Here is a 144,179-nt window from a genome sequence, read left to right as displayed (position 1 = left end):
GTTCAGCTTTTCTCCTTGATTTTTGAAAGCAAAGACTTCGATACCAAATACCATCCACTCCAATTGGATTCTGACACTTTCCTATGTTAGGTTTAAAAGAAAAGGGAGAGAAAGGAGAGAGATGAAGTGAAAAGATAGGGGATTGAAAGGGATGATGATACAAGGACCATCACATCATTCAACATCTGGAAGAATACACTAATGGGGTACGGGATTCCAGTCTAACAGTTGACAAACATGAATCGTCGTTACATATGAATTACTACAAGAACCGAAAAATTAAATAATTAAATAAACTACTAGATACGACGGTCACATCATTCGGCTGCAAGTCTAAATGAAGGATTCCACTGAGACGGCCAAATTGTTGAATCGTTTCTGTTATAAACGTTGAGTTGGATTTGTTTCTGGGTAGAAGTAACCATAAAGTGCCAAAAATGCAACTTACTTCTGGGTAGAAGTAACCATAATTTTTTTCCCTTCACCAACTTTCCCATATTTTTTTACATTAAGCAATAAGTCTTATAGTATAAGTAATTTTTTCAATTGGAATAAATTTTTAAAAAAATATGATGAACTATTTTATCTATCTGTGGGTAGAAATGTCATCTTATCATCTACTTGGGAATCCTAAAAATCAAAAGAACTTAGATAAGTGCCCAAGTAGGATGCAATGTTACAAACAAACACTGCCTCAGGGAGTGAGAGAAATAACAATACTCTGTGTGTTTGCAATGCAAATCTGAATCGGTTCAGTTTTAATCTATTTGTTTATGATTATAGGTTTTATTCCTTTTTTTATTATTATTATTATAAGTTATTATCAGATGCAAATTTTGTATATATAAAAAATTGATACAAATTTTTCACTATTTCCCTTTTTAAGACAATTTACACCATTTCCTCCTTAATTTCTCTCTCATTCGTACAAAGTGAGAACCACATCAATTTGCTTACTCTCCTATCCTATTCTCCCCTCATTTCGTTTTCATATAAATTAGGAATCTGCATCATTTTACTTTCCATTCTATGTCTTACAAACAAACAAAATAAGGTCAAATCTGAAGCAGAACTGAACCAAGATTTAGATTCAATTTGCACTCCTATGCATTTACACCGTGCAAAATGAACAACCAAAGAACTTAAGAGTGTGTTTGTTTTCGGTATAAATGTGAATCAACATAAAATTCCACCACCAATTTACATTTATCCATGTTTATTTTCAGTGTAAATACGGACCGGTGTAAAATTTCACTTCCGGTCTGTATTATCATGCGTTTGTTTTTAGTGTAAATCAAATCGATTTTCACATTTAAAAGAATTCCAATAGTTCACTAAATTTTAAATTCATCAGCGTTGAACACTTTAAATATACTTTTTACATCGATATGGTTTATACCGAAAACAAACACAGCCTAAAGCAACAAAAAAAAACAATAATAACAAAAGGGCAAATATTAATTGAGTTCATCTCATTATCCGGATATGTAAACTTTACTCAGCTCTATCTTCCACTAAGCTAGAACCAGAAATGTCACATCGTTAGCTAGAACAAATTAAGGGAATAAAATATTGTAGAAAGAAAGACGTTTGAAAGAGGGAAATAGTCAATGTGACGGGAATAGATGTGATATATATTTAATATTAATTAATAGCCCATTAGCCGGTAATGAACATCAAGTCAAAGATCAAAACGGCCGTGAAGTGATGCCGGCGGGGACCGGACGTCTCTAGTCGGAATTGGGGGACCTACGTACCATGGTGTCTACTTTCTAAGGAGATCTTGTGGGCGGAAAGAGCCAAATGACTGTTCCCCTTTATTTACAACTGAAAACCAAGCATTCCATCACAGATTCCTACATGCAACAGTGGCTTCCAAAAAAAAAATTTGGTGCCGTTATTTTGATAGCGATGCTTAATTGAATGATTTATTGTTTTTGTATTTTAGTGGATAAAATATTTAATGGTATAGTGATTTTATCTAATTAATTCATCTTTAGCCTTAAATAAGTTTATAAATACCTTAAAACTTATTCATTGAAAGATACAACAATAAGGTTTTCAGTTCAGCCATTTTTTGTTTTTTTCTAGATAAAGTAACTATATTATAATTCTAAAATATTCACAAAATTTTGAACATTAAGCTGTATTTGGATGCGATGTAAATCAAGAACCAATGTTACATCAGTTCAGTTTTGTTTGCATTTGAAAAGAGGGTGTAATTATTATTGACCTAAAATTACACTTTGATTCAGTTTTGCGTACGTTTGGATGGAGTATAGTTTTATGTCAATAATCGATGTAAAATCTCATCAACTCTAAAGTTTTACATCGATAATCGATGTAAAAACTACATCGATTTTATTGATGTAAAATTTTACACTCTTCCACCTGTTACTATTTTCAAAAAAGCAACGGTCACTTTCTGGTTCAATATAAAACGTCATCAATAGATTTTATACTGATGACATTTTACACTGATTCCAAACACAGCCTTAGGGATCTACTCGGGGTAATCTAAAAAGTATCAGCATTTCCTAGCTATTTAAATGAGTACAAGAAACAAAATAAAACAACGGCAAAGCTCTTGGTCTTAGCCAAAAGCCATGAATTCAGCCACTTCTGCTGTTATCAAATGGCTCCTTTGTATTAATATTCATTCAAAAGAAACGATCAAAATAGTGATATGATATGTAGGGCCGTCAACGGGCCAGGTCTGTGCTGGAATCAGTTAGAACCGGAACTAATCAACATCAACCCGATAGGGTCTGTAATTTTTTGAATCGGAATTGAATCAATTGGTTTTTAGGATAATTGGGTTTGATCTAACAGACCCAATTATAATAAATAAAAAAAATAAATAGTTATGTTTAATAATATTAAATATTTTATATATATCATGTTGGGTCTGAATCAGTTCGGGATTAAGTGGAATCGGCTCCAAACCGATAGTAATCGGGACCCAGAACCGACCCGTCGGTTCCAACTTCTGGAACCAACCGGCCCAATCATTTTATACACAAGGTTGGGGGGATTTTGAAAGTTTGCGATGATAGAAGTCATCCCTCCCAGGCTCCTAGACTGATAAAATAAAAAATAAAGAGTATCAATTTTATCCATACACACTAAGGCTCAATTTGGAAGGAGTACAAATACAAATATGTAAAGCGCAAAATCTTATATTTTGTATGCATTTACACAATACATATTTGTATTTATACTCTTCCAAATGTAGCCTAATATGCAATTTTTGGTATCAAACATATTGATATTTTGATCCTTTCTCATAGAGTGCCCAAAATTCGTAGGTAGGATCCCAATGCACTTCCTAGGATATTCATAGATTCTAGGATACCCTTTCAATCATTCTCAAGATCTTTCAATCCTTGAGATAGAAGTTTTGGTTTAAGGGATACAATTTCAATTTGAAAAGAGTGCAAATACATACAAAATAATACAAAATACAAGGTTTTGCACTTTACATATTTGTATTTATAATCTTACCAAACTGAGCATTTGGAAGGAGTATAAATACAAATATGTAGTGTAAAACCTTGCATTTTGTATGTATTTATAGTTTCAGTTTGGAAAAAGTACAAGTACAAATATGCACAATACAAATATAGGTTTAGAAATACAAAATATAAGACTTTATACTGTATATATTTGCATTTGCACTCTTTCTAAGTTTGAAAGGGGTAAACTTGTATTTTATATTATTTTGTATGTATTTGCAATGTAAATGTTTGTATTTGTATTCTTTCCAAGCTGAGCCTTAAGAACATTGTTTATTTCACCCACCCTGTGTCATCAGTTCAGCCCACCTAACCCAAGCCTCGAGCTCAATAGAATTAGAAATTTTGGTTTCATGAATAACTAGTGTAGATTCTAATACATCTTATCAGCCCTGGGGGTTGGAAGTCTCAATCCAACAGTTTCAGCCTTTAAGGATGACTGAATTGTCTTCCTAGTAAAGATGCCACCAAAATTCTATTGGCTTGCTTTTATTGGATTCTGATTCATAATCTGATTATAAGGTTAATTATCACATGATAGGGGACCATTCATAACAGATAGTGCCAACTTTCATCTCACACCCATGCTTTAAAACATGACCCGAAATACAACTGTTTTTCTCTATAGGTGGTGGGTTAATGATTCAACTTTCCTTGTTAAACAGGTTTAAACAGGTGATTGAAGGCGACATTTAATCCCGAGTCCCTATAGCAATCAGCCAAGACCTTATAGGCTTATATCAACAAGTTAGTTATTACTATCAACCAAAAGCATAAAAAAAATGCAAATTGTAAAAGTGAATCTATGACTTCAAGCAAACATCAAGAAGTTGGAATATCATATTTGAAGGCGAATAGCCGAATAATTTGGCTTTGATTAAAGCCAAGAAAAGTCTTACATTTAGAGGAAGAACAATGAAATTGAAAAGGCAAAAGGTATTTTTTATTTTCTATATTAATAACATTTTACTCATTGGGAATGATATAAGAATATTGTATATGATGCAACCCTACCTTGTTAATACTTTAACTGTATATAAATGACCTTGAATAAACACCCCACATTATTTTTATCAAGCTTTATTCAGTTGGATAATTGAATTCAATAAAACTAAAATATAGACCAAATATACTTAGGATCAAGCTTTGTAGTTGTGAAAAGTCTCATGGAACTGCAAGCTTTTACTTTAGGCTCAGTTTGAAAAGAGTACAAATACAAATATATACAATGCAAATACATATGAAACAATACAAAATTCAGGATTTTACATTCTACATATTTGTATTTGTACTCCTTTCAAACTGAGTCTTGAAAAAAAGGTATTCAAATCCTTGATGGGTATTTATTAATCTCCATCAGGGATCAACAATGGGGATGGGAAATTACTTAAGTGGTGTTTGGTATGTCTTTTCAGCATATTTTTAGGTTTTTGGGAAGCTCAAAAGACCAAAAAATGGTCTTTTTCCATTTGGTATCGCATAGATCTAAAGACACGAAGACGAGTTGCATGGAAAGACCGAAAAAATCTGAAAATCAGGAAGCTTCAAATGGAGTTCTTAGTCTTTCCACGCTGAAAATAGCCTTTCCAGCTGCTTTTAACAGCCCGGTAGATCATGACATGAACCAAACTAAGGACAAGACCCCAAAAACCTAGTACATCTTGAAAGATCTACCTAAAAAGACTTGACAAACAGCCCTTTAAAAATCAGGGATGCGGATGGGAGTATAGTCCCCGCCCCAAACTTTACCCCGTTGCCATTCTTTCTTATTTAGTCCCCATGGAGGGCAAATCAAAATTATAAGTTTTTTATTTTTTTATTTTTGTTATGCCTATTATTAAAATTAAAATATATGGTGAAAAAATTTCTAGTTCTGACAGCCTACTTCTAGAAGTGAAACTAGAATATATATAATATGCTTAATCTTTTCAAAGCAAAGTTTATCAAGAAACATAAGCTTATCCAAATAATGGAGTTAGAAAAATTGACATCAATCATAAATTTAGAATAGATAAAATAACTTGGGTTTATATTTTCTTTCCTACTTTCCTTTTCGCCCTTTTCACCGATATACGGCCTGTTCATAATGCCGGCCACATTTGGCTAATGCATTAGAAACAGAACCACACAAATAAATAAATAAGTAGGTTCAAAAACTGCGGTTTCTCCGGTATTTGTCAAACCGTCTACAACTCTTTTCCTCAAGTATTTTAAATCTCCTTTCATATTTTTCCCCAAACATGGAATTCATTCAGGATTCTAGGGCGCACTATTCTAAGCATGAATATCAAACTAGATTTTCTCTATTAATTGTTTAGTAACGTTGGAAACAAGCAGCTTACAAAAGACAAAAGGCAGAAATAAAAAAAAAAAAAGGTTGAAAATAAGCAAGCCATTCTTTGTATAAGAGAGGGAAATGCTCCTGGGGTCACCATGATCAGGGGTGGCAATTTTCCCCGTCCCCGATGGGTACCCGGGTTCCCCGACCCGATGAGGACGGGGATAGGGGTACTTTGGTGGGTCAGGGTCAGGGATGGGAATACAATCCCTGCCCCAACCCATTCCCGATTAATAAATATATAATTATATATATAATATTATTTATTATTTATTATTCATTTATTTTTAAAGATTAAAACTTAAAAAACACAAACACTCAACAGACAGAGAACTCTGAAGTAAACTGTAAACCCTAATCTTCTTCTTTTTTCGTCTTCATTGCTGATTTGCTGACTGCCGTCACTGTCACCACTCGCCCGTCAAACATCAGACGTCATTGGATGTCTATTGTCGCCGACTACCAGGCTACCACTCAAGTCTCAACAGAGAACAAAGATTGAGAGATACTAAAAGAAAAAAGAACTGAAAGTCAGTTCTTCAAAGAAGAAAGTACATATGTTTTGTTTTATCTAATTTTTTCTTTCTTTCCTTCTTTTGTAAGACTTTTCTATTATGCTTTGTTGGGTAGGCTCGTGGCGTTCACGTTCACTCTCACCCCATAATGAAAAATAGATGTTATAAGGGGTTTTGTTTTGATTAGATTACTGTTAAAGAATTGAAGCTTATTTATTTGTATTTGTTAATTCATGGTGGAGAAAACACCAGTTTCAGCTTTTAGTTAAGGACTTCTCTGAAACCTAATTTAGTTCTTCTAGCTTTTTCTTTATGCCCCTTTCATTTAAAACACCAGTTTCGGTTAAAATTGATTTCTAAAGGGGGTTTTTAACCTTGGATTCTGGGGAAGAAGAGGTTCTGGTAATGGAATTGAAGAACAAAGTTGTTTTGTTTTAGAAGAAATCCAGTTCGAATTTAAGCAATTTTAGCAATTTACTATTAAATTTAGCAATGGTGGGATTGTGTGAAATCTTTCTCTAGTCCTATAATTCTTTTCCACTGTAGTTCTTCTTTTGGGTATGACAGCATGGAGTTGAAGAAGGAAATATCAGCTTTCTTAGGGATTCGGGTCTCCGATGGAGAAGAATTCTCCGCCGGGGTCAGAGATGGAGGGGGATTTCTTTCCCTAATGGGGATCGAGGACAGGGATGGGGTGATTTGGGGTCGAAATCGGGGGTGGAGATAGGAAATGTAATCCCCACCCCGAACCTGCCCCATTGTCATTCCTAACCATGATCTTAAGGACAGACTCAGACTCAGGTTGAGAAGAACTTGTTAAAAAATTAAATAAAATATCAACGAATCCAAACCCTAATCCAAGCCTGATGTAGTTGAAAATCTTTAGATCATACAACCCAATAATATAGATGAATATATAATATCTTGATCGTTTTAATTTTAATTTCTCAATGAAATTCAATATTGGATTATAAATTGAAATTCGTTTTGAATCTATATATAAACAAATAAAATTCGGTTTTATTAGCTATATCCGACTCGATCCGATCCATTTGCACCCCAATTAATAGTGTCATGTGGATGGTTGAATTTCTACTTTTAAGACAGTTGGATTTTGAAAGAATGTTGTCCATAGAAATACATGTTATGGTCTCCACTAGCTCATCTTTGCTGACCTTTTCAAAGGTCGTGCTATGCTATCCCACATTCATTATAGCTTGTTCTTTTCTTTAAAAATAATAAAATAAAATAAAAGAGTGTTGAACTATTATATTGTCCCCATGACTCTTCAGAACTTTAGTCTTAGATTTGGTATGGTGAGGTGACTGTCTGACTGAACTGAAGGACTTATTGCCCAAGTTTTTTAATCGCTGAAGCTGAATTTTGGTTGATTATTTCTATCCACTAAAAGACAAGATAATAAGTCATTTAATTCAGCCACTTCAGCTGTTATCACACAGCCCCTTCAGCATGTCTATCTTTAAATCTACCATATATGATTAAACCAACAAATACAAGTTTTGTGATGCTCTAAAGTCTAAACGTGGTCGAAAAAGAAACGATTTTAGATAGAATCACCTTCTCTAGGGTTGTGTTTGGTGGGTGGTGAAGTCTAATTTATATTGATCAACCAAAAATTTCAGATAGAAACAACAATCACACCAAATACCAAACACAACTTATACATGTGGCTAGACAGCACACACGAATCAACTTCAAGCAGCCTTAATTAATCCCAATAACAGCACCCCTAACATAGCACAAACATGAAGCAAGCAACCACCACTCACCCTGTTGCCCAAGAGGAAGTGGTTGGGTATCCAAATTGTCAAACGCATACTTACCAAAACCTACGCTCTAGTTTGTGTATCACTAAAACAACCCCTATAGTTTGCAACTGTTTAATTGATCTTCCGTCAAGAACGATAATGTGATTTCTTAAAACGAGTGGAAAATGTGAAAGGGCATGAGTCTCTAGGGTTTGTTATTCCAAAAATAAACCCTAATTAATATCTCTCATATCACACGCACTCCATGCCTTCTATAAATCAAGTTATAATATGGGGAGAGGATTTTGTTTTTAAAGATTTGATATGAGAAATACTAGGGTTATTTTGAAATAAAAAACCCTGGATCATGCCCTTTCAGATGTTTTACTCATTTTAAAATGTCGAATGATCGTTCGTAGCAGAAAATACAAATAGTTCTTGACAGAAGATTGATCAAGTAAAACAAATGCAAAATATAGGGGTGTTTTAGTTAATGTTTTAAAAATGACCTGGAATCAGAACTATTTTGGCCACTGATTTCCATGTTGATGGTTCAATCGTTCAGTTTGAACTGATGGTCTGTTTTGACAAAAATAATTAAAATAAAAAATGCCAAAACCATTAAACGGATCAATAGTTCAACCATTCAATTATCCGGATCAATAGATTATTAACCAATTTAACGATTTTTTGCCAAAAATCAATTTGGGGGTAATAGCCGTAAAATTTGAACACACTGCACATCTCTAAGTCTTAACGTCACTCTCTCTCTTTCATGGTTGAAAGATGAATTGAGCACGTCACGGTCTAAAATCAACGTCAATCTAACTACCATTTTTCGTCAAACAAATGCACAACCACACATAAAAGCTTCATGTGGAGTTTTCTTTATCATCAAATAACTTGACTACAAGAAAAGATAAAATGATTAAATTAAATGTTGCCGGTCGAATTTCTAGAAAGTAATATAAAAGCTTCTGCTATTGCGATTGTACCCTATTGAATCATACATCAGTTTTTTTTTTTGTTTTTTGGCATTCAACTATGATATCGGAAAGGCATTATATATCTAAAAAAGCTTATGATCAATCAGATTGGTATTTATCAAAATTCATGGGTGGATTTTAATTGATCAAAACTTTTGCGGTAATTGATCAAAATACTTCTTATATTATATCTTTCTAGCATTATAATTTTATCAATTTTTGTCACGGATAGAATTTGTTTCTATTTTGAAACATGTGACACTTAAACTTTTTTTCTTTTTGGGGTGGTTGTTGTTCTAACTTCTAACTTGGGACGAAGGGAAAAGCGAGATTGGTAGGCATGCAGCACTACCGATGGCTAACGAAGGGCTGTAAATGGTTCAGATTTTTTCTGAGGTTCCATTTGGAAGTAGAACAAATATAAATATGTAGAGTGTAAAACCTTGTATTTTGTATTATTTTGTATGTATTTGTATTCCTTTCAAACAGAATCTGATGAGTCAAATTCAAATTTAAGTCGTTTAGTCAATAATCAGATGGGAATTAGTTTTTTTGTTTATAATAGGATCAAATTTGAATATTGTTTCAATACTAAAATTCTTTTGAATTATAAGTAGGATTTGGGATTTACATAAAAATAATATTTATTTATGATACACAACTTCTGTTTTATGCTTAATTTTGCAAATCTCTGACAATTTTAATCCATACAAATCCGTTGATATTCTAATTGAATTGGATTCAAATCAGATGCTTGATGCATAAAGGAAGGGAACTCAAATCTTTGTTTTATATGTCTATCAAATGTTAGATATTGAATTCAGATATCTATGCTTGCTTTGGACCTTAACTAGTCATCGGTAATTAGTAATTATGTATTTGCACTGTACATATTTACATTCGAACTCCTTCCAAACTGAGCCAGCACCAGCAGCATAGTTAATTTCTTTATCTTTATTGTCGTTTGTTTTTAAAAGCAATTCTTACCAAACGCTCAAAATATATATAATTTGGCTCAATTTTGTTTTCCACACTCTAAAGCTCCAAAGTAAAACCTTATCCAAATGGAGCCTCTAAATTTCCTGTGGTATACAGTATTTCTAAACATTTTATTTGCACTCTTCTCAAATTGAGGCAACAACACACTCTCGATGCAAAAACAAAAACATATTTTCTTGACCATATGAGTGTGTGAAATGTGAGCGTGTATGTGGAACTCCTAGATGACATACTTGATAATGCCATATGGAAGAATCCCATGGAGGAGCTAAACACTCCATTGGATGAATTCTGATCTGCCACAAGGCATTACAGCTACACATCAGGAATTTTTTCCCATGAATGACAACATACAAGTGGAGAGATATGTTCCTGATGTATGGTTGCATTGTCTTGTTGGTAGGGTGTGGGCAGTATCTTGTGGATTGTAGATCCAAGCTACCATTGGATAGGAACCTTCAAGGTTGATCAAAGATGTTTATTGCATCAATCTAAATCAACTATATGATGCATGGACCAAACCATATATTAGAAATTTTTGAGGTTTTGGAGTTCTTTAATGATTCGATATTTTAATTTAGGCTCCATTCATTTTTCATTTAGTCATTTATCTGGGTAATTGCACTTATCCATGTTATTTTGTTTACTGACCAAATAAAATAAACATCATTTTAGTCATATTTTGTTTCACGACTAAATAAAATAAACACCATTTTAGTCATAAAAAGCCATTATGAAAGGAGCAACTTTGTCTCATCATGTGTTCAACTTTACCTAGGTGTAGGGATGCAAACAGATCGGATCAGATTCAAAATAGGGTATATCCAAATCTGATCTAATAATATAAATCTTATATCCGATCCAACCTGATCCAATATGATGATCCGATTGGATCTCACAAAGATCAGTTCAAATTCACTTATCAAAAACAATTCAAATTCTAATCTGTTAAGGTTGTTAGGAAAAAAACACAACGGTCTATATAAAGAAAAATAAAATTGTACAAGCATTTTTTCAACTATTTTTTCATATATATTATACATATCTTCTTATATATATATATATATATATATATTATAGGATCATATCATATTCTTTTGGATCAAATAGCGAGTGACCTAAACTAGATCCGATTTTTTATTGGGTCCTATTATCCAATCCAATTTCATATGAAAATCCCAGATAGGGGGTATCCAAATCCAGCAAAAGTAGGATCAGATCCAAATTCAAATCAGATCATGATCATGATCCAGTTCATTTGCACCCCTACCCAGGTGGGTTACTTACCCACTTAAGAGGTGGGTGATGCCTAGGAAAAATAATTTTGACATGGGCCCTACATGAATCCGAAAAATGAAAATGAATATCTATGAGAACCAAAATCTCATAGATCAACTTTTCCCCTTCAAAATCCCAAAAACAAACAAGAAAAATAGGATATTATTTATATTAATATGGGCACTTCTATATTTTCACTTACAATAAAGGAATGTGAAATGAAATCTTTATAGAGAATTTCCTCTAACGAAAACGTTTTGTATCCACTAGGTTAATGTGCAAAATATCAACATGATAGTCCCGATAATAGGTGTTTTGAGGTTTGACCAGTTTCAGGGGTAGGCATGCCTAAGACCGACCCCCTCTCAAATTTTGAAGAAAAAAAACTAGAAAAGGGGGGAGTGTGCCCTTTTAATACTTTGAACCTTTAGTTCCTCTCCATATGTAATTTCTACCTAAATACTCAAATGGCCTTTCAGACATCAAGTAGCATTCTATTGATTTTCATTATTGTTTAAGAAAAGTACACCACAAAAGTTAATTTACTTTTATTTTTAATTTTTTTCTTTTTTTAACCTTTTTTATAAGGCTAAAAATGTAATTTTACGTTTTATATTTATCTAATTATTCATTTATTTATTTAGGTTTTGAACAACATGTAATTCTAAAAGACTAAATTGCATTCATCATAATAGGAAGTAAGAATATAAATAAGAATTTTGTTTTCTTCTTGTTCATAACTAATAAAATATTGAACAAAAAATTATTTGAACTAGATTTTGAACTTCAATTAGTGCAAAGAGATTTCTGCACCATCTTTAGTTGGAATAGGAAATTGAAATCACACCTTTTTTGTTGATTTTAATATAATATTTTATTGCTAAGACCCTTTTGTCTAGGGAAACAAAATTAGCTATAACTGAGTTTCAATTTTAATTGAGAAAATCTGTGTGCTTCTGAAAAGACATCATACCGAAAGGCCTTTGACCAATCAAAACCCCCCATGAACTTTGGTTACCACTTTTATAATACCATACCAGTTAATTGGTTACAAGTCTTTCCAATATCATGTCTTTCTGATATCATTAGTCAAACCCATTTTAATTAATCATCAATATTTGGATTGTTAAAATGATTAAAATATTAAAATTTATAAATAAAAAATCTAAAATTAACTGATTATTCTGAAAACTAACAATTTTAAAACCATTGATCATATTACAGACTTGGTCTCTAGTCATTCGGTTATTCATTCACAATGGATTAATTAGTATTGTGTTTGGTTTGAAAGAAAAAAGCTAGGAAAAGGCAGTGCTTAAGGTTATGTTTGGTTTGAAGGAAAAGGTAGGGAAAGGTAAGGAAACTTATACAAAGTTTGTATAGGTTTTCTTATCTTTCCCTTCCTTTCTCCACCTTTTCCTTCAAACCAAACACAGCCTAAAGGTTAACACAAACACACTATTTACTCCATTAATAGGACATAGGAGAGCTAAGATGTGGCATGTAGTAGGGCTAAGCTAGCTTACTTACTCATCACTGATCTGCTTGCTTCCATTGACACTAAATGATGGCATTTTCAAACACTCCAAGTGATATACATACCAGCGAGTGATGTTTGGTGTTATCATGTATGTGTATGTGTATGTATGTGGTACACAACAAAAGTAGTGGGTATGGAATATAGTTAGAATTAAATAGCTTCAAACCAATCAATTCATCACATTGAAACATATAGCATCCAATTGTGCATTGGGAATATTGAACTTGTAGAAAATGTGTGCAGTGTTTTTACTTGTAGGGAATATTAGAGTTCACATCTAGTGTGACCTTGGCTTCAAAATTGGAGCAACCCCATTGAAGATAAAATATCACGTCAATTGACTTGTTTATCAAAAACTGGATATTTCCGCTTACGTCACACTAGTTTAATTTAGAACTAGGGAAGGGGCCCATGCGAAAATTGTAACATTGCTATTTGTTACATTAAAAAATACAATGGTTTCTTAATAAGAAACTTGCAATTATAAATATCAACTCTTGAAATTCATATAAAGACTTAAAAGAGATCATCATGTGCTCGTTTTTTAAATAGTGCTTCAGCAAAGCATCTCATATAAAAGAACACGATCATACAGTGATAGTTCTGAATTCTACTTCATAGTTGTCATTTGTTTTACATCGAGAACTCCCAGTTGACCTGGACGGTAGGACTGTACGGCCTGGGAACCATCTAGGCAACCGGTTTCGTTTTATCCCAAACCCGGTCCCTGGCCAAAAATCATTGAATCAATCAATGACCCATTGACCTAAGCAATCGAACCATTGACCTGTTAACCCGTTCAACGGTTTTTTGCCATTTTTTATTTTTAATTATTTTTTATTTTTTGTTGTCAGAGCGGGTCACTCATTCGAATCTTCGACCTGGAAACCGATGGCTAGAACGGTTCCGTTTTTAGGTCATTTTTTTCTAGGTGTCAATGATTAGACGAAATAAATTTGAAGTCATAGTCATGGGAAGGGTGGACATTGTAGGGGATTCCAAAACATTGAAAGATAAATCCAAAGTGACCTTAAACACAGAAAAAAATGGGGATAAATCCACCAAATTGGAAAAACTAAGGAAAAAAATTAGAAAATCGAGTACAAAGTTCCGCTTTGAGATGAAGCTAAACATACATGCAACCAAAGAAAGAGACAAAGCAGATCGTCTTATAGGAAAATAAAAAATAAAAAAAAAAATATTGCACAAGAAAACCCAAAGAAAAAACAAAAAGGAAGAAATAAAATGGTGGTAAACCCTAGACCGTTTTGGAGGATCTTGAAGAAGAAGACCAAACGCAAAAAAACAAAAGCAGAAAATGAAAAAAAAAGTAGCATGCCGCACACGCTCGAATAAAGCACACAGTAAAAGAAACTTTTGAATAGTGAAAATCCGAAAGCATAAAATACCATGGTTTTCAAACCGCCATTGACTCGGACGGTCAAACATTTTGGCCTGGGAACCATCTAGGCAACCGGTTCCGTTTTACCCCAATCCCGGTCCCTGGCCAAAAACCATTGGATCGGTCAATGACCCATTGACCTAGGTGATCGACTCATTGACCCGTTCAATGGTTTTTAGCCTTTTTTTATTTTTTTTATTTTTGTTGTCAGAACAGTTCTGCTTTGAGATAGAGCTAAACATACATGCAATCAAAAAAAGAGACAAAGCAAATCATCTTGTAAGAAAATTAAAAAAAAAAACATTACACAAGAAAACCCAAAGAAAAAACAAAAAGGAAGAAATAAAATGATAGTAAACCCTAGACTATTTTGGAGGATCTTGAAGAAGAAAATCAAACACAAAAAAAAAGCAAAAAATAAAAAAAAAAAGAACATACCGCGCACGCTCGAATAAAGCCCACAGTAGAATAAACCTTTGAATAGTGAAAATCCAAAAGCATAAAAAAACATGATTTTTGAACCGTCGTTAACCTGGACGGTCCAACATTTGGCCCAAGAACCATCCAGGCAACCGGTTCCATTTTACCCCAATCTTGGTCCCTGTCCAAAAACCGTTAAATCAGTCAATGACCCATTGACTCGGGTAGTCGAACTATTGACCTGTTGACCCATTCAATGGTTTTTGGCCGCATTTTTATTTTTAAAATTTTTATTATTAGAACGGGCCGCCTATTTGAACTGGATGATTGCACCATCAACCCAAAAACCGATGACTAAAATGATTCCGTTTTTGAATTATATGAATCATACTCAAATGACATAATACGTATAGATCATACTTAATTTTTGCCTGCTTATGTACGTGTAAATACCATTTAGTCAACGCAAAGCGTGCACGAAGCATCGTTTTGTATAAATGATACGTTACGGTAAAAGACGGAACCATCTTTATCCACAAAACCCATGAAATCAATTAATACCAGTCTTTTCTAACAATGTGGGTGCACCTAAATTTTGATGGATCGTGGTCTTAATAAGGTTTGACCAGATTGGATGATTATATCTAGCATAATCAAAGCAATTCTGTGAAGACAAGAAAGAATAACAAAGAGATCAAAGTGAACACACATATTTAGGTGATTCAACATATTGATTTGAGCCTACACCAACACATACAGAAAGATCTCTATGGAATTCCACTGTTTTCAATCCATCCTTCCAGTCTTAGACAATACAATCCTAAACAATATTGTCCACTAGCCAATGTTGATTCCATCTATCTGGGGTCTTGGGAGGAGTGGACCTTTGACATTTCTTTTTTACAAAGTATCCACTTTCAAATTCAAATTAATCTATATTTTCACACTTGACAGTTCGAAATTTTACCATTACACCAATCAATGACCCCTCATCATAAACAACACTGTAATAAAAGTGTTATTTACAATGATCAATTTTCGTTTAGTCACTTTCATCAAACTGGGTTTGGGGTTTCAAATCTATGTTCTAATAATTCATCATGCCTCGAGTGCTATCTAGGAGGCAAAGTATCTTGAATTTCCTATAAACCAGAGCATCATAATTTATGATTGTTGGAGACATCTTTATTTCCCACAGTCCTCATGGACCATGATTTGACCCTTCACATCAGTGCACTACTTCCCCCCACTTGTTCAACAAGTGGAAAAGGCATTTCAGCCACTTTCTCCAAAAAGTATCATAAGCAATACATGGTCAGGAGAGATGAAGGGTAGTGAGTAGTAACCACCACGATTAATGCTGGGGATAATATAATCTTGTCCATCTTGCCCATCCAATGATGGAGCACTAAGTACAAACAGACCTCTGAGGACTGAAATTGTAAATCAATCAAATAAAGAAAGTAATCCACCATTTGTATATATATGCCTTCCAATTGTGCAACCTCATTCCCATCCAAGCTAGGTGGTAGGGACACATCATTTTCTCCCCCCCCCCTCCCTCCAAAAAAAAATAAAGTTTTATTTATTTATTTATTATTATTATTTTTTTTTTGTGAATGGGATGTGAAGCAAAGTATGGGGAAAAGCTTAGGTGGCCACATCCCATGCAATTGAGGGCTTAGAAAAGCTTGGATCGAATGTGACACTGACATCATCAATTTTGTAAATGGAAAGTGGGGTTACAAATTAAGGGTCTACGTGGAGAAATTGAATTGTTCTATTGACTTTGTATCACTTCTAGTGAAAATGGGGATTCAAATTTGATGATTTCTAGCTTTTGAGGGTGAAGGTGAAGTGATCCCTTGATTATTATTATTACTTTTTTTTTTGTAATAAAACATTGCAAATCACAGCTTAAGCTTCTTTTAGACATAATCACATAATTAAGAAATCCAACTGGGACCTTTTCAATCGTGGTTGCCATTGAGAGAGGAGATTTATGAAGATAGATGAGTATGGAGAATATAATTAATATACACAAAGCACATAGTTGGAAGATTTGTAATCAAAGTTCTTGATTGAGAGAAATGCCTTTTCCTCCAACTTACTTATTTTTTTATCTCTTGTTCTAGTGTGTGGAAAATCTTAGGAGGAAGTAAGTGGTTGAGAGGAAATCAACCTAACTGAAAGGAATCGCAAAAGAAAATGCCTAAAGTAGTTCCACCCACTAGAGGCATAAACTAAATATATGCCTTTAGATTCAATGGAGACCATGATTTGTCTGGTTTTGAGTCCTTTTCTTTTCTTTTTTTTGAGTGGAACCCAATTTTATTCTCTTTTTCTATTATTATTTATCTTTACACACGAACATAGAAAGAGAGATTTAGGGTCCAGCTCAACAAGCAAAAGGATGGCTAAGAATCGTTTTAGGTTGTTGATTAAAATATATTAATTGGTATATATCTCATCTTACTGTTAAGATATTTTTTGCATATTCCAGTCTCCTGTTTGGTTTCAAGAGAGTGCTGCAACCTTGGCTGCAGCTGATGTGCTCCATGATTGAATGGGGGCAATTAAGTTTATATGGAATCTTATTTAGAAAAATCAGCCATTTTTTAACCCCAAATTTCATTCTAATTGAAGGGTGGCCACTTTAAAATTTTATTAACCATTATCAAAAGGAAAATCATGAATAACAGGGGAAAGCTTAACCCGCCTTGCGACATCCCGAGACCACCTCAAGCCCACTCAAATACAACAAAAACAAAGAAAAACCTACAAGAAGATGGACTAGAAAACAAGAAAGCACAATGGAAAAAACATAAATCAGTCTATCCTCAGAGAGACTATGCCCATGTAATCCTCTCTTAGTAAACTAGAGAGGTTTCTATGGAGTTCTATCATCCACTCCCAGCAGATTGGCTAGGCAATCAGCACATTTGTTTCCTTCCAGGAGAAAATTCAGCCCTTTGATCAAATCATTTTTCTCTAGTTATGAACCACTCTCTTCATAATATATATGAAGGTGTTGTAGTTGAATTTTCTTTTTACTTGGGGGGTGGGGATTGTTTAGCAGCTCATATTAAAGCCAAATGGTACCCAGCTATGCCACGTGCCCATGTCTTTGGATACCAATACATACATTCTGTATCAGACACTTATGATATCGATACATTAAACCTTGGTTCGACCAATGATAATGCCATCTAGGTGGTCAGTTGACAATTTCAGCCTCCCGATCGATGGGAGCGAGCTGGGGTTATAAAATGTGCCCCACATGCACCTCACAATCCATCTGTCGTGCATTAAGAACATCCTCTATACTTGTCATGGGGAATCATCCATCTTCACAATTCATGAGACATGTATGTGCATGGGAAACTCATCCCATCTCACAGTTCATTTCATATCATATAAAATAAATGGAAAAGAAGATAATTTAAAAATCTAAGTAACCCTATTGAGCTCCTTGTGTAGTTGTGTTTACATTAGAACTCTGACTTCTGAATCAATTAAGAAGGGGTTTTTGTGTGCAGCATCCATGACATTATTTCTGAATAGAATACTATGAGCAAACTTATCTACTACCCCATAGTTCCCTTGGTAGACCATGTGAACAAATTGATCGCTTAATAGGGGGGTTAATGGATGCCGACTATATATCAACAATAGATATAAGAAATCAAATAAACCATATTATATTTACACCAATATGCCTGTACAACCACAGGCATATATAGGAAAAGGTCCTACTGGAATTGATGGGGATATCATTGATCAGACAGAAAATTCCAAGATGAAATGAAGATGACCCATTATGAGACAGGAGCAAGTTTATGTGTTAAGCCCAGTGTTTAATTGCGCAATAATGCTCTTGTGTGTCAAAGATCACAATTGAGCCCCTTCAGGAATTCTGTCTGCATTGTTTGACAAACATTAAGTCATTGTTTGATAATATACTATTTACTCATTTATGACAGAAACCTTGCATTCCCGGCCAGCCAATCAAACCCTTGTCAAGCGGGCAAATTAAATAAACAAAGAAAAAAAAATTGGCAAGCTTTTGACTGACATCACCCGGAATAAGTGCCCATTTGGGAGGGGACTGAAATGCAGCAGCTTCTAGCTTTCCGAGGTGGGCCTCACATAGACAGCCTATTAAGTTTTGTCCGGTGAAGAATCGGGAGAGCCCGAATCGGCTCTCCATCGGTCACTTGAAAGGCTCTGCCTGTCCACATGCATCAGCCTCTTTAAATAGTTTGTTTGGAGCGTTTCAAAGCAGTTGAACCAGTTTAATTGAATCTTAAGTTCAGTCCTCTCAAAATGGGTTCTAAGGTTCAGTTTGGAAGGAGTATAAATACAAATATATACAGTGCAAATACATATAAAATAATACAACTATAAGAATTTGCACACTATATATTTGTATTTGTACTCCATCCAAACTGAGCCTAAGTTCTACACTTCTAGTTAGTGAGAAGTGGCCACATATTAAATAGGATGGTTTTGATTGCCCAATTCATTAATCTATGTTTATTTAAAAAAGAAGCCTAAATATGATTATGGACATGTTTGGATCAAGGAGTGGATTCAGAATTGATACCCACTTTGCCCTTGTGAGTCCAAAGTCGAAAGCTAATTCACATATTTATCAAATTTTCTCCACTGCCTGATCCAACCATCTAGTTTTGTGTTTGGATCAGGTAGATTTGATTTCCACATTTTGGGTCCATTTTTTTCTAAGGAGCAAATCCTAAGCAAAGGGAAACTTTAACTGAGTTTTTGTGGAAATAGGAATTTCTCGAGATATTCCCCCTTTTTTGTGAAAGTAGGAATAATTATTGGATGGACTAACCAGTGGTTCAAAATTATCACTACTGAGTACTGACGCAAACGCAACCTTTGAAAATTGAAACATTTCTGATCTCCCACCGAACGACGGTGACATTTAAATCCTCAACAAATGTCAGCAATTTTACACTTAGATGTAAAATCCATGGGCTTGAGCCCATTTTCTCTCTCTCTCTCCATTAAAAAAGAGGTGGTTGGCATCCAAGTTATAAAAGGGATATCCTCCATTGGAATGAGGACGTTGATGTTCTTTTAGGGTTTCCAAAACGAGTTGAGGACGTGTTGATAGTTGACTTTTTTCCCCTTAGACAAATTTTCACCAATTAATTTTGTGGGGTTGGAGGGGGGACTGTTGTGTTGTAGCTGACAAAGAAAAAATAGTTTGTTTATTCATGGATGAATGGCTTCAAATGGTGTTCAGTGTGAATGCTGGAAGCTTCAATTCAAACCTTAATTAGCAGATGCTCTGAATCTAATGAACAATTATATATTGATTGCATCACAGTACTTATCGGCTGGAATGGAGTTTTTTTAATTAACCAAACCAATATATTTTTTAATTTCCATGATTGGGATTTTGGGCCTGACAGAAAATCAGAGAGAAAGAGAAGATTGAGGGGAAATTGTTTATAAAATTTGTGTTAGGAACCAAACATAGCCTTAGGGGTTTAATATAGAAATCTTCTCCATGAATACTGCTAATTGAGGTATTAAAGAAATCAACTCCCACCTAAAGAGGGTAGACTAAACCCACAAAAATAGATGCATGAAAGTGAAGATTCATTTTTTGTAAAACTAAAGTCAAAGCTCTGTTGGTTGGCTTGTTCAAGTAGTTGAGGTCAATTTAGGTGAAGGGAATAGTTGGCTTCCATTTAATCATTGAAGACTTCGCATCTTGTTTAGTTCTTTGCTAAGGAAGATGCATTGTTCATGTATTGCTTATGTGAGTAAATAAAATAGAACAATTGTAATTAAAATTTTTTGCTCACATCACTTACTTGTTTCTCTCTCTCTCTCTCTCACACAAAACTCTGTTAATAACTGTCCACAGAAATACAAGGTCGGATGAGCTGCAACTGAATTCAAATCAGCCCCCCACAAGATAGTTTTCCACAGCACATCTCTGCCGTGTATTGGGAATATCTTCTGATGATAGTATCAGAAATGATGAAACATCATAAGGAGATGTTCTCAATACACGGTAGAGATGTTCTGTGGGACGTTGTGGTAAACTATGGGAGCTGATTTTAACTCACTGCAACTTGGGTGGGCTCAAGTTAGGATTTTGTCAAATTTTGAATGGACTGGGCCTGGGCCCAGGCCCAATGCGGTGTAAAATATACACCTGATCTGTACCCAGTGTGTTGGGGGTTCCACATCAATCATCAAGTGTACATGCCCCATGATCACTCACTTCGCATGTATGACTAGCGTGGGACATTATTATTGGTTAAATAACCCCCAAGGAGACTGGATCTCCTGCCAATAAAACGCGTTCTAACACCTTACCAACATGATTGGACACCACACATGTCATAAATGATGGGTCCTAGTCTCATGGTGAGATGTGCAGTGTCAGATTACATCGATAGGGTGTTGGAATGTATTTTGTTGGCAGGAGATCCCTATTGGCCCCCCAAGGCTCAGTTCAGGAAAGTGTAAATACAAATATTTGCAATGTAAAACCTTATATATAGCATTTTTAATCCTTGTCTTTGCACTCTTCCCAAACGAAGCCCAATACAGTCATCGACTGCAGCTAATCCAAGCTCTACAAAGACACCTTTATTGGATGGATGGCTAGAATTTGCCATGTCATCCTTTTTTGCATGAGTTCAAAATTAACCACAGTACACTCATATCAGGCTGATGTGGCATATATCATGATTCACACAGCATCCTTCAGTTCCCGAAGAGAATATCAGAGTCCTTTGACATAATGAAAAAGCTTGTAACCATTGCTTGTTTGTGGGCTGGACTAATCCAAAGGCTGCTAGGCTGAGATGGTTTCCATGTAAAGGGGGGCTCAAAACAAAAATTTGGCTGAAAAGTAGGCATAAGTGGGCCTTTCCTTCTTCGAGTTTGGGCCCACAATGACACCCTTAATAACATATTGAACTCAAACTCTTTTGAAATATGAGCATGGCGTCGATTTAGGGATTAGCAGCTAAGACTAGACCAGAATTTAGGATGGGCTATCAATGATCCGGTCCAACCACCAACCTGACCCTATTATTTCAGGTTTACTGGTTTGACTTTAACCATATTATACCTCAACATTTTATATATGTCTCAATTGTGTAGCTACACTACTAGCTTCATCCTCATATAATGCCTGAACATCAATTTATATGCAATAATGGGAATATATAATATATTTTGAGATGAGAGAACAAGATATACTGCATGTTCGTTGTCAAATTACAAATCTAAAACCTTGTCAAGTAAAATTGGGCCTTTTTTGGGTCATACCCAATAAGCCCGAGTGATAATAGTTTCAGTTCTGGGTCCATTGCTTCAGACCCCAATAGTATTTGGGTTGGGCCTGGGTATGCATATTTTCTTATCAAGTCGAGACCTTTGGTTCAATCTGATTCAGTTCAATGTGAGTCCATTACAAATGAACAAGGTCTAATCCAATCCAATGAATAATTTGGACCATTTTAGGAAGGTCCAATTCAATGTCTGGACCATCCAATCTGTTCAAATTTGTTTTAATTTAGATTGGTTCCAACCCAAACCTGATCTATTGACACCTATATTCTTTTTTTCTATGAATGGACCAGATATTGGCTCAATCCAATATAAATTCATTACGAAAGGAGCAGGTCCAATCCGATCCAATAAATACTTTAGACCATTAAGTCTAGACTGGTCCAATTCAATATGTCTTGTTGGTCCGTTCAATCCATCCAAATTGATTTTGGTTTGGACAGGATCTAACCCAAAATCGGTCCATTGACAACCCTACCCTGGAGGCTTGGACCGGTCCACACTCGACACACTGGCAGTCTTAATTTAGGGAATAGTAAGGGACTTCTTCGCTAAGGTGTGGGCAACACAGTTAGCAACCCTCTTAACTTGGCACAAAGAGAAAGACTCAAAACTTTGAAGAGTTTCCTGCATGGGATGGGATCTGCTCACAACAAAATATTTTTCTAACATGTTAGAACATGATCTGTGTTCACACATCTCACTATGATGGGTCTAGTTCTATGGTGGGTCTCAGTTTCATGGTAAGATGTGCGAACACCAATTATTTTGGAATGTATATTTTATTGTAAGCAGATCCAGCCCCTCCCTACATTGGCTACTTTCCTATTGGAGACTTGTATATATCTACAATGTTGAGTGATGGGATCTGCTCACAACAAAATACTTTTCTAATATGTCAGAACATGATCTGTGTCCACACATCTCACTATGATGGGTCTAGTTCTATGGTGGATCTCAGTTTCATGGTAAGATGTGCGGGCACCAATTATTTTGGAATGTATATTTTATTGTAAGCAGATCCAGCCCCTCCCTACATTGGCTACTTTCCTATTGGAGACTTGTATATATCTACAATTTTGAGTGCTGGAGTAATTTTTTAATCCTTTCAGGGATAAGGAACACCCTGCCCCACCCACCCCAATAGGCCCATCCAGGTCCACGAATGAGAACTGGGTTGGGCCTAGGGTGTTCCCTTAGCTGTTAATGTTTTATTTATTATTACTCATCTCTTGGCAAAGGTTTTACTGTGGGGAAAAAAATCAGTGAAAATTGAACTGGAAAAGACTAACCAGAACCTAGGTACAAATGGAAAACAAGAGAAAACATCAACAGCTAAGGCTGGGGCCATGAAATACCTAGGCCCAACCCAGTCCTCACTCGTGGGAGCTCAGATCTTTACCCCGCAAGGGAGCACCCCACAACGTCCCACAGCACATCTCCGTCGTGTATTTGGAACATCTCCCAATAATATATCAGAACCGATGATGTCATCATTAAAAGATGTTCCCAACACACAACGGGGATGTGGACGTTGTGGGGCACATATGTGAACTCCACTCGTGGACCTGGATGGACCTACCGGGCTGGGTGTGGTAGGACCTAAAAGGATTAAGAAATTATACCAAAACTTAAAATTGTGGATGTATGTAAGTTTCCAATAGGCCTTTCCAAAGAAGTTTCCATGTGGCTCAGTTGGTAAGGTCTGTTCCTGGAGTTTAAGTTGCGTTCCTTAAATTAAGGATGCAAGCATCCTTCTAGGATCTTCTGCCAATAAAACATGTTCCAACCCTCTACTAACTTGATTTAACACTGCACATCTCACCATGAGACCAGGACCCATCATGTATGAGATATGTGATGTGAGATCATGTTTGGTATGAATTTTGTTGGCAGGTGATCCAGACTCGCCTTCATAACACTCAATATTAATCAGTTACCTATGTTGAAACCCTTGCTACTTGCTAGATCCCCAATAAAACTGAGACACCTACCCTGTGTCCATGTGAAATAAATTAAGGCTTAGTTTGAAAAGAATACAAATACAAATATATACAGTGCAATTATATAGAAAATAATACAAAATATAAGGTTTTACACTCTACATGTTTGTATTTATACTTCTTCCAAACTAAGCATAAGCATGTGCATCGCAATGCACTCTCTTAAACCACCTTTCTTCTTTCTCATAAACCTAAAACCAGTGTTTTAGGACTCAAACTGGAGTAAAAGTCATAATGCTCTCCGGGTCTTTGTTTTGCTAGTTAACTAGGCAGCTTTCCTGTCCAACCCACCAAAACCATCATTATTTAACCAGGATGTGGGGAGGCCACCGGTTTCGAATTTTCGTGATCCGATCGTTCGGTTTAGGCCGAGTCCTAAACATTGCCCAAACCAGCTTCTCGTTCCTTGTTCTTCCCTCTCTTTGTAATTCCTTATCTAAATGAGACCGTCATTGTTCTCTCTACTCTTATTTGAGTTTTGTTCCATTGGCCATCAAAATATTGTATCGAGTTTAGGTAACCTCTAGACTTATAACAACTTTTAGCATTCCTTAAGTATATGTTTCATGATATCAAAATATCAAGACTTCAGGTACAATGAGACAAAGCTCTTCATGTGCATTAATCATCATCATCCCTCAATTTACAACCATCACACAGATCAAGTGGGAATAATTTTGGGCCCCTCCATTTTTCTATTTTTTTTTAAGGCAAAACATCATATTTCATTCAACTATGAAACTCGTATGAATAATGAGTAGTGGTCAAATACCAAACAAGAAAATACAAAAAATATTGTATGAAAACAGATAAGTGGTAAAAGTACCAACCAAGAATTCAAGTCTCTAGAAAGAACAAAATATTCACATTGAATAAAGGATAAAATGAAGAAACTTCATCAACATACAAAAGGTGAAGCAAAATCACCAACAGAAGAGATAAATGAGCGCATCTCCAACCACCGAAAGAGAGGGATAAATACATTTGCGATTCGTCATAACATTAACCATTCGGAACCATAATTGTCAGAACTTTAACGAAGTGGAACTAACTAGAAATTTAAAAGTCTAGAACCATAATTGTTGGAACTATTATCGTCAAAACTAAAACAATTAGAAGTTTAACCACTTGAAAAAAGTAACCATCTGAACTGTTCTCGTCAAAAGTGAAACCAACTGGAACTTGAATCACTCGAAACTGTTATCGCCGGAAGTGGAATCAACCGGAATTTTAACCACTAGGAATTGAAACTGCTAGAACTGTTGTCACTAGAATTGGAGCATTAGCCACCCGGAATTGTAATAATTGGATTGTTAACATCGGAACTAGATCCACGTAGAACAATAAAAGTTGGTGAAGTAAAATAAGTAAATAGTCACCAACAGTGAAATTCAAAGTAGCGATTAAGATCACCACCCAAACACTCCGACTCCTGTACTAAAATCCCTGCAAAAAGAACAAAAAAAATTATGCAAAGAAAAAAAAAAGGAGAAGAAACAAAAGAGAGTTGAGGATTGGCTGAGTTAATCAAGAAAAAGATAGACGAGTGAGGGAATGGGGGAAGGGAAGAAGAATGGGAGAGAGTAGGAAGAAAATGAACAACTGAAATTGACAGAAGAGAAAAACCCGAGGACAACCTCGAGACGGAGACTCTCTTAGAGAAGAGAGAGAGGGAACCTTAAAAAAAACCTAGAGACGAAGATTCTCTTGGAGTCTCTCTCAAAGAAGTGACTCATTCCATGGAATGGAATGTGCCATTATTATTTGTGCATGCGTGCACTATGCCCCATTCTCCAATGATACACCATTCCATGGTAAACAAGCAAGTGCAGGCCAATAGGCTAGCCTTCAATGAAGAATTGATGCTATTGGCATTTTATTCAACAACAAAGACGGACAGCTCTCAATACCATGTTTTTGCTCCGTCTTTTTAATTAGAAAATGCATCAAAACTCCCTAACTTTGCAACAAAACTAATGTTTGATAAAAAAAAAAGCTCAAAAACTACATCTCACATCCCAAATTGTTAATCAAACCACTTAAACCACCTTAGAGCCCCTAAAAACTCTAAGAGAATGCAAATTAACTTTAAATCCCTCAAGTCCACCATTAGAATCAATATTTGTGAGATTTGATCAGATCGGATCGAACTTACAATTTATCGGATTGGATTTGGACTTACCTTGATTCGAATCCGAATGATCCATTTGCATCCCTTTCGAAACCTTTCTGATGAAGGGAAATTTGGCCCGACCTCGCGATCGCCCGACACGTGGCAAAGACAAGCAGCTCGGGACAGTAGAGCGCCCGAAGCAAACATCGGAAGCAAGTCCAAGCTCACTACCGAGCCCGAACTCCAGACCGCTGTACTGAGTCCGAGCTCCCTGTTAAGGGTCCGAGCTCCCTAAGTAAGAACCCGAGCTCCCTACTAGGAGCCCGAGCTCCCTGTTAAGAGCGAGCTCCCTGTTAAGGGTCCGAGCTCCCTAAAGTCCGAGCTCCCTATTAAGAGCAAGCTCCCTACTGGGAGTCCGACATCCCCATTAAGAGCAAGCTCCCTACTGGGAGTCCGAGCTCCCTATTAAGAGCGAGCTCCCTACTGAGAACCCGAGCTCCCTGCAAGGAGCACGAGCTATACTGGGCCCCAAGCCTCACAAAGCTGACCCGAGCTGGCCCATGGCAGCTCAGAACACTCCAAACCGAACTCAAGACACCTCGCTCGCCACTCCCACACTTCACATCCGAAACACCAGGCCGACCAAACGTACCCGACACCAAGGACGTCCGTATCCAAGGGCGACGAGCCTGACTGATTTGGGATATGACGCCTGACAGCCGCATTTCAAACGGCTTCCTGCTACCGCCACCTGCAACCGTCGTCACTAGCCGCAGAGACGGCTCCGACAAAAGGAACAGTGGCGGTTCTGTCCGGCCAGAGGAAATGACATCCGAACTGGCAGGAGTTCAGAAGTAATCATGCCCGACCTGACGGAAGCCTGGAAGTGAGTGCGCGAGGTGGTTATAAAAGGCTTCTACCCCCCAGGAACGAGGTATGCTAACTTTCGCACTATCTAGTTTATCTTGCCTTTGAAGGATTCTAACTTGAGCTTCGGAGCCCTTACGCCGGGTTCTCCCCGGAGCTTCTCTTCTCCTTCCGTTTCAGGTCCCTGTTACTCAGTTCAGAGGCAAGATCATCGACAGCTAAGACCGGCTAGATTGTGCACCAACAATTGGCGCCGTCTGTGGGAACGCTTCAAAAGGCCTCCCTCCAAAACTTTCATACCCTTTTCTTCTTCTCTGAGAAACTCAATACTCATGGCCTCATCCAGCAACGCCGGACGCGGCACAGAGACAAACACCACCGGGGAACAGCCCCAAGTTACCGTGGTGTGTGTTGGGCAATTCACCATCCCCCTCTTGGTGGATGGAATCCCCAATCTGACTACGCCACAAGCAGTGGCGCCTGTAAGCCTACCTTCCGCAAGCATCCCCTTCCCTCTTCCCATCGAGACTACCTTCACTGAACCAACCACCGTCCCCCTGGCAGCTAGCCAAAATCGGTTGGACGACTTAATGCAGTGCATGCGAGCAATGCAAGCCCAGATGCAGCAGTTCCAGCAACACCAGCTTCACCAGCACCAAGTGTTGCACAACCTCTCCCAATACCACTATCAACAGCAGTTCCCCCAACTAACACCGAACCAACCACTACTTCCACCTCGCCACCCTGCCCCGAAGCCAGTCAAGGCCTCTCCGCAGGATGGGCGCCTCCACCAAGGAAAGGCCTCTAGGCTCCAGAATCCCCCAAACAACCAGGCCTCGTCCCTAGGCCGGAGAGAAAGAAAAGTCATCCCCGCCTCGCGGCTCGCAGGCGGATCGGGAACCTCGCCCGCGAGGTCGGCACCTCGGGTCTCCAAACCGGAGTCCCCACTGGTGGAAAACCGATTCGGCGCACAGGCAGCAGCGGACTACCAGCACTCCGGGCCCATCGAGCTCAGCAACACGGAGGCCAGCAGCGCCAGTACAAGGCCCACTCAGCAGCGAAGGCGCCGTCGAAGTCGACGAACCGCCACCCGCGTCTTATCCGAGCTCAGAGGCAAAGGCGAGACGAGCTTGAACGAGGTAGGAGTCGCCCCAATTCTCTCAGTTCCTTCCCCCCTCGCCTCAGAACTCCTGGCAGTCCCCTTGCCCAGAGATTTCAAGCTCCCGCCCCTAGATAAGTATGACGGGTCTTTCGACCCCAACGACCACGTGGACGCTTTCCAGTCCCAAATGCACCTCGCCAGAGCCAGCGAATCATGCATGTGCGTGGCCTTCACCACCACCCTCAAGGGGGTAGCCCGCACTTGGTACAGGAACCTGGCCCCCGGATCAATAAAGTGTTGGGCTCAGTTCGTGCAGGTCTTCACTGCACACTTTGTCACCAGCAAACGGTGCCCCAGAGCAGAGGAAAGCATCTTCGGGGTAGTCCAGAGGGAAGGAGAACCCATACAGGGCTACATCAAGCGATTCAATGAGGCATGCTTACAGATACCGCGGTTAGACCCCACGGTGCAGCTCGCCGCAGCAAAAAGAGGGGTGACGCACAAGGAGTTCAAATGGCACATGGTAGCCAACCAGCCCGCGACCGTGGCCGAGTTCCTCAAGCTCGCGGACAAGTTCATGAGAACGGAGGAGGAAATCAACCAGCAAACCGAGAGCGGAAACGAGAAAAGAAAGAGGGACGGCGAGCCCTCTAGCTCGGCCGACCGAAGAAACCCGACCCGGGACCCAAAACTGAACCAGTCGTTTCGAGCTCCCCTGCCAGTTCGGACAGATTACACGCCCCTGAACACGAGGCAGACCGAGATCCTAATGACGATCAAGGACGCCCCATACGTGAAATGGCCACCTCGCCTTTAGGGAAATCCAAACGAAAGAAACAAGAATTTGTATTGTAGTTTCCATAGGGACCACGGTCACAGTACCGAGCAGTGCAATAACCTCTAAGACGAGATAGAGGGGCTCATCCGTCGCGGATACTTAAGAAACTTTGTACAGCACAACAATAATAGCAATAAAGCGGATCAGCCGGGCGAACACTTAAAGGACGCCCCCGAGACTAGCAGCAGGCCTGCCGAACCGATGCACCGACAGCCTCCGGCAGAAAGGCCAGTTCGGGGAACCATCCATGTAATTGTGGGAGGTTCGGTGGTGGTGGGATGCACATCAGCGGCAGCCCGGACCTCAGTTCGCGAAGCGGAACCCCCCGAAAAGGCCGAAGACCAAGGAGCCGATCCTCTTCACAGAAGACGACGCGCGGGGATTTCGCTACCCTCACGACGACGCACTTGTCATTAAACTCAGGATCAGCGACTTCGAGGTTAGGCGCGTGCTCGTAGATTCAGGCAGCTCGGCGGAAATCCTCTTCAAGTCAGCGTTTGATCGGCTACAGCTGCCAAGGAGCGAACTAAAACCTGCAAGCACTCCCCTGGTGGGCTTCAGCGGGGAGGAAGTCAGGCCCCTTGGAAAAATAACGGTGCCCGTGGAAGTCGGCACGTGGTCTTGTGCGGTCAGACTCAACCACGATTTCTTGCTGGTCGCGACCCCCTCCCCATACAATGCCATAATAGGACGGCCAATCACGCGTATCCTGCGGGCGGTGGTCTCCACCTACTATTTGGCCATGAAGTTCCCTACGAACTTCGGTGTGGGGGTAGTGCTGGGTGACCAGCTCGAGTCCCGCAAGTGCTACGTTGCCGCCCTAAAGGGCAAGTCCAAGCCGGCCGGCGACCTCGATCTGGAGCGGCCTACGGAGCAAGGCGAAGAACGAGCCTCGCCAACAGAAGAAACAGTCGCGATCCCGACCTCACCTACGGACCCAGCTCGCGCACTCCAGATTGGTGCTTCTGTCAAGGAACCCCTACGGACCGAACTGGTAAGTTTTTTACTCCAAAATTTAGATATTTTTGCATGGTCTGCGACCGATATGCCCGGTATTGACCCTAGTCTTATAACTCACAAACTTAACACTGACCCTTTAGTCAGATTCGTTAGACAGAAGAAACGGAACTTAGCCCCGGAGCGCTGGAAAGCGGTCGACGAGGAAGTCGAAAAGCTCCTCGCGGCAGACTTCATAAGGGAACTCCATTACCCGAGCTGGGTGGCCAACCCTGTGCTGGTGAAAAAGGCGAACGGCAAGTGGCGCATGTGCGTCGACTACATCGACCTGAACCGAGCTTGCCCGAAAGACTGCTTCCCCCTTCCTAGGATCGACCGCCTAGGTGACGCGACCTCAGGACATGAATTGCTAAGCTTCCTGGATGCCTACTCAGGCTACAACCAAATCCGGATGGACCAATCCGACGAGGAAAAAACCAGCTTCATAACCGAATTCGGTCTATACTGTTACAAGGTCATGCCCTTCGGGTTAAAAAACGTCGGGGCGACCTTCCAAAGACTTGTAAATAGGCTGTTTCGGCCCCTGATCGGCACAAAGATAGAGTGCTATGTAAACGACATGGTCGTCAAAACACAGTTTTCACAAGAATTAATACAAGACTTGGATTCTGTCTTCCAAATCCTGCGTCAGTATAACATGAAATTGAACCCCAACAAATGTGTCTTTGGCGTCACCTCGGGCAAGTTTCTGGGCTACGTTGTCAATCGACGCGGCATCGAGGCCAACCCAGACAAAATAAAAGCCATCCTAGATATGAGACCACCTCGGAAAATAAAAGAAGTCCAAAGGCTAAACGGCCGCATGGCCGCTCTAAGCCGCTTCATGTCCAAGTCGGCAGATCGCTGCCTACCCTTCTTCAAAGCAATCAAAGGCAAAGGGTTCGAATGGACCCAAGGCTGTCAGCTCGCGTTTGACGAGCTAAAAGGCTACCTTGCCAGTGTGCTAACCTTAGCTCGGCCCGAGGAAGGCGAAGTCTTAGAACTGTACCTCTCGGCTAGCGACGAGGTGGTCAGTTCGGTACTAGTAAAGGAGGTAGACCGGGTCCAACGACCCATATATTATGTTAGTAAAATCTTGCAGGGAGCAGAGACAAGGTACCCGCAGATAGAAAAGCTAGCGTATGCCCTGGTGGTAGCAGCATGGAAACTCCGCCCGTACTTCCAGGCTTACACCGTCATCGTCCTGACCGACAAACCTCTGAGACAAGTTTTACTCAAACCCGAGGTTTCCGGCCGGCTGACGAAGTGGGCCATCAAACTCAATGAGTACGATCTCCAGTACAAGCCAAGAACCGCCATCAAGGCCCAAGCCTTGGCAGATTTTATCGCATAATGCACGTTTAGCCTCGAAGCCCCTGAGCCGGTCGAGCCCGAGATCCCCAGTTCGGGCGAACTCGGAGCTCCCAAGCCAAATGAGTCCGAACCCCGTGAAGTAGTAGCCAGTGTGGCATCCCTCCTGGTTAGACCAAGCGCGAACTGGGATGAGGAGCCCTGGATCCTTCACGTAGATGGCTCCTCGAACCAACAAGGCAGCGGGGCTGGAATAGTGCTACGTGGCCCGAGCGGAACAAAACTGGAATACGCACCACGCTTTGAGTTCGCGGCATCCAACAACGAGGCGGAGTACGAGGCACTGATTGCCGGGCTAAACCTAGCGCACGAGGTCGGAGCAAAGCACATGGTTATCTGCAGTGATTCCCAGCTCGTGGTCAACCAAGTTACAGGCGAGTACGAAGCACGCGAGCTCACTATGATTGCGTACTTGGCAAAAGTAAAGGAAGCTCTGCTCAACTTCCAGTCACACTTCATCAAGCAAATCCCGAGGTCAGAGAACGCTGAGGCCGGCGCCCTGTCCCGACTGGCTAGCACGAGCCACAACGCCAGGAGAACCGTGTACGTAGAGGACTTACCTCGGCCCAGCATTCTCGGTGGGGCAGAAGAGGTCGCTCCCGTCACCGAGCAGAGCCAAGCTGGATCGACCCATTCGCGAGCTTCCTGTTAGACGGAACCCTCCCCGCGGACCGCAATGCAGCCAAGAGGGTGCAGCGCCAGGCAGCCAAATACGTCATGATAGACGAACGGTTGTACCAACGATCCTACACGCTCCCCTATCTGCGATGCTTGCGCCCAGCCGAAGCCAAGCTGGTACTCCGCGACATCCATGAAGGCTTGTGCGGTGGACACCTGGGGGGCAGAGCCCTCGCCCAAAAGGCACTTCGACAAGGATACTACTGGCCAACGATGAAGACAGAGGCAATCGAGCTCGTCAGAAAATGCGACAAGTGTCAGAAGCACGCCAGCATCCACCATCAGCCCGCCGCCGACCTCAAATACCTCACCATTCCATGGCCCTTCGCCCAATGGGGGATCGACCTCCTGGGGCCATTCTCACCAGCGACAGGCGGAAGAAAATTCCTAGTGGTGGCAGTAGATTATTTCACAAAGTGGATAGAAGCTGAACCCATGGCAATAGTTACAGCCCGAAACATACAAAACTTCTTTTGGAAGAACATTGTATGTCGCTTCGGGCTACCTCGGGTACTGATCTCCGACAATGGCAAACAGTTCGAAGATATCAAGTTCCAAGAATGGTGCCGAAGTATGGGAATTAGTCAGAACTTCACATCGGTCGCACACCCACAGGCAAATGGCCAAACATAAGTAATGAATAGAGCCATTCTCCGCGGACTGAAAGCGCGGTTGGACCGAGCCAAAGGTTTGTGGGCAGACGAACTACCAAGTGTTCTATGGGCACATCGAACCACAGAAAAAACCGCCACAGGTGAGACCCCCTTTAACCTCACATACGGCACCGAGGCAGTAATCCCGGTGGAAATCGAAGTACCTATGTTGCGACTAGAAACGTACGACGAACAAACAAACGAGGGCGAGTTACGCACCAACCTCGACCTACTGGACGAAGTGAGAGACCTCGCACACATCCGAACTGCGGCCTACCAACAAAAGGTAGCTCGGTATTATAACGCACGAGTAAAAAAGAGGAACTTCCGCGTCGGCGACCTGGTTCTCCGTAAGGTCATGGTGCCCGAACCCGGTGTAGGGAAACTTGGACCGAACTGGGAAGGTCCCTACGGAGTAAAGAAAGCACTCAGTGGGGGAGCATACGAGCTCGGAACCCTAGAAGGAAAACAAGTACCCCGAGCATGGAACGTTGTCAACTTGAAAAGGTACTACCTATAGGCCACCAAGTACCCCGAAGCCATTTCATGTCAGAAAACGAACTGAAGGACCGAAATGGTCAGTTCGGCAAAAAATATAACTCGATGACAGGACAACCAGTACATGAACAAAAAGCCATTTCATTTCAAAATAGATGTGTACATACAAAAAAAAATGTGTACATTTCATTTCACAAGCCAGGGGCCACTTCATCATTATCAGAAGCCACTTCGACAACGCCCGAAGGACCTGCCACCCCCTCGGAGTCCGGTTCGGCATCCGCAGCATTAGCCATCTCTTGAGTGATGCGCGAAGTGGATATGGCACTGGTATCGAGGTCGGGGTACATATTCCGGATCATCCACCGACTTAGCTTGAAACCCCTCCTGTAGGAGTCTACCATCAGATCATCGAAATCCGGCGAAGCAATGTAATCGCTGACAGCCTTCTTCTTCGCGTCTTCGATGCCTTGAGAGAAGATCTGAGTCCTCTCCCTGATATCCTCCTAAAGATACTCGACCTGGTGCTCCAGGTCCAGCTTTATTTCCGCCATACGCTTCTCCACCACTCCCATGGCCTCGGCATCCCTCTGAGACCTCGCCTGCCTAGACCGCGCAAGGCGAGCAGCAACCTCAGCAGCACGAGCATTCTCCTCGGCAGTCCGAGCAGCCTCCTCGGCAGCTCGCGCCTGCCTCGAGCATTTCTCCACCTGGTTCGCCAAGGCGTGAATGGAAGAGTTCACCAATCAAAGGAAAACGGGATCAAAGAAACGGATAAAAGAATAAAAGCCGAACTCTAAAGAAGGGAGCACTTACCACCATAGCATGAGTAACAGCACGGCAGGCCACTTGGTGCAGAGGGAGCTCGGTCCACGCCGCAGCTTCCTCGGGAAACATCGCCTCCTTACTCCGTTGAAGAGCAGGAACAGGCGACAGCACTCTCCTGAAGTCCCCCGGGGCCTCCGAGCCCGACGGCCCAGCTTGCATATGGGCAGACTCGGAATAGGCGGGAGCCCCCATGTGTGTGGTTTCGGCATAAGGAGCCCCCGCCGGCTCCTGCATAGGAGGAACCATCTCGGGCTCCTCTGCCGGATAATCCGGCACCTCGGGCTCCGTACCCCGGGATGGCTTGGCGCGAGCTCGCTTAGCCACCCGCTTTCTCCTCTTCATGCCCTCGAACAAATGCCCACCTCGGGTCCCTCGAGAGTCCATCGTACCTGCGAAAAGGAGTTCGGCATCAGTAAGACATGTAAAAGAAGAACAAGACAGGATCACTCAGGAAAGAACCTACCCGAACTCAGGCCCGCAGCAATAAGCTTGGCCTCCGTCAGATACCATTGACAATCCAGCCCAAGCCGTGCCCATTGCCGGAGGCCCTTCGCCGTCTCCTTATCAAGTGTGATGCCGGAATCAAGAGCGGCCATCCCCCAGCCGGTCTGAAACGGCCACCCCAGCGCACTTCGCACCCCGAAATAGTCCCGCTTCCACGCTGGGACCTTATTGGGGAGTCCGTGTAAGAGCTTGAAGCCCGGGCGAGGGGACAGGTAGTATGCCCGCCTACGCCCAGGAAGGGGACCCGCTTGCTTTTTTAGCATTAAAATAGAAGAAAAAATCTCCAGATCCAGAGGAAAGTTCTCGTCGCAAAATAAAGAGATCGTTCCCACTAAGTTCCTAATAGAGTTCGGGTGAAGCTGGTCGACCGTCACACCGAAGTGGTTTAGGACCTCGACAAGAAGAGGGTGGAAGGGCAGTCGCAGCCCCGCGGCGAGCTGTTCCCGGAAAATCACGATCTCATCGGGACTGTGTTCCCAAGGGAAGCTGCCCGTAGGGATAAAGTAACCGTACTCACTGGGCAAGTCGTAGTAGTCTACGAGGGTTTGGAGTTCCTCAGGCGTCATAGTCGAAGGGTCGAACTGATCTACAACCCGGCCACGACGGGAGGTGGACGTCGACCTACCCGAAGCACCTCGGGCTGTAGGCCCGACCCCTTCCTCAGGACCTACATCGGGCTCACTTGAACTACCGGGGGACGCAAACTGGTTCGTAGAACCTACATCAGACCCGCTTGAACAGTCTGAACTCTCCAAACCAAACATCGGGAAACGGAACGGGATTCCAAAAGCACTCACCCGGGAAGAAGACTGAAGCAGACCACAAAAGCTCGAACAAGCAAGGAAACCTGGGACGCGAGCTGAAAAGCTTGGACGCGAGCTGAAACTTAGGCGCGAGCTCAAGATGTACAACAGTAGCAAGGACGGTCCCCCCCGCGCGCGCGCGCTATTTATATCCACAGCGGCCGGAATGCGACGGCCCAGATCGAAGCCAATCCAACGGCCCACAGCCGCACTAAGCCGCACGTCTTCCAAGACCAATCAGCTCACGTCTTTCCGAAACTGACGGAGTGTCGCGCACGTCTTGTCAGAGGACAGGTGTCGGCACGCGTCTTCCCGAAACTGACGGGGTGTCGGCGCACGTCTCCTCGCAATAAAAGCGTCTGCAGCGCAACTCCCGAACAACTGCCGTCACGACTCCCAAACGCGCGCCCTTTTTTGAAAATCAAATTAGAGCAAGCGCGCTCGGCACGGACTAAAACCCTCCTGCTACCTTGCAAACTCCCCGCGCCAAGACGGGACCGTTGTCGCAGGGAGTGGGGGGCAATTGATGAAGGGAAATTTGGCCCGACCTCGCGATCGCCCGACACGTGGCAAAGACAAGCAGCTCGGGACAGTAGAGCGCCCGAAGCAAACATCGGAAGCAAGTCCAAGCTCACTACCGAGCCCGAACTCCAGACCGCTGTACTGAGTCCGAGCTCCCTGTTAAGAGCGAGCTCCCTGTTAAGGGTCCGAGCTCCCTAAGTAAGAACCCGAGCTCCCTAAGTCCGAGCTCCCTACTAGGAGCCCGAGCTCCCTGTTAAGGGTCCGAGCTCCCTAAGAACCCGAGCTCCCTATTAAGAGCAAGCTCCCTACTGGGAGTCCGAGCTCCCTATTAAGAGCAAGATCCCTACTAGGAGTCCAAGCTCCCTATTAAGAGCGAGCTCCCTACTGAGAACCCGAGCTCCCTGCAAGGAGCACGTGCTATACTGGGCCCCAAGCCTCACAAAGCTGACCCGAGCTGGCCCATGGCAGCTCGGAACACTCCAAACCGAACTCAAGACACCTCGCTTGCCACTCCAACACTTCACTTCCGAAACACCAGGCCGACCAAACGTACCCGACACCAAGGACGTCCGTATCCAAGGGCGACGCGCCTGACTGATTTGGGATCTGACGCCTGACAGCCGCATTTCAAACGGCTTCCTGCTACCGCCACCTGCAACCGTCGTCACTAGCCACAGAGACGGCTCCGACAAAAGGAACAGTGGCGGTTCTGTCCGGCCAGAGGAAATGACATCCGAACTGGCAGGAGTTCAGAAGTAATCATGCCCGACCTGACGGAAGCCTGGAAGTGAGTGCGCGAGGTGGTTATAAAAGGCTTCTACCCCCCAGGAACGAGGTATGCTAACTTTCGCGCTATTTGATTTATTTTGCCTTTGAAGGATTATAACTTGAGCTTTTGAGCCCTTACACCGGGTTCTCCCCGGAGCTTCTCTTCTCCTTCCGTTTCAGGTCCCTGTTACTCAGTTCAGAGGTAAGATCATCGACAGCTAAGACCGGCCAGATTGTGCACCATCACTTTCCAATATTTTTTTTTCTGAAATTTATTTATTTTTTCAAATTTATCCTTCATATCAATCTTTCAAATGTAGAGTTGCACGTTTAAATTATCTTTTATTTTTTCCTTGTAGAAATCAGTCTCAATAGTAAATATATGGGTATTTTTGATATTTTCATGCCTCTTTGTAGAGGATTCTAATAGGGGTCTATTTAAAACTATGTTTCATGAGAGATGATTGCAATTACCAAACTTCATAAAGGTTTCAGCGATTTACACTAAAATTTAAAAGTGAACCTCAATGTTTTATGGCCACCGTCCATTAAATGCCAAACAAAATGACAAATGTAAAATTATTGTTGTAAATTGAGTCGAGAAACTATTTTAAATATGCAAGTGAAGAAGGCTATTTCATAGATGACAAATTTTCACCCGACTTGTACACCATAAAGGTCCTATATGACATTGGAACCGTTATTGAACGATTACCAATAATAAGTATAAATTAATTAGAAACAAACTTAAATCAAAATAAAAATCAACTAGTATAAACTAATGTATAACCTTAAATAAATATTTAGTTAATAAAATCATTATTAGCTAGAAATAATACATTCATTCAAATATTTGTAGCAAAAGCAAACATTATTTAACTAAAATAATAAAAAATAAATATTTTCTAAATTTAATCATTAATTTAAATTAATAAGACTATTAATTAAAAAAATCAAGTTTTAGTAATTTAAATTCCTTTATAAATAATAAAATCAGTATAATAAATATAAAGGAATAAAAATTAATAAATTTTAAATTTAACTTTACTAATTTAAAATCTATTTAAATTAATCTCAAAATAAAATTTAATAAAAGTAATACAAATTTATTTAGGATAAATTCCAATTAGTATCCTGTACTTTGGGGCTAGTATCATTTAAGTACCTAAACTTCAAAACATGTCATTATAGTACCTGGATTCCCGAAAACTATCTATTTAGTTAAAAATCGTTAACTGACATTAAGTGGCATGTGAAAGGACAGAAATGCCCTTTAGATATCATATAACTTTGATTATCAACAAACCATATTGAACCATGTTTGTTATTTGGTTATTCCAACCTTCCCAAACATCTCTGTCTCTGTACTGTAATAAATTATTAAACCAGCTTGGTCCCAACATAGATTGCTTCACGCTAAGACATGCCTACTCGATCTTTCAACTACCAAAATGCTGTCAGCCTAGATCTAACCCTGGTAAGGGGTTGGTTCTTTACTCAAGGAATTAGGGCTTAGAGTGTGCTCAGCCTAAGCGATCTTAGAGACAGCCAACCCTTGACGCATGAGAAAAGAATGGGTGGGGAATTGGTTCTAAATTCTAATATGGGGAAGACTGCTGGACGAGGTCATAAGGGACGGAAAGCCATAGGAAGCATGAAATTTGGGTTTGAAGGAGGCTAGACTCCTCTTGGTCAACAATTGTCTAAGCGAGGATTTAAGAATCCTTTCACCCTCACTTCTCAGTATTCTACATCATTGTTTTCATTCACTATAATCGTCTTTTCAGGTTTTATTACTTTCTTTGGTTAATTCATAATGCTGAAAATCCCATCTTCCCATGGTTTTTAAAACTGACCCGGTGACCGAACTGGTTGGGGGTACGGTTACTGGGTCGAACGGTCCGATCATTCAACCCAAATGGTTTGACCGTTCGACCTGAACGGTCAGCCCGTTCTAACAAAAAAAAGTAGAAAAATAAAAAACGGTCAAAACCGTTCGAATGATTAATCGGCCGGTTCAGTGGTTTGTTGACCAAAATCAATGGTTTTGGGAAAAAAAACGAAATCGATTAGGTGACAGGTTCCTGATTTTTCCGGTCTGACCGTTCAATCCGGTCCGATTTTGAAAACCATGGGTCTTTCTATCTTCTTCCCCGATTCAGAAGAAGTAAGGGGAAACTCGAATTGAAACCAAGGTGAAACGCATAAATAGTAAGATGGTGATGCAGGTGAAGTGCCTTATATGGAAATTCTAGGTTAAACAAATCATCTTGGTTGATGGGAAATACAAATATGTATGATACAAATAAATACAAAATAATATAAAATACAAGGTTTTGTACTCTACATATTTGCATTTGTATTCCTTCCAAATTAAGCTTTAGGATGTCCATAACGGATTGCAAGTATGAGAAGTTGTGGGGGGTACTAAATTAATAGTTTTTGGGAGTTCAAGTACTGCAATAACAAGTCTTAAAATTTGGATACTAAAGTGAAACTAACCTCAAAGTACAGGGTACTAATGTAAAATTTATCGTTTATTTAAAAATAGCTAATACACCTATATTATTATAAGTGAATATTTGCCTTAGTTATATGGTGCAGGTTATAAAAATTAAATTCGATTTTATAATGTCAACTTATGTTTTCACCTTTACTTCCACACATGCCGTTTAATAAAAGTTAAATCCTAATACTATTTATCAAATATGTTTAGTCTTACACTAGTAAAATTAATACAGATTTATCTAACAATAATAAAATTATTTAGTAATAATTATTTTTAATTCAACTTAAAAATTATAAAAAAATATTACTTGAAAAATCACTTAAATTTCATTTAAAACTAATACAAATTTTTCTAACGCTAGATAACCAAGAATAATGTTTGGGTTGAACTTCGACCGGCCGGTTCGGCCCAATTAAAAATGTCATAAGGCTCTTTCCTTATTTCGCTTAAGAAAGCCCGGCCCCATTTGTTTATTTTGTTTAGCCCGTAATAAATGTAATATTGCATAATTGTATCGTTGGGTTCGACTCCACTATTCCGAGGAGCCCTAAGTACTGTGAGGCGGTCCATCAGCCATGAGTGGCGAGGGAAAGTTTGCCGGAGTTCCACAACGTCACCGGAGAAAGGATTTTCAGGTACGGCGTCGTCGTCTTCGTCTTCTTGATCGAAATGGGGGCTCTGCCCCTACTACTCTTCTCTCTATTTTCTTTCATTCTTTCTTTTCCACCTTTTTTTTTTTTCCTTTTTCTTCTTCCTTCTTTCTAGGAACAGGGTGATGAGTGCACTCTTGTAGAATTACAAAAAGAAATAGAGCATTTTGAGCTTCCTAGGAGCAATGCCCTAGTATTTTCGAACGTTCTATGCTCTTCAACGGCATAGTTTATAAGGAGTGGTGAATCTAAAAAGTTCAAGACTTTCTTATCTCATTACAATTCTACGGCCAACTAACTATTACAATTCACTACCCAAAATAATTCAAAAAAAGCAATTAGTAAAAGGAAATTGAAAATTCTTATATAACTTAACCTTTGCAACTTGTGGACTGTAAATTCTGGGTTATTCAAAGGAATCTCCATGATTGACATGCAGAGAAATGTTATCAATTGCCTTTACTCCTCCAATAAAAGTCTGTCCATCCCTCAGGGTCCTTTCCCGTGCCAGGAAGGCGTTTTGAAATTAATTTTTGACGGCAGTTCTAGGGAACCCTGGTGATGCAGGAATTGGAGGTGTGATCAAGGGGAGGGATGGGAATATTTGCTGGGATTTTAGTGGCCCAATAGAGACAGGTGACTCTTAGGCGTTGTCGGCTTTCACCATGATAGAGACTTGGGGTTCTTGAGCATAATCATTGACGGCGATTCAGAAAACACAATCAAATGGTTAGGAGGGAGGGATGGAGGACCCTGGAGGCTGGCTCATTACATGACTGAAGCGAGAGACATTCCCCTGATGTACATCTTCTCATGTATCTAATTTTATTTTAATGCATTCTCTGTTACCTTTTATCTAAAAAGGAACTTGAAAATTGATACGTACCACATGGTTCTTTTATTTTCTTCTTTTTTTTTTTCCCTACTTTCTTTCTTGAGCAAAAAAAGGGGCTCATTTATTTATTTTCTTGACCAACTAACTAACATAGATAATTTTGATACACTAAAATTCGCTACCCAAAGTAATTAAAAAAAACTAGTGAAAGGAAATCGAAAATTGACACACATACCTTTATTTTCTTATTTTTCCCCTACTCTCATTCTCCAGCGAAAAGGGGCTCCTGTACTAAAATGTTTCTTTCCTTTTCCTGCTTTTGTAGGTTTGGAGAAGACTCTCCGCTATTGGATTTTGTCTCTAATTCTGATTTGGTTCTGTGGTGAGATTTCCTTGTTCCTTTTTTGTTTCTCTTAATTTTTTTTATGCAAGCATGTGCTAATAGAAGGACTACTGATTGCAGTCATGTAATTAATTTATAATATCCACAGTTATCTTATTTCTAATGTAGTTGATTTATCTGGTTCTGGTTCTAAGAGGTGGCAAGTTTTTCTTTTCTTTTTTATTTTACCTTTATTTTTGATCAGTTGGTGATAAGTTTGTACTGAACAAAATAGAAAATAAAGAGAAGCTTAGGAATCCAGTGATAATTTAGAACTTAATGTTGATTCCTTTTTTTTAATGAACCAATACCACATAGGTGGTTCGTATGCAGACATGTTGTACTTTGACTTGTGATCTTAATTGCACTGGTTCACATTAGTTGAATTATATTGTTTCAGCATTTAGATAAGCTCATGTACACTATTCATGTATTTTTTTTTTAAATTTCTTTTTAATAATTTATTGCCTTGCTTCAATGAGGCCAGTGTATTTTTCTCACTTCACAGCTTAAGGCTCTTTTTTTGGGGTTTGTTGCCTCAAAGGGGAAAAAAAACAAAATGCTCTTAACTACATTGTTTTAGTTGTAACCAGAAGATTTTAGTGGCAAAATATTGGTTAAAATCCACTATTCATTGTAAACAATTTCATGAAGTCCTCCTAGAGACTGGAAGCCGGTCATGAATCGAGTTGAGCTCGTAGAGACTGTTCTAGATTTTATTCATGTAATCTTTGCCCTCACCTGTATAGGTTGGGTATGAAGAATAGTTCCATTGTAGAGAATTTTGAGTTTGATCAAGGTAGAGCAGTTTGGTGTCCAAAATTTAGGAGGTCTCTTTTTTATTGGGAAATTCAAGAGTTGTGGACCTCCTGGCAAAGCTGCAGTCAGCGGAACCTCAGGTGGAAAGGAAAGATTTAAGATGGTGAAAAGAAAATAGAATGGCTTATTTTCACTCAAATCTTTATACAAGTCTTTGTCAAGGTCAATTGAAGAAAATTCAGGTTCTAAAGGCATCTGGTGAAACCCTGCCCCCCCAAGGGTGGAAGCTTTTGCTTAACTAGTGGTGTTGGATTTGGATAGCATATTGACATTGAATCATCTTTAAGGCAGAGGTTTTCACTTAGCGAGCGGATGCTATCTTTGTGAGAATGCTGAGGAGAATGTCATCATTTGTTTGCTGAGTGCTTCTTCTCAAAATTCATTTAGGTAGTCTCCCAACTTGGTGGAAGAGATATTCTCCAAATGGCCAAAGGGATCAGGAAATGTCAAGGCCAAGCTCACCTGGTAGTCTCCCAACTTGATGTTTTCTGGGAACTATGGAAAGAAAGAAATAGAATAATTATGAGAAGGTTTGACCAAGGGAACATATAGCTCTTCTATTCAGCAAAAGAATTATGGTTTGGATCCTCATTCTCCCAGAGTTCGAAGGAATCATAAAGGGAGACCTTGGTTCTGGATTTTGGAACACTCTGCAGCTGGCCCAATTGTTTCTCCTTTGTTTGATTATGTTTTTCTCCTTTTTTCTTAAAGTTTCTCTCTTTTGCTTCACTCTCCTTTATATCTTCGCTTTCTAGTGATATCTCATCACTATCAGATGTACTTCTTTCTTCTATAAATAATTTTTCTTTTTTTTACTACCACAAAAAATTCATGTTTTGCTTTTTACCCTTTTCACTTGACAACTATGCTTTTGTATTTTTCTTATGTCACATTTTGGTAAAGGGGGTCAAATATCTGGTTGAGGCTAATGCTGGAGTGTATTATTTTTGGTGATTTCTTATCTCAATGGTTTGCAATTTTGATATTGTTGGACATTTCACCATACAGAGATGGGGATATTCAGGGATATTTTTCTAATTTTGTTAAGGAAATTTTCTAAAAACGTATAATTAGAAGAAGTATAATTGCACTTTTTAGGCTCAAAAACCATAGCAAACAACTATACAAATCAAATAGAGAAGATTAGGAGACTTAAATCTCTCTCTCTCTCACCACCATTTTGTCTTTTATCTATCTCCTCTTTGTTATGTATGCCATTTACTTTCCATTTTGACTTTTGTCCTTTTTGTTACTATACATTTTGGTTAGATTGAGAATCCACTTTTGTAGTTGTGCGCCTTCTTTTTCTTTTGTGGTAAGCGAATCATATCATACTGTAAATCAAACATTCAATCATTGAATGCCCATATGCTATTTTAGGAAAATATTTTAAAAAAAAGTATGATGATTTTAATGAAATATCAGAAAATTTCTGATAATATTCTAAAATTTTAAACCTTAAAAGTATAGTCTATTAATAACATCTGAAATGTTGCCAACATATTAACAATATGTTGGAGATATTAGAACAAAAGGTTCCTGTATGATTTCATATTGCCCTTAGCAAAATGGGGAGATATTGCGAACCATGCTTATTACCTCCATGATGTAATAAGTTTTTTACTAAATAATAGCTTTCTTTATGAAGTTTGTGTTTTCAATAAATATTACATTACCTTTTCCAAAAAAATAAAATAGGAGAGGGAATTTTCCTCCACTAATTGGTGCTGGATGGGGCATACTACATGGTAGTGTAGCAGTTTATCTGTGTTTGAGTAAATTCTAATATGATGTTAAAACAGTTCCTTTTTGTGTGAGATCACTACATTTTCTTTTCCTTGTATTAATTAAGTTGGTTGCTACTAACAAAGGAAATGCTTTTTTTTTTTCTAGGATCAACAAAATGGAAGGACCACCACCTTACAAAAATATTCAACAAAATGATTTTTCATATCGAAAGTGAGATGCTTTTTTCTCATCCTTTTGTTTTATTTTGTATTTTCTTGTGTAGCATTATAGAATTGAGTGCACTAAATGCTTTCTTTTCTTCAAGATGGTTGATGTATTTTAATAATGTGCTTCTTTTAAATAATTCTTAAAGGATTATAAGATTTGAGAAGGAATGATATTAGAATAGAGTGACTTTGTGATGAGAACCTGCCCACAACAGGAGTCTTCTTCAAGGGAGACTCTGCCTCCTGAAATCAGAGAATTAGAGAGAGAGAGAGGGAGAGTTGAAATAGGGCTGTTCACATTATTATTCTTATTAATAGCTCCATACTTCGCACTTTTATCTTTTTGGATAAATCTCTTGATTGTGGATGGTGACTTATCTTCTTTTACTTGTAACCAATGTTCTGAAAGTCATAATCATATCATAAATAGTAGAGAATGTAGAAGTAGAGCCGAATCAAGTCATGAATTGTGTCATAAATCATGAGATTTGTCTTAATGGTGGAACATGCCGTATATTTGGAAAAAAGAGTTCAACAAAGAGGATGTATGGGAAGCTATCAAAGAAATGGAAGGGGATAAGGCTCCAGACCCGGATGGATTCACCATGGCATTTTTTAAACGTTGCTGAGGGTTTCTAGAGGGACACGTTGTGTGTTGGAGGAGTTTCATAACACAACAGCATTGGAAAGGAATTTAAATTCAACTTTTATCACTATTGTAGCCTGGAAAAAAGGTGCTGAAGAACTGAGTGATTATAGGATAGTCAGCCTTATTGGCAGCATCTACAAGATAATTGCCAAGGTTCTAGTGAAAAAGTCTCAAGCTGGTGATGGAGAGCATAACCTCAGAAAGTCAAGGTGCATTTGTGAAGGGAAGGCTCATGGTGGGTGGGGTTCTGGTTGCTAATGAGATGATAGATTCTAGACTGAGAGGTGGCAGAGTTGGCATGCTATGCAAAGTGGATTTTGAGCAAGCTTATGATCATGTTAATTGGCAATTTCTGGACTAAATATCGAGAAGAATGAATTTTGGCTCCAAATGGAAGAACTAGATGGTGTGGTCCAACACTCCAACGTTTTCAGTCTTGGTGAATGGAGTGTCTTTTGGGCGGTTTAGGAGCTCAAGGGGACCCTCTATCTCTATTTCTATTCATATGTGTAACAGAGGCTCTTAATAGAATTATAAAAAGGGCCACCTTAGGGGGATTTGTAGAAGGTTCTAAGTGGGCAATGAGAGGGTAGAGGTATCTTTGTTGCAATTTGCTGATGATACATTAATTTTCTGATGCCTCTGGATTGCAGGACATCAATGGTTTGTAACCTTCCTTTTAGCATCAGCCACAAGAAAAAAGATTACCTTGGATGAGATTTTTAGCTTCCAAATCCAAAACCAAGGCACCTATGGATATTGGATTAGCACAACATGGAGTAGGAAAGATTAAGATTTTAAAATTCTAACAGCATGAGATGATGCAAACATGTGGAAACGACAACAGGTTAGCAAGGGTGTAGATTGAAACGAAACAAGTAGAAGAGTTAAGCGATAGCATGAAGATCTTGAATACTTACCTTATTGGTAGGTTTGTTGGGTGTGATGTAAAGAAGGAAAGAGTTGAAGCCTGGGTGAAGTCGGAATGGGGGGAAGAAAGCTTTGTAGGTGTCAGAAATTTGGTGGGGGTTTGTTCCTGTTTATGTTTCAGAGCAGGGAAGATGTAGAGTGGGTGGTGGATTGAAAAAAGGAAAAAACAAGAGAGATTGATCTGAAATTATGCTGGTGGTTCCCAGTGGCGGGGGTGATTCATGATGGAAGGAGGAGAAGGGCAGTGTGGATAGGTGTGGTGGGAATTCCATTACATGCCTGGGGTCAGATGACTTTTAAAATGATCAGAGGCAGGCTTGGAAAAATCCTAAACATTGAAAGGAATGGAAATTAGGAGAAGATTGATTTTGCAAGACTATTGGTGGAAATCAAAGACCTGGAAAAAATTCCAAGTTCTATGGAGTTGTTATTTGTAGGGGAAACTTACGATTTGCGTATGTTTGTAGAAGGAGAAGATCTGACATTCTGGAGGGCGAAGAGATTTTCTACCTTGACTGAGTTTGGCTTGATATCTAGGAAGTTGGCAAAGATAGCAAGATGGCTTGAGACCTCCTGTGGTGAGATCCGTGTTGGGAAGATGAAAGGTCGTCCTGAGGTTGAAGACAATGGAACTGAAAGGATGGGGGGAAGAGGTAAATTTGATTTTAGGGGATGGAATTATTTTATTTAATTAAGGTTACATGGATGACCTGGCAAAGCAGAGAGGAAAAAAAGAGTTCGGCGGTTACTCAATGGAAGAATGCTTAGTTCCTTTCCAGATACCAAAGGGATTAATAGGCCAAGTGGGGCCCACACTATTAAGAAAGAGTTGGGTGCCTCCAATTTTCTAAATCAAGTAGATGAAATTAGAGGTTCTGGTAGAAAAAGCCTGGAGCCTTTGTTCTCATTTGGTTTTAAGAGGTAAGAAAAAAGAGAGAACATTTTTTTTTGGTGAATTGTTGGGCATTAGACAGTTTTTGATTGGTATTGTTGGAGGTTGGATTTTGGTATTTATTCTTTTTTCATACCTTGATGAATGAAAATTGTCTTGCTGATTCTGTAGCTGATGGTGCATATAAGCACACTTGCTTGGTGTTTATATATTTAGAAGATCTGACATTCTGGAGGGCGAAGAAATTTTCTACCTTGACTGAGTTTGGCTTGATATCTAGGAAGTTGGCAAAGATAGCAAGATGGCCTGAGACCTCCTGTGGCGAGATCCTTGTTGGGAAGATGAAAGGTCGTCCTGAGGTTGAAGACAACGGAACTGAAAGGATGGGGGGAAGAGGTAAATTTGATTTTAGGGGATGGAATTATTTTATTTAATGAAGGTCACATGGATGACCTGGCAAAGGAGAGAGGAAAAGTTAAAGAGTTCGGCGGTTACTCAATGGAAGAATGCTTTAGTTCCTTTCCAGATACCAAAGGGATTAATAGGCCAAGTGGGACCCACACTATTAAGAAAAAGTGGGGTGCCTCCAATTTTCTAAATCAAGTAGATGAAATTAGAGGTTCTGGTAGAAAAAGCCTGGAGCCTTTGTTCTCATTTGGTTTTAAGAGGTAAGAAAAAAGAGAACATTTTTTCTTTTGGTGAACTGTTGGGTGTTAGACAGTTTTTGATTGGTATTGTTGGAGGTTGGATGTTGGTATTTATTCTTTTTTCATACCTTGATGAATGAAAATTGTCTTGCTGATTCTGTAGCTGATGGTGCATATAAGCACACTTGCTTGGTGTTTATATATTTAGAAGGTAAACTATTATGTTTATGTTTAGAAGCTATAGCATGATTTGACAGTGGCATATGCACAATAGCTCTGTATAATGGGGATGTAGAATAAGATTATAATCATGTGTAATGTGTACTAAGAATGATTTGGTTTATCATCATAATAATAACAATATTGATCACAAACAAATGTGTTAGGCAAAGACTCTCAATATGACCTCTTTACTGGTGGTTGGGGATTCAAGTGGTATAGTGGATTGGTTCAAAGAAAACAGAAGGGGTTCATGGCAATATATGAATACCTTTAAGGAGATAAGGGCTCTAACAAGAGAGATGGAAGTTGAATATAGATGGACACCAGATCAACAGACACTATGTCTGATGTGCTATCCAAACAGGGCATAAATCATAGTTTTCAAGGCGCCAAGGTGAGGCTGGGTGTCTGGGGGGCGCCTTGTCGCCTAGTCGCCTAGGCGTCGCCTAGGTGATGGATTTTTTTATATAGAAAACATAGATCCTAGGGTAGTTCCCTAGGTACCATAGCCATATTTCTTTAATAATTATTCATAATTTTCATAAGAAAAGTATAGAGTTCATGTTAAAGTATAGAAAGTCAACATATTCATGAGAAGAAAAAAAAGAAGGAAAAGAAAATTCAAAAAATATAGGGGCTGAACCCTTATTTTTGTTATAGGAAAAGAATAAAAGAAAAAGTAGTAGTAGTAGTAGTGTAGTACTGTAGTACTTTAGTAGTAGTAGAAAATGTGTTGATTAGACAAAGTTTTAAGTTCTTCCTTACTTATTGGTTCAGGTTTTAAAGCCTTTGAGGGTTCAATACAGCATTTAGCAATGTTTGTATTGATTAAATCCTAACAAATAAGAAAATAATAAAAACAAATTAGTATATAAACACAAAAAATGAATATTTTAGTTTAATAGTGCCTATTTTATAATTATAATGTAAAAAAATAAAGAATAAAAAAATATTTTACAATGCATAGTACAAAACTGCTTGGCGATTAGGCGAGGTGAGCCTCAAAAGGCGCCTTGTCGCCTAGGCGTTGCCTTGACAACTATGGCATAAATACTAAATAGGTGTAAGCTCTGTTTTGGAAGAGTTGGGGCTTGAATTGTAATTGTTGGGTTAGGTCGCAGTAGCCACTCACATTGGGATTGCTTGACAGATTGTACATAATCCATTATTAATTTATTTTTCACAATCAAAAAAGTTATTTGCTAACTATCAAAAAAATATCAATAATAATTACAATAACAACATTGTCAATGACCAATAGCAGGAGTTTATTATTAGAAGATGAACAACATCAATAACCAGTAGCATGAGTTAATTATTAGACTTCTTGTCATGTGGTGTTTTTAGTCTGTTATTGTTTTGCTGTTTCTTAGGCACAAGAAGCAGAAAGAGGAGGATATTGCTATCTGCAATTGTAAATATGAAGCTAATGATCCTGACAGTGCATGTGGAGAGAGGTGTTTGAATGTATTAACCAGCACAGAATGTACACCTGGCTACTGTCCCTGTGGTGATTATTGCAAGAATCAGGTCTACTGGATATCTCCATTCACCTGTTCTGTTTTCCTTTTTGATCCAATATATCACTGACAGAAAATATTTAAGAGCATCTGTAGGAATGATTCAGAAAATTGCAAATGTTTATTGTGCAAGTAGATTTTTGACATATATATTGGTGTTCCTCAATCTTTTTATATTTGTTAGGGCTGTGATGTCAGTGCCAGATTCTTTCCTGTAACTTGTCCTTTTTATTACTTTCATTTTTTCTTGTTATTAGAGGGCCAAGCGGAGAGGTTAATAACTTCTTTGTCCATCTTTCTTCTCGTCTTCAGTCTTTTTTCTCTCTCCATTCTCTCTTTCTTTTTACCTTCAAAGGTTGAGCTTTTTATTTCTTTGATAGTTTTGTTTCTACTATTACTCCTTGTACAATAATAAATATTATACAAGTATAGGTTCCATTTTTTTCTTTTTATTTGGGAAAGGTTGGGTTATGGTAACAGTTTACAAAGCCTTGCACAACAAGGTACTGGACAAGGCAAGCATTTTTTCTTGTACAACCCAAATCCCTCTTTGACTAATTCATACAAAAAGTTAACTGAAATAAAAAAAGGAGCTATAAGGTATATTCTTGAATAACTCGTGTGCTGCCGCCCATGGGTATATCCTTCCCCAGCTACCTTTTAAAACCATATCATTGTATTGAACTTGTTTCCAGAAAGCCTCCTATTGCTCTTTGTCCAAATTGACCACAATACTGCTTCTGGAACTACCATAAAACCTTTCCTTTCCCCGACAAACCACGCATATTCCAACTCCATAGCAATGCTAACTGGTTTCTTGGGAAACAGAAACTTTTACTCCAAACACCCTCAAAGATTTCATTCATATCTCTCATGCAAAACTGCAGTGCATGAAAATATGCTTCACCCCCTCAGAGTTTTCACCACACATCACACATCTGCTAGGTTCCACCAAAATGGCGACCCACATGAAACTTTGAGGGGAGCTGCTGATATCCAGACCCTGTTTTCAGGAAAATTTGCCTCCTCATCATCACACAATCCGTTATAAAAGGATTTGACTGTGAAAATTCCATATTTCTCCCCCATCCAAATTCTTTTATCTCTTCTTGTACTGTCCACCCTGACTGTACTTAAGTTTTGCATCAGTTCTTCCCACTGCTCAATTTCCAATCATTTATTTCCTTCTAAAACTGGGGTTCCAAACTCCTACCCCCTCCCTTCTGTGAGAACACTTCCAAGATCAAATATTCCTTATTGAGAGCAATTTTGAATAATGTTGGGAATCTCTCCTCGAGAGGGCAACTTCCACACCACACCTCTTGCCAAAAGCTAATTCTTAACCCATCTCCTACTTCCATCTTAATCCCTTGCTTGATCCCTTGCTGATTTCTGTATACCTCTCCACACTGCACACCCAGAAGGTGGATTGGATTTGCCTGTCTCCCAGCTTGAGTTTCTTGTCCCTACTTCACCATTATTATTCTTTCCACTGATTTGTGGGTTCAACATTCGATCTCCAATACCATTTATCTCATTGGGCCAGATTGGATTTTCTGATTTTTCTTATCCCTAAACCCCTTCCTTTCTTAGCCTACGAACTTTACTCCATTTCACTAAATGAAACTTGAACTCTTCTTTCCATCCCTATGACAAAAATCTCATTTTCTTTTCCAAGATCTTGGCAACATTAGCTGGGATGGGGAAAAGAGACAATAAATAACACTATTTAGAAAACTGGATTGGACCGTTCGGTTGGACCGGTTGAATCATAACCCAGGGCCTTGGCCAGTTTGGTCATATGTTGAGAACCATAATTCATGAAAAACTGGTTAAAATGGGCTGACCATTCGATTTAACTGGAAAACCGGTAAACATGTCCTGGTTTTATAGAACTGCCCGGTCACCAAATGAGTTGGAGTTTCAAAATGTTAATGGCAAGACCTGAACCCACAATACACTCTTGATTAGTGTTAACTTTCCACCCTTTGACAGATATCTTGGCTTCTAGGAGGCTAACTTCCTCTCAACTCTTTCCACCACCAGTTCCCAAATGTTCTTAGATATGCATCTATCTCCAAGTGGCATTCCTAGATACTTAGTTGGCAATTTCCCAATTTTGCATCCCACTAGATCCACCAAAAGGTCTATCAGGTCCATACCCATTGCCATTATTTCACTTTTATGCATATTAACTTTAGGTCCAGGGCACTTCAAACCAGATAATGATCATTCTAATTATGTCCATCTGTTCTTAGCATGGCTTTAAAAATGTCATTGGCCTGGGTAGTCAGACCTTCGAATTGGGAACCAGTCATAGTTCAGGTCTGGTTATTAGGGGTGGCAATATCTCACCCAACCTGCTGAACCCATCTAGTATCTAACCCACCCAACCTGCCCATTTACTTGGCGGGTTGGAAATGGGTTAATCACCCATTGGGTCAATTTAAATGGGTTGGGTCGGGTTGGGTTGTGGATAACCATTGGGTTAACCACTATAGATACAAGTATGAATTCCTTAGCCATTTTTTTTATTTTCATTATTTAAGTGAAATAATTTATAATTAATGCATTGATTTTCTATTAATTATTGACTAAAATTAGTTTTTCCTCGAATCAACACACTTCACCGAAATCGACATAAATCCAAATCAACCCGACCTGAGTCTCGACCAGCCCGGATCAAATATGAACAGACCTGATCTCCTTGATTTGATCCGTTTGGGTCAGTTAGGTCAGTTCAAACCTAGTTTGATTTGAATCCAAATCGGGCCAATCGGTTTGGCCTGACCCAGATCCAGGCCAGCATGGTCCGACTGACCCAAATCAACTTGGTATGCTCGTTAACCCAGTTTGGACCACCTGGTTCGCCTTGGCCTAAGTGACTCGAACCAACTCGAATTTGGACTGGCTTGGTATGCTTGCCTTGACCTACTTTGGATTGATCGGCTCGGTCCCAAATCCATGCACAACCTGATACAGACCGGTTTGAGTCAATCGGCTATTTGACTAAACCAGCCCGGTCTAGTCTGACTGGACTGATCTGAATCCAAACAGTTCAAACACTCTTGATGTGATTAGCTCGAAGACAAATCTAGTTAGATCTTAGATAGTTCAAGTTGGTTTGACCAATTTGAACCTAAGTGGTTCGGTCAAGCCCGAAACCCGAACATAGTCAAATGGCTTCAGGTGATTAATTGCCTTTTATTCTCCTTGTAAAAATAATATGCATGTGTTGAAGTTTGACCTGCCATAGAATTCTGTCTTGTTCGTTGACTGTAGAGTAAAGTAGACAGCAAGAAGTAGGAGAGGAAAGAAGAAAAGAGAGAAGAGAGAAAAGAGAGAAAGGCTGGTTCGAATTAGGGAAAAAAGTTAATCCCTTGATTCGGCCAGACCTATTATTATATTATTGACTTATTGAAAAAGACTTGAGTGCCCTTCTTTAAGTAAGAGGCACTCGAACTAACATAACAGTACACATCAGCATTCTCAACAAGTACAAAGACTGAAATACCCCTTCACTAACACCACTAACACTCCCCCTCAAGCTGGTGAGTATATATCATATAATCCCAGCTTGTTACATATGTAGTCCACTCTCCCCCGACTCAAGCCTTTTGTAAACAAGTCTGCCCACTGGTTTCCCGTACTAACATATGCAGTTTCTATCACCCCATTCAGCACCTTCTCTCTCACAAAATGACAGTCAACTTCGATGTGCTTGGTTCTTTCATGAAACACTGGATTGGAAGAGATATGAACCGCTGCCTGATTGTCACAGTAGAGCTTCATTGGAGTACTGATGTCATATCCTATCTCCTGTAGAAGGTTCCTCAGCCACACTAGTTCACAAGCAGTATGTGCCATGGCCCTATATTCCGCTTCTGCACTGCTTCTTGCCACAACTGTTTGCTTCTTACTTTTCCATGTTACCAGGTTACCCCCCAGAAAGGTGCAATAGCCTGTGGTAGATCGTCTATCAGACATAGAACCTGCCCAATCAGCATCGGTGTATCCTTCTACTACCAGTTTTCCACCACTTCTGTACAGCAAACCACGACCAGGAGCTCCTTTCAGATACCTCACAATCCTTAGCACTGCATTCCAATGTGGGACCAAAGGTTTCTGCATGAACTGACTCACCACACTAACCGCAAATGAAATATCTGGCCGAGTAATGGTTAGATAGTTTAGTTTGCCTACAAGTCGTCGGTATCTGCCAGGCTCTTCAAACACTTCACCTATATCACTGCTCAGCCTCGTATTTGTTTCCATAGGTGTCTCAGCCGGTTTAGTACCCAACAATCCTGTTTCTTCCAGTAAATCAAGCACATATTTCCTCTGGCACAAATTAATGCCATGCTTAGATCTTGCTACCTCTATGCCCAAAAAGTATTTCAACTTGCCAAGGTCCTTTGTCTGAAAGTGTTCCTGTAGGAATGCCTTCAATCTGTCAATGCCCATTTTATCATTCCCAGTCACAACGATATCATCCACATACACCACCAATATTATTTTACCTGCCGAAGAGTCAAGACTGAAGACAGAGTGATCAACTTGGCACTGTTTCAGACCAAACTTCTTGACCACCTCACTGAACCTACCAAACCATGCTCGAGGGGACTGTTTAAGTCCATAAATAGCCTTCTTAAGTCTACATACCTTACCATCCTCCCCCTGAGCAACAAACCCAGGTGGTTGCTCCATGTAGACCTCCTCGAGCAAATCCCCATGCAAAAAGGCATTTTTGATATCGAGCTGATGGAGAGGCCAACCAGACATAGCTGCAAGGGAGATGACGACACGAACTGATCCTATCTTAGCAACCGGGGAGAACGTCTCCGTGTAGTCAATGCCATAGGTTTGGGAGTACCCTTTGGCAACCAGCCGCGCCTTCAGGCGCTCAACACGACCATCTGGCAAGTACTTAACACTATACACCCACTTACAACCGACAGCCTGCTTCCCAGGAGGAAGAGCGGTGAGATCCCAAGTGTGATTATGATGCAAAGCAGAGAGCTCTTCTTCCATAGCACGGCACCACTCTGGAGAGGTAAGGGCTTCCTGGACATCCTTAGGAACAACCACGGAGGATAACAAAGATATGAACTGGCGATGGGAAGCGGAGAGGTGGGTAAGTGAAACAAAATTGGAAATAGGGTGAAGGGTGCAAGTACGCTTACCTTTCCGTAAGGCAATAGGAAGATCTAGGTCGGAGGCTGGTGTCGAAGCTGGAGCTGGATCTGTCGACGGTGATGAAGCTGGAGGAGCTGCAGCCGGTACACGTGGGCGATGTGTATACACGTGACGGATGGGTGGACGGTCAACCAATGGTGGCACCGGAGGCAAGGACGTAGGCATGACTGGAACCAAAGGAGGTGGATCAGCCACAGGAAGAGGAAGAGGAGGTGGTGATGTGGGGGAAGCAGCAGCACCGGACCCCACGAAGAACGGAGTAGACTCAAAGAATGTAACATCAGCACATACCAAGGAACGACGAGAACTAGGATGATAACACTTGTACCCTTTCTGAGTTCGGGAATAACCAAGGAAGATACACTTCAGGGAACGTGCATCTAACTTGTCAGTCCCGGGACTCAGATTATGAACGAAGCAGACACACCCAAATACCCGAGGAGAAAGCGGAAACGGAGACATGTTGGGGAATAAGACACTAAAAGGAGAACGACCATCAAGGATAGACGTGGGCATCCGATTAATTAAGAAACAAGAGGTGAGCATTGCATCGCTCCAAAAAGTTTTGGGAACATTCATGTGGTGCATGAGGGAGCGTGCCGTTTCTACAAGATGGCAGTTCTTTCTCTCAGCAACCCCATTTTGTTGCGGAGTATAGGTACATGAAGTTTGGTGTATAATCCCATGGTGGTCCAAGTATTCTCGAAAAGATGAGGACAAGTATTCACGACCATTATCAGAACGGAAAATTTTGATGTGAACACCAAATTGATTGCGGATCTCAGCATAAAATTTCTGGAAGATGGAAAATAATTCACTTCTTTCTTTCATTAAATAGAGCCACGTCATTCTTGAACAGTCATCAACAAAAATAACAAAATATCGGTATCCATTATATGACATCACTTTATAAGGACCCCAAACATCTGAATGAATTAAAGAAAAAAGACTCGACACACGGTTATCGACCCTAGAACGAAAGGGAACACGATGGTGTTTCCCAAATTGACAAGACTCACAATCTAAAACAGAAAGTTGACTCAATGAAGGGACTAAGGACTGCAACACTTTCAGCGAAGGATGACCAAATCTACAGTGCCACTGGAGAGGAGAAATGGATGACTGAAGAGCCGTTGACGTTCGTCCACCACCATCAAGATAATACAGTCCACCGGCTTCATGCCCTCCACCAATCTTCATCCCCGTCTTGAGATCCTGAAAAACACACATAGAAGGGTAAAAAGTGATGGAGCACTTAAGTGACTTGGTCAGCTTACTAACAGACATAAGATTAAATGGAAGCTTAGGTACATATAAAACAGAGGATAGGGATACAGGGTCTAGGTCAACATTACCAACACCACAGATAGATGACGTGGAGCCATTAGCAAGGGTAACAGATTGTGATGTTGAGCAATGAGTGAGAGATGAAAACACACCTGGAGTTCCCGTCATGTGATCGAAGGCTCCAGAGTCAATAATCCAGGGGTTGGGTGTGGATGCCAAACAAGCCATACCTGAGTGTGCAAAGGAAGCTGTGTTCTGCTGCGACTTGGATTGAACAAACCTCTCATACTCATCACGAGGAACACTCACCATCTCCTTGCCTGGACCATCTGAGGGAGTAGAAGGCATCGGGTCAGCTGACCGTTTCTCCTGTGTAGGGCTGAAACTGGTGTCACTAGTCATGGCATGGTTGGCCCACGTCGAGGGAGGACCATGTAAGTCATAGCAGTAGTTAATGGTATGTCCATCCAAACCACAGTGAGTACACTTCCGTGGACCCGAGCCACGTCCTCTACCACGAGCTCCCCCTGAATCTCTGCCTCCAGTACGACCACCACCACGGATGTGTGTAGATCCACCACTACCACTCCTGCCAGGCTGGGTTCCTCGAGTCCCACTTCTGCCACCTCGGCCTCTTGACACTGCAAATGCTGATTTATCGGAGACATTAGAGTCCATAGATCCAATGGAAGCCCTCCGAAGACGAGCAAACACCTCCTCTAAAGATGGAAGAGCAGATCCCCCTAGTATCTGGGCTCGTACTGGTTCATACTCAGACTTCAGCCCCACCAGAAACCGTGTTACATCAAGCTGCTCTCGCTGTTGCTGTTGAACTTTGACATCTGAAGTGAGAGGATGATAGACATTTAACTCATTACGGATATTCCTCACATTGGCATAGTACTCCTCAAGGCTCTGATTTCCCTGTTGCAGATTGAAGTAATCCTGATACAGTTGATATACCCTAGTGGTATTATCCTGACCTGAATACAGTTTCTTGGCATGATCCCACACCTCTTTGGCTGTGTCAAGAAACATGAAGTTCACACTGATTTTGGGTTCCATACTGTTCCACAACCATGTAATGATCTGTGCATCTTCCTGTTCCCAGTCTTCATACTCCTGAGAATTAGCGGGGGGTTTCTCCTCTCTTATATGCTTCACTTTCTTCTTCGCCTTCAGAAAAACCTCTACAGACTTGGCCCAAGGGACATAATTCTCTCCATTCAGTTTAATGGAGGTCATTTGGACATTCAGGTAGTCAGTAGATATCATGACACTAGGTTTACTATCACTGTTATCTGCCATTGCCGAACTCCCTTAATTCTGAGCACTGAATTAGGAGCACTACACACTGCACACTACACACAGACACTTCATCGAAATCTGCACACTGATTTCAACAGCTGAGAACTGCAACACCACAAACCCTACTCACCGAAGTCTGTACACTGATTTCAGCAGTATTAAATGTTGAAAACTACAACACCACAACCCCTACTCACCGAGGTCTACACACTGATTTCAGCGATATCAAAAGCTGAAAACCACACTTGTAGCACCACCAACATTAATCCACAACTATAGGAAGCTTCACCATTAAGTAGACACTATTGCCATTCGAATCACACACAAACCAGAATAAACCCTAGCATAAACCCTAGCATACTGCAATCTGAGAACCCATCATGCGAACTGTACTACACCTCTCATGTATTCCATAACAAAAAAATATATAAAAAAAACTTTACCTCATCGCCTGAAGGCCAACCATACGAAGGGCTGAGACACCACTGCACCACACGTACCAGCCCTAACTAGGGCTTAGAAACCACAGCAACCAATCACCAACGACACAATCAGAGGCATAGAGACCTCCTAGGGAAGAGGGCGATCACTCCTTTTCAGCCCTTTTCCCAGTCTCCAACTCACAACTGAGAACCCCAAGTGAAACCCTAATTCGAATGCGCAGAAGGCAGAATTCTAGCAAGTCTGATTTGGTGAACCTGGCTCTGATACCATGTTGAAGTTTGACCTGCCATAGAATTCTGTCTTGTTCGTTGACTGTAGAGTAAAGTAGACAGCAAGAAGTAGGAGAGGAAAGAAGAAAAGAGAGAAGAGAGAAAAGAGAGAAAGGCTGGTTCGAATTAGGGAAAAAAGTTAATCCCTTGATTCGGCCAGACCTATTATTATATTATTGACTTATTGAAAAAGACTTGAGTGCCCTTCTTTAAGTAAGAGGCACTCGAACTAACATAACAGTACACATCAGCATTCTCAACAAGTACAAAGACTGAAATACCCCTTCACTAACACCACTAACAGCATGTAATGTGATTTGAACCTTCACCACTTGTGTAAATAACAACTACTATTACCACCAAGCTATGACCAACTTGTTGGTCAAAAGGGAGTTAGTTTTTAGTTTTAAGTACATAAATATAAGATTAATGGGTTGGGCGGGTTGGATTGGGTCAAGGCAGGTTTGGGTTGAACCCAACCCATTTAATTTTATATAACTAGGTCATTAATGAGTTGGCGAATTAGATGGGTTGGGTTGAAGCTCAACCCAAACCAAGCCCAACCCAATCCACCCAATTGCACTGCTACTGGTTATGCCCCAAACTGTTGTTTGCTGAAAAAACATTTAAAAAGTTAGAAAACAGTTGAGCTGGATGATTGAACCATTGAACTGTTCAACCCAGTAGACCTGTTCATGGGCCGGGCTTCGGGCCTGACTTACACTATGTCGGGCTCGGGCTTTGGGCCGGGCCTCATTCAAAATTTGGCAAAATCCAAGCCCAAGCCCAAGCCCGACCCATGAACAACTCTACCAGTTAGTGGCTTGTGGGTCACATTTAAATTTAAAAGAAAAAAAAAATATAAAGGGGGCAGTTTACTCCGTTTTTTCCCTAGGGTTTACCAGTTTACCAAGTCTGAGAGAAAGACTCATGCCAGCTTGATGGGGATCAACTTAAGGTATATCAGAAGAGAACCAAAGCTGCTCCTATGCTTGTTTGGCATCATTATGATGATGTGGAACCCATATGGGAGCTGGGTTAGCACTGGATCAACTTGGGAACACCCTAGAGTCTTCAATCCACCTTAAGATGCTTTGTGTGGTTGAGTTTGCTGCTGGACAGGACTTATTTGACTTGTATTTCTGGACAGCAAGGGTATTTTTGTAATTTTTTCATGTTTGGGGACAAGTCAGTCTAGTAATTCCCTTTGTTTGGCTTTATGTTTGTAATTGTTTGGGCAGGTTTAGTCTAATCTAGCTTCTTTTTTGTAAATGGCTTGTTGTGCAAGCTAACTTGGGGGGCAAGTTTCTTCCTTTGGAAGCTTCTTTCTTATTAAACTTGTAAGGCTCATTTTTTTTGAAGATAGATAAAAAGATAAACTTTATTAAGGAAAAAGATTAAAGAGGATACATCAGGGTGACAAGTGATAACTGATAAGACATCACCCATCAATGAACAGATCCGCACTTACATCTCCCCTTAGGCATAAGGTGATCAACCCTTCAAACAAACATAACATACCGAAAAACAGTTTTTGTGATATTTGATTTGGGTTTTTGGTAGTAGTAACTTGTTAGGCTCATTTGAAGAACAATTTTTGGTTAATGAAAAAAGAAAGTTCTCTAAATAATTTGGTGTGATTGCCTTGGGTTTTCATCTTATTTTCATCTCTTCTCTTCTTTCTCTGTTAGTTCTTTGTTTGTGCTACACATCTAGACCTAAGTTGGTTGCAAGATTAGTGCTGAATCACAAAGAACCTGCATCACAGCTGCTGACAACTGCCATTTGTAGCGAAGGAGACCATCAACCCCAGGCCTATGGCAATTGGCAAAGGAGACCATCGACCCACTCTATCTCATGTTAGCCATTGGCAACCGCCATTTGCAGCGGTGACCATGAGTTTGTGCTTGTAGCAGCGACCAACTCGGTAGAGAGACCCATGGCTTGTAATAGCAATCCAAATCCTCTTTCTCTTAATTTCTTGCACCAGTGGCTGCCATTTGCAGTGGTGACCTATGGCTTGGACTTGGGAGCAATGACCAACTCTCTCATCTCTTATTCTCTTGCACTGACGACCACCATTTGCACTGGCAACCATCATTTGTTCACATGATTGCAAGTTAGGGTCTACACTTTTTGTTATCCCCTTCTATGATTGGTTGAAATCTCTATTATTTTGCTGTGAAATCCCATGTTTTTCCCTTGATTTAGAGCATTTTAGATGTTTTCTTTCCTGTTTTTAATCAAAGAGCAATTAAATTCATTTATGAGAACTGTCTCACTTCGATACTGAATGAATGCTCTGTAAATGTATCCATATATTTGATTATTTGTAGGCATTATATTTTTTTGTTATCATATTTGTGATGTCACGGGTTGAAGCATTCGACCTAGATGATTGAACTGGTGAACCGGAAACAGGAGACCATAGTGGTTCCATTTCTGGGTCGGTTTTTAAAAACTTGGTTTTTTGGGAGGCATTTGCAAAGCAAAGTCTTATCATTTGCATACTGCAACAAAGCTACTTCAATCTCCTCTCCCACCTTGAAGCCCTCTAGTAAGCCTCCTTCCACTGCTTTGTTCACCATAGTGCTAAGGGCTTCTATTAAGCGAATGAAAAGCAAAGGCGAAAGGGATCACCCTGTCTTAATCCCCTAGAATTGTGGAACCTTCCTTTTGGGCTACCATTTATTAAAATTGAAAAACTTTCTGTAGATATACAAACCTTTATCCAGTTCCTCTACCTCCTACGAAAGTTGTAGCTCCCCCTCTCTTTTATTTCTTTATTTTTTGATACATCATTAAGTAAACAGATTTGGGGGTTTTCATTCTCTCTTTCTCTATCCCTTTTCTGTTACATGGTCTTCAATCTTTTCTGTCAACAGTTTATTTTCCCTCTTAGTGTTGGAGAAAAAGGTGTGTTCGTTCCTTGTCAACTTCAATTAGAGGAAGGGTAGAAGCACAAATGTATTTTGATAGGAGCACCAACAAATTTTGATTAACTCATGGAAAGGAATATGGAATTTGGTTTTCCTTCTTTCACTTTTGATTGGGCTTTTATCCTTGGACAGAAGATTTCCTTTGAGAGATTCGAATTTGTCTCTCTCCCCTTTTCAAATATTACTATGGAGTACAAAACAAGTGATCCCTCCCCATCCTTTGTTTTGCTAGAGATTCAGCCATAGCATTAGCTGATCTTTGTACCCAGCTGATTTTGTTAGCTGCCTGAACCTCTTCATTTCATTCCTATAGGTCCAGTTGACTTTCTCCTTTTCCAATAGCCAGCTTATGATGACTTTAGAGTCTCCTTCTATAATTACTTCTTACAATTTTAACCTCCTGGTATGATCCCTCCATGGTGGCTAACCTTCTCAGCTCTTCATAAGTCCCCCACTCTAATAGGACTGAAAAAAGAGTGCAAAAATATTTCCTTTGTCATTTTAAAGACACCTCCCACAGTCCCACTCCTGAAGGCTTTGGATTCCACCATGCTATTCCCATCAAAATTGAGTTTTATGAATCCATTTTTTTTGTTGATGTCCAACTCTAATGTTGCACTATCCTTTCCGTGGACATTCCTGCCACTTCCCTCCATTTCCTCATTACTTAATCTGTAGAAAAGGTCAGAAGGTTTCTAGAGACCACCTAATGAGCCACCCTGATAGTGATACATTCAATAACTGCTTCCTTACTTCTCTCTTGCTCTTTACATGTTCAATATTGTTTCAAATAATTAGAGATACAAACAAACAATTAAAGCTTTATAATGGCTTTGTGGTTGACTAGATTGACTAGTTTGTTAATCGACTAGTGGACCTAGTTGATGCTCAGTCATCCTGAGCAATTACATCATCAGTATCAACTGGCTACTTAATGATGCAGTTGGTTGGGCCCTCAACTGAAATAGTCAATCAACTAGTAGATGATTGGTTGATGCTTTGATAACACACTGATTGGTAACAGTAACTTTAAGGGACCCTATTACAAAAGTATCTCAAAAAAAGCCAAAATATATTATCAGCTACAGTTAGTTACTAAATCCACTTCTTATCAACTTCTTTCCTGCTCATGTCTTTGAAGACTTTTTGGACCAAAGGTCCAGTGCCCAATCCACAATAATTAAACTAATATCTTTGCATTTTCTATGGTTTGATCTTGAGTTATTGTTATTCTGGAAAAATCTCTATTCCTTTCCTTCCATTTTCCCATAAAGTGGAAAAGGAGGTCTAGGACCTTTATTTCCAAAAGTCAAAGATGGGCATAAATGTGAGAGCTGAAGATAAGAGTTGATGCTGGAAGTATCCAGTTCATCCAAAAAAATGAAAGGGGTAAAACCAAATCTTTTTTTGAGACCTTTCAATGAACAACAGGATTGTATGCATCCTTTCTACTATGTCACACAAATTTGAAGTGTCCTACCTTATTTGTGTTGTGCTTCTTATGTGTCTTATAGTGGAAACTTTTTACAGCATGGGGAACACTAACATGTTTATTGTGGTTATGCATGTAGGTAGATGGTTCCTTTGAAAGTTTGAAACTATTGTTGCATTTTTTTTTTGTCTTAATTCTATTTTGAGAATTAGATGTTTCTGTTGGCAGAGATTCCAGAAATGTGACTATGCTAAATCAAAGTTGTTCAAAACTGAAGGACGTGGATGGGGTCTTCTTGCTGATGAGAATATTAAGGTAGTTAATTACAAAATCTAGAATTATGCAATTATTAGATGTGTCTGTAAGTTGTATGCCCAAACTCTCACCCTTTTTCTAGTGTGACATTTAAAATTGTAATCATTGTTTTGGACATTGATGGCTAATGCTTATTTCATTTCATACAATCATACTTAATCAATGTGTTCTGAGTATGCACTTTGATAGAATCTCTATGTTTGGAACTTACAGTCTTGAACGCAGCTTCATGTACTGTCATCTGTTGCTTGTTTGAAAGTACTTGAGTTGAACTGTTATTCACCAGTAAGCATTTTTTCCTTACCAGGCTGGGCAATTTATAATTGAATATTGTGGCGAAGTAATCTCATGGAAAGAAGCAAGGCGGAGGTCCCAAACATATGAAAATCAAGGTAATAATTGGATTATCATGTAAACCTGAGATGGTTTGCTAGTTGGGTCATTTAGAGAGGAATTGTAAACATTTGTCTAAATGACCAGGAATAATTGACATGGCAACGTGGTTAGGGTCTAAAGGGTTCCAACATATTCCCTTCACTTCCTTCTAATTATGGGATAAATTTAAGATTAAAAGCCCTTACTATGCTTCCAAGATAAATCCTTCTGTATTTCACTGATTTAAATTAAAAAAATATAATTTTTGTGGTTTATATCACTAGGGAAAAACCACAGTACAAGGTGCCATTTGGGGCTGATGAGGACTGGGGTGTGAACACCTTCCCAGTCTAGAGGTGTCCTTTATTATATGATTTAGATTAGCAACATTATTGATTCATGTAGCAGATCAGACTTCCTTTCTTCCATGCATGTGTGCATTTTATACATATATATGTATGCATTTATATGTATATCCATGCCCATTGTGAAAATTATTAATACTTTCCACAAATGGCTTTCTTCAGGTGTGAAAGATGCATTTATCATATCCCTCAATGCCCATGAATCAATTGATGCTACTAAAAAGGGAAGCCTTGCTAGGTTCATAAACCATTCATGGTAAGTTCTCAAGAAAGTGGTGTAGGTGTGCAGCTTCTGGAGTGGGGGGCATGGAGGTCAATTGTTTGAACATTGCTAGGAAGTTTGGTGCTTTGATTATAATTGTTATTGGGGTTGGGGCTGGCAAGGAAGTTGTTTGTTAGGGGCTTCACATGGGTCATAGTTGGGCTTTGGAGGCCTTTTGTTTTGTTCTTTTCTGGAAGGATAGTTGTTCTAGATTTTGGGCCACTTCTGGGTGTTCATTGGGACTGGTTTAATTTTATAGTTAGAATTTTCTGAGAGCATTTAGGTCTCCTTTTCTTCTCCTTTTTTTTTTTTTTCTCTTATTGGTCTTCTATACTTGTTTGGACTGTATTTTTAATATTACTTTTCTCATTAAGTGATAAAAAAATCTATGGTTGCTATTTTAGATAGAGAATTAACTTTTGGAAGTAATTTTTCTTTTCTTTTTTTTTTTTAAGTTTAATGGTATGCAGAAATTAGGATGTGCAACTTTATTTTGATACTCTAGTAGTAGTAGATGATGAAGAAATAAATTGTTTGAATCTTTTAGAGGCTTGCCCATTTGGCACCTTCAAAATGAGAAAGAGGTTTTGGAGTAGGTACTGGCAGAGTAGCAATTCTCAAAATCAATTCAAACTAGGTCCTTGGTTGGAGGTTTATTCTTTTTATTTTTCAATGTAGAGATGAAGCAATTCTGTTTTAGAATTGAAATCTCAGATGAAGTGTGATCCAAAAGTCTGTTTGGATCAGTGGTATCCAGTGGTGAGCTGTTTGAGAGATCAGTGGTATCCAAAAGTCTGTTTGCACATCTCATTATATGCATGGCTATTCATATATTTGCTCCAATAGGTGGTGCTTATGGTTGCTTTATAAAGTGGTTAAGAGGAAAGTTACATGGTTGGAATTGCAATCAGCTAGTATTATGGTTAAATGCGATGATATTAATGAAATTCATTCCTTGTTGGAGATGGAATTTACTAGATTACTGCCTTACTGATGAGTTATATGATCTAAGAATTATAATTGAAGGTGCTTGTGTAGAACTATCTAAAAAAGCCTTAAATGTAATTATCATCTTCTCTTGTCAATTGCAGAATAAGAAGGTTGTTATTAGTGATTGTTTGGAAGATGATGCCAATTGGATGGTTGAAGATGATGAGATGGAAAGAAAGGGTGTTATGGGAATTTTCAGCAGAGAAGGATGGTTGTGGCAGCGGAAGGCACAAATGTAGTTTATTCTTATTTTTTAAGGCGTTTTTCAGTGATACGTCTTGTAGGTTTGTCATTTTATGATCAATGTACCAATATGTTGCTGAAGTTAGAGCAATCTATGATGCTCTGTGATATTGTCATCAACTTGGGCACAATAGTCTCATGATCGAAGTAATCCTCTCACTGTTTCAAGATTCTCAATCATGATTGTGGGCCACCTTAAGGCCTTATTGGCTGGCTTGACAAGATTTGTGAAGTCATTGTTGAGTGTTAGTTTCCTTTGATCATACTCTTTGAGATATGGTTTAAAATGTCCATAAATTTCCTAATCTTTCCACAACATATTTCCATTTCCATGGGTAGCGACACAAAATTTTGCTGGAGCCGATATCTTCCCCAGTGAACACTACCAGCACTATGTGGAGTATAAGAGATAGTATTGTAAGATAAGTTGGTGACAATATTTTAGATATGTGGAGTAACAATGTTATGGCTCACCTAATATACATGATTACCACTTTGAGCCAGTTTGATATTCATTTCAAAAATGAAGTTAAATATTAGCTTCTTTTTGTGTAATAGATTATTTGGTTGAGCTGTTAGAGTCATTGCATTTTCTATGAGTTTAAGTTTTGCTTGAACTCATTCTATTATGTAGTTTTGAATCTTAAGGTTTATAGAACAGTTTCACAATGTATTATTTTGTCTTTAACCTTAGTTTATTAGCTTTGTTTAATGATTTCGAACAAGATAATAATTTAAAAAGGTGTGTCTATGCTTCATTTATCATTTCATAAAATATCATTATATATTTTAAATTTCGAACAACATGTTTCTGCCATGTCTATAATTTTTACAATATTTCCAACATGTTTCCTATATTTGGATGACCAACATTTTAAACCTTGTTGAGAAGGTAATCTGGTTTCAGATGTGTTTGCCAGCTTGACTTGCAACATTTGATCTTCTGCATGCTTTCATGCGGTTTCAGATGTTCCTTGTCACCTCTGACATCTTGTTTTTGAGGATCAGCTTCAAATTCCTCTCATTAGGAGGAACTAGTCCAATTCTTTTTTAGGCTCCTAGATGCTTTATTTTTTAGTCTATGAGTTGGTGGCTTGGTGTATAGTATCTCTTGATGGTTAGGCTTTTGGATCCCTCTCTCCTAGTTTTTTTCCTCTTATTTTAATATTTACGGGCATTGGGAGTAAAGTTTGGGGTTAAAAAAATGTCTTGTAGGTTTTGAGTTTTAATTTAGAAGAGGAAAGAGTGGAGATGTCTTTGGAAATGAAAGGGGGAGTGACAAGTTGAAGGGTGGTGGGGCAGGAAGACAAATATCATTGGACAAACAATGCATGCATTAATAGGTTAGTATTGTCATGGGAACAGCCTTGATAGGGTGGTTGAGAGGGAGTTTTAGGTGCATAAACTTGGGTTTATTTTATTTGGGTGGGGAAGAAGGAATAAGAAAGATATTTGAAGATTTAGAGGTGAAGCAAAGAGAAAAGGAGATTGAGGAAGTTGTGTCTTCCTTTACAATGGGGAGTAGAGAAGTTAAGTATGGGGAGTAGTGTGAGGATCTTGGTTTTGGTGAAGGAAGGACGGGATCTTTGAAGAAGGTGGCTCTTTAGGGGAGAGATTTGTTGCATTGAACTATCAAATTAACAATATAAATGAGAATTCTTACATGGGATACTAGAGGGTTAATAGGCCGTTGTGGCAAATAGGAATGAAGGATCATCTGGTTAGGTGGGAGATAGTGTGTAGGAGCAAGAGGGAGGAAGGCCTGGGAATAGGTAATATTGGGAATAAGAATATGGCTTTGTTGGGGAAATTGCCTATTGAGAGAAAAATTGTGGAGCAGAGTGGTAGCAAGTATTCATGGTCTCTAGGGCAATGGTTTGGATGCTGGTATTTGTCCTTGAACAATGTTGGCTTCACTATGGAAATCTATTCATGGTATTCTCCTGCAATTCTTAAGCCATGTTTGGTATGGTGCGTGTTCTGGGAACTCTATTTTGTTTTTGAAAGATGTATGAGTGGGAAACTTCCCTCTTATGGACCTTTTCCCTTCTTTGTACTCTATTTCCCCATTTAAAAAGGAGCCCATTTCAAGATTTTTATCACCTTGCTTGCTTCTTATTGGTATTAATTGGGATTTTGAGTTTAGAAGGGGTTTGTGTGAGAGCGAATATAATGAGGCTACAAATTTGTTGCTGCTCCTGAAAAAAGTTTGTCTTGACTTCTCTAAGCCTGATAGGAGGGTGGGTTCTCCCATCCCAAAGGTTTTTTCTTGTTTGCCTCTTTCTTTAACTCTCTTTACTTCTCTCTACAAGCTCTTCCTTTTCCTTCCAAGCACTGTGGTGCAGGCTAGTCACTTCTAAATCATTGCCTTTGGAGAGTGTTGTTACCACCTACTAATCTCTTGTCCATTTGTTGCGGGTATTTTTAATTGTTTTTATCTTTATATGGGTGCTGGTGGAACTTACCGGTGGAGGTGAGGAGGTTGTTTGATCCTTCTACATTTCCTTGGCCTAGAAGGGGGAAGAGTGCTATGGGGTGCACTAGGGCAGCAGTGCTGTAGACTATTTGGGAAGAAAGGAATGCAAGAATCTCAAGAGGAGGACAGATTTTAGAAGCAGTGAAGAAGTGTATAATGATGAGGGTGATACATTGGGTCAGAATTATGGACATTTTTCCACATCTTTCGTTTGATTATATATGGAGCAATTGGTGTGGTGGCAAATAACTCTTAAAAAAATGAGTTGACAACTTGCCTTTTGTCACCTACTGGTGAAGATTATAAAATTAAATTTTGATGGAAGCAGCCAAGGTAATTTGATTCTTCTTGGAGTGTGTGTGTGTTGGGGGGGGGGGTTAGAAACATTGAAGGAAATGTATTGCTTTATTTTTGGGTCTGGTGTGAGAGGGGGATTCAGTTAGGGTTGTACTCCTTGCGGCAATTCAAGGGGTGCAGTTAGCTAAGAATTTGAATGTGAAAAAGTAGATTGTGATGGGGGATTCCAATTTGGTAGTGGAGTGGTTGAAGAATCCATGGGCTGTCATCTTGGAGTATAGGGATGGGATTAAGGAATTTAAATGGTTAACCAGGAATATGACTCATTGAATGGGATGGCGAATATTTTAGCAAAACAAGGGGTTAATAGAGTTCTTTTATTTTGGGATCAGTTATAATCTGTTTCTTCCCTTTATGAAGTGAGTGAACCTTTAACCTCTTGGGATGCTTGTACTGTATATATATATATATCTTGATAAATAAGATAAGATAAATTTCATTAATAGAAAACTAATGCAGTTACAAGCTTCCCATGGAGAGGCATGAGCTGCGTCCTCTCCTAACAGCAGGAAGAAAGACAAAAGATAGAGAACAGATTCAGTCTACAATTGAGCCCAATACAAACTTTCCCTGTTTACCCCTTGTTTTGCAAGACCATCAGTCATAGAGTTTGCTGATCTCCCCACCCATTGTATTCTCGCTGTCAAGCTCCTTGTCAGGCAGTTGAATTTTTTAATTTCATTCTTAAAACACCACACTATAGAGTCCGGGTTTTGTAGCCAGCCCACTATCACCTTGGAGTCCCCTTCTATTATCAACCGCTCCACACCTATCTGCACTGCTAGCTGTACTCCCTGGTTAGCAGCTGCAAGTTCCGCCCTAGTAGAGTTTCCAACTCCTATGGGTCCTGAGTAAATAGGAGCCACATTCCCAGCCTCATTCCTCAGTACCCCTCCCACCCCTGACGGACCTGGATTACCAAGACTACTGCCATTGAAACTCTGCTTCAAGAAGCTTTCAGGAGGAGGTTCCCAAGCCATACTCACTTTAGTCTTTATGGATGAACATTAGCCACTGCTAACTAATTCCTCCAAATATCATTAAATGAGAATTGATGGAATAGGTCCAGTGATTTTAGCCACAGGATCACCCTACTTAGAATGCAGTCCTTCATCTCTTCTAGGCTTCTCTCCCTCTATTGGAAAATTCTGGTATTCCTTTCTTCCCACACGGACCAGATCAGCGCTGCTCTTGCACACCTCCACATAATTCTTCCTCTTCTGTGACACCAAGGGAAGAAAGCAGGATAAAAAATCAAACTTGCATCTGCTGGCCTAACCAACCTGCACCCAAACAATGAGAAGAGCCACTCCCATAACTCTGCAGTAAATGAACAAGATATTAGTAGATGGTTACAGTCCTCACCATGTGACCTGCAAAGAATACACCAAGAAGGTGAGAGACAGAGAAAAGGTCTTCTCTTTTGTAGAATGTCTAAGGTGTTTATTTTCCCATAATGCACTTCCCAGCAAAAAGCCATAACCTTAGGGGGGACAGGCCTACACCAGATTTCCTTAAGAGGGAAAGGCTGGTTGGGGGTAGACTGAGTAATGGATTTAAAGAAAGAAGCGCATGAGAAGGATCCATTTGGCTTGGGTGTCCAAATCCGTTTATCAGGTTCAGAAGGGTCCAGACACATTGTATCAAGTAGGCTTTAGCAGATTTGTTAGGGACACAGTTTCCTCTTCTCTTAAACCTCTACGAAACCCAAAGTCCCAATTTGATGTTAATGGATTATCCATAATGGAAAGAAACTTTGACACAAAATCCTTTTTATACCATGAAACAAAGAACAAAGAAGGGAAAAGGTCCTTCAATGGAGCCTTTCCATCCCAAGTATCCTCCCAAAATAGGACAAAGTTATCATTGCAAACATCATACCTGACAAAACTGAGAAACTGAGGAAGAATGCCATGAATAGTTTTCCATGGTGTTGCCAAGGTTGCCCGCCATGATACTCTAGCATCCCATCCATTTTTTGAGCGACCGTGAATACTACCCACCACCTCATGCCAAAGTCTCTCTCTCTCTCTCCACTGGCCACCTCTATAGCCACTTCCCCGGCAGTGCTTTATTTTTTTAATCAAATTCCCTAACCCCAATCCCCCCTCCTCTTTATTTTGGCATACCACCTCCCATTTTATCAAGTGATCCTTCTTACTTTCCCCTGGCTCCCAGAGGATATCTCTCATCAACTTCTCTAGCTTCTTAGCTTCCCTAGGTGGTATCCTAAACACAGATAGGAAATAGGTTGGTAAGTTAGCAAGTGTGGCTGTTATCAACATGATTCTACCCCCAAGGATATATAGTTTTTTTCCATGAGGTTAACCTCTTTTGGAACCTCTCTACCATTGGACACCAAAAGCTACTCTCCCTAGGGTTTGCCCTTAATGGAAGCCCCAAGTAGGTCATAGGCCAAGACGAGATAGAACACCCTAAAGCTTCTTGCTATAGCCTCCACCTCACTATCCTCCAAGTTAACACCAGCTACACATCTCTTTCCAAAGTTGATACTCAAATTTGACAATCTTTCAAAGCTTCTAACCAGATCCTTGAGATTTCTCACTTTCTCAATATCATCCCCATCACAGAAAATCAGAATATCATTTGCAAATTGGAGGTGGGTGACCAGAATACCATCCCTACTTATTCTCCACCCTTTAATCACTTCTTCTCTGTCAGCCTTTGAGATCATTCTACTAAGCAGCTCTGCTATTAGATGCTATTAGAGTGAAGAGGGAAGGTGATAGAGGGTCCCCTTGCCTGACACCTCTACAAGTTGGGAAGAAGTTCTTCACCACTCCATTAACCAAGACAGAGTAATAGCAAGAGCTAAAACATCAAAGAATCTAATTGCACCACTTATTCTCGAAGCCACAATTTCTCAATACTTGTACCAAGAAGTGCCAGTCCACCAAATCATAGGCCTTTTCTAGATCCAACTTACGAACAAAACCTTTTCTTTTAGATCTTCTCATATCCTCCACACACTCACTAACAATTAGGATCTGATCTACTATTTGTCTCCCTTGTACAAAGGCCCCTTGGGCTTGGCTTATTAGGGAGGGAGAACTACTTTAAGCCTCAGGGACAACACCTTAGCCAAGATTTTGTAAATGCTATCTACCAAACTAATTGGCTTGAAATCCTTAGGTTGGATAGCATCTGGTTTCTGCTATATATATTGATTTATTAAATTTTAAAGTTACTTATTTTTTTATCAATAACACATTTCATTAATTAATCACAAGAATAAGTATAAAGGGGAAGATAGACTTTCTTATCTTCCAACTGCAGCTTGAGCCCCGAAGAAAGGAAAAAAGAAAAAGAAAAAGAATAAAATTGCACCTGTGCCCAAAACATTGACTCCCTCTCCACCCCTTGTTTAGCTAACTCATTAGAAAGGGAATTTGTTGATCTGTTCACCCAACTAATCTTAACTTCCATCTCTTGAACCAGCCACCTGAATTTCCTCCTCACATTGCTGTAATTCCATAAGCCACTATTGTCTTTATTCAGCCACCTGAATTTCTAATATTTATCTCATTAGCTCATTTATCAAAAAAATATTCATCTCCTTAGCTTTCTGGACTCCTTCCATAACTGCATAGATCTCGACTCTAAGAGAGTCATCAACTCCAATTGGGCCTGAGAACATGGCAGAAACAACCCCATTCTCATCCTTAAACACACCCCCAATCCCTGAGTGTCCAGGATTCCCTCTACTACTCCCATCAAAGTTTAGTTTTAGGAATCCAACAGGTGGAGGGGTCCAAGACACACTCATTACTGTTTTGGTTTGGGAACAGTTAGCAATCTCATCCCACTTCCTCAACATGTCATCCACTGTGTAATCTATGAATATCTCTAAGGATTTCAGCCACTGTACAACCCTTATATGGATTAATTCCCTCAGTTCTTCAGCACCTCTCTCCACTTTAGAGAAGATCTTGGAGTTTCTTTCTTCCCATAAAGACCAGCATACCGCAACCCTCAGGCCTCTCCACATAGTCCTTCCCCTTTTCATACGCCTCCTGAAAAAAGAAGGGGAAAAGAGACTTTGCAGGTTTGATGGAGGGTTCCAAGTACACCCAAAAAGGGAGAGAGCCCACCAGTGATTTAAGAGGTGCACTTAAGGCACACCTAGGCGCACAAGCGAGGCGCATTTTGGGGTATGCGCCTCGCTCAGGTCCTAGGCACACCCCTTTCATAGACTTGTTCGGGCTTGCCTCGAGGGGCGTGGTACAAAGGTGACTCATAGAATCAAGAATGCAATATGTTTTACATCACATTAGCTACTTGAAGCAATACAATTAAGGTGAAAAAGAGATTGTGGATTTTACATGCTTGAAAATGCTTTATATGTTTGCTTTTATTTTTAAATTTTCATTTGAATACACTTTACATGTTATGCTTATGTATTTTAATTTTAGATAATAGGTTTTTAAAACATTTATTTTAAAATCTAAGTTTATATTTTTTATTAACATTATGTTTAATATTTTTTATTTTTTTGCATTTTTTTTTTAAATTTTTGGCATTTTTTTTTTAAATTTTCTGACTTTTTTTTTTGAATTTTTTAAGCATTTTTTTTTTGTAATTTTGTGCCTTTCTTAAAAAGGTGCGTGCCTCACCTTGCGCCTCAGGCGCAAATTGGCCCTTGTGTTTTTAAAACACCGAAGACCACTCCCAAATAGACTTTGCAAACTGGCAAGACACCAGTAGGTGAAAACCAGTCTCCCCATCAGCTTTACAAAGAACACACTAGTGAGGGTACAAACAATTATTGGGTCTCTTCTTTTGGAGCATATCACCAGTGTTGATTCTTTCCAAAAAGGCTTCCCAACAAAAACTACCAACCCTAGGAGGAATTGGCATGCACCAAACCTCATTAACAGGGAAAGGGATGGCTACAGGACTGGTGGACTGGCTTAACACTTTGAAGAAAGAGGCGTAGGAGTATGATCCAGTGGGGGTGGGGGTCCAGATTCTAGAGTCCACCTTAGCAGGGTCAAAGAAAACATTATCAAGAAGTCCAAGGAGACTCGGAATACTATCAAGGTCTGAGTCTCTCACAACCCTCCTCAAACCCAAATTCCACCCAAACCCAGAAATGGAAGAGGAAGGGGTAATGAAAGAAGAAACTGGCTCATTTTTCAAATAAGATAGGGCATGCAAAGAAGGAAACTGGTCTTTTAGAGGGGCATTCCCCACCCAAGTTTGTTCCTAGAATTTTATGGAGTTACCTGAATTCAAGTCATACCTCATAAGAGGGGAAAAGACTGGTAACAAATCATGATCCCATCCATTTTGCTCCAGCCCATGTATGCTGATCACTACTTTAGCCCTTAATTTCTCCTTTTCTAGTGGGAACCTCCACAACCACTTCCCCAGAAGGGCCAAATTCCTTTTTCTAATGTTCCCAAGCCCCAAACCATCACGGTGAGAGAATATTGGGATTCAATGGTGATAGTGAATATTCAACATGTTGGTTTGTTGTTTGGGTTGCTGATAACTTGGGATTCAATGGTGATAGTGAATTTTGTGGAACTGAAGGGAAGATTCTTCTCATTCAGTTGGTTTTAGAGGTGAAGGGGGAAGGGATTTGATACCTTATGAATGTATAGTCCTATTCACCACCAACTTTAAGGTGGTTGGATAGATTTTTGTTTTTAGGTTTGTGGGAATCAATGGATTTGGCTTTAGAACCAGTTTTGAATCCTCTATTGATCATAAACTAACTATTCTTAGAGAATTCATTGTTGTCAAGACCTTCAAATTTTCAAAATATGTGGTTGGAACATCTAGAATTTGCCAATATGATTGATAGTTAGGGGTGAAGTCCCTTTGATGAGGAATTACAGGCTTTAAAGCGTTGCTAAAAGGTTGGACTAAGCAGGTATTTGGAAATGTTCAGGGAAGGAAGGAAGAAGTGTTGGAGAAACTTGGTTCATTAGATGAACTGGACAAGGCTGACCACCATGCTTGGGGAATGCTTAGAAGAAGATGTACTAAAGAGAAAGCTTTCTGATGTTGTTCATAAAGGTGTAATATGGTGACACTGTTACTTGGTTGTGAAGAGATTTATCGCTGAAGGCAGAGGATTGTAAAATAACATATTTTTCATGCTTTTGCTACATTTAAACAAAGGAAAAACTTTGTTTCCAGAGTTCAAGAAGGTATATCCAGGATAGTGTAGGGGCTGCCAGTTTATGAGCGGTGCTTGGCACATTATTTGCATGGCACATATATTAAGGGCAGCCCAGTGCATGAGGCTCCCAACAATGCAGGGTCTGGAGAGGGACAGATGTGTGCAGCCTTACCCCTTCACATACATAGAGGCTGTTTCCAATTGCATAGCATTGTGCTATCATAGCACATATATTCTTTGATCCTTTCTTTCACAATTCAATAAAGTTAACTGTTGCCAATAAAAAAAGTTGTCCTTGATACACATGAAGAAATATCTATAACAATCAAGAATGTTTATGCAGATTTATATACAGTTTATGTTTTCCCGTGGAGGAATTCTACAATATATATATATATATATCTTCTGGTTTCTTTGAAGAGGGTAAAATGACTGTCAGAGAGAAGATTAGAGGAAGAAGAAATTGAAACAGCTTTATGATCAATGAGTGGTGATATGACTCTGGGATATGTTGGTTTTAGCATGGCATTCTTCAATGCATGTTTGTAGTCTGTTTTTTCAGAAATGGTATCTAATGCAGCTTTTATCATTTCCTAATAAGGATAGAGTCCTGGAAATAAATGATTTCATCCTATCAATCTAATTTCAGGTATGTATAAAATCCTTATTAAACGTGAAAGTAGACTTTATGAAACTTGAACCAATGAAAAGTAAGCTGACTTTAATGTGATTGGTTGAGATCTGGATTTAACGTGCAGCCAATATTAGTGAATGTACCATTGTTGAACTCAGAAATAAAATGTTCGAAAATATCTATTTGCTCAGTTGGTTAGAGTATTATGTTATTAATAGAAAGGTTGTAGTTTTGTACCTAATGCCATACATAGGCTAAACTGTCATGGAGACTCTGAACTGGCTCTGTGGCTCACAGCAAAGGTTTCAAGTATGGCATCATTTGAAGTTTTCAGGTTTTTGATGGCTCTCCCACCATCTACCTTTTACAATTAACTAATAATACTTTACTTTTCTGTAATGCTGTTGAGGAATAGCTCCTATACCTTAGATGCTTATCTGCTCGTTTAATCTATTTTGGGACTTAGAATAAACCTCCATAGAAGCTAGGTATAGATGTTGGAAATGTCAATTTGGACTATCTAGCTATATTGCCTTGGATACAACATACAAAGTTGCTAATTTCCCATCTATCTCTGTTTGTGCTTCAGTGTTGTCATCTTTCCAACTCGATTTTGGAACCCATTGTTGAAAGAGTTCATAAAAAGCTGGCCTCATGGAAGTCTAGGTACATCTCTAAAGAGAGGAAGGACGTTCTCTTTTGGAATTCATTGGCCTAGCTCCCGATTTATTTTATATATATCTCTCTTTCCTCATGCATTTGGCTATGGCTAATTGGCTGGAGGAAATTCAGTGTTACTTTTTGTGGCATGGTTGGAATGATGAATTCCAATTTGGTTCTGAAAATGGTTTCAGAACCATACCAATCTCTTATTGAAAATGACATTTTTTTTTGAACCACACAATGCAAAAGAGGCTTTTCTGTTCATGGTTCATTTTTTGAACCATGATATGTGAGCATTGATTGTATGATTCATTTATACATGTACTTTACTACTTACTTTTAATTATACAGTCATCAATCATCATCAAATAGAGACATTATAACTGGAGCTATGTTTGTTTGCGAGACACATCTAACTGTCATTTCATGTGTATTTACATCAGTGAACCATGCTTCCTGGTTGAGAAAGCTATAAAAAGTTTTGTTCAAAAAAAGGCCATTTTTCTGGTTCTGGAACCATGGGTATACAAGTAGCATAGGTAGTGTTCGTGAACCAGATGAAACACGATCATAACCACAGACTGAACACTCCCTTAATTGATTGGGACATGGTCTTCTGTGCAGTGTGTGCTGGCATTCTTGGTCTTGAACACTGGAAGGATGTTAGTACCTGCCTTCCTGCTCTCGAACCAGATGAGACATGAGTTGCTGGAGTTTTTCCTTTTTTGTGGTATTAGAACCAAAATGAGTGATGGTTCCACAACCAGTTTTTGGAGAAATTCTTGATGTGATTTCCGACCACTTATTGCACTCATGAGCTCTTTTTCTTATTGCTGAAAATAGGAATATTTTGATCAGACACAGTTATGAGAGAAGTGAGCAGGGGGTAATTTGGCAGCCAAGGTTTCAAAGAAATTTGAACGACTAGGAGTTGGAAATTGGAATTCTTTCTACCAATCTTTCCTTAATATGATTTAAGATTGATGACTTAACCACAAAGCCATTTGGAAATATGGGGCCCTCTCCAATATTTCCTTTTTTGTCTGGACCATAGTAAAGCGTTTATGACACAAATACAATATTGGGATTTGTATATAATTCAAAATTAAGAATAACCTTACCTTCTCAAAAAAAAAACATAATTCAAAATTAAGAAAAAAACTATGGTAAAAATTTGATTGAGTAAACATAATACTGTAACAGATCAGTCAAATATATATTTTTGTTTAATGTACTTTTGTTTAGAAATTTCGATGCAAAAATTCAGCATATTTTCTTTGTAAATGTGTATAATATATTAAATATAAATAGATGTTTAAATATTTAGGATTATTAATTATAAATATCTGAATTGTTTTGGACTTGTATATTTCAGAATCTGAATTATTTGCATATTTTTCCATATCTTTGAAAATATCATATTTCAGGACATTTTTTTTTTTAAAATACATCATACATGATTAATACACATTATATGTGGATTTGCTAACTAGGAGGGACATGCTGTTGGATTCTTTTACATGCATCATTTGCAGTGCTTGCCAAGAGTAGTCAGAAAATTACTTGTTTTTGTATTGCAGTTTTGCCACTCTAATATGGTCCAATTTTCTGAACACTTTTGGTATTTCCTGGTGGTTCCGAAGCTGCATCATGGAGTATTTTAGCTGTTGGAGAGTTAAAAGGTTTAAGTAGAAGAGTAGGGTAATATGGAAGTGTTGTCCTTGGCAATTATATGGGCCATACAGTCAGATAGGAGTCAATCCTTAGAGGAAGATCTAGGAAACATGATTCAGTTGACATTATATCTTGGTTTTTGCTTCACAAGGACTTTACAAGGATGTGGGGCATTTTTTTTTTTTTATCTCAACTCCTGTTTTGTTAATGGCCGATTTCTTGTTCTCTGTAAATGGTGTTGGTTGCGATGTACTTCATGAATGTAAATATAATTTCATCACCTTTTCAAAAAAAAAAAAAGAAAAAGCATCACATCTACAATATACAGAATTACAGATAACACATTCAATATCAACTTCAAGATTAATTAATCAAAAAATAGCAAGAAGATAGGTTAGATGTCCTCCATAAAATGAGCCTTGCCTATGAGCCTAAGCTCACAACAGGTGTGCCTTTTAAAACAATAGTCCTAACAGAAAAATTGACTGATATTTGTATGAAGTTAGTGGAATGGGTCTTGGTGCATCCTGAATTTGTCAATGTGAAATGGGAAGTGTTGGGTACTGGTTTATGGTCTACATTGAACATTGTTAATGGGGATGATTAAGTCTGTAGTTTTTGCCTTGTTATTCTATTTCATGGTATTGTGAAACCACTTCACCTTTTTCTTGCAATCTTCTTTTCATCAATAGTTTTTTATTATAATACAAAAAAGCTCCTATATGATATCTATTTTTTTTTTTTGAAATTTGCAGCCAACCCAATTGTGAGACAAGGAAGTGGACGGTTTTGGGAGAACTAAGGGTTGGGATATTCGCAAAACAAGATATTCCTGCTGGAACAGAGCTAGCTTATGATTATAACTTTGAATGGTATGGTGGTGCTAAAGTTCGCTGCCTCTGTGGTGCAGCCTGCTGTTCTGGATTCCTTGGGGCAAAGTCTCGTGGTTTCCAGGTGCATAATCCATCACACTACCTGAATGGTTTTCTAGATGCTTTGGGTTTTCAGTTTCCTGAAATCTGAAAGAGCCAGATAGGTGCTATGTTATATCTCTGCATGAATTTTCATAATTCAGCTGAACTTACAAGGAATGGGGAAAGCTTCTTTTTTTTTTTTCTAGTCAGTAATGGGAATTTATTAACAAGAGAAAGAAGGATAATACAAAGCAGAAGGGCAAAAGAAAGAATAAAAACCACCACATAATCCATCTGCCCCACAGGGGCCATTGAGTCTTCTAGACAACTAAGCATTAGTATAAATTATAAAATGGGAGCTTTTTATAATAGAAAGCTCTTTCAAAACTGTGAATGCAAGCATTATAAATCTCCTCTCATACTGAAAAGCAACAGTGCCAGAACAGTATAAAACCCTTTATACTGTTTTGCCAAAACCCAAATGTCCTATCTAGTCCATATCAGGTAGTTTTCTCCCGCATATGTAAGCTAGTTATTTTCTGTTTTTTTCCCACTTTCAGTGTTTTAACATGGTTGGTGTGAATTAACTTGTAAATTGTAATACAGGAGAAATGGTTTGTCCTAGTGATGCATGTATGCAACTCAACAAAACTTATGTATAACTTTAAGAAATGTTCTGTTTATATATTCTGTTGGGAAAAGTGGCAACACTGAACCAAGGCCGGTGTATGGGAATAGCCAGCCCAAGCTCAAGACCTACAAAAGAAGGAAGCCACATCAGCTCTCAGGTCCAACTAATGACAGGCTGGCATAACCAAATGCAACAAGAAGTGGGAATTAACTTCCAAGATTGTAACAGATTGTACCAACCCCATGTATAAATACAATCGGAAGAAGTAACAGAGACAAGCATTCAAACAAACTCTATCTCCCTTTCTTACTCTCTCTCTCTCTCTATTCTCAGGAGGTGGTTACTTGGTAGAACCCTATGTTAGGCAGTACCTAATAAATTCTACAGGTAGTTATTATTTCTCTGTCCAGATTGGTCAATAACAATGATCAGAAGTGCATTAATGAAAGAGTAGAGTGAATACAAGTACAAGGATTATAAACCCCTTCTCATTGGAAAGATCCTAGAGAGAGGACAGAAAGAAAGTTTACTTCAAGGTGGAAACAATACAGACAAAACAGTAGCAGTTATGTCAGTCTCTAGGATGTACTTCAGATAATAGTAAGTAGGACTGCAAAAGGATCAAATCAAATTGGATATACCTTTAAGCAAATTTTATTCATTAACATTTTAATTCAAATAGAATCTTATCCATTGAATTTATATCCTGGTTTAAAATCTCTAAATACTTTCTAATATTTCCATGAAATGTTTCTATTTCCATTGGGTGCCAACACAAAATATTATTGGAATTTATCTCCACATGTTTGCAATACTTCAGAATCTTGTATTATTGTTTTCTACAAATTTTACTTTGTTAATTGTATCAATGCAATGTTTTCACTTCATATTTGTTGGAAATGAGATTTCCATGTGCTCATTTAAAGCCTGTTCTTTATAAATTGATGCTTGAGTTAATAAAGCTACTATTTTTTTTTTCTTTATGGGGCATTTCTTATATAGTTATAGTTATTGTGTGACTGGAAGGTCCTCAGTTAATATTGTAGGATTTAAGTGTTGAGTGGGACTCATCATGGGGCATTGAACAACCAGTGTTGCATGGACTTGGACATGGGAATCTGAGTTTGATGTTAATTGGAAAAGATCCAACAAGCAATGGATCATAAGTTATGTGTAAATTAGAATAATATAAATACTGAAGTGTCCTATTGGACAGCTTAAATGGTTGGACCATTGTTACATAGAAGCACTTAAAGTGAGGATTCATAATTTTGGAGAGTTGACATGGTGGGTATTTCGGTAAATCCGCCTGATTCACACTATGGCTGAGTCCCACACATATTTTGGAGAGTCGGGCATGAATTGACTCATAGACACATGTTGTCTTGCAAGTCCTCCCCAAAGGTGTGGTGTCTATGCAACACTACCAATGATCTTATTCCTTATAGTCCTTAAATATGTCAGTTGAGGGTGAGTTTAGGCAACTCATATTCTAGTAGATTCATGGTTACCATACAATTGGTAGGGGTGGTAACATCTCAACCACTTGGGTCAGGTTCTGTATCTGTAATCCGTATGTAGGACAGTAGGTGTATGAGGGATAAATTCTGATGTAATCTAGTTCAGTGATTCATTGAAGAGATCACTGTCTGATGTATGAATCACTCAGATGTAAAAGTATTATAGTCCTTAGACATGAAGAATTATTAGAAATTTAAGGTTGTTTTTAGTTATTTGATATACCAAGGGTAATCTTAACTCCAGAAACAACCAAGGTACACCCAAATTAAAAAGCAATTACAACACAGCCCAAAACATAGAGTTTCTGTTCACCCCTTGCCTAGCTAGACCATCTTCCAATGAATTTGCCCTTCTCTTTACCCATGTACATTGAATTTCGAGTTCCTTAGTCAGCCACTTAAATCTTCTCTTTGCATTGCTGTACTTCCAAAGCCTAGAGTTGTCCTCTTTTAGCCAGTTCACCACAATTTCAGAATCTCCTTCTATGATCAATGTCTTGATATTCATGTCTTTAGCCCTTTGTACCCCTTCAAGAGCCGCTAGTATCTCAGCCCTCAAGGAATCTCCCACCCCAATTGGACCAGAATACATGGCTAGCAGATTCCCTTTTTCATCTCTTATAACTCCCCCCTATTCCGGAGGGCCCTGGATTGCCCATACTGTTGCCATCGAAGTTCGGTTTAGTAAAACCCTGCGATGGAGGGGTCCAACAAGAACTTGAAGTCTTCTTAGCTGAAACTGGTTTTGCAATTTTCTTCCGCTTTCTTAGCAACTCACCCTAATATGAGTAACCTCCACTATTTCTTCCAAACTTCTAAGCTTTGCACATCTGATGGGGGTGTCCACCTGCACCTGAACAGAGAAGTAAACCATTCCCAAATGAATTTAGCAAACTGACAGGAAATTAGTAAGTGGTATCTAGACTCACCATCGGCTTTATAGAGGACACACCAGTGAGGAGACAAACAACTATTGGGTCTTTTCCTAACTCTATGGTCCTTCTCCTCCCCCGGGACCTTAAAGATTGACAAAAAATAAACCAGAAGGTTAGCTAATGTAGACCTAATTAGGGTGATTCAACCTCCCAAAGATAGATAATTTTTCTTCCATGTGGCAAGCCTCTTCTTAAACCTCTCCACAACTAGATCCCAAAACTCTCCTTTCTTAGGGTTATCTCCCAATGGCAAACCAAGGTAGTTTAAGGGCCAATTAGATACTACGCACTCCAAAATGTCCGCACACTCAGATATCTCCACCTCCCCCAAATTAACTGCTACTATACAACTTTTCTCAATGTTCACTTTAAGGTTTGACATTTGTTCAAAGAGTTGTATAGTGTGCTTCAAGTTCCTGATCCTATTGGGATCCCCTCCTTCACAAAACATGGTTGTGTCATCTGCAAACTGCAAGTGTGTGAGTGGTATGTTCTCCCTTCCAACTCTCCACCCCCTTATTAACTCCTTGGAATCTTCTCTAGAAATTAGTCACCCCAACACCTATGCAACCAAAGTAAATAAGAAAGGAGAGAGGGGATCTCCTTGTCTAATCCCTCTCAAAGTTGGAAAGAAATCCACCACCCCCATTCACCAATATAGAGTAGTTACAAGTCCTAATGCAACCCATCACCCACTTACACCAATTGTCTTCAAACCCAAAATTGATCATTACCTCCAATAGGAAAGACCAATCAACCAAGTCATAAGCCTTTTCCAAATCCAATTTGCAGACCACCCCTTTTTTCTTGGATCTCTTGAATCTTCCAAACTCTTATTAGCTATAAGTATTTGGTCTGTTATTTGCCTCCCCTTCACAAAAGCTCATTGGTTATTTGCTATAATTGCTGGGAGCACTTTCCTAATCCTGATGGACAACACCTTAGTGATAATCTTATAAAGGCTATTAACTAAACTGATTGGTCTGTAGTCCTTCGGATGGTTTGCATCACTTTTCTTGGGTACCAAGGCAATGAATGTGGAATTCAGCCCAGGGTTAATCACTCCTCTATTATGGAATTCATCAAATACTCTCATTAGATCTTCTTTTAGTACCTCCCAACAATCTTGATAGAAAGCCATTGTGAAACCATCCGACCCTGGTGCCTTTGATCTATCCATAGAGAACACTGCCTCCTTTATCTCTTCCACGTCAAATTTCCTCTCCAGCCACTTTCTATCTTCTAACTTCAAATTTGGCCACTCCATTCCCTCTAGCCACACCCTATTGTTCAGGGGTTTTCTAAATATAGACCTAAAATGATTCGCAAAAGCTCCAACTATCTCTCTTTGATTGGAAACTGTTACCCCTTCAATCTCCAGACTAGAGATAAAATTCCTTCTCCTTCTTCCATTTTCCATATCATGAAAAAACTTGGTGTTTCTATCCCCCTCTTTTAGCCACTTACATCTTGATTTTTGCCTCCAACTTATTTCCTCCTTGAGCAGATAATCTTCTAACTATTTGCGCAATTTCCATCTTTGTTCCTTATCCTCTTCTTAAAGGCATCCCCTCTCTTCTTTGATATCCAGGAGTTCAATTTGTATAATCACAGATTGCTTCCTTTCCTCCAATCTCCCAAACTCTAAGACCATTCCTTGATTCTATCTTTCAATACTGGAGCTTCTTGTGAAACCTCATTTCGCTCCATTCCACTGTTGGATTACTCTCTACCCACCACTCTTTAACTTTCTGAAGGAAGCCTGGGTGTCCTAACCGCATATTTTCAAATCTGAAAGGAGCAGGTCTTGCATTTCCCATCTCCTCTTTACAAATTACAATAGGCCATTGGTCGGAAGTTACTCTTGGAAGTGCTCTAGAGGTCAGATTCCCCCAATGTTCTTCCCAATCATTTGAAAATAAGAATCTAACTTGGAGCAAACAAGATTCACTTGGAGATTAGACCAAGTAAAACAGCTATGTGATAATGGAATCTCCTTAAGTTCAAAAGCATCCACAAATTGATTAAATTTCCTCATGCTCATAGTCGACCTTTGCTTGGATGTTGGGTGATTGGAGGTGATTGTAGGTTTTGGGGAATGTTCAATAAGGGATATATACCATTAGACAAGGTGAGAGGACTTAGGACTCCCATACTAGTTCATGAATGACACTGGGATGAAAATTGGAAGAATTCTAGTTGAATTGAGAATCCAGGTGAAGAATCCTGGTTGCACAAGGAGTTTTTATATCTTGCATAAGAAACATATTCTTATGCAAATAGTTTCATATGAAATAAAACATAATAAAATAATATCTATAACTTATAGGAACTAACCCCATGTAGATATAAGTATATGCATTTAAATATTATTGTATTGGATTTAGATCAACATTCAATCCAATTATAAATGGATTGAATCCAGATAACATTAATCAGAGCAGATTTTAATCCAAATTTGGACAAATGGATACCTTTTAGCAGTTCTATTGGTTAGGCATAAGCCCCATTCTAAATGAGTCTTACATATTGTGGCATATGCTATGCCCCCTATGGTTTTTGGGCCTATGGGGGCTTAGCCATGCTTCCATTCCCTTGCTCCCAGTTAAAACAGAAAATAATGGATGCTAATAATAAAGGTCTTATTATGGGTGAGCAACTCTCTTTTGCTGTTCAGCTCAGGCCTCTCATGTGGTGGCTCTCTGTTCACTCTTCAGAAAAGCACTTGCAATTACTTTCTGTGTTCCTAGTTGTGGGATAATAAGCAAGATAACAACTTCCTGTTTATCTGTCTGCCTGCTTGCCTCAGCTAGGGGGTGTTTTCTTACTAGAGTTTCAATTTTATTGATGACATTCTTATATTTTCTTTTTGGTCTGGCATGTTCAACAGGAGGATACATATCTCTGGGAAGATGATGATGCCAGGTAATGTGTATTGCATATTTGAATTTATAGATGGATTGCACCCGAAGTTTGTTTTGTACAACATATATTTATGCTGTTTCTTAAAGCATATATTCGTTATGACTGCTGTGCAACCTGTTGTTATCTCATTGTTAATCTAGAATTTCCTATTTTGCTTGACATGAAGCTTCCCATGGGACAAGCTTGGAGCAATGCAAATAGATAACAAGCTTTTAGGGGGGTATTTGTTGTTTTATATAATCTGAAAAAAATTATATTTGATGAAGTGGAATCTCTACACAAATCCAAGGTGTTTCTTTTTCTTAAACATGGTGTAATGGTAGTGCCACACCTGGCCTACAATGACTACAACCTGGCTTTTATACAAATAGATAAATGAAGGAACGATATTTTCTTTTAACAATAATTATTGTTGTTGGAAGAAAGAAATGAGAGAATTTATAGTTCTGATGATGCTTTTTCCCTCCTCTAGTTTGCTAATGCTTTACATGATGTAACAAATAAGCAGCCCAAGATGCTCAAACCAAGTATGGAAGCAATAGATACTCAGATCCTAATTAACATCAAATCCACCTTATGACCTATAACCTATTTATTTACTTATAATGGATTGCAAGGGAAATTCCAACAGCACATTCATGACCACACTGAAAATAGAAAGTGGGTTAAAACTTGATTGTCTCATTGACACATTTTAATAATTAAATAAGTTGGACAGACCTTTTCCTCTCATTGTCTTATTTACCTTCTTCTGCCTCTATTTATTTTTCTTCCTTAGTTAACAGCAAAAAAAAAAAAGTCCCTACTTGCCCAATGATTGGGAGGGCTGGTATTGGATGTTTTTAGCATAGGTGATTAGGTTCAGCCACTACCATTCACTTCCTGTGACTTTGTGAGCTGTCACTGTTCAAGGTGAAGCTGGGATTGATGTGGAGACATTGATGCTCATCTTGCCGAGGTCTTTCCTCTCTCTCTCTCTCTCTCTCTCTCTTTCAATGAACAATTGATCTTCCCTTAATTCTAATGACAGATCCCAGATTAGGGGATTGCCTTCTCCCTCTTCCCCAGAAGTGCACGATGAAAAAGAGAAAAAGAAAGAGAATAACTTTTTTTTTTATGGGGAGCAAAGCTCTTCTTTTCTTCTATCTTAATCTGGGAAATGATTTTGGAACATCCCGTTTTTGAGTAACTGGATACATCCCTAGGTATAAGACACAAATAGTACCATTGTTTGTAGTGATAAAAGTCAATAAGAGGGGTGTTTTGTTCCTTTTGAAATTGTACTATTGCGATGTTTGTCAATGATAAAATGAATTTTTGTAGGATGACTTGTGCATAGATACACTTATTTGGGAAATACATGTCACATTTATTGAGCTTAGCAGTTATATTTAAGATTTATTTTTTTTGATACAAGTTAAAGTAAGATTTAGTAAAAAGGAAAAAGCATGGTACAACAACTTATCAAAAAAAAAAAAAAAAAACATGGTAAAACAGACTTCTGGGGGGAACACCCCTACCCAGTAAAAAACAACAAACTAATATGATGCAGTTATATTTAAGATATTATCTTGCACAACAATCACAGACAGGTCTCTATGTAGTAAGTTTTCCAATGCATGCTCTGGCATTGATAATTGATAAATAATAGATCGATCACTAATGACATCCAGGTTTCGTAGTGAAAAATAATGTTCCATGATGGTTTTGATGTACTATGAGTCTCTTGCAAATAAAAACTGAATATGTGCATCTTTGTGCCAACATTGTTTTTGTGTTTTTGGATAATTGGAATTTAAATTACAGTATTTTTAGTCATAGGGTTTACTTTGTATCAATGAATTTTGGATGTGGTTTTATATTTAGATGTTCATCTAGAAGTTATAGTGGTTTGAAAAGCTTTTCTTTCGAAATTATTACAGATGAGATTTGGGTCTATGCCAACAATTATTTTTGTATTACTTGAATTTAAATTAAAGTACTTTTCATTATTAGGATTTGGCATTGAACAGAACAGAATGGTGATACAGGATTCTTGTAGCTGGCCCCATATTAGTTGGGACAAGGCTTAGATGATGATGATGATTTTTTGTATTAGGATCTATTTGGTAGGTATTTGTTTTGAAAGTGTTTGTTTATTGTTTTTTCATATAAAAGTTGTAATGGTTTGAAATGCCTAGCCTCTGAAAGTTTTTCTTTTCATAGGAACATTCATTCTATATGTCCAACTTCTTGTGTTTTCTTTTCTTAGGAACAATGGTGACTGATCTAATTCAATGTTTGCTGTTATTGAATTGATTATTTCTCACATTTTCTGGTTTATGATTCCAAATAACCATGCTGATATGAAATGCTTATTGTATGTTAATTTGCACAGTGCAATTCTAAGTTAATTGAGGGCATCTGATTGACTTGTACAGATATTCGGTTGATGATATCCCTCTTTATGATTCTGAAGAGGATGAGCCTGCTACCAATCTCCCCAAGAATTCCCATTCCTCGAAACATGAATCTAATACAGAAGTTAAGCATGATTACTCCATGACAAGTGGTGATGGTTCAGCTTCTGAGCATTATTCGCAGTCTACTGCACTTGCAGTTGAGCAACTTGGTTCTATTAAAATGGAGGGTATTGCAGTAAATGAAGCAAGCATAGAAGTAAACGAGGAGAAAAAATTGTACTTGCAGGACACTAGCCAAATGTTTGCCCATAAAAATGCAATGATATCTCGTATACGGAGTAATACTCCATGTCGGAATTATCACATAGCACCAAGCCCTAAGCCAAAGAAAAGATCAGCACGATATCGAACCAGAAGACCAAAACGTCTTGCTCAGAAGCAAGTAGATGCAAAACTTGTTGTACAACTACTAGGGTCAAAGGAAGCACAAGAAGAGGTCTTCACCAATGAGGTACAATCTAAACTACTTTTATATTAAATACAACTTTTATATCAATTTTTTTTTGTATCGGTATTGGTGTATCTAAATATGCTTGGAAACACCAATGGGCAAACATTTTGAAAATTTTAAAAGGTCTCTGACCTCTTCTGGGACCCCATGATTATTATAAAATAAAAAACCAAAAAAATAAAAAATACGAGTATCGGCCATATTGATATGCACCGATACCCATGTTTGGGTATTGGGTGTATTGATATTTTAATCATTGGTTTGCAGATGTATAATTAATTCTTAAGCTGTTTAAGGTGGAGTTTGGGAGTGCTTATTTGAAAAATAAGTGCTTATTCAAATAAGCACTCATGAGCGTTTGGTAAAAACGCACTTATTTCAAACAGTAGTATAGATATTTTCAAAATGATGTGGCGGGCCAAGATGGGCCAAAAAGGAAATAAACACTTAAAATAAGCCCAAAATTTGAGCTTCTCAAATAAGTGCTTATTCTCAGGAATTAGCACTTTTTCAGGCTTATTTCCCAAACACAAAGAAGTGCTATTGGTGCGGTCCCAGCCCAAAATAAGTGCTTATTTCAATAAGAACACCTAACCTAAACTTAGCCTAAGTTAGTGGGTGTTACCTAGGAAATTTCACAAAACTGCCAAGCAGTATTTATTAAAATATTTGACATTGTCACTCTATTTGATTTACAATTTGGGGGCCGTTGTTTGATGTAATGGTAAAATCTTGTGATGACATGGAAGGACATGGATTTGAGGCTGAGTGGCCACTTTGTGCAAAAGAAATGCCAAAGGTTAGGCCTGTGTCCAGCTTACCTCTCCCAAGACCAGAGATAGGTGGGACCAATATTTAGTAATGGCTGTACTCTACTTGATTTACATTTTGATTTGTTCTTCTCTTTTAGTGGGAAGTAATTCAATGGTTACGGTGTTAATGTTGAAGATTGGCACATACTCTAGATCTGACTTGTTTCACATCCTAGGGCACATGTGAGTGGGTAGGAAGTATGTCTCAAATCAAAGATATTCTATCTTATAGAGTTTGGCGACGTCCAAGGCATATTTAACAAGACGACATGTAGGTGAATGCCCAAACAGTTACTAGAGGACAGTTTTTTCTAGAGGTTTCCTCTATATCATTCATTGTTTGCATATATGTTTGCCACCTTTCAGGAATGGGAGTTCATCTGTTGTCATGAATACCCCAGTAGAGAAGGATGACAACTCTTTTTTGATGAGATCCGCCATACAATGAGGGTGCATTGGTGCTTTAGATTCTGATGGGTGACTTGAATCTCATTGCCAGCTCTTAAGATAAGTGTGATGGCTGTAATCCCTCTCAAAGACTTATGATTGAGTTTGTGGAGTTGGTTGATTATTGTGGGTTGATTGATCATTGATGTCAGGTTCAGTGGACCTTCTTTTACTTGGTCCAATCAATGTAGCTCTGAGAGGCTTATTAGAATGAGACTTGGTCATGTCTTGGTGTATCCTCATGGCTTAGTTTGTACCAATTAACACAAATCACACACTTGCCAGCCTTAGCTGGTGATCACACCATTTTTATTGGACATTGCAAGGTAGCTGAAGATGAATAGAAGGATTTGGTTTGAAGCCACCTTGATGAAGGAAGCGGGATTTGATGAAGTTTTCTCTACTGCATGGTCGGCAAGTGAAGGAACACTATAGGCTGGAACCTGTGAAGCTATCAATGCATAGGTGGGGCTATAGTTTGTGTGGTGGAATTAAAGGGCATATCAAATGGATTGAAGTTGAACTTGCTAAATTACAGGCTACTGATTCCTCTGCTACTAATACCACTGAAGAAGCAAAGTTGTGCAAGGAGTTAGAGGAATGACTGAGTTGTGAAGAGGCGTATTGGCATCAATGGTCTTGGGTGAGTTGGCTAAAGGAGGGTGATAAAAACACCCATTACGGCAACTATAGAATGCACAGGAACTCTATTACTTGGCTGACGGATGATCATGGTGATTGGACTTAAAACCCAAGAATGATTGAGAAGCACATTACTGATTACTATAAATCTCTCTTTTCTTCCACTCATCATTTGAATCTCAAAAGTTTCTTTGGCTTGCAATCACAAATCTCTATGCAAGAGAATAATTATCTGTATTGGGTTCCTGATGAGCAGGAGGTGTATGATGCTGTATTCATGCTGCTTTTTATCAGAGGTGCTGGGACTTGATTGGTGCTGATCTTCTCAACATGGTGCAAGATTTCTTTTGGAATGGCAAAGCAAACTCATGTTTGTTTGATTCAAAGCATGATACAGTTGAAGAGGTGAAAGATTGTAGACCTATTGGCCTTAGTAATGTTTTATATAAAAACATTACTAAGGCTATTATGGTTAGGCTTAAGCCTCTTCTCCCTCTCTTAATTTTTCCATTTCAGAGTGCCCTCTAATCAGTTATGTAGACAATCCAATGAGAACTAACTTGGATCTGAAAGTCAGTGACATTATTAATGGTAATGGGGATTGAAATTGGGACCTTCTTGATTACTTGATTGAAGATGAAATTAAATGCTCTATTTAGAGAAGCGTCAGCTACACACCCTTCCGAAATTCAATGTCGATGGTGCCTCCAAAGGAAATCATGGCTTATTGCAGTGGTGGAGGGATGCTTAGTGTGAGCTCCAAGCAAATGGGTCCTCTAATCATTGAAAATTGATCTTTTTTTTTTTTTCTTTTAAATGCAGCGATTCCATTTCTCCACCCCTCTCTCTAACTTGTAATGACAGCCCAATCTTTGGTTCATCTAGTCTTATTTTTTTACATTAATTCCAATCAAGAAATCGGTGAAATTCCAAAATTTTGTGAAGTATCACTTCCCTAATCTCAGTTTTGAGGGAATGTTATTGGGGATTAGGTGCTAAATTCCCTAAAATCCTTGCCCCTCTCCCTCTTTATCCAAGATTAGAATAAGCATGAAGTGAAACCTCACAGGTGTTGAACTCCAAGCAACTAAGAACTGTGATCATCAAAAAATACAATGCAAATTGCAAATTAGCACCAAATAATAAAAAATTAACTGAAGACTTGAACTAAACAGGTTGAGAGGCTTACCTCTTGAACTTGGCCTTGACAGATGGTTTCTGGTATCTAAAACAAGCCTGAAAAGGGTACTAGAGGTTGACTCACGTCTATATTACTGTTTCCAAATGATCTTCTAAGCCAAAAGAGAGGCTTTGTGCTATTCAAAGCTAATTGAAGCTTGGAAATGTCAATGGGCGAGGAGTTGATGTTTGGGGGCTGATTTAAACTCTAGATTGCATGTTTTGGGATGTTTCTTGAGACAAACGATGTAGTTCTTTCTTTCATTCTTGAATGATTGGGGACATTTTGTGATACTCTAAGATCAATTTTGGGATCTAGTTCTTGAGAAAATCGAGAGGATGAGCCTTGCTGCATGATCTCCATAGGGCTAGGTTTTCTTGGAGCCTTCTCTATGCGAGGAAGCTCAAGAGTCTTGCCTACAACAGATTTGACTGCATAGTGACAATGATTTGTCTAAAGTTTGGCTAGGTTTTTTGCAGTTTCTAGTGCCTAATGTCTATAAAGGCTATTTTGTCATTCAATGGGTTTGAGTGGGGATACTTTGGGTTTTTTTTAGTTTCTTTTGATTTTTTGTTTTGCTTTAATAGGTCCAAGTGGTTTGAGAGGGGGGTCTAGGTAGGGGATTAACATCGGCCCTCCCCCTCTTGAAGTCCTAGATTAAGGCAGACACAGGGAAGATTTAATCTAGTGAGTGTAAACAAAATCATTTTTGTTTAATGGTCAAATGGTGGAATCAAGTTACGAAATTTGATGCAGTGTTTCAAAAGGCGTGGGAGGCGCACACTTGGAGGCACACCTCCAAACAAGGCGCCCCCAAAACGCCTTAAGGCATATGCCATAGGCATTGACGCCTCTGAGGTGTATGCCTTAGGTGCAAGAGGTGTATGCCTCATAAGCCTTTTGCAAGCTGCGTGCTTAAGGCATACACCTCATGCGCTTCATGCACACCTTAGACAAAAAGATTGGAAAAAAAAGGAAAAAAGAAAGGGACTGGAAAGAAAGAAAGAAAGAAAGAAAAAGGAAGGGAAGGGGATCTTGATTCTTCTTAATATAAAAATATCTTTATTAAAAAAAAGAGAGAAACCCTCACAAGCCTACCTACTTACTACCTCTTTGTCTTTAGGATAACATCTAGGGAAGTGAAGAAACTGGAAAAATTGATGAGAGATTTTCTTTGGGAACCAGGAGAAGGTAAAAAAGACCACTTAATCAGTTGGGAGGTTGTGGGTAGAAACAAAGAGGAAGGAGGATTGGGGCTTGGGAATGTGCTTAAAAAGAATTCAACTTTGTTAGGGAAGTGGTTGTGGAGGTGGCCTATGGAGTGAGATAGGCTGTGGCATGAAGTGGTGAAGAGTATTCATGGATGCTCATAGAGTGGATGGGATGCTGGTGCTTCAAGGAGGGCTAACCTAGCAACACCATGGAAAGCAATACACAAAATTCTTCCATGGTTCCTCAGTTGTATCAGGTATGATGCTTGATTTGATAATTCTACTCAGTTTTGGGACTTGGGAGGACATTTGGGTTGGAGATCTTCCCCTAAAGACCTTTTTCCATCCTTGTACTCCGTTTCTTTGTATAAAAAAGAGGTGATTTTCAAAATTCATTCCTTCAATTTTAAATTTGTCGTCTTTGTCTTGGGATTTTGGCTTTTCGTAGAGGGTTAAGGGAGGATGAAGTTGATTGTTTGTTTGCGCTTCTTGGTCTCTTCGATAAGGTTTGGTTGGATCTTTGAAGCTTGGTAAGAGGATTTGGGCCATTCACCCCAATGGGTCTTTCTCTTGTGGTTCCTTTTTTAAATTCCTGTGCCAAACCTCCTTTCAACAAAGTTTCCCTTCCAAAGAAGTTTGGTGTAGGCCGGTTCCCCCCAAGGTTATTGCTTTGTGTTGGGAAGTGTGGCATGGTAAAGTAAGCATGATGGATAACCTACAAAAGAGAAGACCCTTCCTATGTATTTGTCCAAATTGGTGCACTCTTTGCAGATCCCATGGTGAGGACCGTTATCACTTATTTTTATCTTGTAGTGTCACTGCAAAGCTCTGGGTTTGGCTTCTTTCATTGTTTGGGTGTAGATGGGATATGCCAATAGAAGTAAGTACAATCTTTAACCCTTCTATGTTCTATTGGCCCCATAAAAGAGGAAGGAAAATGTGGAGGTGTGCGTGAGCAGCCTTGTTATGGACAGTTTTGAAGAAAGGAATGCCAGGATCTTTTAGGAAAAGGGGAGGGGCAGTCAGGTCTTGAAGGACTGCATTATGTATAGGACAATACATTGGTTAAAGACTTTGGATTTGTTTAATCATTTCTCCTTTACTGATTGTTGGAGGGATTGGTTATCAGTAGCAAGCTGTTCTTCCTCCAAGGTAAAGGTAATGACAAGCTGGGTCCCCCCTCCTCACAGTTCTTTGAAGCTGAATTTTGATGGGAGTAGCCAGGGCAACCTGGGTCCCTCTGGATTGGGAGGTGTACTGAGGAATGAAGCTGGAGAGGCTGTCTTACTATACTCTGGCCCTTTAGGTGTTGGGAACTCTATTCGGGCAGAGCTGTTAGCTGCAATACAAGGAATAATTCTTGCAAAAGAAATGGGTGTGGAGCAGCTTCTGGTTGAAGGGGACTCTAAGACAGTGGTGAACTGGTTAAATAATCCGGAGGATGTCACATGGGACTATAAGAATGAGATAAAGAAATTCAAATGGTTGACAAGGAATATATCTGTGACAGTACAGTGGGTTGGGAGATCAGCTAATGCATTTGCTGATGTCTTGGCAAAACAAGGGACAAACAGGGCAACATTGTTCTGGGTGCAACTGTAATTTGTGTTTTCTGTATGGAGAGGCAGCACCTCACACCTCTATATGGGGATTTTCATGTAATCAATCTTTGAATTAATGGAATATGATTCTTTACTTATCTAGAGAGAGAGAGATGAGATCCTCCTTCCTCCTCTTCCTCCTCCCCCTCCTTCTTCCTCCTCATCCCCCTCCTCTTAAGGAGGCTTATGCCTCCTTGTGTTCAGGAGGCTTACACCTCTTATGTTCTAAACTACGCCTCACACCGCCAAGTAGTAGAATGCCTCATGTCACACTTTTGTGTTTTTAAAAAAAAAACACTGATTTGATGCACTATGGTTTTTGGGTCTTTGAGTCTGATGCAACGTTTGATTGGTCAAATGGGGCCTTGATGATGAAGATCTAGTTTGGATGGGTTTTAGTCAATAAGGATGCTGAAATGGAATATCTGTGGTGGGTGAATTTGGGGCTGAAATTTGGTGGGTAATCATTTTTCAATGTCTAGAATTTAATGGAAAAGACAGAATTTTAGTCAAAAGTGTGGATTGAGAGACTTTAACACGTCTCTCTCTCTCTCTCTCTCTCTGCTTCCCTTTTAGTATTTTAGCCATTGTCTCTTCATTAAATGTCACTTACTATTTTGACTCATATTTTTTGTTATATATTTTGATTAGATTGAGAAAACTCTTTTGTAATTATATGCATTTTTTATTTTCTTTTGAATTTACAGTGACTTAGAAAGTGAATTGTATCAAAATAATAAAACAATTATCAAATCACCAATTCCTCATTGGTTCTTCTTGAATAATGTTTTAGAACAAATTATGATGATTTTATTAAAATATTGAAAAATTTTTAATAAATTTCTAAAATTTTAAATCTTAAATATATAGCCTGTCAGTGAAGTTTGAACTTTGAATTATTGCTGATATATCAGCAAAATATCGGAGATATCAGGAAAAAAAAAGATTCCCAGAAAATTTTGTATCACCACCTAGCAAAATGAGGATATTTGGGAAAATTTCGCCTATCGCTGATATTGCAAACCATGGTGACTCAAGGCTGCCCAAAATTTATGATCCCACTAATTCATACTCAGGCTTAACTCCAGATAAAAAATTGGCAACATAGAAATCATTCCTTTGTTGCTGCATTGTAATAATATCAGAAGTGTCTGGCTGGTATATATTCAATTCTTCACACAACCATCAACTCAGTAAAAGAGTCTTCTAAAGATCGATCTCCCTTGATGTAGTGTAAAAAAGGATTGAAACAACTGATATATACAGGTAACACTATTTCTTCCCAAATACATTATCCTAACCTGAAATTCCATAACCAGGTCTTTATTTGAGCATTCTCTTGCAACCAGATTCAGGTTTCTTCTCAGTTAGGTACTTAAGTTTCCCTTTTGCAGTCAAAAACACCTCAACCAATTTAGCCCATTTCAGTGACAAGTCTCAATCAAATAAATCCTAGAATCTGATAACCTCACTTTAACACAATGAGTCAGTCACAGAAAAAAAAATGAAACTAGACTGCTTCGGCATCAATAGACAACTACTTGCCTCTTGTTCACAAATTGAATTTTTATAGTCTGCACCATATTCACTGGTTTCAGTCATAGCAATCACAAAGTCATCTTGGATTGCCCTAATAGAGGGTTCATGTCTCACATGACTCACAGCACATAAAGTGATGGTTAAAATTATCACAAATCACCCTACACAGCAATCGGCCTTGTTCTAATTCTTTATTCTCTATAGAACAGAAAAGAAATAATGGATGCTAAGTAGGTTTTACTTAAAAAATGATCTAAACATTAAATCAACTCCTTGCGCATGTAATAGCTGAATTCCCTATTCTTGCTTCCCATTGGTTCACAATTGATTCAAACCTCCTTTCTCCTTGTCTGCAGTCATTTTGTCATCCCACTTGAACTGACTATCATTGGCAGTGGTAAGTCTCTCTCCCCATTTCCCTGTGATTGTTGGCTGCGAATGGAATAAATTAATTTGTAGTTGTTTTTTTTTGATAAATGACTTGAATTTTATTAATAAACTTCATGTCATATCTTTACAAGCATCCCATAGAGGCACGAGCTACTACCTCTCATACAAAAAGAAAACACTTTACAAGTGTGCCCTGAATAAAATAGACCTATTTACCCCTTGCTTAGCCAAAGCATCCACCACACCATTTGCTGATCTCCTCACCCATTGAATCCTCAAATTCATATTCCTGGTTAGCCATGTAAATCTTTTCATTTCATTCTGGTAGCACCAGATTATAGACTCTGGATTCTTTAGCCATTCTACCACCACTTTCGAATCTCCTCCAATCACCAAATTTGTCAAGTTTAGCTTGCTAACTATCTGCACCCCTTGAATTGCAGGAAGCAGTTCTGCTTTGAGGGATTCGCCCATACCCGCAGGGCCAGAAAAGAATGATAAAAGTTTACCTTGTCCATCTCTCAAAACCCCTCCTATTCCAGAAGGGCCTGGATTTGTAGTTGTTTTGTTATGCTTTGGGGTTTCGACATTTTGGTTTGGTGGGACCAGTTACTCCCTCAACCAGGGATTCTTTTTTCTTATTTATTTTATTTGCTTTTGTATTTGGTTTACAAGACAAACTTGTAGACTGGGTTCTTGGATTGGGCTAGGGTTATTGTTTTATTGGAGATGAGTTGTTCAAGGTTGAGTCACCTGGGGTTGAGTTGTGGTCAGGACTCAGGAGTGAGATAGTTTTGCCTCAGGTTAGGTTAGGTTGACCTGACGTGGCCTGAGATACAAAAAATTGCAAGAAACATACTACATGCAAAATTGTAAATTGTACAGTTCAGAAGTGGAGGGAGAAATGGACTAATCTGCCATTTGAGGAGAGACTGAAGAAACTGTGTACCAATCAAAAAGAAAATTATAGAAAACTGGGATTTTTTCTTTGGGGGTCTGTGTGGTTCTTTTGGCCTTGCTAAACCACCTGCCACCTAGCAAATTTTCAAACATATTTTGCAATGGTTTTTGCCCCAGATATGCTTATTTTTTGTTTTCTTAGGAACTTTGTCAAGTGTAAATTGGGAAAATTTTCTTAGAAATCTAGAAAATGAGGAAACTTGAAAAAGATATACATTAAGAAAGTGAAATGCAGTTTATTTATGAAACTTCAAGAAATGTTAAGAGGTATAGTTATAAACTCATAATCTTAAAAAATAGAAGCCCACAGTGTAGAACAAGCTATAAGAATATTATTAAATTTCTTAAATGGAGCCAATGCCAAATAGTTGGGATTAGGGCTGAGTTGAGTTGAGTTGAGTAATTGGCACTGGTGGAAACATCTGATTACCGTCTTCGAAACTGAATATTTCTAAATACCAAATAACTCTTACATTCTGATTTCTTTCCATTGAGGTTCTTTAAAATCTTGTTGTATAGCTATGGTATTTAAAGAAAATATGACATTTTTTCATGGTTATTATATTACTGTGTTATTTTTTTTTTATTGGTATCTGCCAAAATTTTTTATTAGATCTATAGATATCCAAGTATCCCACATAGTTTTTAGGATGACATCAGCCACCTAATCAAACCCTGATGTTTACATACTTTCTACAATGCAAATTACCTAAAAACAGCTGATCTCTATTCACCCATGTATTGGCCCCCAAAACCCTGTCATAAATTCCTGAAATTCATTCACTTAGTCTCTCTGAGACCTTGAAGAACTGGGCATGCTTCCGCCTTTGTGGAGTCTCCTATCCTTATAGCCCTTGGATGTCTTTCGTCTATAGAATTGCATTCTAGTTTATGCTCAATTTGGGGGGTCTGCTTTGTCTTGGAATAAGCTTTATCGTATATCCATGTGAAACATTATATACTTAATTTTTGTTTGGGGAAATCTTTTTATAAAACAAGGCTGCTTAAATGCATGCCTGCACCTAAGTGCTTTGAAAGCACTTTAAATCCAGTAGTTTATACCATTACCTATGAACATGAAAAACCACCAAAATATTAAACCTAGTAGATTAAATTCAAGATACACATGGAAACACCATAGATGCTTCAATAAATCATAAAAATACATCGATAACACTAAATATAATGCCTCAATGAGGCATATATTACATTAGATTAACATATTCCAGTGGTTTTATGAAGTACATCGTACGCAACATATGGGAACATATAAACATTGTCTAGAAGGTTTGTAACCACAAAATATCAATGCCTGATAATTGAACACATGTAGCACTAAAATGATGAATGATGAATTAAGGATGACTAAGCATCTAGCATTGTATATTCACAATTGAAACAAAAGGGCATCTAGTGATGGAAAGTATAGAATATACCTTCATGAATGATGGTATTCATTAATAACCTATATGATAGAAAAAATAAAAAAAATCAATATTGAAGAAGAAATTTCAATTGCTATATGGATATGATAGATCATCCATATATTTACACTATATTTAATCCTTATGGTTAGATCACAAAAAATATAATTAACTATAATTTATTTTTAATCTCTAACATTATAAAAATAAAAAATAAAAAATTTTGAAGAAGAATTTTCAATCTCTATGGATATGACAGATTATCCATAGATCTACAATATACTTGGTCTTTATGGACAGATCACAAGGAAATATAAATAATTAACATTTATTATTTAATTTCAAAAATTACAAAAAAATGAAAATTAAATATTGAAGAAGAAATTTCAATCGCTCTATGGATATGATGGATCGTCCATAGATCTATAGCATGTTCAACCTTTATGGGCAGATAAAAAAAAAATACAATTTTCAATTTTTGGTTATTTTATATTTTTCCCAAATTTCATCATAAAAATTTCATAGATCTATTTATAACCATAGTTTTCAAGGCAACAGGGGGGCACCTTGTCGCCTAGTCACCTAGGCGATGGATGTTTTTAAGTAAAATACATATAGCCTAGGGTAATTCCCTAGGTTCCATAAACATATTTCCTTATATCCATAATTTCCATAAGAAAAGTATAGACTTCATGTTAAAGTATAGAAAATCAACATATTCATGAGAAGAAAAGGAAGAATGAAAAGAAAAATCAAAATATATAGGGGCTGAACCCCTATAAAAGAAAAGGTGGAAGAAGAAAATGTGTTGGTTAGACAAAATTTTAAGTTCTTACTTATTGGTTCAGGTTTTTAAGTCTTTGAGGGTTCAATACAGCAGTTAGGAATGTTTGTTTTGATTAAACCCTGACAAATAAGAAAATAATAAAAAGAAATTAGTGTAAAAGCATACAAAATGAATATTTTAGTTTAATAATGTCTATTTTATAATTATAATCTCAAAAAATAAAAATATAAAAGTATTTTATAAGACAACATGCAAAACTACTTGGTGATTAGGCGAGGTGAGCCTCCAAGGGTACCTTGTTGCCTACACGTTGCCTTGACAACTAACACACACACACCAAAAAAAAAAAACTGTGACTTTCAACACGAGAAGTGTAGATCAACATAGATTTAAACATTTTGAAGCATTCAAGCAAAAAAAAAAAAAAAAAACACAAACACAAACACAAACACAAGAAATCATAACATATTATGAAAAAAAATTGAAAAGTGTTACCTATTTTGTAATATTTTCCAAATCTTGATAAATCTCCAAAAGACTTGACGATTCAAACTTTTTTCTTGCATAAGAAACACATTGTTTCCTACCGTTCCTTGTACCGTGTAGTCAAAGATACAATACGATGATACACCCTGTATCGGGTGTATCATGTTGAAAATTTAAACTTGTTTATGGGTAAAAGTCCAAGATTGGTTTACTTGCTCTCAAGCAAGTGGCCACTAGACCTGTTCATGACCGGGCTGGCTTGGCCCGTTCTAAGTCAGGCTTGAAAATGAGTTTATGGCCGCAGGCTTGGGTGCGGGCCTAAAACACTAGGCCCAGCATTTTTTTGGGTTGGGCTTGGGCTTTCTCAAAAAAGCCCGGCCCAAGCTTGAGCCCAACTTGATAACATATTATATAGCAAAAAACATATTTTATAGAATAAAAATTAATATAATATGTTATTTTCTTTGTTTCTCTTCTCTTTTTCAAGCTATGGTGAGCTTTTTCAATTTTTTTGAGTTTTGAAGTTTTTAATATAAATAAATTAGTTTTTTATTGAGTAAAAAAGAAAAAAATCATTTTTCCCAATTTTCTAGTTGGGCTTCAGGCTTTATATGGGTGCAGGGCTTAGACTCTAGAACTAGGCCTCATCGTCGGGCTGGGCTTGGGCTTGGGCCTGAATGTTTTATGTTAATATAAAGACAAAGCCCAACCCTAACCCGGCTTGGCCCGGCCCGTGAACAAGTCTAGTGGCCACACCTTTGTAATGACCAGGCTTCAGAATGAGGTGTATTATTGTTGTAAATACTGTATCTCCTTTTTTCTTTAATATATTAATTTGTTACTCATCTGCCAAAAGAAAAAACAGGGTTTTAGTAAAAGTAATACTACTGTCATTGAACCTGCAGGGAAAAAAGAAGCAAGCCACTTCTCAACTTGAGTCTCTGTATAATGAAATACGTCCTGCCATTGAAGAACATGAGAGAGACAGCCAAGATAGTGTGTCAACCAGTGTGGCAGAGAAGTGGATTGAAGCCAGCTGCTTTAAACTGAAAGCAGAGTTTGACCTTCATTTGTCCATCATCAAGCATGTTGCTTGCAGTACCCGAAGAGCAGGGAATAGAGCAACTCCTGAAGGAATGGAGAATGAACATGGCATGAAATATTTGACAGATCAATAATTTCAACGTGCAGCTAACAGGTGAAACAATAAACTCTATTGCCTTGAATAATTTGGATTGGTCATAAAATTTGATTGCAGTAACTCAATTGCCTTGAGTATTTGGAAGGACAGCAATAATGTCCTAAGGTCAGCAAGAGTGTGCACTTCAATCCTCACAATCTAGTCTGGAATCTTGAGTATTGACATTAAAAACTTATCTTATTAGGGCCGGTGGTGGTGGTGGTAGTAATTATCAACTTTTAATTTCTGTCATTGGGGTTATTAGAAACTTTTGAGTACACCAATAGAATCTTGATTCTTGATTTCTTTTCTCATTGCGGGGTGATTACAACTTTTCTCTCAGTCGAGGAAATGCTCCTAAAAATTTGGTTGTACAAAACATTCTTATTGGCATATAATCTCTTCTTTCAACTACCAGTGAACCATTTCATTATTTTCTAACCATTTTGTTTAACCTGTATATTCTTCTGCGGGAGTAAGTAAACAATGTCAATGCTTGAAATCTGTCGCCCTATGGACAGTGACTCATGAAAAGGATTCATCATTCAGTTGTCGTATTTCTCATCATGTTTTCATGTTGATTGCTTTTATTCAACTGACTCTCAGCTCTATAAATCACCCTATGCTGGATTGTTTTCTTACATCATTCATTGGGATAGAAGAAGAGTTGGAAATAGGTTGGATATAAAGCGGATCCATATAACCAAGATCACATCCAGATGGGGCATATGGTTTGGTTGTGGGTACTAGGAGAACCCCTAGGTGGATAGATTTATTTATATGGGTCGGATTTTAGGTCGGATCCTGAAACAGTTCCAGTGCTGTCAATGGACCGGATTTTGTTCCAATATGAAGCAAGAGAAGAGATTCATGTATTGATTGTATTCCTGTACATAAGGTTTGCTTTAGTGTAACGGTACGGTGGTATAGATTAAAGTTTTTAAAGTGAAAATATGCATTTCTCCAAAAAGATGCATATATTTATTTATTTATTAATAATTATCTTGAGAAAAAGAGAAAATGATTGAATTTAAAATCCAGGCAACCAATTTCTCTATTTTGGGCTTCGCCTAAGTAACTCAACCAATCCATTCATTCCATTGTCATATTTGATTCTTCATTTTTCCCCTTCCTCTCAGCAAGTCGGCAGTTTGATTACCTTTTTCTTCACGATAGGCATCGAATTTTTCCATCAAGCTCTTCACGTGGTGCCAAAGATAAATTGTACATTCGGAAATGCCATTGATATGTCATGCTTTATGAAACCTCCAATTTATTGTAGTGCCTATGCTCTAGCCTCTACTGGACCGATTCTAGTCATAATGGAATGGGATTAGAACTCGCAAGAAGCCCACTACAACCAAAACTTCCCATGGAATGCTACGATATAAATATATAATCGTTCTAGCAGGTTTCTAATGGATCAATTCAAGTGTACAGGAAAAAAGAATCAAGTGTTAATAATGGAACTTGCATTAATGGAAGCCTTGAGGAAGTTTATGGGAAGATAACCAAAAGAATTCTTTCTTTGAAGAAGCAGCGACGGTAGACCTCTACGATAATAGTAGAAAAGCAGAATGAGAATGGAAGTGGTATGCTAGATAGCAGTATAGAACAGATGGCTGGGAGAAGGTTTGAGTTTTCTTCATTTTCCCTAAATACTTTTGGAACATTTTAGGTAAAAGACTTAAAATATAGCCTGAACTTTTATAAATTGACTTAAAAATACATCCAGTTTTTCAAATAAACTTAAACCTCGTGGACTAATACTCGACTTTAACATACACTGAGAAGTGAGAACCATTAATATGTGGCATCATGTGGCCAATTTCAATATTTAAAAACCCTCTTTTTCAAGGTTTTAAAAACTGTTGACCCAAAAACCGTTGTCTGGGTCAATGGTTTGACTACTTGGGTCAGTGGGTCGTTGATCAAATCAACGGTTTTTGGCCCAAGAACGATTTTAGGGTGAAACGGAACCAATTATCTGACCGGTACCTGAGTCAACCGGTCCGACCGTCTGGTCCAGCTCAGTTTTCAAAACCATGGTGTAAACCAAACTGGATTAAAAAATAGCTTCCCCCTGAACCCCTCCACCATAAAAGCCAGCTTTTCCTGTTCTGTTCTTCAGTCAGGAAAAAAACATGGTTTTCCCTCTCTAGTGTAAAGTTTGGAACTTTGGACAGAGCTTCCATGGTTAAATTCATAATTCATGGCTGAATCTGGGTGAACTTGGACAGAGCTCTGTTCAAATGTTCTACCGAGTTCTTTCCGCGTGAAAAACCTCATCTTCTAGTTGGTAACAATTGAATCCCAATTAAAATGAAAACTTTTAGAGAGGAATAGACAAATTAGGAAGTCTGAAACAGTTTGCATGACAGAACAACTAATAATCAGTACATATTAATTTGACTAGAAAAACTAATAATCAATAAAAGTTGTTGCACAGTGTTTCAGAAACAGTTTGCATGTCAGAACAAAAGTAGGCAAACGAGGGTTTCTGACCTGTCTAACCACTCACCAAACCACTATTGAATTCAGAAATTCAGAATTTAGCATGAATCTGGCCTGACCTCCATCAGCGTATGTGGGGTTTCCTGTCTCAGAGAAAATGGAATCTGTTCCTCTTGAGAGTTTCCCTAGAATGAAATAACCTTTCATTTTTGCAGATTCTCACGTTGAATTTTTTAAAAAAGAATTTATGGGTTCGATTAGTTAGGCCAAATATGCAAAATCCATGTCAGATTTTCAAATGGGTTTCTCAGATTTTCAGTGTCGTCAGGGAATCTGTTTTTGAATCATCGAACCTGTCCATCTGTTGTGGGAACTGGGAAGGTGTGTTTAAGTCTAAGGAAAACGAAAACCCACCTGATTAACTTCCATTTTTATAATAATGGTTGATTGGTTATAAATATTATATCTATCTGGCATCATAATCCAACCTAAGCCTAATATAGCAACTCAACTCAGGGTATACTTGAATCTTGTACCCAATGTTTTATTAAAAAAACAAATAAATTCAAATAATAGAAGCAACGGACTTAAAATAGTCCTTTATTGCACAATGGTAAAAACATGCTGAACATTCTGGGCAATGGTTAAAACTCTTTCCATTTTCACTTTTTTGGTTTGGTAATTTGACAAAGGACATGTTACATCAGTTAACATTTAAAACAATTAGAATAACCAACTCTCATATTGGTGACCCTGAAAACTCATACATTGTACATATATAGGGGTGGAAATGGATGTGATCATGAAGTTGGATCCTAATTTGTCAGATTTAGATATTTTCATTTCAGATTTTTGAGCGGATAATAAGATATGGCTGAGATTGGATCAAATTTGAGTCACCCCCATAGGGCTGTCAATGGGTCGGTACTACCCGATTTGGCAGTCCCGAACCGATTATATAACATATATTAAATATATCATATATGTCCAAAATGGTCATTTTGGTTAGGTCGAAGGACAGTTTGCCATTGAATGGGTCTAAGGGTCCCTATCCAGCTAGCCTACCTTTCTTCCTCTTCAAAACTTTTCCATCTCTTCTCTGGTTCCCCCCTTTCGTTCAACTCAAACTCTAGTTTCCCTTCAACTATCTTTACTCAATCACTCTCTAACCATCTTCAATCTTAAAGATTCAAACATAGGGGCGGTGCCAATGGTGGAAGCAATGACGGCAACAATAGTAGCAGCGGTAGAAAATAGAAGTTAAAGCAACAACGGTAGTGTTGGAAGATGGAAGCAGCGGCAGACGACATTCCATGTCTCTCAAAAGTTCTATAACTTGCGCTATGATTCCATATTTTTTCGCTATTATAGATTTGTAGTTCCATTGAAAAAAATTACATGATTCCATAGTTTTTTTTTCCTTGTTATGGAGAAGTAGTTCTATCGAAAAAATTGCAGGTGATGACAAGCTTTTGCTTATGTAATCGGGCCTTATCAGAACATACCCAATTGTCCCGATTCCATTCCTGTCGGTTCGGTACTAGTTCTAATTTTGTAGAACATAGGGTTCTATAAATCTGGTTCGGTTATGGTTCTATCAATTTTAGCAATTGGTTCGGGATGGTTCTATCCTATCTCAAGCTAGACCCGGACCATTGACAGCCCTATATATATATACTGTACTTTTGTAATTTTTTATATTATTTATTTTTTATAAAATATATATATATCAAGGATCAAAGTATCGGATATGGATACGGATACGAATACACTTAGGAAACGCATGGATACGAACGAAAGATATAGAAACGCTTGGATATGCTAGTGAAATGCATACAAATCACATAAATACATTAATAATACTAAATCAAAAACTGAATTATCTATGAATATGATATAAAGACATGAGAAATGCATACTTGAATAGGTTATATGAAGAGAAATATTACAATAAACAATACCGGGTCGCTAGAACATTCAAACATTGTACAATAATTATCATTCTTTCAATTTTATAATTATAATTTTCAATTTTTATTAATTTTTGGGAATATTTATTAATTTACTATTTTATTTAAATAAAAACTATTTTTTTAAATAGTAAATATCTTTGCATTTTTAACAATATAATGTTTTTCTTTTACATATAATTGTAAAACAAAACAAATAAATCATTTAAGGTAGATAAAATAAATTATATTTAATTTTCAGTTTTTATTAAATCTTTTAGGAAAATTAAATCTTAAATTATTCATTTTAGTTTTTATAATTATAATTTTCTGTTTTCCATTAAATTTGTTGAGAAAATTTATTTATTTGGTATTTTTATATAGTAAATATTTTCTAAATAATAACTATATTTTCATTTTTAACATATAATTATGTGTAAAATAAAATGTATAAATCATCTAAGGTAGATGAAATATATTGTTTTTATAATTTTTAGTTTTTATTAATTTTTTTTTGAAAAAAAAATAAATCTTAAATTATTTATTTCAGTTTTCATAATACTATTTTTTTTATTAAAGTTGAAAAACAATGCAAAAGTACTCAATGTACAATTTTGTCAAACTAGACACGAATACGCCTTCGTATCAGTGTGTATCGATCGTATCCATCAATACAATGCGATACAACCCGATACGGAGGCATATCGTATTGATACGCACGATTCATGGGATACGTATCCAGTCATAGTGTATCCTGTATCCATATGGCCATGGATACAGATACGATACACTCCCGTATCGAGAGTATCATATCAATACCTGTGTATATGCCAAAATAGTTGAAAAATATTTATATTTTTTGTTTACCTTTATTTAAATTGTTATATTTTCTTTTCCTTTTAATAATTTATTAAACATTTTAAAAATTAAGTCAAATCGGATCATATTCAGATATTCAACATTCTTATTAGATTTGAATTCAAATCAATGTTTGTGAGATCTGATTGAATCTTTGGATTAGATTGGATATATTGTTTATATATCAGATTGGATATAACTTGATTCAAATCCGATCAGACCCATTTGCATCCCTATAAACATATCGATATTGCATATGGTCATAAATGGTTGTTCCCAAGGTTCAAAGTGTCAATACACATTGCACCATATGCTAGGATATGTGTTGGTTTTTAGGGTTATCAAGATGCTAACTACTCAATTTTACGACATGTGGCTATATTTGATAGTTAATACCCTTCCAAGACATTATATGTGTTGCTACCAAATACGGAGCCAAGGGTAACAATGTAATTTTTGGTGTCCGAGGTTGACGGGTCCAACCTGTTGAGAGAGAGAAGACGTCAGAGGCCCCAGGAGTTATTCTAAGGGTGAAGACTCCGATGGTCAAATTAGCCAAGAGCAATGAGGGGTAGGACCAAGCAAGAGAGGAAACTTAGAGCTTAAGTCTGTGTGTGTCTTTACCTCAATGTGGGAGCCCCTTTTATAGCTAGAGTTAAGTTAGAAGAGGGGCAATTGGGAGCAAGTGGCGGCGGTTGGTAGTGGTTGATGATTGATGGCCATGATGCACCCGACCGACGCCATGTGTCAAGATCCGTGGGTTGGCCAGATATCCCTACATCACTTGCCCCCCATTTTCAAGACCGTAGCGTTCGAGGTCGGTTGGTGGGTTGCGTTGAGGCCTCGACTTTAGTTGAAGAGAGTATGGTAGATTTACATGGAGGCGTTGGCCTCGGCTATAGAGATCTTCTCAGTGGCTGTGTGGCGATTGCTCTTCCGTCCACCCTTTGCATCAGTAAAGGTTCATTCCAAGATGAGGGTGTGTGACCGTGTCCCGTACGAGCGTAGGCTACCTGCATGCATCATACAGGTGTTGACGTCATCCGTCATAGGTTCGTACACAGGACAAGTGCTGGGGTCAACTAATTGAAGCCGTGCATGGGACGGCACGAGGGGGTCCGGTTCAATGTGTCTTTGAGCTAGAATCGATGGGAGAACTAGCCCCATCTCTGGGAGTTGTTTCATCTCATGAGGTTAGTGCCACGTGGAGCCCATCGGTTCGAGCTGTTAGGTTAGTCAATTGGGTCGTTAATCCCCCTTTGACCTAGAAAGCATTCTCTGCAAGGAACAAGTTAGGGCTTTGGCCGAGACGTGTAGTGTTTCCTACTATTGTAGTGTAAGGTTCAAAGTATTGATATGTATCGGCCCGTATCGGCCGATATGTATTGTTTCGGGACCTCTCTAATATGCCCCTATATGGGTGTATCGGGGGTCTAACCGGTTTAGGGGGTGGAGGAGCTCTAAACCAGCCCCCTAAACCGGTTTAAAAAAAAAAATTGAACCTTGGTAGTGTTAATTGAGGTGTGCGTCCATTATAAAGCCCTCTCATTAGGTCACATCAGCAAGCCTCTCCCTACTCCAATTAATACCCACTTCCCAGTTACATAAAAGTCTTCTTAAAACATCTCTCTTCAAGTCTCCTAAAATCTCCCTCCCCTAAAATCTTTCCTAAATCTTTCTAAAATATCTCTAATCTCTCTTTAATTGACTCATGTTTTCTCCTAAAATACTTTACAAAACCTCTTGATGTAAAACATTTTATTGTTAGGAGAAAACTTTAGTTCGTTGATTGGTAATGGAACGCCAATTACACCCCCAACTCTAAATCAATGCAAAAAAATCAAAGACAATGCACAATGGAAATTATAATATAATTATAAAAAATCAAAGGCAATAAACAATTATAATGTTGGACAAATTATAGAAAAGGAAAATTTTAAACAAAGTGAACCCTCTTTCATGATTGATGAGGTAGTAAAAAAGCACTACCTGTTTAAGCTTGCACTAATACTAACTTAGTATGAACATGGGACCTTAATTATATAATTAATTAACTTAACACATTTAGTTAAATTAGAAAATGATTGTATAATTAAAAATATTAATTAAATAATAACATAATAATATGATTAGTTAATTAATTATAACTTAACTACAATTATTTTAATATTTTTTATTAATACAAGTTTTACTTAAAAAATAAAGTTAATACAAATTGATACATGTTTATTAATAAAACAAACAAAAAGTAAGAAAAGTTTATTTTCAAAAATAAATCTTATAATTTGATATTCATTTTAAAAATAAAATTATACTCCAGATTTGTTGATAAAGTAAAAAATTAACAAAATTATTAGTTTTAAACGTAATTATTATAAATTTAAAATCCCCTAATCCATTTAAAAATAACAAAAATTAATCCTAAATAAAAATTTAATAAAAGTTAAGACAATTTAGTAAAAATAAAAACTAATACATTTAGGAATGTAACCCCAATTCATGGTTAAACCCGATTTTACTAATTCAGGCTCAACCTGAACTTAACCCAACATCTTGAACCAGGTTTGGGCTTGGGAGTGTTTAGTTTTGTAGGCCAATTTCCAGGTAGAATAAATCGACAATATGTAAACATGTATATCATAAAATGTTGGGCAGACTTAAATGGATTCATACTTTTATACATGGAGAAACAGAAAGTTGTGAGATTTTCAGAAAATTTGAAAAATAATCTATTTGTTTGTTCTCTTAGAAAATTTGAAAAATAAAGGTGGATGTAAATGTCATTTACATCCAATAAGGGCAAAATTGAGATTTTCAGAAAACTTAAATTACACATTATATCATTTGTAACAACACATATGGATAGAGAGTTAACGGATGGGTGGTTGTCCACGGACGTCATCCGGAGGTCCAAGTCCGATTTGAAAAACTAGGAGAGAGAGATGTATTGATATTAATTTTCTTCCTTATCCTTTCTGTTTTACTAATCTTTTATTAAGTGCATCCTGCAATCAGCAAACCCCTTAGGGTGAAGAGCAAAGAACAATTTGTGCCAGTGGGATAATTGATCCTTGTAAAAACTCTACAAAATGTACCCTAAAACGTCCTGTAGCACTGGATTATACACCCAAGATGTAAATGTGAAACCAAGCCAAATGAATGCGCAGAGAAAAGGACCATAGAACAGTAAAAAAGTATTTAATCTCAACGCAATATCTAGACCTAAATCTGTACCAGGAAAATGATCTCCCAAATGTTAGGATGGAAAAGGAGAGTCAAGCTTCCATCGTGAAGTACAAAAACAGTTGGTTGGGCATGTCAATGCTCTCTGTACTCCAGTTCCCGCTGATATTTTATAGATCCGCATGTCTCGTTGGCTTTCACTACAACGGGCACTAATCAAAATTCCCTTTCAAAGGTGAAGATCTGAAAAACAAGAATACTGTTCTGGTCCGTCACCTTCTGGTGTAATAAATTGATGTTCAACCACCCACCCAAGTTCAACCTGTTCTATTAATTGCCAGGGTGAAATATATGAGTATGAGCGTCCCCATGCTCGACCTGGAATAAACAAAAAATCATAAAACCGTAAGCCAATAAATAGGGTAACACAGAGATAGTCCCAAAAAAGGTTCATTTAACAACTACTACTATTTTATTAAGGGTAAAAGACTTGAGCATACCCTGAGTTTTTCAAATAGACTTAGGCATATCTCCATAAGCCAAACAACTCATAATTTTTAAATTCCTAGAAGAAAGTTGGGCCATTTTTAGAGTAAATTAGAGGGATGGTACAGAAGAAACACAAAAGCTTGCAAATATAAAAGAAACATACTAAAAGGTTGGTGGAATGCTCTCAAAGTTCTTATACCTTGAAAAAGGTTGGTGGAAAACCAACCTTTAACTAGTTGGACACGTGGAGGAAGGGTAACCGCCATTGAAAGCTACATCAACTGTTGACACGGAAGAGAGAGAGAGAGAGAGAGAGACCACCACTCGCATGAGTTTGAAAATTTCAGAGTAGATTTTGAAAATTTGAAAGAAAATGAAGGACAAGAGAGCCGCAAGGTATCTTTAAGTCTTTCTGAAAAATTCAGGGTACATTTAAGTCAATTTAAGAAAACCCAGGGTATATTTAAGTCTTTTACCCTTTTATTAATTAGTGGACAATGGTTTGGTAGATCGCTAGCTAACTTACTAATAAACTTTCACAAGGTAGTTTTCTCTTTTTTATTAAAGTTCACAAGGTAGTTCAACTTAAGCAATATGTCCCCTTATATTACAGGTCCAATGAAGGAAATCAACACTCAAGATATTGACATCAAGTGTCCATCCCAATGTTTTAAAAAACGACCTGCAACTGGAACCTCTTTGGCCACCGGTCTCCGGGTCAGCAGTTCGACCATCCAGTCCGAATGGATCAGCCTATGATGTTTTAAAAAATAATTAAATAAAATTTGGCCCGAAAACCATTGTCCGGATCAAACGGATTGACAATTCAACTGCTGGGGTCAGCAAGTTGCTGACCAATTCAATGGAAAAAAGCAGTTCAGTGGTGAAACAGAACTGATACCCTGAGTCCCTGACCAGTTTCCGGGCTGAATAGTCCGACCGTTTGGGTCAACGACAGTTTGAAAACCTTGGTCCATCCTATATTTTCTTTTATCAACATTGGACTAGTACAGAGCAAAAGAGAAATAATAAAAAATGCTGTCCAACCAAGTCAAGTCTGAGATGATAAGAACGAGCTGCAATGGTAAATGCTGTCCAATAAATCATGTGCAGTTAGGGCTGGCAACAGTGCAGTGAACAAGTACACAACTTGACCTGAATGAGCTGCAATGATAAGTTGTGAAGGCATGTCCAATCCTAGTAGGTTGGATAGTGGTCAGTTACGAGTCATTTTCATATTGGATTGGGTTCACCCCAGTATACATATCCTCATAGTTGTCAAGGCGACACCCAGGCAAATAAGAGGCGTTCTTGGAGGGTCACCTCACCCAAACGCCTAAATATTTTTATGTAAGACACCACACATTGTTTTATATTTTCATTGATCAAATAAAATAGTTTATATTCTTATTTTATGCTATTAATAGTAGTACAATAGATATTATTAGACTAAATTATTCATATTGTGGGTTTGTAGTATTAATATTCTTATTCTTATGCTACTTTCTTTTTGTTATTTTCTTATTTGTTTGGGTTCATTTGAGACACAAGTCAGTGACATAGAGGGTTCAAGACTATGTCACTGAGTAGTATATCAATTGGTTTAGGCATATGCAAAACAAGGGCTTTGAGGGCATATGCCTAACCACTTGAAGATTTTATCCAATTGACACACAAGAACAATCAATAGGACTTCTTCCTAGGACCAAAAGAAGGGCTCAACCCGTATGTTTTGTATGTTTCTTTCCTTTCGTATCTACTCATAGATATGTTAACTTGCTATCTATTGATATGAGGTTTATACTTCCAGAGCCACAAATATCTCATCCCTGAGAGAGTCACCTGCTCCAATTAGTTAAAGATCACTACTTATTACTATGAAACCTAGGGATCTACCCTAGGATATTATATATATATTATAAGACCCTAGAATTTATATTTTTAATTTTAAATAACCCAACGCCTAGGTGACTAGGTGACAAGGTGACAAGGTGCTCTCCTATTGCCTAGCTTCGCCTTGGCACCTTGAAAACTCTGCATATGCCTAAACCAAGATGATTGGTTATCACTTTGAGGTATGCCAACACGACCATGTAGACATTGCAGCCCTGCTCTAGCACTGCCACACTATTTGTGGGCAGCAATGGGGTCAGATATATCGACTTTCCCATAGACACTACATGGCTATAGTTGTGGTTCACCATTTGCAAGGTTTAAAATGTCGATGTCGATGGAAATGTCGCTTACCAAAATATAGGACATATGTCGGAAATGTCGGAAATGTCGAGGGGAAATATTGTAAAAATTAGAGACATTGTGGAAATATGTGGAAATATCGATGATAAAAGAAGCATTGATACATATTTCTAGACTATTATCTTATTCCCAACCATTATATAAAGTTAAGAAACTAAGATCAATAACAAATTAGTAAATGACGATTTACTGATTTATTATGCATTTTGATGTTTTTTTTTTTTGATTATCTGATATTTTCTTTTCTTATTTTTAATTCTGATTTATTATAAATTCTAATATATTTATTTCACACTAGTAAATAGAAATACATTTATTCTGATTTTTTAAATATTAAACTTATAATACATTATGTTTTATTATAAATTTAATAAACTGTTTCTCCTTTTTGTAGTAGTAAGATTATGATAAATTCTGATTTCTTATAAAACTTAATGAATTTATTTATTATGATTTTTAATACTAAACTTATAATAAATTATGATTTAGTATAAAATTTAATAAATTTATTCTGATTTTTTATACTAAATGTAGAATATGATTTATTATAAAATTTAATATAAATTTTCTGATTTGAATCAATATTTTAAAAAATACTAACTAGTTAATATTTTATTACTTGAAAAATATTTTATGTTTTATATTATAAAGTAATTAATTTATTCTTTTGTTTTTATATTTTGTTAATTCTTTCTTATAAATATTTTATTTGAAATATTAAATAGAAATTATTAATGGAATAATTTATATTAATATACTGTATTATATTAATATAATATACTAATATATTATATTATTAATGTACATTAGTCGACATCTTGTCGACATTATCGACATCATGTCGACATAATAGAAAAAACCGTCTTTTTTTTGGTTATTTGGGCCGATTTGGTCGACATTTCCGAAATATAGGAAATGTCAACCGAAATAATGTAATTTTTATATTACCATCCATTTTCATGTCGGAGCCTCAACATCGACATATGTCGGGCAACATTAGCGACATTTCGCGACATTTGAAACCATGCACCATCTTAGTAAAAAACTAAAACATGAATAGAACAACATCAAATAAATTTAACAAGAGACAAGGAGTAATACTTACACTGTTGCAAAGATGAGAAGTACCTTCCTTGGGTTGATGGCAGTAAGATGATTGAATCGCTTACACCGTCCATCACTAGTGTCAATGAGACTGGAGCCACTAAGGGTCATTGTAACTGGAGCCATAGCTTTGTTGGTGACTAATGGTTGCTTTAATGACTCCAACTGTGAATTCACTGCACAGGTACATAGAATGAATACATTATCATGATTTCTTTCTGGATTTCAGTATGCTTTAATCTCGATAACCATGCAATATCACTATATCAGTGCCAAAATAAGGAACACATGCAGTGCAAAGGATGTTAGAACCAACAAAATGATGAGTCCAAAGCATCTTGTGTGTATTAAAAATACAGGTCAGATGAAGATCTTAAATTAAAGATTCAAAATTTCATATTTTCACAAGTTTTAGTTTTAAATTAAAAATAATTTAAGGAAAAAAATAAATATGCAGAAAAAAAAATTGAATAGAAAAGAGAAGAGAAGAGAAGATAGGAAGAATGAAATCAAAATTGGAAGAGAGAATCATATGGTCTCAGCCTTTTCACAAATTATTTATGTGTTAATATAAGAGGACAAGAATAACTGGTCCTGTGAGACAAATATTCAACACGCTACCTCAAGCTGAGCATAGATCTTAAACATGTTAATGCCCAACTGGCCAAGATTATGTTCTTAGACTTTACTATTCCCTTGGTTAGAAAATTTGTCAACTGTAGCTCTGACTGGACAAAGGAAAACAAACTTCACTACAAACAACCCTTGGATAAAAAATCTGTGAACTTTATTCTTAGTTCTGTCATACTGGACAGAGTCATAGGTTATATTTATTGCAGCTTATTGTCATAATATAACACCAGGGGTGTTTCAAAATTACAGAGGAGGGGAGATAAACTTTCTTAACTCCCCCAACAAAGGCAAAAGCCCTCAAAATGAAAAAACCAAAATTACAACTGAGCCCAGAATAAAGATTCCCTAGTCACCGTTTGCTTTGCTAACCCCTCTGCAAACGAATTAACAGATCTCATCACCCAGCTGTACTTTATTTCCATGTCCTTGGCCAACCACCTGATTTTTTTTCCATTCATTGGTGTAGTTCCATAACCCAGACTTGTCTTCTCTCAACCACCCTACTACCACCTCCAAGTCCCCTTCAATTACAAGCCTCCTAATATTCATTTTCTTGGCCCTTTGAACACCTTCCAGAGCCACAAATATCTCATCCCTGAGAGAGTCACCTGCTCCAATTGGGCCTGAGAACATGGCTGGAACGATTCCATTCTCATCCCTAAATACACCCCCAATGCCTGAATGCCCAGGGTTCCCTCTACTGCTGCTATCGAAGTTCAACTTTACAAAACCAGTGGGGGGAGGGATCCAAGACTGACAAAGAGTCATTTTCACCTGGGCAGAACTAGCACTCTCTTTCTACTTCCTCAGCAAATCGTCCACTATAAAATCTGTAAATAACTCCGGGGACTTCAGCCAATGTACCACCCTTAAGTGAATCAATTCGATCAGACTTCCACAGTTACTCTCTTTCTCAGAGAAAATTCTTGAATTCCTTTCTTCCCACAATGTCTAGCATACAACAGCTCTTAGGCACCGCCACATGGTCCTACCCCTCTTCAGATGCCACCTGAAAAAAGAAGAGAAAAGACTTTGCACATTCAAAGGGGGATTCCACCTACACCCAAAAAGAGAAAAAGCCCATTCCCAAATAGCTTTGTCAAGCTGGCAAGAAACCAACAGGTGATAACCAGTTCCCCCATCAGCTTTACATAGAATACACCTATGAGGAGATAAACACATCTTGGGTCTGTTTCTTTGAAGCAGATCACTAGTGTTGATTCTTTCCAGGAAAGTTTTCCCAACAAAAACTCCTAACCCTAGGAGGAATTGGCTTACACCAAATCTCTTTAACAGGGAAGGATAAACCGATTGAGCTGGAAGGCTGAGTTAAGACTTTGAAGAAAGAGGCACAAGAGAAATAGCCCAAGGGGGTGGGGTCCAAATTCTGGAGTCTTCCTTTGTGGAGTCCAAAAAAACATTTTCAAGAATAGCCAGGAGAGACAGGGTGTTGTCCAGATCTATATCTCTAACAACCCTTCTCAGACCCAAATTCCAACCAAACCTAGTGTTTGAAGATGAAGGGACAATATAGGAAGAGATAGGTTCATTTTTCAACTCAAAGAGAGCAAAGAGGGATGGAAATTGATCCTTCAAAGCAGAATTCCCCACCCAAGTTTGTTCCCAAAATTTTATGAGGTTGCCTGAGTTTAATTTATACCTGATGAGGGGGGAGAAAACTAGTAACAAGTCATGGATTGCTTTCCAAGGTGAGGCACATGTAGTCCTTGCCAAGATTCCAAGATCCCATCCATTGTCCTCCAACTCATAAATGCTAGCCCACAACTTCTCCTTCTCAAGGGGGAACCTCCATAACCATTTCCCTAATAAAGCCATATTCCTCTTCCTAATGTTCCCGAGCCCCAACCCTCCCGACTTCTTATCCCTAATCACCATCTCCCACCCCACCTCTATGGTCCCTCTTCTCTTCACCTGGTTCCCACAAGAAGTCTCTCAACAACTTTTCCAATCTATTAGACACCTCTGTTGGAATCTTGAACACTAATAAGAAGTAGATGGGTAGGTTGGCTAAGGTTGCCCTAATTAGTGTGGTCCCCCCACCAAGAGACAGGTAATTCTTTTTCCAAGAGGCAAGTCTCTTCTCAAATCTTTCCACCACCGGATTCCAGAACCTTCCTTTCTTGGGGTTGTCTCCCAGGGGTAGACCTAGATAACTCAAGGGCCAACTTGAAACTGCACATCCCAATAGCTCTACACACTCCCTGACCTCCCATTCCTCTAAATTCACTCCCACTACACAATTCTCAAATTCACTTTAAGGTTGGACATCTGTTCAAAGAGTTGTATTACCCTCTTCAAATTTCTAATCCAATTCAAGTTTTTTTTTTTTTGATAGATCTAATCCAATTCAAGTTCCTACCTTCACAGAAAAGAATTGTGTCATCTGCAAATTGTAAGTGGGTAAGTGGGATCTCTTCCCTTCCTAACCTCCACCCTCTTAGTAAAATCCCTTGAATCTGCTCTATGAATCAATCTACCCAGAACATCTACAATCAGGTTGAACAAGAAAGGAGAGAGTGGATCTCCTTGTCTTGTTCCCCTAATAGCTAAGAAGAAATCCACCACTATCCTATTTACCAGTACTGAGTAATGTCAGTTCATGACACATCCCATTGCCCATTTACACCATCTTCCCCCGAACCCAAAGTTAACCATCACTTCCTTCAAAAAGGACCAATCAATCAAATCGTAGGCCTTTTCTAAGTCCAACTTACACACCACCCTTTTTTACTTTTTTAAAGTTCTCCACACTCTTATTGGCAATTAGAATTTGATCAACTATTTGTCTTCCCTTCACAAAAGCTCCTTGGTTTGGTGCAATACTGTCGGGTAGGACTTGCTTTATCCTTAGAGACGACACCTTTGCAATTATCTTGTACAGACTATTTACCAAGTCGATTGGCCTAAAGTCTTTTGGATGAGAGGCATCTTTCTTCTTTGGGATCAAAGCAATAAAAGTGGAATTCAACCCCGGATTAATTACTCCCCTTCTATGAAATTCATCAAACACTAGCACTAGATCCCTTTCCAAGATTTCCCAATAGTCTTGATAAAAGGCCATTGTGAAACCATCCGGGCCTGGAGCTTTCATTCTGTCCATAGAATGTGAAACCATCCGGGCCTGGAGCTTTCATTTTGTCCATAGAAAACACAGCCTCCTTTATTTCCTCCACCTTAAATCTCCTTTCCAACCTTTGCCTATTTTTTGCCCCTAGATCTAGCCAATCCAACCCTTCTAACCACACCCTCCCACTCAAAGGCCTTCTAAAGATGGATTTATAATGATTTATAAAAGCTCCTGCTATCTCATCTTGGTGAGTCAGAATTGACCCCTCCACTTCCAGCCTTGAGATAGAATTCTTATTTCTCCTACCATTTGCTACAGTATGAAAGAATTCAATATTTCTATATCCCTCCTTCAACCATTTAAATCGAGATTTTTGTCTCCAACATACTTCCTCCTTGTGCAAGCAATCCTCCAACTACCTCCTCAAACCCCCTCTTTGTTCCTTGTCTCCCTCCTCAAATTCTCCCTTTTCCTCTTTCAGATCCAACTCCTCAATCTGATCATGTTGAGACACAAATAAAGGGAATACAAGTGTACAAGAAAAGGCCACGTCAACCTTTAAATAATGTAACTGACAGCCAACCACTAGAACAAACTAAATAACAAACTGGACAAGTGGAGAGGCTGATATAACAGAATTGTAACATAAGTGTATAAATAAGGAAAGGAAGCCAGAAGAGGAAATATTGATTTTGGGAATACAATCTCTCTCTCTCTCTTTCAGGAGGCAGGCTTCCTCGAAAAAGTCCCTGAGTTAGGTATTTGCTTCCTTTCTTCTAATCTCCCAAACACCAAACGGTTCCACTCCCTAATCTTTGGTTTCAAGAACTAGAGTTTCCTGTGAATACTTCATGCCTTTCCATTCCACTGAGGGATTACAGTGGTCCCACCATTCTCTGACTTTCTTGGTAAACCCTAGGTGGAGTAGCCACATATTTTCAAATCTGAATGGGGAAGGTCCATCACCCCTCTGTTCCTCCTTAGAAATCACTATACGCCAATGATCTAAAGTGAGCCTAGTCAATGCCCTAGATATTACCCCCCCCCAGTGTTCTTCCCAGTCTGTTGAGATTAAAAACCTGCCCAACTTAGAGTAAATCGGGTTCAATTGAAGATTGGACCAAGTGTATGTCTTGTGGGCTACTGGGATTTCTTTAAGCTCAAAAGCATCCACAAAGAGATTAAATGTTCTCATGCTTGTTGTCACTCTTTGATTAGGGTTATTAGTTTCCTCTATGAATCTAACCACATTAAAATCTTCGCCCAAACACCAAGGCCCTTCCTAAAGTCCCCTAACATCTCCTAGTTCCTCCCACAACTCCTTCCTCTCTCTGTAACCATTTGGTCCTAACTACTTGCTCTTTCATGACATAAGATTTTCCATCAACCAAGATATAATAATCAAGTGTAGACCTCTTGTCATCAAAAGAACCATCCTAACTTGATTTCAGAGTCCCTTGTCAAATATGAAAGAATATTTTCAGCTGCCTCAATGGGAAACCCATGGCATGTGCATACACATACATATATAGTGTTCGAAAAGCACCGGGCACAAGTAAAGTGCAAAAGGTTTTTTTTTTTTTTGCCCCAAGGAACAAGGCAAGGCAAACACCTTTTTGAAGCAAGGCACAAAAATTAAAAAATAGAAAAAACATCATCATCCAAGCCTTATCCCAACTATATATTAATTAAAAATACAAATTTAAGTTTAAAAGAAACTAAATGTTTTAAAAAGCATATTGCCTCAAATTATACAATTGAAGCATGTTAAATTTTCAATATCTTTGTTTTTTCCCAATTGCATTACTTCAAGTAGTTAATGTGATGTTAAACATTTTGCATTCTCAATTCTACAAGCCACCTCGATCCAAGCCCCTTGAGTGATGTTAAACATTACACATCTTAGTGCATTGATGGGATGGTTAATTCGTTTCTTTTAACCTCAATTGTCAAGGGTTCAAATCTCGCCATTAACATTTATCCCAGATGGGGATGCTACTCTAAATTTTGAAATAGGTTGTTATTTGTAATTGGACAAGGAATTACACCTTAAGAGGTGTGTCAACAAGCTACTAATCCTCCTAGAAGCGGATTTTGTTCCCACATCTCACATCAAAGCAAGTGAGGTTAAGAAAAATAGGAAGTACCTTTTGTATTGAAAAGAAGAAGCTAAAGAAGAATGAGGAGCAGCCACCTTTGCATCCCAGCCATTGTCCATGATACCATGTATGCTTTCAATGTCCCTATGCCACAACCTGTTACTTTCTAAGGGAAAATTCCACAACCATTTGCATAGCAAAGCTGTATTTATATGAATCAAGTTCCCAATTCCTAATCCACCTTTTTCTCCTTGGATTTTCTGACCTACTCTCACTTCACCAAATGGTCGTTCCTCTCAACCCGTGATTCCCAAAAGAAGTCTCTCATGTACTTTTCTAATTGCCTAGCCACTTTAACCAGTATGCAAAGAGTTGATAGGTAATAAATCAGTAGGTTATCCAAAGTGGATTTGATTAGGGTTATTCTCCCTCCCATTGAAATGTAATTCCTTTACCAAAACAGCTAGCTTCTTAGCAAACCTATCCAGCACTGACCTCCAAAAACTTTCTGCTCTTAGGTTCCCACCTAAATGAAGTCCTAAATATTCTAGTGGCTAGTTTTTAACCTCATAGCTTAGGAGCCCTGTCAACAACAGAATTTCTTCCTCCTCCAAATTCATCCCCACTACACAACTCTTTCCCAAATTTACCCTCAAGCCAGAGGCACACTCAAAGGTGTTAACCAGTTCCTTTAGATTTCTCATGGCTTATTCATTGTTTCCTTCACAAAACACACTAATTTCATCTGCAAATTGGAGGTAGTAACGGCTATCACATTCCTCCCCACCCTCTAGCTTCTAATTGTGCTATCCATATCTTCTTTAATAATCATTCTACTTAGAACCTTAGTAATCAGTGTGAACAGGAAGGGAAACAAGGGATCACCCTACCTCAACCCCGTTTTAGTTGGAAAGCGATTTCTACCCGCTCCATTGATCAAGATCGAATAATTCACTGAACTGATACAAACTTTGACCCACCTCCTCCAATTCTTCCTCTCTTCCTTAAATGCCTTAAGAAACTTGAACTAAAGAGACTTACCACAAAGCACAAAAGGTCATGAGATTTAAATGGAGAATGGTCATAGGCCTACTCAATGTCAAGCTTGAAGAATAAAACCTAGCAAGCAATTTCCTCCATATAACCCAATCTTCCAAATTCATCCCTAGCAACTTTTCTTAGCTTCCTATCATTGTTTGACAGTTGGTCTTGTTCTTTCTGATTAAGCTCTCTAATTTCCTCCAATACCTTATCTTTCCTTCTCCAGATACAGCCTAATTCCACTTTGCTCCATTTTTTAATTTTTTTATTCCAAGCACTTCAACTACCTACAAAAAGCTTGCAATGGGGTTCCATGAACCTCTGCTGCTCCCCACTACTCTTCTAAGTTATCTTCAAAGCTTGGGACTTCACAAAACATGAACTCAAGATTGAAAGGTGTTGGTTTCTGATGTATGGAACCTACCTTTAAAACAATCAGTCTATCATCAGAAGCTAGGTGTTGTGTAGCTTCCTAAATCACATCCATTAACAACTCATCAAATTTTGTTGGTTAACAAAGGATTCAAAAGTTTGCATTGCAGGTGTTCCTTTGCTCCTCCTCTCTTCTCACCTTTGGTGAATAAAACAACATTAAATAATCATTGATGCTTCTACTTTTCATATCAACTCTCCTGCTCTTGGAAACGGACATAGCTTCCCCTTTCACATCAACTCTCCCTCCCTTCTTTATCCCTTTCTCAATCTTTTCATTTCCTCCGTATCTCCAAGCCACGACGGTTGCTGCTCTCATCTGTTTGCCATCGCCATTAACTCATCTCTTCTTTAATGAGTTAATGGTGAAGATTGGGGCCAGGTAATTACATTATTGTTTATTTCCTAACAATTTGTTTTCTACCTCTAAAAAATTGGAGCATAGAAAAACTGGTTAATGTATTTTTACATCTAATTCCACATGTATAGTTTGTTATTATGAAACAAGGATTAAATTAAAATTTGACTACTACATTACAAATGACACAAAGTTTTATACCTTTCACAAGAAGCTTTTTTGATGTTTCATCTAGTTCTTCCTCCTCAGCACAAGACCTTCTCTCCATCCGATAAGAACCTTTCCTAGAGAGTGCTCTCTGCAGAAAAAAAAATGGAAGAGTAAAGGGAAAACAATAGTTACAAATAACACACCTTAGGTGTTAATAGGTACATAGTACTTACCATCATTTTTGGGCTCCCTGAGCCCTTATCTGTCGATTGTGCCAGACTTTCAATATCCAATACCACATTGGCAGTTTTTTCCATGCTCATATTCTAGTTCTAATAACAAAAAGAAGTGTATTGGTAAGGATGGTCTGAAAACCATTTTTGGTTTTACAAAGTAGAAACATTTATGTTTTTTTTATATATAATAGACAATTTTATTAAACCAATCAAAAAACAGCTTTTTATATGCAAAGATAAATTACAAAGAAGCCCAGAACTACTAAACCCTAATATCTCCTGGTTAGCAAGGGTATCAGTCAGTCCATTTGCTGATCTTCTAACCCATCTGTAACTGACCTCAAATTCATTTGGTAGGTGCCTCAATTCTAACATAGTTAGTTTGTGACTACACACACCTAAGCTGTCCATTTGCATCCAATTTACAACTAACAAGGAATCACCTTCAACCTTAAGATTTTCTGAAGCCTAGCTGTTTTGTAATCCTTAATCCTTGCTGAAGAGCAAGTATTTCTGGCCCTCATAGAGTCTCCATGACCCCTGAGCACAAAGCCACCAATCTGCTTTCATAGTTTCTGAATGCTCCACTCATAAATGATTATGTTGTTTTCTGCGCCATCATTCATAAATTTATAAATTTCTGATTGATTTGTTTTAGTTTTTAAGTTCTTTCAGCCTCCAAAAAGCTAGTTCTTTACTGATTTGAGACAACGTACACCTCATTGGATAACTTGTCTATGATAATTTCACTTGGAAAATAAGGTCCAACAGCTTTTAAAACATACATATAATTTAAAAATGCTATAACCCTAGGCATAATGCACATTAAGGTTGGCTGGATCAAAATTTAAGATTCCATGGGCACCTCATGAAACATGGATGTGGAACTGCTGGGATAAATACAATATTAAAATCTTTGTTTAATTCACTTTCTTACTATCAAGACTTCTGCGGAGGCACCTTTTATGAACCATATCCACTGCCTACCAAATGTAATGTATAGAATATTCCATCAAAGTCTTACAACCAAGTTAATTGGAAATTTTTGGACTATACATTAAGAATGATGAACTTTGGATCAAAATGGAGGAATTGGATTAAGTGTGCAGTAACAGCTCTGTCTTTTTCAGTTTTGGTGAATGATACCTCTTATGGAAATTTTACAAGGACCTTAGTGGTTGAAAGAGCTTCCTCAGCTGGTCTCATTAAAGGTTTCAAAGTTGGGGAGGTGAGGTGGTGAAGTAGAAGTGGCTCTTCTTCAATTTGTAACGTGGCACAAGGACAATCAGGAAAGATCAAAGAAATACTTAGATGGTTTGAAGTGGTGACTGGTCTTCACAAAAACATCACAAAAGTGAGATTATGACATGCTACCAATAAATTAGACAAGCTACCAACAAAGTATTTGGTAATTCCTTTGACAGCCAAATGTATTTCTAAATCGAGTTGGGAACCTATTGCAGAGATATTGAACAAGAAGCTGGCCTCTTGGAAAACAAAATATCCATCAAAGGAAAGCAAATTTGCACTAATCAAAAGTCTATTATCATCAATGCCATCATATTACTTATTATTGTTCCACATTCCATCTAAAATGACAGCTCTTTTGGAGAATGCAGGACTTTTTGTTGAAGGATTGGAAGGAAGAACCATATAAGACTTAGATAGTTCCCAAAGAAAATTGCCTTGAGAAATGCTATGAGACCTGAAGCAGTATCTTGGGGTATGTAGAAGGAAAGAAACTGCACGATTTTTGAAGGCAAAGTGATGCCTATAGAAAGTGCAATTTGAAAAGTGGTCACAACTATCCATTTCTGGCCTGCTGCTCAGTACCACTTCAAACAGTTACCTCACAATGCTTAGTTCAATTCTAAGTTTTGTTTTCCTTAAACTTACAAACATGTAAGTTTGCTTGTCTTTTGACTATTGTCATACAAATATGTAGTGTACTGTACCTCATTGTACATGACTAGTACATGTTAAATTACTTTGGAACAAAATATAATACATTACCATTACCCATTACCGAATGTTGGTCCCAGCTATTTGGGGTCTTGGGAGAGATAGACTGGGTACAGTCCTAACCTTTGGAATTTTTGCACATGAAGTGGCCATGCTCAGACTCAAACACATGTTCTAACGCTTTACCATTTCAGAAATAAAAGGAATATATGAAAACCATATATATCCATTTAGAAATAATACAAATAAAATTAACAATACTACTTGAAAAGGATTAGATATTCCTAGGCTAGCTATTGAACAAGATAAAAGGTTTTTTAACCCAATTAAATCTTCAAAAGGAGTAGAGTCTAACTTTGTAACTGATGAATTATGGTTAGAATTAAAGCATACTTTTCACTGGCATAGAAGATCCAAACTTGGAAAAATCAATCTTAGATAGAAGCCAAAAATCTTGCTAATATAATGAAAAATAGCTAGAATATGTCAGTAAATTGGAAAGCACTATATGAATTGACTAGTCAAACTAAGACCAAACTATTAAAAATAATAGTTGTCCAATTACTGAAGTCCAGCAGGAGAACCATATGAGACTTAGATAATTCCCAAAATGATAAACCTCAAGGATTTAAAAATCATAAAATAATTGTTTTTAGAAGACTTTGCAAACGATAATCATAAAACAATTTCTAGTACAGAAATAACTACCTCATGAAATATCCTGTACATTAAGAGAAATTTTTCTATGCCACAGGAATACTATCTCTGCAGGAATAGTTTATTAAGGAAATAATCTGTATAGAAATAACTACCCCAAGATTTGCTAAAGATTACATGGGTCTGACAAAAATGATTTTAGTGAAAACGGGAAAATTATTAAAATCCATATTCTTCAAGAACATAGAGATGTATGTTTTAAGGTATTCATACAGATCAAACATGGTGAGATGATAAAACTTCTAGTTTTAATTCTTGAAATTTATCAAATTCTTTATCTTCTATAGTGAAGCTCTGAAAAGAAGAAAATACTTACAACCTAATAATAGTCAGGCTTGAAATGGCCCAGCATGTTTTCTTCTTTACATTCACTGTTACACACTAAATGCAATATTCACCCACTTATTTCACAGGAAGACTTAATAAAGATATTCAATTCTCCAACTTTCCCTATGGTTTCAGACTTTTAACATTTCACCAAGAAACGGCCCCTGAAAATATTCACTAAATCATATAGTTCAAAATCATTTGAAGATTGCAATGTTTGGTGCAGAGACTCTTTAAGGTTGCTCCCATTAAAAAATGGGTTAATTTACTGAATATGTAATAGTGGCAAGTTAGAAGGGTCCATTTTTTGTGGACCTTGAGTGCCCAGACTTGAGCAACACCGGATTTTAGAACATGGAGGAAACTGTGTGTTTTGTTTATTTAATTGCTTTCTCAAACTTCCATTCCTTATCTAACCAATGATCCTACTAGATCTGTCCCCAGTACCACCATTTGTGGTCAATCCATAACATTTAAGCTGCCTAAACCATGCCTTCGGATTAGTATTACAAAGAGCACATACCCAATATTGAACTTATAAAAAGTTAGAGTGGGACTATGTGCTGAATCATGTGGCAAAATACTCAGTTCAACTCAACCAAACCTAATTCCAACTATATATGGTTTGCTACATGAATCCTGTTTCACCATTCTGCATAATTCAGTGTCATGTCCATTGTTAAATTATGGCTCCTTAAATCATTTCTCACTACTCCAACCATGTCTTTTCTTGTTTGCCCCTAGCTATTATAGACCCTTCAACATGTAACAGATCACTTCTTCTCCTTGGTACTGTACAAGTTCTTCCCTACACGTGATGAAACCACTTAGCAACATAACTAGTGTTAATTTTCCACAAAATGGGCCCTTAAAAGAGCATGTTCTCCAAATCAAAATCTAAAGGAATATCCCTCCTCTTAAAACAAATTTGATCATATTTGTAGATGTGCAACCATCTGATATAACAAAATGCATGGACAAACAGAGAAGCATTAATGCCTCTCATTTATTCAATGGACCCATCAAACTGCATAAAAGAATGGTGAAGCTCCATATTCTTCAAGTTCTCTCTCTTCTCTTTTGTGGTACATATGTACCTTCCTAAAAGTCCAGTTACAATGGCTCTGGTCATTAGATAGGTTGAGTTAGGGAAGATAGAAATATTTAAAACTAGGTCCTTCAATGTGTGGGTCTAGGTTCCCAAACCTGCACAAATAACGTATCAAGGATCCTATATGTCCAAGCTAAACTCGTCTTTGTCCATATATAAATGCTTATTTGCTCAATTATATTATACCAAGCACAAAAGAGACCTAAAACAAAAGTGGGAAGTTCACTTACCGGTATCAACACTTCATCTCAAACAGCCAAGAACCTGGCCTCATCCAACAGAAGTTCTCTGAACAATGAACAGGAAAATTCCTGCATCCAAGCCCAAAATAAAAATATCTCTTTTCAATTTCATCCATAAAAAAAGAAATACGAAAAGGTATCTCCCTTGTTGTTTAATTTCTTAGGAATGCTAATTTTACACACCCATCGAGCATCAAGGACCCCACGCCCTCTCTTTCCACCCATGGCAAGTGGTCTAGAGGTGTAAGGGCTACACGAGTCTACATCGTGAAAACATCCTCAACCATCCATCTGTTCTACGAAAAAGCATGATTTTATGTGATTAACATTTACCTTACTTCAAAGTTCAAACTATTACCCAAAAAAAAAGTTCAAACACGTGGTATACATGCAACTGGCGGGACCCACAGGTTATCATCAAGTATTTGAATCAGTGGGATCCAGGGGCCCACGGTATGGCGGGTCCGGACACCTCTGTCGACATACGAAACATGAAGCCAAGGTGTTTACTGGCTCATGGTATCAGATGTACTTTTGTAGTTTTGTTGGTTTGAAAACTTGAGGGCGTTTGAGTAAAAATGTCTAAATGGGATTTAACCCTTTGATGATTAAAGCGAAGAAAAAAATGAATAAACAAAAATAACAAAACGCATAAAGGAGAAGCTCAGCGGTCGGAAAAGCCGGAAAACAGTGGTTTGTCAGCAAACGAGATTCTTCTCTAAGTTACCCACTTACCCATATGCACCAAGATACTAACCAATTTTTCTGCTAAAGAGATAAAAAATTTAGGAAAAAAAACCTGCAACTTTTGTCCTAAGTTGCTGAATTTTGTATAGAAAACCCATAACTTTAGTTGAGTAATTTATGGAAGAAGAACTCATCTATCAATTGATTATTAAAAAAATAGAATAATCCAACTCTTGAAATAGAGGTTAATAGTGAGTGATTCTATTGAAAACGATGAATGCAGCATTGATTCCTGAAAACCATTAAAGCAAAGTAAATATTTCTAAGATAAGAACCAAATAATAAAATCTCTTGTTCTGAGGGAAAATTTAAGTTTTAATTCTCTGTACGAACTTCCAGGCTCGGTTAAATGAAAACACTCTTTGAAATTCGACTTTAGGAGGCAAAAGGAGATCCGGAACTAGAAGATCGAAGGCCGATTCGCAGGTTGCAGTATTCTCATCAGACCTCCAAGAATCTCCAAATCTCTGAGAGAGAGAGAGAATGCATAAGATTTGCGAGATCTGAAACAATGACCTAGAGAAAGATGGAATTTAGCTGAAGAGCTTGCAAGATCTGTCGAAAGGAAGCAAATTAAAGCAGGTTTCTGCATGAAATTGCAATCAAGCTTTTATCTAGGATCTCTACAGAAGAAGAAAAAAAGGGAGGCAAGTGAGTGTACGGATGGATAGTAAGAGATAACAGAAAGCGACGTCAATTCTAAACAAAAAGCAGAAGAGCAACGTCTCTCTCTCTCTCTCTCTTATTTTCTGCATCCTTCATTAAAGTAGGTATCAGATACCAAAGCATTCAAAGCTCTAACCCAACGATTCTCAACGAGACTACGAGCTGAAAAGAGCCAAACGACCAAAGTCTCTTCGATACAAGTTAATGTGCTCGAAGAACAAGAAAAACAAAAGACTTTGAAGGTACCTTCGTTCGAGGAGATTTTTCTGCCTAAGGGAAGAAGAGGCAATTCCAGAGACGACACAATTTTGACCACCGCATGGAGATACTTCTGCATTGAACACAAAAAATCAAAGATCAGGGAGAAGCACTGAAACAACTAAAAATGGATCGAAATGGGAAGAATGTGGAAGAGAATATCGACATTTCTCGCTGACATTTGAAATTTTAGGTACATTTTCGCGACCTGAAGTTGAGAAGGAGCTCCAAATCGTCTGTTGATCTTGGTTTCGTCCGCCTTCGGACTTTCGGTTGGTTTCAGGAGCAGAAATACGAAATGGGAATGACAGAAGCAGAGAGTGAGCAGTCAGCGGTCTTTCCCTCTGTTTCTCGCATCAGTCGCCTCTCTTTCCTTCTCATCGCTTTTGCCGTTTTGCGCTTTCATATGTCAATGGCCCATGATAAAGGCTTGAAATATCGAAATTGCCACTGGCGAAAGTGATCTGTGTTGCTGCTTCGGAGGACGGAAGGAGACAATGCAGCAGCAGCACCGTTCGCTCTTCGCTGGCGAATCAAGAAAAGAATATATTTTTATTAATTTATATTGGAAATACATATCGTACTGCCGTGGAAATGGACTCACTTGTGTTTGGTTTGTACAGGTCCCCCACCTTTTCCCGTTCCTCCTTTCCCCTACTGTTTCTTTCAAACCAAACACAGCCAGACCTAAGTGAAAAATAAAGAAAACTATTTTCTGAAAAAATAAAAATCCAAATTACCCAATTACCCCCCCCACCCCACACACACCAAAAAGTGATATGTTAAAACTTAAAAGTGAAAGTTGTGATCACCCAAAGAAAAAAGGTAAAGATGGGTGGGTACCGGGTACAGCACTTTTTTAAAGACCGATCCGGAGGTTCAACCATCTCCCCCGGGTCGTGGGTCAGCGGTTTAACCGTTTAGGTTAAATGGGTCAGTTAATAACACAACATATTTTTTATTTTTATTTTAATTTCAATTTTTTGTATTAAAAATTAAAATTTAAGACAAAAAAAAGCATTTTCTTATGAATTTTAAATGGTCGGTGGTAGAGGCGGCGGCGGCGACGTTGGTGGTTATTTTTCTGCCCAACGCCACCACCTCCGCCTCCGACAATGTTGCCAGAGGTGGGTGGAGACAGAGGCGGCAACAACACTGGTGAGCGGAGAAATAACCACCAGCGCCGCCTCCGCCCACCTCTGGCAACGTTGCTGGAGGCGGAGACGAAGGCGGCGGCACTAGTGAATAGATTGCAGGAAGAAGAAGATGAACATTGATTCTGCCCTTTATTGATATTATTTTTCAAAAGTTATCCTATTTTTGAACTTTTTTTAAAAATATTACTTTTACTAATATTAGGGTCCAAAAGTTGCCCTTATATGCTATTATCCCTATAATATATTAGGGATCTAGGCCTCTACCCTCTAGGGTGCTACGCCAATAACATGCCACCTGTTCCATGATTTGACAGAAAATGGAATTTACATGGACTAGTATTTTTACTTCATTTTTTTAAGCAGCTTCAAGGATTCAATTACATGCTGATTAGATTTTTCCATTATGGCCCAATTCACTTTCTTATTCAGGTAAATGTAATTATCTGGGTAAGTTTTCCTTGGGAAACATTTACCCAGGTAAGTGTATTTATCCATGTTCTTTTATTTTCCAAGTAAAAAAAAGGAAATGACCATTTTAACCATAAAAATTCATTATTAAAAGGGACATTTTTGTCCCAAAGTGTTGAAAACTTTCCTCCCATGTGGGAAAGTAATACTTAAGTAAATAAACTTTCGTTGTTCCCCACATTAATCTGAAAAAAAAAAAAAAAAAACATAAAATTCTTGGTCAATGAGAACCAAAATCCATTGACCTACTTTTTTCCTTCTCAAAATCTAAAAAAAAAAAAACACCCCCTATATATTACACATTACAAGGGAATTGGGAGTGAGGCAAAACAGGGTGCAATTGGGTATAAAAAATCGGGGTTTGTTCCTCACATAATGCACCTCACAACCCCATCCCACTTTCTAGGGAGAACATCTCCCCATGAATAACAAGACAAATTACAGGAGATGTTCCCATTGTGCGGCTGAAACACATTAAGATGTTGACGTGAGGAGCATGTCCAGCCTCGGGCGTCTACCGTTCGCAATGTGTTTGGTAGAGGCATGTTGTGACGAGTGTTTGAAGCGTTCTAGCCTTTTGTATTAAAAAATGTTTTTTGTTTAAATTACAATATAAGTATGTAACTGAAGATTATTACTTCAAAGAAATTTCCCTGTGCTAGGTTTGCCTTGATAAAAAGTAGAAGAGACAGAAAGTTGTGGAAAACACAAGTTTCTTAAAGTTTTTCCTCAACTATCCCTATTTTCTCTCTTATTTTCTATCAAACCACCCACAGCAGCCTTATAAAAACGTCATAATGTTATTCCCTTAAATTCTATCTAAAAAAGGGGCCATTGTATCCAAACAACCCCTGTACTTAAACACCCCCATAGTTTGCACTTGTCTTAATTATAGGGGTCCAAATGGACAGATTATGATATAATTTGGATTTGAATTCGAATTCGGTTTTGATGTAACCGTTTTTGGTCACGTACCATTTTTTGTGATGTATAAAATTTTTTGGCTAAGTAACTCGTTGTTTGACCCGGTGGTGACGTGCCTTGGTGATGAGCTACTTGGTGGTGAATTCCTTGGGGGAGAACCGCTTGGTGACGAACTGCTTGGTGGCGAACTGCTCGGTGGTGAGCTCCCTGGTGGAGAGCTACTTGGTGACGAACTGCCGGGTGGCAAACTCCCTGGTGGTGAACTGCCTGGGGGCGAACTGCCTGGTGGCGAACTCCCTGGTAGCAAACTGCCTGGGGGCGAACTGCCTGGTGGCGAACTCCCTGGTGGAGAGCTACTTGGTGACGAACTGCCGGGTGGCGAACTGCCCAGTGGCGAGCTCCCTGGTGGAGAGCTACTTGGTGACAAACTGCTTGGTGGCGAACTGCCTGGTGGTGCTCCCTGGTGGCGAACTGCCCGGTGGCGTGCTCCCTGGTGGAGAGCTACTTGGTGACGAACTGCCAAGTGGCGAACTGCCTGGTGGCGAACTGCCTAGTGGTGCTCCCTGGTGGCGAACTCCCTGGTGGCGAACTGCCTGGTGGCGAGCTGCCTGGTGGCGAACTGCCTGGTGGTGAACTCCCTGGTGGCGAACTCCCTGGTAGACTCATCACTTGACTTGCTCCTAGGCGGCCTGCAACTCGGAGGATGGTGGAGCTCCTTGGTGCAGCGCAACCCAACTACCCTCCGCGTGAGGTGATTTTCTCTCCTTTGTAGGCGGCGGGAGCTGAGGGACCTGCGAGAACTGAATCAGAGGACCCGGGGGTATTTTCCCAGCGGGGACTCTCCGATGCCTAAGTTATCATTTTGATTACAGAGGGGTTGGAGAGAAATGAGAGAGCTAGAGAGCGGGGGTTACCATCCTTTTTCCTCCCCTTTGGCTTTGGGGGTCGGAATCCTTATATAGTGGTGCCCTCGCGGGTTAGGTGGGTGAAAAGCTTTCAAACGGTAAGACGTCATATCCCGTCAGAACCAGGGTACGGTGATGAACTCCTCGAGGTTGTCAGGTTGGCACTTGTGTCAGGCGGCCAGGTCGGCGCCTATGTCAGTCGGCGGGTCGGTGTTCGGGCCAGGTTGCCAGGTCGGCGCCTGTGTCAGTCGGCGGGTCGGTGTCCGGGCCAGGTTGCCAGGTTGGCGCATGTGTCCGGGCCAGGTTGTCAGGTCGGCGCCTGTGTCCGGGCCAGGTTGCCAGGTCGGCGCCTGTGGCAGGCTGATCCGGCTAGGTCGTGCAGGCCGCGCGCAGGCCGCGCCAGGCCGCGTGCAGGTCGCGCCAGGCCAGCCAGACCGGTGCCCGGGGGGGACACCAACTTGGTAAGTTGTTGCTTGGATGTTTGCCTAGTTGTCACGAGGTGCCACGTGTCGCAATTTCACTGGAGGGCCAAATCTACCCTCATCAAGTTTTATAATCAAACAAAATAAGTTAAAAGTTAAAACAAAAATAAACCAAAATTTACACTCAAATCGTTTGCACTATCATAATTTTGCATCAGTGCAAATTTATTTATATTGCGACCAAACACAGCCTTGATATATGATTTACATTATTGGTGCGAATTCGGATATACCCCATCCGAAATCAATCCTATTCATTTGCATCCCTAGCTAATGCTCTATCTATTTAACGAACTCTAATTTGACACTTGTTCAACCATATTTATCACATAAAAATAAAAAATAAAATGCCTACTTCACCCATTTGAATTTAGGCTGTTGAGAACTGTATTTGGTTGAACTTAGTTTTGATCACTTGGCATGCTATGTTGAAGGAGAAGGTAGTGAGGGAGACAAATGGTACAATGCTGCCTTTTTTTCCAATTTTTTTAACTTGAAAACAAACCACTAATTATGATTTAATTCACAACTAAATTTTAAATGAGTTAACTTTGGCCAGAGCATGGTTTTTAAAAACGAACCGGTGATTGAACCGATCAGGGGTCCGGTTATCGGTTCGAACAGTTCGACCGTTTGACCTGAATGGTCAGCCCATTTTAACAAAAAAAATTAAAAAAAAATGGAAAACGGTCAAAACCGTTCGAACGGTTCGAATAGTTAACCGGCCGGTTCAGCGGTTTGCTGACCAAAATCAACGGTTTTGGGGGAAAAAGCAGTTTTGAAAGAAAACGAAACTGGTCAGGTGAGCGGTTCCTGGTTTTTTCGATCCGACCGTCCAGTCCGGTCTAATTTTGAAAACAGTGGTTGAGAGCATGTTTAGGGAGAACACATTCACCAATTCACGCCCATGTTTATGTTTATGGTTAAAAAGAAATAAGGAACAATTACTATTTTTCTCTGCTTCAAATTATTCAACCTTTTTATCAATCTTGCAGTCACCAAAGAACCAGTGAAGTTTGCAAGTATTTTGCTAATGATTGCAGGAGGCTTATTTTGTTTGATTTGCAACAAAGCTAGTCCCTTCGGTTTGAACGAATAGGGGTTTGGAATTAGAACCAAAATGGATCAACCATTTGATTGGGTGGAATTGGAGTCCGTTTCCCATTCCTGGTATAATACATTTTCCCATTTGAGGGAATGGCCAGCCCCTCCCCCTCCATTGGGAATGAGAACCCCATTTCAATTGATTCCAATTAGACTTGGCAAAAAGTTGGCCCAACATGCAACCCGATCCGACCCGAAAACAGGGGGTTAGGGTCTCATATCTAGCTATCTGAATGCGGAAATGACCCGACCTGACCAACCCGAAAAAACTGGGTTGGGTCATGGGTCAATCCACTGACCTGATTGTCAAGCCTAATTGGGATTATTTATGCATTGTTAGAAGTTTCCACTCTTTAATTTTTTCTATTTAGTTTTTACTTTTTATTGATTACTCTTTAAATTGTTAAATGTTCAAGTTTTTTATTTTATATTTAGACTTTTATGGTTTTTTTTTTAATTTTGACATTTTCATGTAATTTTTATTTATTTTTTTAAATTTCAATTATTTTTTGGGATGACCCAAATTGACCCATGAGTCAACCCTAACCCGAACATTTAGGAATAGGGTCTAGCCTTTGACAACCCAACCCGAAATAAACCCAAAGTACCTTTGACCCAACCAAAACTCGACCCACTCAACCCAATTGGGATGAATAGACTATTCCAATTCCGATTAAGAACAAGTAAACCCAAAATACCTCTAACAAATATTCTTATTTGGTTATCTCAGAAGATTCATTAGGATCATCAAATTGTCCTTTGATCTCACATACCATATCATAAGTGTAGTAATGCAATTTGCAATTTGAAGATCCTAACTATAAGCTTGGAATTATATTCGGCAAAGGAATCAATCCTAATCCAACCCGAAACGAACTTGGGTTGGAAAAATTCAAACCCTAACCCTAACCCAACCATTGGGATTGGACTATCTATCTGCAGGGTTGCAGCCTTAAGTACAATTGTATTTAATTGCCAATTGCCTGACAATTTTAAATTTTCAACATGACGTTCATTGGTTGGACCTGAAGAGAAAATTCCCTTGAGTACGGAACCGGATTCTAGAGTGGTCTTCACTTAGTAAACAAACAAACATGTCACCTACACACAAAAGTTGCCAATGGGTCAGTAAACCCACATAACTCCAAACCTAGGTTTAGGAGTGGGTCAACCTTAACCAGGAGTTGGGTTGGGTTGGGTTAGGGTTCAAGTTGATCCGCACCGAACCGACCTGTTGAATGTTGGCATAGTAGTTTCTTTTTTTAAAAAAGAAATGTAAATACAACCTTAGCTGAGTATGAGGGTACCATTGATGGTCGGATCAAAGTAAGGTTCAGTATTTCATTTCATATGATAAAGTCTAATCAAATTGCCACGTGAAAAAAATGAAAATGTTATTTAACTTTAGGACAAATTTCTTAAACTATCCTTACTGTTTGGCTAATTGACAAACTGTATTCTTATTGTTTAACTATTATCTTAAACCACCTTTACTATTTTTGTCAATTAACTAGCTCTACCCTTATTGTTATTATTCATTAATGCTATCGTCAAAATCCATACACATGTGACACCACAGGATGTATAATTTTTTTAAAACTCAATATTACCCTTTGTCCCACTTCTGTAAATCGAATAGGAATCACCACCTGTGAGTGGGACTGTTATGCCGGTTTTCAAATCCGGTGTTTCCATGAGCTTGGTAGGGTTAGGGTTCGGAAGTAACTAGGAAGCAGCTTCCGCCTCCTCGTAGCACGTGTCTATATCGTCATCGTCATTGTTATGGTTTGAGGACCATGACACCAATTCTTGTTTCTGTGACATTTTCCCTTTGTCCCTTCTATTTGCCAACCATGTCGGTTTACAACACAAGGTTTTTGAACAAAGAACTCTCCAAGTCCTCAAAATTCGGTCATCACTTATCAGTTGTCATCGATGGATCATGATCTCAAGAAGAGATTGAATTTATTTTACTAGAGCTAGAAGGAAAGAAATGGATCTCTATGGGGTGATTCTAACGTTTTCTTGCTCTACACACCCCTCCACTTGCCAACAATTCCCCTTTCGCCGCCCTTCCCCATCTAGTATCCTCCACCTTCTACATCTGGCTTCTTGGCTATGACTTCCCTGACATGATTGTCATCTTCATGGAAGAAGGCTTCCCTCCTCAAGAAACTGGTACCTACTACCATGGAAGCTAAGAGCATCATAATCGTGATCCAAGATAAACCAGACAAGGTTGATGGGGTGGTGTTAGGGTTATTTCAAACCTATTTATGCTTTTATTGTAAATTCATGGATTTGGTTATTCTCTTCAATTTAGTACAATAGTACATATTTGAACTACAAGACCACCACTTGTTCCATCTGAGAAGAACAATGCAAGCAATCGGTCTTCTCGCCATCGTGGGAATCTTGTGATGGGCTCTGCACGTAGTAAACGGGCCTCCGAGGGGATCTAGATCGTCGCCTGTCTATGTGCGTCGGTTGACACAAGTTTCGTGTGAAAATTTGGAGCACAAAAAATAATGAAGACAAGTTCAAAGAAATCTAATTAATTTTTTTGAGAAATGTAAGTAGGATACAAATTCTTTTTTTTTTTTTTTAAGAATACCCTTTGGTTCTTATTTCATGGACACGATTTGAACTTGTAGTTGTAGCTTGTTACGGACACGACCCGTAAAGCTTGACGGCTTTAATTGTAGGAGGTCCCTTGGTTGTAATGATTCAATGAAGATCTTCTTGATTACAACAATTTGATAGAAGATTTCTTGTTTGCAGTAATTTGATGGGAGCTTTCTTTGATTACTACAACTCAAAGGACCAAATTCTCCGGTTCGCGTGATACGCGACTGCAACAGTTTTGAAGCTTCAATGGTTGAGAAGCCAAATTTCTTGTTCTTCCTTCTTGCAACAAGAAAAGTTGAAACAAAACTCGGGAATTGCTGGAGAGAGCCGAAGAGGAGAGAATGATTTTAGTTAAACATCTCTCAACATACATGTGGCTAACAACATTTAACTTGAAACTTCAACATTGGCACATGAGCTATACTTCTTCCAAATTCTCATGTCTTTTCCCTTCCTTCTATTTTTTTTTTTTTTTTTTATCTTCTCTTTTCTGTAAACAAACCAGCTCTCTTCATCCTCCCTGTCACCTCTCCTAGAGATTTAGTCTCATTGCTCTCTGGATGGCCTCATTTGAAGACCCCGCCCAACCTCACATTTGAATTGCTTTACACCCCGGTTCGATTTTACACATGTTTGGAAACAGTGCAATTTTACACCATAAATCGATGTAAAATTGATTTTTGAATTTCTTTATGCCAATAATCAATTTAAAATATATATCGAAATTATCGGTGTAAAACTTATGTCTCTCTCTCTCTCTCTCTCTCTCTCTCTCTTTTCCCCTTCTTCTTCTTCTTCCCCCCTTTTTTTCTTTGTCTATTCCGTCATCGCCACTGCAACCAATTGCAACGGCAGATCTGAACCCAGGGTGGCAGCGGCACCGACGATTTCTCTCTCTCTCTCTTCTTCTTCTTCTTCTTCTTCTTCCTCCCTTTTTTTTCTTTCTCTATTCCGTCACTGCCTAGTTGCAACAGCAGATCTGAACCCACCTCTGACCTTTCTCTCACCATCTGTCTCTCTTTCATTCTATCTCTTTCTCTCTTCTCCTCCTCATTTTTCTTCTTCTTCTTCTTCCTCTGCTTCCCTCCTCCTCTGTGTAAATTTTCACAGAATTTACACCTTGACAACCAAACATGGTCGGTGTAAATTTTCAAAATCTACCAGTCCCAATTTCCATCAACAACTAAACCGGTTCACATTTTCCATCGATGTAAAACTGAATTTACACCTAAAACAAATGCAGCTAAAGAAAACTTATTATAATTTAGCAAGACAATCATCAGCAATTACTGATTTCCTTTTAATGGCAAATGACAAATTGTCATCCCAATGGGGCTCACTAGACTGATTGGATCATGATCCATTATAACCAGAACCCATTTGGCAAACAACTAGCCCATATGTGGTCAATCATAATAGCCAACCAGTATTTACTTTTCTTCCCTTTTTAATTGTGATGCACTTCGGTTTATTATCATTCAAATGGATCCACTAAATTCATAATTTGGTGGTAAGTCTTCATATTGGATTTATCTCTCAAGACTTGGGATCAAGCGCCAATTGGCAAAGGGATTGAGCCCATGCATCATTTAGCTTATTAACCAGCCATCATTTTCTTTTTTTGATTGATAGATTAAGCCTTGAAGGCTATCGTACGCCTTTTAAATGGGATTCACTAAATCCCAAATCAAGATTTAGCCCCTCTGTCCACCAAATGACAGATTTGAATTTAGGATTTTTTTTTCATTTTTTTCTTCTTATAAGACCATTGCACCTAAAATTGAAGGTTAAGCCCATTTCTCATTGGACCCACTAGTGTTTTTTTGGGCTAATGGGCCAAATACATTGGGTCCCACCTAAAATCTTTCTTTTTAATGGGCCCAATAGCTTCTTTTACTTCTTGCGATAAAAAAAAAATACCAATAGTGTCGAGGCCTCAAGAAGAAGAGGAGAATGATCAGTATATTTTTCGAATCAGGTTAAATGAGGAAGAAACCAAAGGCAAAAGGAATATTTTATTAATAGTAAAAGTGATTTAAGACAAAAGTTAAATAATAAGGATATAGTTTGTTAATTAAATAAATAATAAGGATAATTTAAAAAAATTGACCTATTCTTGAAAAAAATTGTTGCAATTATTATGCCTTGAGTTCGATGAAAGGAGGTGATCTCAGATAATTATCAAGAAACAATAATGATGGAAACTGACTTTTTTAGATGTACGTGTACCTTATAATGACAATACTTTAAAATGAAGCAACACTTTAAATGCTCCATCAGCATTACACCTCTTAATGGGCTTTTTATTAACAGACCTTAGATTTTGAGCCCAAGCCTGCCTTTGTAAAAAGCCCAAAGTATGGTTTGGATATAAAAACTCTTGCCTGTAATGTAATTTAATAAATTAATATGTTATATTTGTTATATATAATTTATATATTTATTATATATAATATTATCGGGCCTGATTTATTTGCAAAAGCTCAAGCTCAGCCCAAAAAAATAGTTGAGTCTGGTGCTTAGAACCCGAGCTCAAACCCACAGGTCTAATATTTTGTCCAAGCCTGATCAAGAATGGGTTGGGCCAGATAGGGGCCAGCCCGCCAGATTACCCGACTCGTAAACAGGTCTAATTAGCATGTATCTCCACTAAGTTTGCATTTGACATTCCTTATTTTAAGAACTTATCTCATTTTTTATGTTAAAAACTTCATTTATAGGGGCATTTTAACTGCAAAAGGGAGATAAGTCCTTAAAATAAGAAATGCCAAATGCAGCCTAAGTGGGCTTTTTATGCATTTCTTTTGGCTCAATTTGAGAAGAGTGCAAAAACAAGCATTTACGGCTCATACACATAGATGTTGTTTGTATTTGCACTGAGTATATTTGTATTTCTACTCTTCGCAAATGGAGCCTTTAGGCTGCATTTGTTTGATGTGTAAAACCTCATCGGTGTAAAAATTCACTACCGTTTTGGTTTTGTTGGTATTTGTTTGTAGTATAAATCAAGACCGATGTAAACGTCACCACCGGTTTAGAACGAAAAAATGTTTAAACAAGGAAAATCCATTAATTAGATCTAGCGTATAAGATCCCACCCAGAGATCCAATTGTTTTGAAAAGATGGGTGGGTTGGACTTGGGAGATGGCTACGAATTGGCCGTCTGATTATGTCTAAATCTCCCCACCTCACCTGTGGAAAATACTAAGGGCCCGTTTGATTCGTAGGAATAGCAGTCTGGAATCAGAATCGAAATTGTGTATTCTGATTTCAACTGTTTGGTTGGGTGGAATTAGAATCTTATTTTCTAGTCATTCCCTTTTCTTTCATTGAGAATGAGAATCCATTTCAGTCAATTTTGATTTCGATTCTGATTCCAGTCTGAACCAACAGGTAAGGGGAATAGACCACTCGAATTCTGATTATAACTATGAAACAAATGGACCCTTAGTTCCTAATTCCAATCAATAGTGTTAGGGTTTAGGGGTCTAAGATTTAGGGTTCAAGAGCTTAGAATTAGATTTTAAGATTTAGGGTTTAGGGTTAAGGTGTAGAGTTAAGATTTTAGGGTTTTGGATGTAATGCCCGTTTGGGAGGTTTTCATGTGATGGCTTCTGGTGTTTCATGAGCTGGGAAACCTGGAACGATGAAGCTATGCATGTTAAAAATCTGGAAAGCCGGAATTGCACATACAAAAGCCAAAATCCATTTTTCAGTGAAGTTAGTTATCTCACGTAGTTTCTCTGAAGTAACTCGATCAATGCAGCTCAACCAACGCAAAAGCCCTTCTAATCAGGCTCTTAAGGTTTAGAAGTCAGGATTTAGGTTTTAAGATGGCTTTAAAACTGTTGTTGACCTAGACGGTTGGACCATTTAGCCCAAAAATCGACTAAGGTATCAGTTTTGTTTTAGTGCCGAACTGTTATTTTACTAAAATTTTCAAAAAAAATAAAACAACAAAAAAACAGAGAAAAAGTAGATCAATCTCAAATCTCTAAGAGAGAGAGATCTCAGGTTTTAAGATCTGTGAGAGATATCTCAAATTCGGAGATGAGAGATCTACAAGATAGATTTCAGCTCTACTATCATCGTCACCATTGCCACTGCAAATTGCCATCGCCATCACCGCTATAAGTCACTCTTACCTCTGCCTTTTCCTCTCTGCTTCTTCTTTTTCTTTCAGTTGACAGAACCCTTTTTTCACTCTCGTTCTCCTTCTCCTTCTCATAACATTTATATCCATTTTACCGTATCATCTTCATCCAAAAAGGATAGGATGAAATATACATGATTTTAATTGTTGAAACGTTTTGAATCATTTGACCCGGACAATCAAACTGCTAACATAAAAACCGATCCATTTCCAAATCAATTTTTAAAACCTTGAGTTTTTAGAGTCTAGATCTGAAAATCAAGAGACTTTTGTCCGATATGGTAGGAGCTGTGTTGCCCCTCACGTGTTACAAATTTCTCTGATTCGCATAGCAAAAGAGACAAAGGAAAGACACAAATTTAACCTGGACAGCTGGACTGAGCATCAGGGTATGGCACGAGGAATGCAACTAACTACGAAGTTTATTAATCATATAGACCATATTTGAGCCAGTAAAGCAGAACCTGATCAACAACTTGTTTGCTTGGCTGAATCCAATGACATTGTTTTGTCTTTTGTTGATAAGACATATACCTTAATAATAAAATATTGAAAGGTATAGTAGCGATCAACCCAATTATAGTTTCAGCCCCATCATGCAACTACAAGTCACTAAAATACAATTTAAGTTATAAAGCAGATCACAGCAATTCATCTCTTCCCACAGGGGTGTCAATAGACTGATTTTGTATTGGATTCCATTCAAATTAAAATCAATTTGGACGATTGGATGAATCAATAAGATATTGAATTGAATCAGTCGAGATTTAATCATCCAAAGTATTTATTGGATTGGATTGGACCTAGCCTATCCATAATGGTTTTATTACAGATGTCAATGAATCAATTGACTTGGAGCCAATCTAAATCAAAATCAATTCAAACAAATTGGACAGTTCAGACATTGAATTGAACGGATTCAAAATGCTTCAAAGTATTCATTGGATTGAATTAGGCCTGGCCCATCCATAATGAATTCATATTAGACCATATCAGATTGGACCAATGTCCAATCCATTGACAGCCCTACCCGCATCATGCTATGATGATCCATCATAAATGAGGCTTTGCCATTGGATTGACAGCCCTACCCACATCATGCTATGATGAGCCATCATACATGAAGCTTTACCTTTGGATCAATGCACTAAAAACTTGCTAGGCCCTCAATGCAGAGAATATCAAGACCACCACCTTCCTCATGTATAAAGAGCATTTACATTCAGAATTTGATGAATATATGATTAAAAAGTTTTTAACATGTAAGGTCATTCACTATATATGATTAGAGCTGGCAATCTTGACTTCAACTCATTTGACCCACTCACCTTGGAATCCGTCCATATTCACCCATTCTATTGGTAGGTCAATATGGGTCGAGTGACCTATTAGGGTCATTGGAAAAGGGTCAAGGTATTCACCAAGTCTCATAAAAAAGGGACTTTAAGTGACTTGAATGCAAGCAACTTAGCACATTTACATCTAACTACAATTACAAACCACAACACCTCATATCATTTTGTTATTAGAATTGAAATAAAATAGATTTATTAACTTTTGAATTCACATGCAATTTAAACAAAAAGTACATATTTATATTTAATAACTCTAACTAAAAATTAAAAATAATATTAAAAAATAGTATTTTATAAACTAATAGAATAAATAATCTATAAAATACATATTTATATAAAAAGATGATTTTTAATATCAAAAAATTTATACAAATAGAATATTAATAATGGAATAATTATTTTAATGCTTAAAATTTATAAATTTGCACATGATATAAATCTTAAATTTTTTATAAATTATTAACTGATATTTTAATTTACATTAACAAGTAATAACAAAATATTTATTATTTACAAAATATAAAACTATTATAAAAATTTAATAAAAATAATTATTAAAATATAATAGGTGCATATGTTTAGTGTATTGGACTCTTGATTGATCCATTAAAAATAAAATTATATGATGTCTATGCATTCCGGTATATTAATTATAATATACTTCTTCATATATATCATGAAAATTTACATTTTCTATGTATGTGTATACTATTTTGTGATTATTTTGATCTTAAGTTTAGTATTATTAATGTATTTATAAAAATTGTATGTATTTTCCTAACGTATCCATCATTTTCATATTTTTTGTTTGTATCCATGCATTTCTAAAGCATATCTGTATCCGTGTTATCCAATACAATACCTGATGCCGATACTTTAAACTTTAGTAATTCGAAAGTCTTTGTTCAAGTTGAGGGTTTTTGAGTAAAGGTCGAGGCTTCCTCTTACAATTTTCTTCCATACTTTTATGGTATTTTTCATGTTTTCTGGTGTTTTCATACTTTTTCTATAACTTTTTGGTATATTTTGCATTTTTTCTACAAAAGTTATGCATTTTTTTTGTAGTTTCTGTAATTTCTGTAATTTTTTGGATTTTTGGTATTTTTCTACATTTTCTAAAATTTTCTGGTGTTTTCATGCATTTCCTACATTTTTTTGGTATTTTTTGCATTTTTTATTTTTTTGCAAAATTTCTACATTTTTTTTTTCATTTTTTGTAAATTTTCTGCAATTTTCTGGTTTTTTTGTAAATCTCTGATATTTTCTATATTTTTCTTCAATATTTCTACATTTGTTTTGCAATTTTTTGTTATTTTCTTGATTTTTTGCATATTTTTTGTATTTTTCATAACTTTATGGTATTTTCTGTATTTTTTTTGCAATTTTATGCATTTTCTGTAATTTTCTGCCTTTATCTACAATTTTTGTATTTTCTGGTGTACGAGTTGACCTGATCCATTTCTGTCATGTGGCAGTCTTGAGAGAGATGATTCTCTCAAAAATGTTTTTTCTCTCGGATATATGGGTCGACCCACCCGGTTTTGTCACGTAGCAACATAGAGAGAGATAATTCTCTCAAAAAATTGTTATTTTCAGGTATATGGGTTGCCCTGACACATTTGTGCCACGTGGTAGCCTATGTTCCTCTAAAAAATTGTTATTTGTAGGTATATGGGTCGACCCTACCCTATTTCTGCCACGTGATAACCTTGAAAGAGATGTTCTTCTTAAAAATTGTTATTTCAAGTATACGGGCCGTCCCAACCCACTTCCATATTTATAGGTGGGGGGTAAGTGGGTAAGTATGGGTGAAGGTGGGTAAGGATCAATATAAATGGGTCAAGTGGGTCAATATGAGTAGGTCAGGTTTGGGGTTAACAAGGATTGATGATGGGTCATGGTGGGTTGGTAGGTCAATATGGGCGGGTTGGTATTCAACCCAACCCAACCCACCCATTTGCCACCCCTTATGATTAGATAGGTCCTACTACTACTTTCCATCAAGAGAATAATACCAATAATTTCCAACTATATTCCACAAGTATTTCATTAATAACAATTTTTGATACATTAACTAACACAATAATTTGGAAACAATAATTTCCTACAAATAATTTGCATAATTATTAGTAGAAAAAAATGAGAGGAATAATATAACAATTTTGATGCAACAATTAGGACAAATAGTTATTAATTATTGATAGTTGGGAAATAATTAAGGGTCTTTTTTTTTGCAAAAAATATAGTGCATAATTATTAGTTGAGAAATAAAGTTACAACTTTGATGCAATAATTGGGGCGATCATTTCCACATATAATTTGCATAATTATTGATAGAACGAAAGGAAAAAAAAAAAACAATCAACGGAACAATTATTCTCCCACGAATGATTTTCATAATTGTTAACAGAAAAAGGGAATTAAAAATATATAAGCCAAATGAATTGAAATAACACTTGCATAAGTCAAGAATTTTTTCAAGAATTAGGAAAAAAAATTACGAATGGTGAAGGATTCAGGTTCATTCACTTGATCTAAGTTTTTCAGGTTGGAACCCAATAAGGGTGATGGTATTGAAGTCCCTTCTTTCCCACCTCTTTTTGGGAGAGAGAAAAATATCAAATGAAAAAAGTGTAGAAAGAGAGAGAAATGGCCTTTCAAAAACAGTAATGGCGTTTTTGAGTGTCTATAAGTTGGTACTCAAGCCTTGTTGTTTCCTACTGAATGAAGATCAAAGAAGATTGGAGTTAAAGGAGGGCGTCCATGGAGCTTGGGACGTCCTCCCAACTCTGTAATGGCGTTTTCTTGCTCTAAATGAATCAAAAGAAAGAAAAAAAGATGAAAAAGAGAGAAGAGGGAGAAATGAGACTTTAGGCTAAGAGAGAGAGAGAGACGTTATAGAGAGAGAGAGAGAATGAATCAAGCTTAGAGAGCTTGTGACCATTATAAAGTTGTTGGAAAAGGATTGAACCCATTCATAAGATCTAGGAAAGCCTAGCCACCTTTCTATTTTAACAATTTCTAAGGTTTTGGGAACACCAAAATAGGTCTCATTTATGCCCATAGCTGTGTGTGTCGCAAATGTTTGTATCAAGTCCTAAAGAAATAAGAAAAATTAGGAATTTTAGAGCTTGATATCTTGTTTTTCTTATTCTTAGCGGCACAATTCTTTTGCTTAGAGAGAGTTTGGTCCATAACAAATGCTTCCTTGTGTCTTAGATCACCATCATTTTTATCAATTCTTTTAGGTTCATATGAGGAATCATCTGATACAGTTGTACATTTGTCTAACAAAACATCAAGTATTCACAATGAATTTATTATCATCAAAGCACATAGGGCCAATAGGGGCATGTTAAGGATTTTGAAAACGTTCAAGAATAGAAGTGTCTAGATCAATATAGATTGGTTGTAGCTTTGATTTAAAAAGGTCTTTGAGAGATATTTTAGTCCTTTTGTCTAAATTCTAGAGAGTGTAGGGACAGTGTTATAATGCCCCACAGGGGTAGATAGAAAAAATAGGAATATTTTGTATTCACATCTGTGTCCCACGGGCACCCCACAGCACATCTGAACTGTGTACTGTAAAGTGGGAGTATCTCTTAATGATAAGTATGGAAGATATTCCCAATGCACGCTGAGTCTATATGGGGTGTTGATGTGATCTCAAATATTTTAGGGTTTAAGATAAAATAGGAAAGATCATACTCTATGCAAAGTTGGGATATCCTACCAATAAAATATGTTCCAACACTCTCCCAACATGATTTGACAACACACATATTACCATGACACAGAGATCCAGCATAAAACAGAATTCTACCATGTATTGGAACAATATCGTTTGTTGGCAGGAGATCTGGATTGCTCTATGGGACCCATTACAAATGGGAGTGAATTGATCATATCACATTAGATTTGATTGATAGTACAAATGGGACCCATTACTATCATTTCATTGATAGTACATATCACATTAGATTTGATTACAAACAACTGTTTTAATTATTAAGTTGCCTTTAAAGTAAATTCTCTAATAGGTCAATAAAAATATCTGTTCAAACATTTCCGGTTCAGGCGGTGGCCGGCTAATTGGCTATTGGAAACACCAAACAATCACCTTCGTTCTGTCCAAGAAAAAAAAAGAAAACGATTACTTTTTTTTTTTGAGTTAGTTTATCTGATTCAATCTAAAACCGACTCCGGATCTCCTGTCCACGCGTAGATTGGTTTGGCCTTCAGGTTCAATTTGGAACGAGTACAAATACAAATGTGTACAATATAATTATATACAAAATAACATAAAATACAAGATTTTGTTCTTTACACATTTTTATTTGTATTCCTTTTAAATAGAGCCTTATGCTCAGTTTGAAAGAAGTACAAATGCAAATATATAGAATATAAAACCTTATATTTTGTATTATTTTCCATGCATTTACACTGTATATATTTGCATTTGTACTCTTTCCAAACTGAGCCTTAGGTTCCATTTGGAAGGAGTACAAATACAAATATGTAGACTGCAAAACCTTGTATTTTATATGTATTTGTACTGTACATATTTATATTTATACTCTTTCCAAGATTTGCAATGAACATATTGATATTTGCACTCTTCCCAAAATGAGCTATGCCATTACATAATGCATATATATACATGAATACATATATACATAACAAACATTTATGCAATTAATAAAAAAATAACTAACATGAAAAATATATATTCATTAGTACAAAGTGTTTCCCTGGATTGATCATACAAGTATTACTTGTAAATTTACTCTAGAGTTTAGGTTATAGTATAAATCAATATATAGTTTACATTCATCATAAATACACAATGTACATAGTACATGAATAGATATATTATATAAAATTGAGCAGGATTAAGTTGGGTCAGGCTTGGGTTAGGCCTCTCAACCCAAGCCCAAATCCAAGTTTAGGTCATGTTCAACTTTTCAAGCCCAGCGCCATCCTGGAGCCTAAGAATTCAAGCCCAACCTTTATAAAAGTTTGAGTTGGGTCCATCTAAGTTGCAACCCTAAATTTGTATGAATTATTAGCACAAAATCATATATTTTTTTGCCTTTGAAGTTAAAATGGTTTTAGTTTCAGCTAGGGCTGCAAACGGTATTTAATTATCTGATTCCGAATTTGAATTCAATCCTATTAAACCTGATCCGAATTTGATTTGTTTATAATTGGATCAAATATAGATCTACCCTTATCCGATCTGATATAGTTTAATTTGATCCAATTTAAATATATATGTTCATATATACTTAAAAAGTATATTATACTATCATTGAAGTGGGTGTTAATATTGTATTTTCACTAAATTGTCATATGTTCAAGTTTTATACAAATAATTTTCAATTCATTTTGTTCATAAAATATATTATAAAAGTAATTTTTAGCTCATCTTATTAATAATATATAATATTTTGGTTATTTTTAGTCTAATTTATTTATACTATCTAATATCCAATTATAATCCGAATTCGATTCAAATCCGCTAGATATTTGATAGATATGATTGAGCGGTTCGGATTCAAATGTTAACAAATCAAATTCGGATATGCTTATATCCGATTCAATCCGATCCATTTGCAGCCCTGGTTTCAGTGAAAGGAAACAAATTTGTTTAAGCAAGATTCAATAAACACATTTTTTAATGCATTCCCAAAATATATGGGGAATTAAGCTTGCTGCCACAACAATTTTTTGAAAGCAGGATAATTATTAATTTATTATTATGACGCCTCAATAGATAATGATCAATATTTTTATGTTTGACTATACCTACACTAGATTTTAGGTATCACCACCACTTCCACCACCACTCAAACCCTTTGATCAATTGGTTGATTTTCTGATTTGGAATCATAAACTATTATTTAATAGAGTTTTTACTTTTCTCCTACCATGGTCAGATGAAAGAATCCGATATCTCTTGATTTTTTTTTTATCTAAATCCTAAATCTTAAAGTTTAAAGTTTAAACCCTTAAACCCTAAAATTTGTGTAAAATGTATTTGATTGGGTACATGTCCTCTAACCGGGTAAGAGCCAACATTCCCTCTATTTAAAAGGGTTC

The 144,179-nt window shown here is 38.1% G+C and overlaps 2 protein-coding genes across 14 annotated transcripts; one reads left to right on the top strand and one right to left on the bottom strand.

Moving 5' to 3' along the window:
* Positions 1-39,659: 39,659 nt before the first annotated feature.
* ASHH1 (SET domain group 26) lies at positions 39,660-98,957 on the top strand. 2 transcript variants are annotated; one of them, XM_010252139.3, is made up of 12 exons: positions 39,660-39,797; positions 40,973-41,029; positions 43,742-43,807; positions 48,517-48,673; positions 61,767-61,853; positions 62,161-62,245; positions 62,756-62,849; positions 76,799-76,997; positions 82,934-82,968; positions 85,389-85,881; positions 93,670-93,710; positions 98,266-98,957. In XM_010252139.3, the coding sequence occupies exons 3-11, from the start codon at positions 43,752-43,754 to the stop codon at positions 93,688-93,690; spliced, it is 1,227 nt and encodes a 408-aa protein (XP_010250441.1). In that variant the 5' UTR covers positions 39,660-39,797; positions 40,973-41,029; positions 43,742-43,751; the 3' UTR covers positions 93,691-93,710; positions 98,266-98,957. The 2 variants fall into 2 exon arrangements, with proteins under 2 accessions (XP_010250441.1, XP_010250432.1); XM_010252130.3 differs by lacking the exon at positions 93,670-93,710.
* A 7,890-nt stretch (positions 98,958-106,847) lies between these two features.
* Positions 106,848-125,421, bottom strand: LOC104592653 (uncharacterized). 12 transcript variants are annotated; one of them, XM_088901210.1, is made up of 8 exons: positions 125,109-125,408; positions 124,889-124,973; positions 124,310-124,492; positions 123,218-123,298; positions 118,868-118,966; positions 118,686-118,782; positions 110,835-111,009; positions 106,848-107,362 (listed from the first exon to the last, which is right to left on the bottom strand). In XM_088901210.1, exons 5-8 carry the CDS (start codon positions 118,955-118,957, stop codon positions 107,302-107,304), a joined length of 423 nt encoding a protein of 140 aa, XP_088757336.1. In that variant the 5' UTR covers positions 118,958-118,966; positions 123,218-123,298; positions 124,310-124,492; positions 124,889-124,973; positions 125,109-125,408; the 3' UTR covers positions 106,848-107,301. The 12 variants fall into 12 exon arrangements, with proteins under 12 accessions (XP_088757336.1, XP_088757335.1, XP_010250397.1 ...); XM_088901209.1 differs by having other exon boundaries at positions 124,310-124,443; XM_010252095.3 differs by having other exon boundaries at positions 124,310-124,443; positions 125,080-125,395.
* Positions 125,422-144,179: the final 18,758 nt, after the last annotated feature.

Source organism: Nelumbo nucifera, chromosome 3 (genome assembly GCF_055504915.1).
Source record: "Nelumbo nucifera cultivar China Antique chromosome 3, China Antique-T2T, whole genome shotgun sequence".
Taxonomy (NCBI): Eukaryota; Viridiplantae; Streptophyta; class Magnoliopsida; order Proteales; family Nelumbonaceae; genus Nelumbo; species Nelumbo nucifera.
Note: the sequence above shows the minus strand (reverse complement) of the source record. Positions and strands in the feature narration are given on the sequence as shown.

Coding starts and splice junctions, on each gene's coding strand:
- ASHH1 (XM_010252130.3), top strand. CDS start 43,752: ATGGAAGGACCACCACCTTACAAAAATATTCAACAAAATGATTTTTCA. Junction 48,674..61,766: donor GTGATTATTGCAAGAATCAG/GTCTACTGGATA, acceptor TTCTGTTGGCAG/AGATTCCAGAAATGTGACTA. Junction 62,246..62,755: donor CCAAACATATGAAAATCAAG/GTAATAATTGGA, acceptor GGCTTTCTTCAG/GTGTGAAAGATGCATTTATC.
- LOC104592653 (XM_010252087.3), bottom strand. CDS start 118,957: ATGAGCATGGAAAAAACTGCCAATGTGGTATTGGATATTGAAAGTCTG. Junction 111,010..118,685: donor AAAAAAGCTTCTTGTGAAAG/GTATAAAACTTT, acceptor GTACCTGTGCAG/TGAATTCACAGTTGGAGTCA. Junction 107,363..110,834: donor CTTCTCATCTTTGCAACAGT/GTAAGTATTACT, acceptor TGTTTATTCCAG/GTCGAGCATGGGGACGCTCA.